Source organism: Ranitomeya variabilis, chromosome 2 (assembly GCF_051348905.1).
Source record: "Ranitomeya variabilis isolate aRanVar5 chromosome 2, aRanVar5.hap1, whole genome shotgun sequence".
NCBI classification, from domain to species: Eukaryota; Metazoa; Chordata; class Amphibia; order Anura; family Dendrobatidae; genus Ranitomeya; species Ranitomeya variabilis.
The window spans coordinates 415,713,911-415,858,089 of record NC_135233.1 but is presented as its reverse complement, the minus strand read 5'-3'; the positions used below and the strand labels follow the sequence as shown (position 1 = coordinate 415,858,089).

The following is a 144,179-nucleotide window of genomic DNA, read 5'->3' as shown; positions in this document are numbered from 1 at the left end:
CAGGGCCTTGCTCAGTCATACTTTTCATTCAGTGGGATCTAGTTATCCAAGAGGCTTTGATTCTTGTACACAGATACTCCGTTTGCTCTTATCCGCTGTACGATGGATGGGGAAGGGAGACACCTCTGCCTCCACTGCAGACTCTTCAAACAGGAATATACCTCAGTATATACCTCCCCAATACAACGATTCAGTAATACTTTACCGATGCTGCCAATTTTAATGGTGGGAGATTTTAATAATGTCCTGAATCCAGGGTAGGATAGGAGTCAGGGTTCATGCTCTGGGGAGGGTGGGAAATATAATTCGGTCTCTAAATTTTAATTCCATGGTGCTGTACATGAGAAGGGGTTACATCAAAATACAAATATCACTTACAGTAAACAAAACTAACAATGACAGACTGATACAGAGGGGCGAGGACCCTGCCCTTGCGGGCTTACATTCTACTGGATGGTGGGGAAGGAGACAGTAGGTCGACGGTTGCAGTAGATTTATGGAGGTTGAGACATCCTGATATTAGCAGTTTTCTTGTTTCTCAAGTTCACATAACACAATGCCTCGCATACATTTGGCTTTGGATACAGTCCCAATATTCCAACAATTGGACTCAATAGAATGCCTCCCTAGATTGTCAGATCACTCACCATTATTGGTGAAATTCTCTAAATTCTCCAATAGTAAATCTCTGCCCAAACTGTGGCGTTGTAATGCATTTTGGTTGCAGATGATTGATGGTCATTTGATAGAACAGTACATCAAGGATTACGTCTTGTATAACTGTGGAGCAGTGTTATGGGATACTTTGTGGGATGCAGTGAAGGCCTGTCTCAGGGGGGGCTCTTAATCAGGCAGTGAGCAGAGAAAAGTTACAGAACAGACAGTTCAGGGAATTCCTCAGATTGAGCGTTCAGGACACGGAACAATTTTTTGCCTCAAGTGGAGAAAGCTCATCTTCTTGAGATGAAGGTTGCTGAAGATGCTTACACCTCACATGTATTAGAATTGGCTAAAGTTCAGAGATCATTTCAAAAACAATTTTACTTTGAAGGCGAAAAAGCGGGATATGTCCTATCATTAATAGTAAATGCACAGAGGGGGGGTAACATATATTGCGGCACTGGGGAGATGATGTATGAAACCCCACAAGCATTACAACAATGTAAAATGTTCTATGAATCCCTGTATACATCCCAGGGTAACTGGGACGCAATCCGTCTGTGTGAGAGTCTCCCTAAGATCTCAGATGAGGATAGGACGTTCTTGGACAAGCCAGTCACTTTGGAGGCGGCGGTGGCAGACATGGCAAATAATAAATCCCCGGGCTCTGGTGGGACCCCCATTGAATTGTATAAAAATATGGGGGTATGCTGTTACCTAAACGTTTAAATACGGTTCAGGAAGCCATTAAATCCGTAGAATGGAAGTCAATAAGGACAGGGTCCTCTCCCTTCTGTACTAGTCTCATTGTAAATTTGTTTACTGTAAACGATATCTATAACCCTGTACGCAACCCCTTCTCATGTACAGCACCATGGAATTAATGGTGCTATATAAATAAATAATAATCACATTCATTACCTAAATCCATGCAGGAAGCCAGTACAGTAGTGATAGCCAAACAAGATAAGGGCCCCTACAACCAGACTCGTACAGGCCCACTTTCCTTCTAAGTACGGATGTGAAGATAATAGGTAAGGTTCTGACCAATAGACTTACCCGGGTTATTTCTTCTATTGTTCATCAACATCAGTCCGGGTTTATGCCAGCAAGGTCGATGGCAGCTAACATAAGACGAATCTGCAGATGCCAGTTGATAACTCGGGGATAGTCATTTGCTCCGTAGACGTGGCCAAAGCTTTTGACAGTGTGGAGTGGGGATTCCTGTGGTCAGTTTCACAAGAATTTGGATTGGGGGCAGAATTTATAAATTCGATAAGAATCTTAGATACCAATCCCACAGCCAGGATAAGGGTGAATGGTTCCTTATCAGAAGCACTGACATTGGGGAGAGCTACTAGACGAGGTTGTCCCTTGTCACCTTTGCTTTTCGCATTGATGCTTGAGCCCCTGGCGATTCTGCTACAGAAACATTCTGGGATAGAGGGGTTTAGAAGAGGGGGTTGGAAGATAAAATTGCACTTTATGCAGATGACCTTTTACTCTTTCTAGCTAATGCATCTAATTCTCTGCCGATGGCAATGGAGGTGATCCAGTCTTTTGGGACCTACTCTGGGGTGGTGCTTAACTGGTCTAATAGGGGGGTATATTGGTGTGCACACAATGTCTGGAATAGCGAGGTGCGGGTGTAATGGACTGTAGAAGCCTTTAGAACCAGGAATAAATATTCACTGCACACTCTTAAGTGGAATTCAAAAAGGAGTTCTATTGACTACACAGTAAATGGGAGCAAAATAATGGCTGATGACAAGGGCGACCAGATACTGAAACGGACGTTTCGACACTCCCGGGTCTTGGTCATAGAGTCGCTACAAAAAAAAAAAAAAAAGCATAAATAATTGAACAATAAAATAAAGTAATCACATGATGTTTTCAAACAGTTCACAGAAAAAAACTAAAATATCCATATTGACATAATAATGGTATACAATTGAGACTATAATGTAAGATCCCATATAAATCCTAAAATATCCAGTACCAGCAATAAAATATTAATATTGAAGAGCTAGAAGCACTGGGGATTTTGTTAGGGAAGAAGAAGCAGAGAGAGAATTGGACAAAAAAATGTACTATTAAAGTTTGCCTCAGTCCAGAAGTATATGTACATTCAAGGTATACAGGCTGAGAAGGAATGATGGAGGATCATTATCTGCTTGTGAACAGCTTGAAGTAGCCATGCATTGGGTAGTAGGTACACATTTACTGGAAGGCATACACTTGGTCCTAGGTATTGACTTGGTAGTAAACTTTAATGAAACAAGGTACCTGTATTGTGAGGCAAACTGCCTATTGGAGGAATAATCCCAGCAAGCTTCTCTCTTCAATATTAATATTTTATTGCTGGTACTGGATATTTTAGGATTTATATGGGATCTTACATTATAGTCTCAATTGTATACCATTATTATGTCAATATGGATATTTTGGGGTTTTTCTGTGAACTGTTTGAAAACATCATGTGATAACAATAAAATAAAGTAAAGTTATTTATGCTTTCTTTTTTGTTTTTGTAGCGACTCTATGACTAAGACCGGGGAGGGTCGCATCGTCCGTTTCAGTATCTGGCCGCCCTTGTCATCAGCCATTATTTTGCTCCCATTTGCTGTGTATTCAATAAAACTCGTTTTTGCATTCCATTTAAGAGTGTGCGGGGAATATCTATTAACTGGTCTAAGTCAGTGCTGTTGCCATTAGATGAGAGGGGGCTCAGGTTGTCAATTCGCCTAGCTCTGGACTGCAGCAGGTATTAATATTTGGTAAGGATAGTGTAACAGGGTCTACCGTGCTGGAGTACCTCTTTCAGTACCACCCCGTGTTTCAGGAGGTCCACTCTGCTTTGGCTGGAGTCTGAATGAAGGACGCTGGCTGGAATTACTTGGTTACATGGGCGCATATAAAAGATCACTGCTTCTCCACGTATTTCCAGTGTGACAACACTTTACTCCCAGGACACAAAATATATCACACAGATACAGAGGGCAGGCCAATTGAAAAGCGGCAGGCCAGACATACATTACAATAGCCGCAGGTGGCCGGAGCCTGAGGATATTTACTGTGGGAATTACAAAGGTGGGGGAGGTCAGAAGGGGGATATCTTGTCCCCTCTGCCCAGGGGCGCAGCCTGTGGGCTGATGCATTAGGGACATGCATCTCACATGGAACCTATTATACATACATATAACTGCACAACATATTCTGGGTGCTGGGGGGTTCCATAACAGATAGTCTCCACTAGCCCGTGAGATTATGAAAAACTAAATTTAGCCCCGATCCTCACTGAGCTTACACGGAAAAGGGATGTGTGGGCTAAACTTCCTTTATCAATATAATTACACTGATCTGGACGCCCCAGCTGCTGCATCTTCACAATTCACAGGTAGGGATCCATTTTAGGTTCTTTCGGGCTATTGAAGGGGTGGAATCTCTGCAGAGCGACAAATCAGACGGGGTTAGCGGTTCCTAACCTGTGGGTTTATTTCTTGACAGCCTGAGTGGGAGTAGTTATATTGCCTCGCTGCAGCATGCCCAATAGCCAGTACAGAGCAGGCAGCCTTTCTGGTGACTAATTACTCTAGGTGCAGTACCTAGTCTGACCTGAGGGTAAGGAGGGCACCAGTGAGCTGCAAGTTTTCAAGCAGAACTGTAAAGCGGGATATAAATAAATCCCTGCAGTTCGTGGTATATTGTAGAGCAGTGGGATAACTAAAATAAGCCCCTGCTGTAAATCGATAGGTCAATAACCTTGTGTGTGTTTTCATCACATTGTTAGCAGTGGAGGGATAACTAAGATAAGCCCCCCTGCACATGTGATAGTCGTCTGTTGGCCTAAAGTCACCCCGATCCGTGACGTAGGGGTGACAGTCACGGTGTGAATCGTGACAAAGGTCAAGAAGAGAAGAGAGTGATCTCAGAGATTGCGGATTATATGGGAGTGGCCCAAGCGTTGCAGGGGTTTAGAGATAAAGGGAAGATTAGAGACTGGTCTGTAGTTAGCAGCACTGCCGCGGTGGGGTCTGACTGCTGGGTCCGGGATTCAGTAAGAGCCAGAAGGTTAAGAGAATCGAAAAGGAAGAAGTCATGAATGAAGGAGAGTTTATAACACGCTGAGTGAGAATTCCAGAGGGCACAGGTAAAAGACAGAAAACTCACAGGGAATATTAAGAGATATTTGAGGGGATCGAGGGGATGATCCTCCTCGGTGTAGGATGATATAGAGGGGATGATCCTCCTCGGTATAGGATGACTTGGGGGGGATGATCCTCCTCGGTGTAGGATGACATGAAGGGGATGATCCTCGGTGTAGGATGACGGGGGCAGGTGTCGCCCTCTTGTGGCCGTTTTTAACTCTGCCCTTCGCTGTCTTTAGGCCACTCAGGATCTGGAGAATTACGATAAGGAACGCCATGAGGAGTTTAAGCGCTATGAAATGATGAAGGAACATGAAAGACGAGAATATCTGAAGGGTCTGGATGAGGAAGCCCGGAAACAGGAGGAGGCCAAATACGAGGAGATGAAGAAGAAGCACAAGGAGCACCCGAAACTTAATCACCCGGTGAGTAGTGCTGGGGCCATGTGACCTGTGTGCCCGGCATCGGTGCCACCCTCATCATGGGCACACAGCGCGATAAATTTAGTGACCTCATCAGAAGCCGTGTCTCCACCATAGCAGGGGATGGCGGGATAGATAACGATGCTGTAATTGCCAACGGTCTCACGAAGGGTGGTCTCACGGCCCGGACCCCACAGAAGCTGCACCCAATGAATGTTAATGATTGTCGGAGAGGATGGCTTCTCATGTCCAGTATATACGATGTGGCTTCCTTCCTCCCCCTGCACATCACCCTAAAGCTGCCCTCTGTCACCCTGCAGGGCAGCAAGGACCAGCTGAAGGAGGTCTGGGAAGACACGGATGGCTTGGACCCCTCAGATTTTGACCCCAAGACTTTCTTTAAGCTGCATGGTAAGTCATGAATCCTGTAAGACGGCCACCGCCAGAATGTGTGATGTTGCAGGAGAATGGGGGTTGTAGTACAGTAAATGACTCAGATTGTGTTATCCACTGATGAGTGCAGAGTAACCGTCCTCCACGGCTATGATGGGTGGTATAGTTATGTGACGTCCGTGTCATCCACAGCTTTAGAGTTACCAGCTTCACTGCAGGGGGCGAGGGCTCGGGTCTTTCCCTTTGTCACTGCAGCAGCAGCTGTGGCCGGGGTCTCTCTCACTGGAGCGGTGGCCGGAGTCCCTCCCTCCGTCACTGCAGCGGTGGCAGGGGTCCCTCCCTCCGTCACTGCAGTGGTGGCCGGGGTCCCTCCCTCCGTCACTGCAGCGGTGACCGGGGTCCCTCCCTCCGTCACTGCAGCGGTGGCCGGGGTCCCTCCCTCCGTCACTGCAGTGGTGGCCGGGGTCCCTCCCTCCGTCACTGCAGCGGTGACCGGGGTCCCTCTGTCACTGCAGCGGTGGCCGGGGTCTCTCCCTCCGTCACTGCAGCGGTGGCCGGGGTCTCTCCCTCCGTCACTGCAGCGGTGGCCGGGGTCCCTCCGTCACTGCAGCGGTGGCCGGGGTCTCTCCCTCCATCACTGCAGCGGTGGCCGGGGTCCCTCCCTCCGTCACTGCAGCGGTGGCCGGGGTCTCTCCCTCCATCACTGCAGCGGTGGCCAGGGTCTCTCCCTCCGTCACTGCAGCGGTGGCCGGGGTCTCTCCCTCCGTCACTGCAGCGGTGGCCGGGGTCTCTCCCTCCGTCACTGCAGCGGTGGCCTGGGTCTCTCCCTCCGTCACTGCAGCGGTGGCCGGGGTCCCTCCCTCCGTCACTGCAGCGGTGGCAGGGGTCCCTCCCTCCGTCACTGCAGAGGTGGCCGGGGTCCCTCCCTCCGTCACTGCAGCGGTGACCGGGGTCCCTCCCTCCGTCACTGCAGCGGTGGCCGGGGTCCCTCCCTCCGTCACTGCAGCGGTGGCCGGGGTCCCTCCCTCCGTCACTGCAGCGGTGACCGGGGTCCCTCTGTCACTGCAGCGGTGGCCGGGGTCTCTCCCTCCGTCACTACAGCGGTGGCCGGGGTGCCTCCCTCCCCCACTGCAGCGGTGGCCGGAGTCCCTCCCTCCATCACTGCAGTGGTGGCCGGGGTCTCTCCCTCCGTCACTGCAGCGGTGGCCGGGGTCTCTCCCTCCGTCACTGCAGCGGTGGCCGGGGTCTCTCCCTCCGTCACTGCAGCGGTGGCCGGGGTCTCTCCCTCCGTCACTGCAGCGGTGGCCGGGGTCTCTCCCTCCGTCACTGCAGCGGTGGCCGGGGTCTCTCCCTCCATCACTGCAGTGGTGGCCGGGGTCCCTCCCTCCGTCACTGCAGCGGTGGCCGGGGTCTCTCCCTCCATCACTGCAGCGGTGGCCGGGGTCTCTCCCTCCGTCACTGCAGCGGTGGCCGGGGTCTCTCCCTCCGTCACTGCAGCGGTGGCCGGGGTCTCTCCCTCCGTCACTGCAGCGGTGGCCGGGGTCTCTCCCTCCGTCACTGCAGCGGTGGCCGGGGTCCCTCCCTCCGTCACTGCAGCGGTGGCTGGGGTCCCTCCCTCCGTCACTGCAGCGGTGGCCGGGATCTCTCCCTCTGTCACTGCAGCAGCGGGCATGAGTCGGGGTCACGTCAGCTTGTTCCTCCTCTTGCAGACACCAACGGTGACGGTTTCATCGATGAGCAGGAGCTGGAGGCGCTCTTCACCAAGGAGGTAAGCGGTCATCCCAGGGTGTACCTCAGACGGGCCACCTCACGCCGTACTACCGCCACCCCTTGCTGAAGCGCGTTCTGCACATTGCACTGCCATCTTGCTGGTTTCTTGTAGCTGGAGAAAGTGTACGACTCCAAAAATGAGGAGGACGACATGGTGGAGATGGAGGAGGAGCGATTACGGATGAGGGAGCACGTGATGAACGAGGTGAGGAGCATTGTCGTAATGTTTCATTCGTTTGATGGACTGGATTAGTGTAGCCCTGTATACACTCACAGCACACATGTACCCCCCCGTATGCACTTCCCACTTTCTTTCCCCTCGGTATCGGACGCTGACGCTGGTGTCATGGCCGCCGCTCACACATCGGTGTCACTTTTCACTCTCTTTCCTCTCGGTATCGGGCGCTCTGCTGGTGTCATGGCTGCCACTCACACATCGGGTGTCACTTTCCGCTCTTTTTCCCCTCGGTATTGGGCGCTGACGCTGGTGTCATGGCTGCCACTCACACATCGGGTGTCACTTTCCGCTCTCTTTCCCCTCGGTGTCGGGCGCTGACGCTGGTGTCATGGCTGCCTCTCACAGATCAGTGGCACTTTCCACTCTCTTTCCCCTCGGTATCGGGCGCTCTGCTTGTGTCATGGCTGCCGCTCACACATCGGGTGTCACTTTCCGCTCTCTTTCCCCTCGGTATCGGGCGCTCTGCTGGTGTCATGGCTGCCGCTCACACATCGGGTGTCACTTTCCGCTCTTTTTCCCCTCGGTATCGGGCGCTGACGCTGGTGTCATGGCTGCCGCTCACACATTGGGTGTCACTTTCCGCTCTCTTTCCCCTTGGTATCTGGCGCTGACGTTGGTGTCATGGCTGCCTCTCACACATCAGGTGTCACTTTCCACTCTCTTTCCTCTCAGTATCGGGCGCTCTGCTGGTGTCATGGCTGCCGCTCACACATCGGGTGTCACTTTCCGCTCTTTTTCCCCTCAGTATCAGGCGCTGACGCTGGTGTCATGGCTGCCGCTCACACATCAGGTGTCACTTTCCGCTCTCTTTCCTCTCAGTATCGGGCTCTGACGCTGGTGTCATGACTGCCGCTCACACATCGGATGTCACTTTCCGCACTTTTTTCCCTCGGTATAGAGCGCTGACGCTGGTGTCATGGCTGCCGCTCACACATCAGGTGTCACTTTCCGCTCTCTTTCTCCTCGGTATCGGGCGTTGACGCTTGTGTCATGGCTGCCGCTCACACATCGGGTGTCACTTTCCGCTCTCTTTCCCCTCGGTATCGGGCGCTGACGCTGGTGTCATGGCTGCCGCTCACACATTGGGTGTCACTTTCCGCTCTCTTTCCCCTCGGTATCTGGCGCTGACGCTGGTGTCATGGCTGCCGCTCACACATCGGGTGTCACTTTCCGCTCTTTTTCCCCTCATTATCGGGCGCTGACGCTGGTGTCATGGCTGCCTCTCACACATCGGGTGTCACTTTCCACTCTCTTTCCTCTCAGTATCGGGCGCTCTGCTGGTGTCATGGCTGCCGCTCACACATCGGGTGTCACTTTCCGCTCTTTTTCCCCTCAGTATCAGGCGCTGACGCTGGTGTCATGGCTGCCGCTCACACATCAGGTGTCACTTTCCGCTCTCTTTCCTCTCAGTATCGGGCTCTGATGCTGGTGTCATGACTGCCGCTCAAACATCGGGTGTCACTTTCCGCTCTTTCCCCTCGGTATCGGGCGCTGACGCTGGTGTCATGGCTGCCGCTCCACATCAGGTGTCACTTTCCCCTCTTTTTCTCCTCAGTATTGGGCTCTGACGCTGGTGTCATGACTGCCGCTCACACATCGGATGTCACTTTCCGCACTTTTTTCCCTCGGTATAGAGCGCTGACGCTGGTGTCATGGCTGCCGCTCCACATCAGGTGTCACTTTCCCCTCTTTTTCTCCTCAGTATTGGGCTCTGACGCTGGTGTCATGACTGCCGCTCACACATCAGGTGTCACTTTCCGCTCTTTTTCTCCTCGGTATCGGGTGCTGACGCTGGTGTCATGGCTGCCGCTCACACATCGGGTGTCACTTTCCGCTCTTTCCCCTCGGTATCGGACGCTGACGCTGGTGTCATGGCTGCCGCTCACACATCGGGTGTCACTTTCCGCTCTCTTTCCCCTCAGTATCGGGCGCTCTGCTGGTGTCATGGCTGCCGCTCACACATCGGGTGTCACTTTCCGCTCTTTTTCCCCTCGGTATCGGGCGCTGACGCTGGTGTCATGGCTGCCGCTCACACATTGGGTGTCACTTTCCGCTCTCTTTCCCCTTGGTATCTGGCGCTGACGTTGGTGTCATGGCTGCCGCTCACACATCGGGTGTCACTTTCCGCTCTTTTTCCCCTCGGTATCGGGCGCTGACGCTGGTGTCATGGCTGCCTCTCACACATCGGGTGTCACTTTCTGCTGTCTTTCCCCTTGGTATCTGGCGCTGACGTTGGTGTCATGGCTGCCGCTCCACATCAGGTGTCACTTTCCCCTCTTTTTCTCCTCAGTATCAGGCGCTGACGCTGGTGTCATGGCTGCCGCTCCACATCAGGTGTCACTTTCCCCTCTTTTTCTCCTCAGTATCAGGCGCTGACGCTGGTGTCATGGCTGCCGCTCACACATCGGGTGTCACTTTCCGCTCTTTTTCCCCTCAGTATCAGGCACTGACACTGGTGTCATGGCTGCCGCTCCACATCAGGTGTCACTTTCCCCTCTTTTTCGCCTCAGTATCAGGCGCTGACGCTGGTGTCATGGCTGCCGCTCACACATCAGGTGTCACTTTCCACTCTCTTTCCTCTCAGTATCGGGCGCTCTACTGGTGTCATGGCTGCCGCTCACACATCGGGTGTCACTTTCCGCTCTTTTTCCCCTCAGTATCAGGCGCTGACGCTGGTGTCATGGCTGCCGCTCACACATCAGGTGTCACTTTCCGCTCTCTTTCCTCTCGGTATCGGGCGCTCTGCTGGTGTCATGGCTGCCGCTCACACATCGGGTGTCACTTTCCGCTCTTTTTCCCCTCGGTATCAGACGCTGATGCTGGTGTCATGGCTGCCGCTCCACATCAGGTGTCACTTTCCCCTTTTTTTCTCCTCAGTATCGGGCTCTGACGCTGGTGTCATGACTGCCGCTCAAACATCGGGTGTCACTTTCCGCTCTTTCCCCTCGGTATCGGGCGCTGACGCTGGTGTCATGGCTGCCGCTCACACATCAGGTGTCACTTTCCACTCTCTTTCCTCTCAGTATCGGGCGCTCTACTGGTATCATGGCTGCCGCTCACACATCGGGTGTCACTTTCCGCTCTTTTTCCCCTCGGTATCAGACGCTGATGCTGGTGTCATGGCTGCCGCTCCACATCAGGTGTCACTTTCCCCTTTTTTTCTCCTCAGTATCGGGCTCTGACGCTGGTGTCATGACTGCCGCTCAAACATCGGGTGTCACTTTCCGCTCTTTCCCCTCGGTATCGGGCGCTGACGCTGGTGTCATGGCTGCCGCTCACACATCAGGTGTCACTTTCCACTCTCTTTCCTCTCAGTATCGGGCGCTCTACTGGTATCATGGCTGCCGCTCACACATCGGGTGTCACTTTCCGCTCTTTTTCCCCTCAGTATCAGGCGCTGACGCTGGTGTCATGGCTGCCGCTCACACATCAGGTGTCACTTTCCGCTCTCTTTCCTCTCGGTATCGGGCGCTCTGCTGGTGTCATGGCTGCCGCTCACACATCGGGTGTCACTTTCCGCTCTTTTTCCCCTCGGTATCAGACGCTGATGCTGGTGTCATGGCTGCCGCTCCACATCAGGTGTCACTTTCCCCTCTTTTTCTCCTCAGTATCGGGCTCTGACGCTGGTGTCATGACTGCCTCTCAAACATCGGGTGTCACTTTCCGCTCTTTCCCCTCGGTATCGGGCGCTGACGCTGGTGTCATGGCTGCCGCTCACACATCGGATGTCACTTTCCGCACTTTTTTCCCTCGGTATAGAGCGCTGACGCTGGTGTCATGGCTGCCGCTCACACATCGGTGTCACTGGGGTTCTGGGTTCTGATACCAGCATCATATGCATTATTGGGGACTGCACTATTTGTAATGTGCCAAGAAGCGCGGTGCCACTTTGCTGCCAGGTACGAGGCGGAGTTCACCCTGTGGATGTTTCGGCCCGGCTCACTGACAGCCTCAAGTGTTTCCGCAGGTGGATGTGGATAAGGATCGACTGATAAATCTAGAAGAATTTCTGCGAGCAACACAGAAGAGGGAGTTCCTGGAGCCAGAAGGCTGGGAGGTAGCATGGCGGTCTCTGTGTGATCGGGGCGATGCTTGTAACAGGCCCATCCCCCATTAGTGTATTGTCTGTGTCATAGAAAAATGAAGATCCATACTGTCCAAGCGGAAGAGCTGAGCTCTGACGTCCCTTTGGGAAGTAGGACCACATGTTTAACTCCTTTCTGACATCAGATGTACTATTCCGTCTATGTGACCCGGGCCTATTTGACCAGGGACAGATCATTACTAGTGTTGAGCGATACCTTCCGATATTCAAAAGTATCGGTATCGGATTGGATCGGCCGATATCCAAAAAATATCGGATATCGCCGATAGCCGATACCAATGCAAGTTAATGGGACACAAATATCGGAACGTAAATAAGCCCTTTTTGTCCTTCTATATGCTGTTCCGGAGGGGGGAAGAGTGTGGGCGGTGCGTGGGCGGACACTGAGTGTCTGTGTGTGCGGGCGGGGTCTGTGCGGGCCTGCCAGGGATGTGTACATGCCTTCCGGGGCTGTATGCGGCGTGCAGGGGATCTATGCGGCGTGCCGGGCTGTATGTGGGCTGCCCGGGCTCTATGCGGCGTGGGGGGGGTCTCTGTGCGGCGTGGGGGGGGTCTCTGTGCGGCGTGGGGGGGTCTCGGGGGGGTCTCTGTGCGGCGTTGGGGGGGTCTCTGCGGTGTGGGGGGTCTCTGTGGCGTGGGGGGGTCTCTGTGTGGCGTGGGGGGGTCTCTGCGGCGTGTGTCGGCACGAAAAAACGTTCAATTGAACTTTTTTGTCCATCGCGTCCGCCATTTTTTACTGCGCATGCGCAGCAGAAACTCCGCCCCCTCCTCACTGGACTTCAGAATGGGCAGCGGATGCGTTGAAAAACTGCATCCGCTGCCCACGTCGTGCAGAAATTTCACAACGTGCGTCGGTACGTCGGCCAGACGCATAGCGACGGACCCGTACCGACGCAAGTGTGAAACAGGCCTTTATGAGCGTTGAATTTAAAAAACACAAATTAACGGAAAAAAAAAACGGCGTGGGCTCCCGCGCAATTTTCTGCACCAGAGGGGGAAAGCCGACAGCCGAGGGCCAATATTTGTAGCCTGCTATGAATATCAGCCCGCAGCTGCGGGCTGATATTCATAGCCTAGAGAGGGGCCATGGATATTGGCCCCCCTCCCCGGCTACAAATACCAGTCCGCAGCCGCCCCAGAAATGGCGCATCTGTAAGATGCGCAAATTCCGGCACTTAGCCCCACTCTTCCCACTCCCGTGTAGCGGTGGGATATGGGGTAATAAGGGGTTAATGTCACCTTGCTATTGTAAGGTGACATTAAGCCGGGTTAATAACGGAGAGGCGTCAATAAGACGCCTATCCGTTATTAATCCAATAGTAAGAATGGGTTAATAAAACACGCACACATTAGGAAAAAGTATTTTAATATTCTTCATTTCACCATACTTACCATACTTCAGCGCCTGCAAAAAACGTAAAATAATAAACCGCATACTACCTGTCCGCTGTAGTCCAATTAATAACGAGTGTCCCACGACGATCTCCCCTATAGAACAGTGACATCGGGTGATGTCACTGCTCTATAGGACCCTCAGTGACACACTGACAGGAGACAGTGGCTCCTGCAGTGCATCACTGAGGTTACCTTAGGGCAAATCTCACTTTATGACAATTGCTGCCTGGGAAAATTGCTCATACAGCAATGCCATAAAGTGAGACTAGGGAATACCTTCCTCCGTCATTGTGTTTCTGGAGCCCCTAGAGAGCGGTTGCAACAGCTGTTGCTGCCGTTCTCTATGGGAGATCGTCGTGGGAGACTCGTGGATTTCTGCAGACAGGGAGTATATTGGTTGTTTGTTTTACAGATGACACTGGCTTCGGGGAAGAAAGTGACAAGTAATGGTGAGTATGTAATGTATGTTTAATGTACTGTATGTCTATATGTATGTCATGTATGTAATGTATGAATATATTGTATGTAGTATGTATGTATGTATGTAGTATGTATGTAGTATGTATGTATGTATCATGTATGTAGTATGTATGTATGTATCATGTATGTAGTATGTATGTATCATGTATGTAGTATGTATGTATGTAGCATGTATGTAGCATGTATGCAGCATGTATGTATGTATGTAGTATGTATGGCATGTATGTATGTAGTATGTATGTAGCATGTATGTATGTAGCATGTATGTATGTAGCATGTATGTAGCATGTATGTATGTAGCATGTATGTAGTATGTATGTATGTAGCATGTATGTATCATGTATGTATGTATGTAGCATGTATGTATGTAGCATGTAGGGAGTATTTATTTTTTTTTTTCCATTCAACACATTAGCCGGATGATGGGACTACTACTGTCCCATCATTGGCTAATGTGTCAATCACTGTCAGTGTAGCAGGCATCGTCCGATGGGACTTGTAGTCCCATCGGACGATGCCCGCACTGAGACACCCCCGCACGCCGCAGAGACCCCCCCACGCCGCAGAGACACCCCGCCCGCACGCCGCACAGAGACCCCCGCACGCCGCAGAGACCCCCCACGCCGCAGAGACACCCCGCACGCCGCACAGAGACCGCCGCACAGAGACACCCCGCACGCCGCACAGAGACACCCTGCACACCGCACAGAGACACGCCGCACAGAGACCCCCCGCACGCCACATAGAGCCCCGGCACACACGCAGAGAGCCCCACGGTCACGTACAGACACCACGCGCACACGCAGTCTCCGCCCACGCGCCGCCCACACTTCATTTTACTGCATAATTTCATTATAGGAACTTCCGATTTCCGATATCGCAAAAATATCGGAACTCGGTATCGGAATTCCGATACAGCGAATATCGGCCGATACCCGATATTTGCAGTATCGGAATGCTCAACACTAATCATTATGTCTGAGCGATCGGCCGCGATCACGGGGGGTCCACGGGCGATCCCCCCTGGGTGTCGGCTGATTCTGACAGCTGACACCCGGCACTTTAACCCCCGGAATACTGCAATTGAATACGACTGCAGCATTTCGGAAGTCGGCGCAGGGGCTGACAGCCCTTCTGCATTTGTATCGGAGACCCTGCGTGACACGGGGTCCAGATGTTGCCATGGTGACCCAATGTCGTCATGATGACATCCGGGTCATCAGAGCTAGGAAACTTGGTGATCATGAGCAGTGCATGATCACCAATTCTCCCTGTCAGTGCAGTGCTGACAGCTTCTATGGCATGGAGAGACTGCTTCATCTGCATGCCATAGAAGTGATCAGCCTACAAAAAATGATTGTCCCATAGTCGGACAAAGTAAAAAAAATAAATAAATAAATCATTGTAGAAATATAAAAAGAAAAAAAATAATAATAAAAAATCAATATATATTCTATCACTAAATAAATATTTGAATGACAAAAAAGTAAACAATAAAAGTACACATATTTGGTATCGCCGCATCTGCAGCTACCTGACCTATAAAACTGTTTCACCAGTTAACCATAAAAAAATAAAAGACGATGCAAAAGCAATTATTTATCATCATACCGCTGAACAAAATGTGGAATAACATGCGATCAAAAAGACGGATATAAATGATCATGGTACCACTGAAAACGTCATCTTGTCCCTTAACCCCTTAATGACAGCCAATACGTCTTTTAACTGACCGGAGATATAAGAGAATAGCGTCCCCATACAGGTGACAGTCCAGCAGCTGTCGGCTGTACACTATTGCTGACAACTTGCTGCATCAGCCATGATCAGTGTTGGCACTGTCCAAATCTGTTTAACCCCTTAGATGCTGCTTTCAATGGTGACTACATTATTATAAATGGTTAACAGACTGTGGGGGCTTTCTTCTAATCCCAACTGGTGCCCTCAGATCATGATTTTGCGGTCCTGATGTTTGCGATTGGCAATTCATAACCAAATTCTGGCCTAAGTCTGCCGGCTGTTGTAGCCTGTTCAGAAGTTAGAGGCATTTAGGTGGTAAAAATGCACATTGTCATTTCTGTCATGTCACTTTGCATTAATTCCTGAAAAGCACCTGAAGGGTTAATAAACTACCTGACAGCAGTTTTCAATATATCAGGGGGTGCTGTTTTAAAATGGTATCACTTTTGGGGGTTTCCATATGGGACCCCTAAAGGCTCTTCAAACATGGCTAAGTCCCTAAAAAATAAATTTTGTAAATTTCCTTGAAAAAATGAAAAATTACTGCTACATTTTAAACCTCCTAAAATGCTAACAAAATAAAAGAACATTTTATAAATGGTGCTGATGTAAAGCAGACCTGAGGGAAATGTTATTTATTAATGGTTTGCTGTGGTATGACCATCTGGATTAAAGGGATAATCATTCAAAATTTGAAAATTGCTAATTTTTTTACATTTTTCTCAAATTTCTGATATTTTTTATAACTACACACAAAACATATCGACCTAAATTTATCATTATCATAAAGTATAATGTGTCACGAAAAAAAAATATCAAATTCACTGGGATTTGTTGAAGCGTTCCAAAGTTATTACCACATAAAGTGACACTGGTCAGATTTCAAAAATTTGGCTCCGTCACTAAGGGGTTAAAAAACAAGCTGCCAAACAGCTCCATCACCGGAAAAATAAAAAAAGTTATAGCTCTCAGAGTAAAGGGATGCAAAAATAATTATTTTTTTATATAAAAGAGCCAAAACATAAAAAAAAATATAAATCGGGTATCGCAGTATTCATACTGACCCAAAGAATGGAGCTGCCTTTACCAATTTTACTACACATGGACCAGTATAAACACCCCCCCCCCCCCCTCTAAAGAAAAAAGAAATTCATGAATTGCTGGTTTTTGTTCATTCTGCCTCCCAAAAATTGGAATAGAAAGCGATCAAAAAATGTCATGTACCCGAAAATGGTACAAATAAAAACGTCAACTCGTTCCGCAGAAAACGAGACCTCACATGACTGTCGGCCGAAATATGGAAAAATTAGAGCTCTCAAAATGTGGAGATACATAAACTATTTTTTGCAATAAAAATCGTCTTTTAGTGTGTGACAGCAGCCAAACATAAAAGCCCGCTATAAGGCCTCTTTCACACGTCCTGATATTTCCGGTACCAGAGATGTCAGTCTCCATGTGTGTAATACGTGTAGCATCTGTGTGCCACCTCATTAGCACACGGACGGGCGCCAGGGAAGAAGCGTTACAGTAAGTACTGGTGTCGGGTGCTGAACTTACACTCCTAATTCTCCCCTGCTCTGCCGGCGATTGGCACGAGCAGAGGAGAATGATGAGGGATACATTTAAGTGATAAAAGAGCAGGCAGCGGCTGATGGGACTATTACTCCCATCAACCTACCCCTCTGCTGTTAGTAACAGTGACAGCAGGAGCGGCTGAAGGGGGTATTCATCAGCCGCCGCCTGCGCAATAAATAAATGAAAAATATGGCGTGGGCTTCCCTGTATTTTCTATAACCAACCAGGCAAAACTCACAGCTGTCAGCTTTAGCAAGGCTGGTTATCAAGAATAGAAGGGTCCCCAAGCTGTTTTTTGTTTTGTTTTTTTGACAGCCAGCCTTGCTAAAGCTCACAGCTGGGAGCTGGTATTCTCAGGCTGGAAAGGGGTCATGGATATTGACCACCCCCCAGTCTAAAAATAGCAGTCTGCAGCTGCCCAGAAATAGCACAGCTCTTCCCACTTGCCCTGTAGCGGTGGCAAGTGGGGTGATAGTTGGGGGGGTGATGTCACCTTTGTATTGTCATGTGACATCAAGCCCACGGCTTAGTAATGAGAAGCGTCTATAAGACATTTATCTATTACTAATTCTATAGTTACATGGTAAATAAAGACACAGCCAGAATAAATTCCTTTAATTGAAAAAATGACAGACACCTTTATTAATCTCAATTAAACCATACTTACGACCTCGCTTAATTCCAGCGAAGCCCTCGCTCTCCTGTAATAAAAATAAAATAAAAAAACAGCAATATACCATTCCTGTCCATTGTTGTGTCCCACACCATAATCCGTGTCTGGAGGATAATTGGTTTTCAACCTGGACGGAGCCAAGATGCGACCGCCCCTGTTCAGAACCACTGGGGTATGAGCTGCTGGGAACGCAGCGTCAGTGACCGGGGGTGCCGTCATAGAGGTAACCACCGGTCATTGAGCTCCGTTCCCAGCCAGGCTGCGCTGCGGTGAGATCCCCGCTAGCACCGTGAGCGCTCAGTGACCGGGGGTGACGTCATAGAGGTTACCTCCGGTCATTGAGCTCCGTTCCCAGCCAGGCTGCGCTGCGGTGAGATCCCATCTAGCACCGGGAGCACTCAGTGACCAGGGGTGACGTCATAGAGGTTACCTCCAGTCGCTGGGCTTCTTTCCCAGCCGGGCTGTGCTGCGGAGAGATCCCATCTAGCACCGTGAGCGCTCAGTGACCAGGGGTGACGTCATAGAGGTAACCTCCGGTCATTGAGCACCGTTCCCAGCCAGGCTGCGCTTCGGTGAGATCCCCGCTAGCACCATGAGTGCTCAGTGACCAGGGGTGACGTCATAGAGATAACCTCCAGTCATTTCGCTCCGTTCCCAGCTAGGCTGCGCTGCGGTGAGATCCCTGCTAGCACCGTGAGTGCTCAGTGACCCGGAGTGACATCATAGAGGTAACATCCGGTCGCTGGGCTCCGTTCCTAGAAAGGCTGCGCTGCGGTGAGATCACTGCAAGAGCGCTCAATGACCCAGGGTGACATCATAGAGGTAACCTCCGGTCGCTGGGCTCCGTTCCCAGCCAGGCTGCGCTGCAGTGAGATCCCTGCTAGCACCTTGAGCGCTCAGTGACCGGGGTTGACGTCATAGAGGTAACCTCCGGTCATTGAGCTCCGTTCCCAGCCAGGCTGTGCTGTGGTGAGATCCCTGCTAGCACCGTGAGCGCTCAGTGATCAGGGGTGATGTCATAGAGGTAACCTCCGGTCATTGAGCTCCGTTCCCAGCCAGGCAGTGCTGCGGTGAGATCCCTGCTAGCACCGTGAGTGCTCAGTGATCGCGGGTGACGTCATAGAAGTAACCTCCGGTCATTGAGCTTCGTTCCCAGCCAGGCTGCGCTGCGGTAAGGTCCCTGCTAGCACCGTGAGCACTCAGTGACCGGGGGGTGACGTCATAGAGGTAACCTCTGGTCATGGGCTCCGTTCCCAGCCAGGCTGCTCTGAGATCCCTGCTAGCACCGTGAGCGCTCAGTGACCAAGGGTGATGTCATAGAGCTAACCTCCGGTCTCCGGCTCCGTTCCCAGCCAGGCTGCGCTGCGGTGAGATTCCCGCTGGCACCGTGAGTGCTCAGTGACTGGGGGTCACATCATAGAGGTAACCTCCAGTCATTGATCTCCGTTCCCAGCCGGGCTGCGCTGCGGTGAGATCCCTGCTAGCAGCGTGAGCGCTCAGTGACCGGGGGTGACGTCATAGAGGTAACCTCCGGTCACGGGCTCCGTTCCCAGCCGGGCTGCGCTGCGGTGAGATCCCATCTAGCACCGTGAGCGCTCAGTGACCGGGGGTGACGTCATAGAGGTAACCTGCGGTCATTGATCTCCGTTCCTAGCCAGGCTGCGCTGCGGTGAGATCCCTGCTAGCAGCGTGAGCGCTCAGTGACCGGGGGTGACGTCATAGAGGTAACCTCCGGTCATTGAGCTCCGTTCCCAGCCAGGCTGCGCTGCGGTGAGATCCCATCTAGCACCGTGAGCGCTCAGTGACCAGGGGTGACGTCATAGAGGTAATTTCCTGTCACGGTCTCCGTTCCCAGACAGGCTGCACTGCGGTGAGATCCCTGCTAGCACCGTGAGCGCTCAGTGACCGGGGGTGATGTCATAGAGGTAACCTCCGGTCACGGGCTCCGTTCCGAGCCGGGCTGCGCTGCGGTGAGATCCCTGCTAGCACGTCTATTGGCACATTCGTCTCTCATATGATCATTGATGGAGCTAAGCGGACATTGTACGACCAGTCTTTGAAAGTGTCTGCCATTCTAGCCCTGCTGATGATCTTTCATCTTTGGAACAAGCTCCGCTTTGTCACATAGTTGCTGCATTTTCCTTCACATTTTGCCCTTTGTTCCAGTACTGTTTATTCTTCCTGCTAGAATATATGCAAATGCGGGACTACGGTTTGTTACCAAGTTTAATCAGTCGTTGTGTTTTAGGAACATGCTTCCCTCTGTGAGTAATAGTTCCTGGAAGGATTTTCTTATTTGCTCAATGTCTCTAGAAGCTTTGAATGGTCCTGGAACTTCAGTTTTACCCTAAAGACCAAATTATGTGCCATCTATTATTACAAGCAAAGCCGTGTGTCCAGGACTCGCATTGGGGCCATATTGGATATATTTCTGAACACATAAAACTACTGCAACAAAATCTGAGGTTTGTTCCTCAGAACATACAAAAAAGAATCCTAAAAGATGGTGATTGATGGCATCAAACTACTCAATACCTCCCTAGATAAATAGATTAGAAGGTACAATTTACAGAAAAGACATTTATGGGGGACTAAATGGTGGCCCGATTCTAACGCATCGAGTATTCTAGAATATGTATGTATGTATATAGCAGCCACATAGTATATAGCACAGGCCACGTAGTATATAGGAGCCACATAATATATAGCAGCCACGCAGTGTATAACACAGCCACGTAGTATATAACACAGCCCACGTAATGTATAGCACAGGCCACGCAGTATATAACACAGCCCATGCAGTATATAACACAGCCCATGCAGTATATAGCACAGTCCACGCAGTATATAACACAGGCCACGCAGTATATAACACATGCCACTCAGTATATAAACACAGACCACGCAGTATATAAACAGACCACGCAGTATATAAACACAGACCACTCAGTATATAAACAGGGCACGCAGTATATAACACTGGGCACGCAGTATATAACACAGGCCATGCAGTATATAACACAGGCCACGCAGTATATATCAGTGGCCACGCAGTATATAACTGGCCACGCAGTATATAACAGCCCACGCAGTATATAACACTGCCCACGTAGTATATAACACTGCCCACGTAGTATATAGCAGCCACGCAGTATATAACACAGCCCACGCAATATATAGCACAGGCCACACAGTATATAACAGTGGCCACGCAGTATATAACAGTGGCCACGCAGTATATAACAGTGGCCACGCAGTATATAACAGTGGCCACGCAGTATATAACACAGCCCACGCAGTATATAACACAGCCCACGCAGTATACAACACTGCTTACGTAGTATATAGCAGCCACGCAGTATATAACACAGCCCACGTAGTATATAGCAGTGTGGGCACCATATCCGTTAAAAAAAATAATTAAAATAAAAAATATTTATATACTCACCCTCAGGCGTCCAGCGAAGCTGTCCAGATGCGCGTGCTGCTGCCGCCAGCTTTCGTTCCCAGAGATGCATTGCAAAATTACCCAGATGAGTTAGCGGTCTCGCGAGACCGCTAAGTCTTCTGGGTAATTTTGCAATGCATCTCTGGGAACTGAAGCTGGCGGCAGCCGCGTGCGCATCGGTGGACGACGGAAGGTGAGAATAGCAGGTTTTTTGTCTTTTTATTACACAGGTCAACAAAAAAAAAAAAATTTTCTGGTGTCCAAAATATTTTACTATATGACTGTTATTTCTGTGCAGTGCAAGTGCAAGGATTCAATAAGCATAAGAAACGAAAATGGGAGTAACATGGAATCTGCAAGAAGGCCTGTCCCTCATTGTGAAGATGTGCCTGTACCTGTGTTTACCATAAATAACAGTCATCATGATGATTTTTTGGCTCTCTCCACACCATTAGAACACCAAATTTGAAGCTTTTTCTTTGTCCTTTGCTCCATTTTCGTAATAATTCGATACATGCTTTGCACACTGTGTGGTGCCCAAAACTTGTCTTGGTCCCCAAGCATAACCCCAAAATAGGCAAAATACACTTTTTTTACGAAGTCTGTTATGTTTCTTCTATGTTTTGGCAGTGTGTATTCACCACAAATGTAACAGAATGAGTCTGGATCGTTAAGACAACTTTTTCTTGATGAGTTCATGCTTTTCACTGGAAAACAGACAACAACATAAAGTTAGTGCAAAAATCAAGCTATGAACAAACTTTTAGAACACTAATTAACACAAAACTATATTGAGAACTGCTCAGTTCAAGTACTAATCCAAAGAAATTAATGAGATGATGCGTCGCATTTACCAACAAGTGCTATAAATAAGATACCAAAAATCTCAAAAACTTGAGCCAATCTGGCAAAACTGATGACATATTCAGAATCAGCACCCCAAAAATACCCTAAATTCGATGAAATATCTTTGGCACCAAAAATGCTGTTGACCAGTGTCATTTTTAACATTAGATCTTTTTACTATTGATGCTGCATAGACAGCATTAATAGTAAAAAGTTGGTGTCACAGGGTTAATAGCAGCGTTAACGGAGTGCGTTACCCGCGGCACAACGCGGTCCATTAACGCTGCCATTAACCCTGTGTGAGCGCTGACTGGAGGGGAGTATGGAGCGGGCACTGACTGGACGGAAGTAGGGAGGGACTAATTCTCGGCCGGGCTATGCCAATCAGCGACGCAGGATTTCTGTTACAGACAGACCAACAGATAGATAGAAGTACCCCTTAGACAATTATATATATACGGTAGATTCTGTTGCTCTTGAACCATACAGGCTTTGCAAATATGACAATCTATTCCAAATAAAGCCAAATTTGTCACATTTTGCCCCTTCCTGTCTGAGCCCTGCCTTTTGTCCAAACAGAACTTGGGATATCGCCGCCCTCATAAGAAAGTGGATAACAAATTGTGGGGTCCACTTTTTGGTGTAATCTCTGACAAAAGTGAGAAATTCAGGTCTAAAACAAGATTTTTGTGAAAAAAATGAACTTTTTCAATATGACGACCTAATGTTATCAAATTCTGTATCACACCTGTGGGTTCAAATTGCTCAATATACCCCTGGATAAAATCTTTGAGGGGTGTAGTTTCCAAAATGGGGTCAGTTGTGAGGGGTTTCTGCTGTTTAGGCACATCTCGTAACAGCCGGGCTGGCCAGTTAAGAGTTGTGATGGAGCACAAAGTTGCTGACTCCGTCACTTACCCCGGCAGGCCACGGGGATCATTAGAAATATTGGTCTTGTAGAAAATCTTCCTTTCCTCCATCCAGGGTAATATTCGTGATATATCTCATCTGGTTCATAGGTACGGGGACAGCATGGGCCTGTGTGATTTCAAATGCCAGGACTGAATTTCAGCCCCAGTCCGTACGTGTCTCCAAACGTGAGATGGCATCAGCTCTTACAATTTTGAGATTAAAAAGTCGAACGGCGCTCCTTCCCTTCCGAGCTTGTTGCTCAAACAGTGGTTTACCTGCACAAATGGGGTATCGGCGTACTCGGGACACATTGCACAACAACTTTTGGTGTCCAATTTCTCCTGTTAGCTTTGGGAAAATAAAAAATTGGGGGCAAAACATCACTTTGTGGAAAAGCTATGATTTTTTTATTTTTACGGCTCTACTTAATAAACTTCTGTGAAGCACTTGGGGGTTCAAAGGGCTCACCACACAGCTAGACAAGTTCCTTAAAGGGTCTAGTTTCCAAAATGGTGTCACTTGTGGAGGGTTTCAATGTATAGGCACATGAGGGGCTCTCCAAACGCGACATGGCGTCCGATCTCAATTCCAGCCAATTTTGCATTGAAAAGTCAAACGGTGCTCCTTTCCTTCTGAGCTCTGCCGTGCGCCCAAACAGTGGTTTACCCCACATATGGGGTATTGGTGTACTCAGGAGAAATTGCACAACAGCTTTTGGTGTCCAATTTCTCCTGTTACCCTTGGTAAAATGAAAAAATTTGGATCTGAAGTTTTGGTTTTTTTTAACCATTACAAAAATTCCTGTGAAGCAGCTGAACGGTTAATAAACTTCTTGCATATGGTTTTGAGAACCTTGAGGGGTGCAATTTTTAGAATGGTCTCACTTTGGGGTATTTTCTATCATATAGACCCCTCAAAGTGTGATGTGGTCCCTAAAAAAAATAGTGTTGTAAAAATGAGAAATCACTGTTGTAACTTTTAACCCTTATAACTCCCTAACAAAAAAACATTTGGGTTCCAAAATTGTGCTGATGTAAAGTAGACATGTGGGAAATATTACTTAAGTATTTTGTGTGACATACAGTACTCTGTGATTTAAGGGCATGAAAATTCAAATTTTAAAAATTGCGAAATTTTCAACATTTTTGCCAAATTTCCATTTCTTTCACAAATAATCGCAAGTCATATCAAATAAATGTTACCACTATCATGAAGTACAATATGTCAGGAGAAAACTGTGTCAGAATCAGTGAAATCCATTGAAGCCTTCCAGAGTTATTACCTCATAAAGGGACAGTGGTCAGAATTGTAGAATTGGCCCGGTCATTAACTTGCAAACCACCTTCGGGGGTTAAAGCGACTCTGTCACCTGAATTTGAAGGGAACAATTTTCAGTCATAGGGGTGGGGTTTTTGGGTGTTTGATTCACCCTTTCCTTACCCGCTGGCTGCATGCTGGCTGCAATATTCGATTGAAGTTCATTCTCTGTCCTCCGTAGTACATGCCTGCACAAGGCAATCTTGCCTTACGCATCAATCATTCATTTTCCCCAATAATCAGCCTAGTAGTGGAAACAGCTGCAGCCTTATCGGTTTGTTGGTCAGTTGTGTAGTTGCCCTGACAATAGGGGGCAGCAGTGGGCTATTCATGACAATAAGGTAACAGCGGGGTGGATCTGTTTTCCTCTGACACGCCGCAGTGTCTGAGAGTTGGACATACTGGGCTGAAATCATTCATCCGGTGCCGAATACATTCAATACATATTCCCCGTGGCCGGGCACCATTTTCAGCTGTCAGGTTCACTTTAAAAGGACTCTCAGCACAGAATGACTGCTCAAACCCAGCGCAGGCACTTGGTGCAGCCTGGAGTCCAGACAGTTCATTGCACCTTCCCCCCTGCTGGTTTTCCCACTATCTGCAGGCCACCTTTTTTGATTGACAGCTCTGGCTTTAAAGAGGAGGAGCTAAAGGATAAACCAGGTGGGAAGGTGCAATGAGCTGTTTGGACGCCAGTCTGCACCAATCGCTTGTGCTGGGTTTGAGCAGTCATTCAGTGCTGATTTGGTAATTACTTTTTTATGGCCTGATTGTTTCACCAAAAAAGCTCTCATCTCTTTCTCCTCAACTTCATCCCCCTTTCCTCGTCGTTCTTCTCCATTTGCCTCGCTCCCTGCCTTTCTTCACCCCCATCTTCACCTTTCGCCTCGCTCCCTGCCTCGTTCACCTTTCGCCTCGCTCCCTGCCTCATTCACCTTTTGCCTCGTTCTTCGCTTTCTCCACCTCAGTCTTCACTTTTTCCCTCGCTCCCCGCTTTGTTCACCTTCATTTTAACCTTTTGCCTCACTCCCCGCTTTCTTCACCTCCGTCTTCACCTTTTGCCTCACTTTCTTCACCTCTGACTTCACCTTTTGCCTCGCTCCCTGCTTTTTTCACCTCAGTCTTCACCTTTTGTCTCGCTTTCTTCACCTCAGACTTCACCTTTTGCCTCGCTCCCTGCTTTCTTCACCTCAGTCTTCACCTTTTGTCTCACTTTCTTCACCTCAGACTTCACCTTTTGCCTCGCTTTCTTCACCTCAGACTTCACCTTTTGCCTCGCTCCCTGCCTTCTTCACCTCAGTCTTCACCTTTTGCCTCGCTCCCTGCCTTTTTCACCTCAGTCTTCACCTTCTGCCTCGCTCCCTGCTTTCTTCACCTTCTGCCTCGCTCCCTGCTTTCTTCACCTCAGTCTTCACCTTTTGCCTCGCTCCCTGCTTTCTTCACCTTTTGCCTCGCTCCCTGCTTTCTTCACCTCAGTCTTCACCTTTTGCCTCGCTTTCTTCACCTCTGACTTCACCTTTTGCCTCCCTCTCTGCTTTCTTCACCTCAGTCTTCACCTTTTGCCTTGCTCCCTGCTTTCTTCACCTTCTGCCTCACTCCCTTCTTTCTTCACCTCAGTCTTCGCCTTTTGCCTCGCTCCCTGCTTTCTTCACCTCTGACTTCACCTTTTGCCTAGCTCTCTGCTTTCTTCACCTCAGTCTTCACCTTTTGCCTTGCTCCCTGCTTTCTTCACCTCAGTCTTCACCTTTTGCCTCGCTCCCTGCTTTCTTCACCTCAGACTTCACCTTTTGCCTCCCTCCCTGCTTTCTTCACCTCAGTCTTCACCTTTTGCCTCGCTCCCTGCTTTCTTCACCTCAGACTTCACCTTTTGCCTTTCTCCCTGCTTCCTTCACCTCTGACTTTACCTTTTGCCTCGCTCCCTGCTTTCTTCACCTTAGTCTTCACCTTTTGTCTCTCTCCCTGCTTTCTTCACCTCAGTCTTCACCTTTTGCCTCGCTCCCTGCTTTCTTCACCTCAGTCTTCACCTTTTGCCCCACCTGTTCACCATTCACCTTGCTGTGTCTTGTTGTGGGCAGACTCTGGAAGAGCAGCAGCTTTACACTGAGGAGGAGCTGCAGGAATTTGAGAACCATATTTCTAAGACAGAAGATGAGCTGAAGAAGAAGAAGGAAGAACTGAAGCGCCAGCAGGAGGATCTGCAGCAACAGCAGCAGCACATCCAGGCGCAGCGGCAGGAGCTGCAGCAGGTAACACCCCGGTGCAGGGGTTGTGCATGGCTGCAAGTCTCCTGGTGCAGTGGCTCAGGCAGTCTGGGGGTGACCGCTCTGCTGGGGTGATAACCACGCTGGAGGCAGCTGCTGATCACATTGTGCATGTGTCTCCAGGTCGTGCAGCAGATGGAACAGAAGAAGCAGCCTCCGCCGGTCCATGCTGCGTTCCCGGAGCCTGGAGCTCATTTCCAGCCAGGTATTTTCCCTCACGCCTGAATCAGTGGGGTCTTCTCCCTTCTTTCTGCCTCCGCTTGAGGACCAGTGAATATTATGGTTGGGGATTTTTCAGTCGCTGACCTCCATCAGTAGCTCAGGCGTGGCCCCGTGTCCTCTCCGCAGGTCCTGGGGGATGTAGATGGCTGATCTCTCTTCTCCTTCACAGCCGGAGAACCTATAAGTCACTTGGCTTCTCCAGAGGTGGGAAATCCTCAGCCGCTGCCACCAGGACATCTGCCAGACGTGGCAGTAGCGCACAGCCAGCAATCTCCGTGATCGCCACTGGCCACCAGGGACCCACATTATCTGAACTACTGAACAAACTGCTCTTCACCTGAGGTGCCCGCTGCCCCCCGACCTGTTGTGGTTAGTGACCATCACACCCTGTGCCCAGGACCACCCAGGAGAATAAAATATTATTTTCTGTGTAGTGTGCGGGGGGCGTCATTACATTGCTGGCGTCACAGATGCCGCTGATACTTCACAAGGTAGAGACGCGCTTTCTCTAGGTGCTAATGTAAGAGGGGTTAAATCCATAAGAGCCGTCATCTTACACACTAGCGAGGGCCCCAGCTGTGATGTTCTGTGATTATGCCAGGGATCTTGCCTGTATGTGATCACTTATTGATTGTGGGGGTCCGACTGCTGCTCTTTTTATCTATGCGGTTGCTGGAAATCCGGGACAGCGTTCTGCAGCAGCGTGGATAGTGACCAGAGCGGCAGTCGGACAGCAGTGAGAACTTCTCAGTGGAAGACTCCTCCCGGACCCGCGGCATAATGGCGGTGCATCCAAGGTCGGCTCAGGAGCTGAGCTTTCATTATTCCCAGCAGATGCTGCGTATACCGTCCCTTTTTTCTTACAGCAGGGAGCGGAGCGTTGAGCCTCAGAGCAGCCACAGGGGCAGACGTGGATTTTTTTAATGAATTTCTTAATTCTTTTTCATTTTTTTCCCACCATCTAAAAGAAAAGTCTATGCCCTGTCCAGCACCTGTGGTGGATATGAAAGTCTACACGCCCCTGGTAAAATCCATTTTTGTTTTTTTTTTATGTATTAAATTCCTACCAAGAAAAATAATTCCAGCTTTTCCCCCTTTAATGTAGCCACAATCACCTGTCAGGGAGATATACTTTAGGTTCCGGTTGAGCTTGGAGATGAGTAGAGTCCAGAAACCCCGACACCTGCTGAAGCTGCTGCACCACCGGAGTCCAGAGCTTGGTGACCTCATCCGCGAGGGTCTGGATCAGGTGACCAAAAGCCTTGGCTTGAGCCATGGGTTCCCTGGAAAATAGTACAGGTTGGTAATAATGTCACAACCCAACAGGGGGTTGTTCCACCAGACGGCACAATGCACACATAACGGGATGTTAAAGGGAAGAGGAAGACCCTAACAATAGGGAACAAGGGATGGGACACATGAGCTCCAACCTGAGCCTGTCCCTGAACTTCCTTCACACCCTATGCGGGTCCTTCCCTCCGCTGCCGTCACGTACCTCGTCCCTCTCACCTCACAACACCATGGCTAGTTCACTGGCCGACAAGAACGCTAGCCTCACCACTGCAGATAGTACAAACACGGGATAGTGACAAACACGAGACAGACGAGGTAAATACACAAAATTTAGCTCCAGACTCCGCTGCCAAGCTCCATATCGCAAAGGATACAGAAACGGGACCCCGAAACCCACAGAAGAAGCAGATTCAGTGCCGACACCAGAGAGCTCTTAACTCCATGCTGGTCTCCATAGAAAACTCTTATCACCAACAGCTGATGCGTCATGTGACTGTGAGTGACGAGGGAGACTCAATTTTGGATTTATGAATTCAGGCCCCATAGATTATTGGGAGATCTCCCTCCACTCCTGAAATGTGGCTCCCACCCTTGGGAAAAGTACACAGTTCCCAAAAGAGCAGAGATTTTGCCAAATGGCCAGTGAATTAGAGGCGACGTGTTAATGAGGCCAGGAGGAGCAGAGCTGGGACCCCCTGCAGTCCTGTGTGCAAGGTGACCAGCATCAATTATACCTCAAGGGAAAACTCTAGGCTCTTTGGCACCGACAGCTAGAGATGAATTATGGAAGTACCGTACATCTCAGGGTTAAGCCCAGTATACCACCAGAACCATGGGAGCCCCCTGCATGCACCCCTGCCTCTCATATCTCTCTTGCGGTCCCGGATTCCGAGCTATCAAGACTGACTCTCCAAAACCTACCCAAGTCTGTGCTGGTCCAGCCTCACGAACCCGTTGAGACGTCAGTCGTCCCGTTTGGACCTCCCGCTAGGAAGTTATGACCCATCCTAGATATTGGGAATTGTTTCGGCAACAAATCTCCAGAGCACTGACCTGTGGAATACGTTGTGTATGCGCATTGCTGTGGCTAACTCCATCTGGAAGGTCCTACAGCCAACACAATACACCCCAGTCAACCTAGAACTCCAGGTCCCAGATGTGTACTTCCACCTGATGTGTTTACAACCCCTGGCAAAAATTATGGAATCACCGGGCCTTGGATGATGTTCATTCAGTTGGTTTAATTTTGTAGACAAAAAGCAGATCACGGACATGGCACAAAAGTAAAATCATTTCAAATGGCAACTTTGTGGCTTGAAGAAACACTAAAAGAAATCAAGAACAAAAAATGTGGTAGTAATGGTTACTTTTTTTAACCAAGCATAGGGGAAAAATTATGGAGTCACTATTCTGAGGTAAAAATTATGGAATCACCCTGTAAGTTTTCATTCCAAAAACTAACCTGCATCAAATTAGATCTGCTCGTTTGTCTGCATCTAAAAAGGAGTGATCACACTTTGGATATCTGTTGCACCAAGTGGACTGACATGATTCATGCCTCCAACATGAGAGATGTCAATTGAAACAAAGGAGAGGATAATTAAACTCTTAAAAGAGGGTAAATCACCCAATGTTGCAAAATATGTTGGTTGTTCACAGTCAGCTGTGTCTAAAATCTGGACCAAATACAAAAAAACATGGGTAGGTTGTTAAAGGCAAACATACTGGTAGACCAAGGAAGACATCAAAGCATCAAGACCGGAAACTTAAAGCAATAAGTCTCCAAAACAGGAAATGCACAACAAAACAAATGAGGAACGAATGGGTGGAAACGAGTCAATGTCTGTGACCAAACTGTAAGAAACCGCCTAAAGGAAATGGGATTTACATACAGAAAAGCTAAACGAAAGCCATCATTAACACCTAAACAGAAAAAAACAAGGTTACAATGGGCTAAGTAACAGCAATCGTGGCCTGTGGATGACTGGATGAAAGTCATATTCAGTGATGAATCACGAATCTGCATTGGGCAAGGTGATGATGCTGGAACTTTTGTTTGGTGCCGTTCCAATGAGATTTATAAAAATGACTGCCTGAAGAGAACATGCAAGTTTCCACAGTCATTGATGATATGGGGCTGCATGTCAGGTAAAGGCACTGGGGAGATGGCTGTCATTACATCTTCAATAAATACACAAGTTTATGTTGATATTTTGGACACATTTCTTATCCCATCGATTGAAAGGATGTTTGGGGATGAAGAAATCATTTTTCAAGATGATAATGCATCCTGCCATAGAGCAAAAACTGTGAAAACATTCCTTGAAAAAAGACACATAAGGTCAATGTCATGGCCTGCAAATAGTCCGGATCTCAATCCAATTGAAAATCTTTGATGGAAGTTGAAGATAATGGTCCATGACAAGGCTCCAACCTGCAAAGCTGATCTGGCAACGGCAATCAGAGAAAGTTGGAGCCAGATTGATGAAGAGTCCTGTGTGACACTCATTAAGTCCATGCCTCAGAGACTGCAGACCTCAGAGGTGGTGCAACAAAATACTAGTGATGTGTTGGAGGGTTTGTATGTTTGTTTTTCATTATTCCATAATTTTTTCCTCAGAATTGAGTGATTCCATAATTTTTCCCTATGCTTGGTTAAAAAAAGTAACCATTACTGACTACCACATTTTTTTTTCATGATTTCTTTTAGTGTTTCTTAAAGCCAGAAAGTTGCCATTTGAAATTACTTTAGTTTTGTGCCATGCCTGTGATCTGCTTTTTTTCTACAAAATTAAACAACTGAATGAACATCCTTCAATGCCGGTGATTCCATAATTTTTGCCAAGGGTTGTAGTAGATACCCACATATACTCATTCACACACAGGTCCAAACCTGAACGTTTATTTCCACACGTATGTTTGCCAACAGATTGTAATTTCCCTGAGGAACAGACAATAGAGGCGCACCCCCCCCCCCTTCCCCCGTGTCACCAAACTTATACCCTCACTATATTTAGCGGGAACCACCACCTTTCTCTGATCCCTCCTCCACAGAGGACTCAAGGTTTACTTGTGGTGAGAGTTGAGTCCTGCCCCTATTCCCTGGTAGTACCTTATCTGCCTCCACCAGAGAAGAAGTGGTAGATTCCATTGCAGAGACTGTAGCTGTCACGTAACAGTCCTTACAAGACTGGTCCCAACTCACTACTTCCGCAGACAGCCAATCTATATCCGTTTAGTGTCTCTTCAGCCAGAGAAGGCCTAAGACAATGGGAGTTGGCATACCCTCCAAGACGTAGCACAACAGGGACTCCTCATGAAGAGACCCTATATGCAGGTTAATATTGTCTACGACTTGGGTCATCCTCTTCAGCTCAAAGAAAAATTATTCCAGCGTCTGGTAAAATAGTTCTTTATTTTAAGTCCATTAAAAATAACAAAGGTTGCATAGACAGGGCAAGGGAGCTCCCTTGCTCTGTCTATGCAACTTTTGTAATTTTTAATGGACTTAAAATAGAGAAAGAACTATTTTACCAGACGCTGGAACAAATTTTTTTTCTTTGAGCATATTATCTGGTGTGGATCCACCTGGTTCCGTCCAAGCTGGACTTCAAGTGTTAGGTGAACGGGCTTTCTTTTTAGTATATCAAACTCTTCTGGCTGAGAGGGACAGAGTCAATCGCATGAATGGAAATGGGTCTTGCCAGCGTCCTACCGATCAGACCGTGGGTCTGAATAAAGCGAGAATCTACCAAATTGACTCCAGCCCCACTATTCACAAGAACTGGTATAATCTCAGCTTCCCCACGAACCACCACTTCAGCTGTAATAGTAAACTGAGACGCAAAGGTGGAGAAAATGTAGACACCCTGGTCATCTCCCTCCAAACGACCAGGGGAACGCGGCATTACATACTTTGGCGCGAGATGGGCAGACATTGATGTAATGATCAGTCAGACCACAGAAAAAACATGCCCACGGCGAGCCTCAGGCAACCTAGTTTGAGAGGCGATTCCTCCCACCTGCATAGGTTCGGTGTGTCCTCCATCGAAAGAATGGGTTAGATTTGGTGTATGTCTCTCCCTCAGGAGTCTATCCTCCCGGATAGCAAGGGCAATGGCAGCCTCCAACGACCCAAGAGTAGCATGCTGCACCAGAATATCCTGAAGCCTAGCTGACAGACCCTGACAAAAATGGCTCCTAAGAGCAGGGTCATGCCACTGCGTGTCAGTGGCGCATCTCCAAAACTCTGAGCAGTACTCAGCTGGTCGGCCCCCCTGCCTGTTCTTACAGATTCTAGACTCAGGCAGGGAGATGCCATCAAGATCCCCATATACCAGCGCCAATGCCATGAAAAACTCGTCCACTAACCGTAAAGATGGTGAACCGGTCAGCAGGGAGAAGGCCTAGGATTGAGGATCACCCTTGAGAAGTGAGACTATAATCCCCACATGCTGTTCCTCACTCCCTGAAGAACAAGGGCGAAACCTGAAATACAACTTACAGGCTTCCATGAAGACCAGATATGTATCTCTCCCTCCAGAGAACCTGTCAGGGAGAGATATTTTGGGTTCCAGTTGAGCCTGGACATAAGCTGAGACCAAGAACCCCGACACCTGCTGAAGCTGCTGCACCACCTGAGTCCAGAACTCGGTGACCTCATCCGTGAGGGTCTGGGTCAGGCGAGCAAAAGCCTCGGCTTGAGCCATGGATTCCCCAGAAAATAGTACGAGTTGGTAAGAATGTCACGACCCAACAGGAGGTCGTTCAGCAGATGGCACAACACACACAATGGTGTTATGGTTCTCAATGGCAAGAGAACATAGCCCAGCAAACATAAGAACCAGCTCTTGGAAGGATGGAAACTAAACTGACCATGAACTAAACCTGCCGCACAACTAACAGTAGCCGGGTAGCGTTGCCTACGTTTTTATCCCTAGACGCCCAGCGCCGGCCGGAGGACTAACTAATCCTGGCAGAGGAAAATATAGTCCTGGCTCACCTCTAGAGAAATTTCCCCGAAAGGCAGACAGAGGCCCCCACATATATTGGCGGTGATTTTAGATGAAAATGACAAACGTAGTATGAAAATAGGTTTAGCAAAATTGAGGTCCGCTTACTAGATAGCAGGAAGACAGAAAGGGCACTTTCATGGTCAGCTGAAAACCCTATCAAAACACCATCCTGAAATTACTTTAAGACTCTAGTATTAACTCATAACATCAGAGTGGCAATTTCAGATCACAAGAGCTTTCCAGACACAGAAACGAAACTACAGCTGTGAACTGGAACAAAATGCAAAAACAAACGAGGACAAAGTCCAACTTAGCTGGGAGTTGTCTAGCAGCAGGAACATGCACAGAAAGGCTTCTGATTACAATGTTGACCGGCATGGAAGTGACAGAGGAGCAAGGCTAAATAGCGACTCCCACATCCTGATGGAAACAGGTGAACAGAGGGGATGATGCACACCAGTTCAATTCCACCAGTGGCCACCGGGGGAGCCCAAAATCCAATTTCACAACAGTAACCCCCCCTCAAGGAGGGGGCACCGAACCCTCACCAGAACCACCAGGGCGATCAGGATGAGCCCTATGAAAGGCACGGACCAGATCGGAGGCATGAACATCAGAGGCAGTCACCCAAGAATTATCCTCCTGACCGTATCCCTTCCATTTGACCAGATACTGGAGTTTCCGTCTGGAAACACGGGAGTCCAAGATTTTTTCCACAACGTACTCCAACTCGCCCTCAACCAACACCGGAGCAGGAGGCTCAACGGAAGGCACAACCGGTACCTCATACCTGCGCAATAATGACCGATGAAAAACATTATGAATAGAAAAAGATGCAGGGAGGTCCAAACGGAAGGACACAGGGTTAAGAATCTCCAATATCTTGTACGGGCCGATGAACCGAGGCTTAAACTTAGGAGAAGAAACCCTCATAGGGACAAAACGAGAAGACAACCACACCAAGTCCCCAACACAAAGCCGAGGACCAACCCGACGCCGGCGGTTGGCAAAAAGCTGAGTCTTCTCCTGGGACAACTTCAAATTGTCCACTACCTGCCCCCAAATCTGATGCAACCTCTTCACCACAGCATCCACTCCAGGACAATCCGAAGATTCCACCTGACCAGAAGAAAATCGAGGATGAAACCCCGAATTACAGAAAAAAGGAGACACCAAGGTGGCAGAGCTGGCCCGATTATTGAGGGCAAACTCCGCCAAAGGCAAAAAAGCAACCCAATCATCCTGATCTGCAGACACAAAACACCTCAAATATGTCTCCAAGGTCTGATTCGTCCGCTCGGTCTGGCCATTAGTCTGAGGATGGAAAGCAGACGAGAAAGACAAATCTATGCCCATCCTAGCACAGAATGCTCGCCAAAATCTAGACACGAATTGGGTTCCTCTGTCAGAAACGATATTCTCCGGAATACCATGCAAACGGACCACATTTTGAAAAAACAGAGGAACCAACTCGGAAGAAGAAGGCAACTTAGGCAGGGGAACCAAATGGACCATCTTAGAGAAACGGTCACACACCACCCAGATGACAGACATCTTCTGAGAAACAGGAAGATCCGAAATAAAATCCATCGAGATGTGCGTCCAGGGCCTCTTCGGGATAGGCAAGGGCAACAACAATCCACTAGCCCGAGAACAACAAGGCTTGGCCCGAGCACAAACGTCACAAGACTGCACAAAGCCTCGCACATCTCGAGACAGGGAAGGCCACCAGAAGGACCTTGCCACCAAATCCCTGGTACCAAAGATTCCAGGATGACCTGCCAACGCAGAAGAATGAACCTCAGAAATGACTTTACTGGTCCAATCATCAGGAACAAACAGTCTACCAGGTGGGCAATGATCAGGTCTATCAGCCTGAAACTCCTGCAAGGCCCGCCGCAGGTCTGGAGAAACGGCAGACAATATCACTCCATCCTTAAGGATACCTATAGGTTCAGAACTACCAGGGGAGTCAGGCTCAAAACTCCTAGAAAGGGCATCCGCCTTAACATTCTTAGAACCCGGCAGGTAGGACACCACAAAATTAAACCGAGAGAAAAACAACGACCAGCGCGCCTGTCTAGGATTCAGGCGTCTGGCGGACTCAAGATAAATTAGATTTTTGTGGTCAGTCAATACCACCACCTGATGTCTAGCCCCCTCAAGCCAATGACGCCACTCCTCAAAAGCCCACTTCATGGCCAAAAGCTCCCGATTCCCAACATCATAATTCCGCTCGGCGGGCGAAAATTTACGCGAGAAAAAGGCACAAGGTCTCATCACGGAGCAATCGGAACTTCTCTGCGACAAAACCGCCCCAGCTCCGATTTCAGAAGCGTCGACCTCAACCTGAAAAGGAAGAGCAACATCAGGCTGACGCAACACAGGGGCGGAAGAAAAGCGGCGCTTAAGCTCCCGAAAGGCCTCCACAGCAGCAGGGGACCAATCAGCAACATCAGCACCCTTCTTAGTCAAATCAGTCAATGGTTTAACAACATCAGAAAAACCAGCAATAAATCGACGATAAAAGTTAGCAAAGCCCAAAAATTTCTGAAGACTCTTAAGAGAAGAGGGTTGCGTCCAATCACAAATAGCCTGAACCTTGACAGGATCCATCTCGATGGAAGAGGGGGAAAAAATATATCCCAAAAAGGAAATCTTTTGAACCCCAAAAACGCACTTAGAACCCTTCACACACAAGGAATTAGACCGCAAAACCTGAAAAACCCTCCTGACCTGCTGGACATGAGAGTCCCAGTCATCCGAAAAAATCAAAATATCATCCAGATACACAATCATAAATTTATCCAAATAATCACGGAAAATGTCATGCATAAAAGACTGAAAGACTGAAGGGGCATTTGAAAGACCAAAAGGCATCACCAAATACTCAAAGTGGCCCTCGGGCGTATTAAATGCGGTTTTCCACTCATCCCCCTGCTTAATTTGCACCAAATTATACGCCCCACGGAGATCTATCTTAGAGAACCACTTGGCCCCCTTTATGCGAGCAAACAAATCAGTCAGCAGCGGCAACGGATATTGATATTTAACCGTGATTTTATTCAAAAGCCGATAATCAATACACGGCCTCAAAGAGCCATCTTTCTTAGCCACAAAGAAAAAACCGGCTCCTAAGGGAGATGACGAAGGACGAATATGTCCCTTTTCCAAGGACTCCTTTATATATTCTCGCATAGCAGCATGTTCAGGCACAGACAGATTAAATAAACGACCCTTAGGGTATTTACTACCCGGAATCAAATCTATGGCACAATCGCACTCCCGGTGCGGAGGTAATGAACCAAGCTTAGGTTCTTCAAAAACGTCATGATATTCAGTCAAGAATTCAGGAATCTCAGAGGGAATAGATGATGAAATGGAAACCACAGGTACGTCCCCATGCGTCCCCTTACATCCCCAGCTTAACACAGACATAGCTTTCCAGTCAAGGACTGGGTTATGAGATTGCAGCCATGGCAATCCAAGCACCAACACATCATGTAGGTTATACAGCACAAGAAAGCGAATAATCTCCTGGTGATCCGGATTAATCCGCATAGTTACTTGTGTCCAGTACTGTGGTTTATTACTAGCCAATGGGGTGGAGTCAATCCCCTTCAGGGGTATAGGAGTTTCAAGAGGCTCCAAATCATACCCACAGCGTTTGGCAAAGGACCAATCCATAAGACTCAAAGCGGCGCCAGAGTCGACATAGGCATCCGCGGTAATAGATGATAAAGAACAAATCAGGGTCACAGATAGAATAAACTTAGACTGTAAAGTGCCAATTGAAACAGACTTATCAAGCTTCGTAGTACGCTTAGAGCATGCTGATATAACATGAGTTGAATCACCGCAATAGAAGCACAACCCATTTTTTCGTCTAAAATTCTGCCGTTCACTTCTGGACAGAATTCTATCACATTGCATATTTTCTGGCGTCTTCTCAGTAGACACCGCCAAATGGTGCACAGGTTTGTGCTCCCGCAGACGCCTATCGATCTGGATAGCCATTGTCATGGACTCATTCAGACCCGCAGGCACAGGGAACCCCACCATAACATCCTTAATGGCATCAGAGAGACCCTCTCTGAAATTCGCCGCCAGGGCGCACTCATTCCACTGAGTAAGCACAGCCCATTTACGGAATTTCTGGCAGTATATTTCAGCTTCGTCTTGCCCCTGAGATAGGGACATCAAGGCCTTTTCCGCCTGAAGCTCTAACTGAGGTTCCTCATAAAGCAACCCCAAGGCCAGAAAAAACGCATCCACATTGAGCAACGCAGGATCTCCTGGAGCCAATGCAAAAGCCCAATCCTGAGGGTCGCCTCGGAGCAAGGAAATCACAATCCTGACCTGCTGAGCAGGATCTCCAGCAGAGCGAGATTTCAGGGACAAAAACAACTTGCAATTATTTTTGAAATTTTGAAAGCAAGATCTATTCCCTGAGAAAAATTCAGGCAAAGGAATTCTAGGTTCAGATATAGGAACATGAACAACAAAATCTTGTAAATTTTGAACTTTCGTGGTGAGATTATTCAAACCTGCAGCTAAACTCTGAATATCCATTTTAAACAGGTGAACACAGAGCCATTCCAGGATTAGAAGGAGAGAGAGAGAGAAAGGCTGCAATATAGGCAGACTTGCAAGAGATTCAATTACAAGCACACTCAGAACTGAAGGAAAAAAAAAAATCTTCAGCAGACTTCTCTTTTCTCTCCTTTCTCTGTCAATTAATTTAACCCTTTGTGGCCGGTCAAACTGTTATGGTTCTCAATGGCAAGAGAACATAGCCCAGCAAACATAAGAACCAGCTCTTGGAAGGATGGAAACTAAACTGACCATGAACTAAACCTGCCGCACAACTAACAGTAGCCGGGTAGCGTTGCCTACGTTTTTATCCCTAGACGCCCAGTGCCGGCCGGGGGACTAACTAATCCTGGCAGAGGAAAATATAGTCCTGGCTCACCTCTAGAGAAATTTCCCCGAAAGGCAGACAGAGGCCCCCACATATATTGGCGGTGATTTTAGATGAAAATGACAAACGTAGTATGAAAATAGGTTTAGCAAAATTGAGGTCCGCTTACTAGATAGCAGGAAGACAGAAAGGGCACTTTCATGGTCAGCTGAAAACCCTATCAAAACACCATCCTGAAATTACTTTAAGACTCTAGTATTAACTCATAACATCAGAGTGGCAATTTCAGATCACAAGAGCTTTCCAGACACAGAAACGAAACTACAGCTGTGAACTGGAACAAAATGCAAAAACAAACGAGGACAAAGTCCAACTTAGCTGGGAGTTGTCTAGCAGCAGGAACATGCACAGAAAGGCTTCTGATTACAATGTTGACCGGCATGGAAGTGACAGAGGAGCAAGGCTAAATAGCGACTCCCACATCCTGATGGAAACAGGTGAACAGAGGGGATGATGCACACCAGTTCAATTCCACCAGTGGCCACCGGGGGAGCCCAAAATCCAATTTCACAACACAATGGGATGGTAAAGGGGAGAGGAATGCCCTAACAATAGGGAGCAAGGGATGGGGCACCTCTGGAGCTCCAACCTGAGCCCATCCCTGAAGTCCCCTAACGCCCTATGTAGGTCCTCCCCCCCCCCCACTGCCTTCACGTGCCTCGTCCCTAACTGTCACCTCACACTGCCCTGGCTAGTGAATTGGCCAGCAAAGATGTTAGCCTCACCACTGCACATGGTTCAAACACCGGGGATAGTGAAAAGCACAGGACAGACAAGGTAAATACACTAGCAACTTAGCTCCAGGCTCTGCTTCCAAGCTCCACACCGCAGAGGATACGGAAACAGGACCCCAAAATCCACGTAAGAAGCAGATTCAGCGCTGACACCAGAGAGCTGCGACTCCATGGCTGGTCTATGCAGAAAATTCGTATCACCAACAGTTAGTTGATGCGTCATGTGACTATTTAAATTATGGTGGGAGTGGTCACCACATCAGCTGACCAGTAACAACTGCTGCCAGCAAGGGAAACTGAAATTAACCCTTGCTGACCTGAATGGGGAAAAAAGCTACATTTAAATTATAGCGGAGCCAGAGCTGCAACTAATCCAAACCTGAATTGTGACAAAATGCATGGAGAAACCACGTGAGATCATCGTCAGGGAAAAATACAAGTAAGACAACTAGAAATATATTAGCCTAAATGTGAGCACCCTCCTATAATCGGGGCTGTGTGAAGAATCAGCCGGTCACATCCCCCATGTTACACAGCAGTCAGCACTTGTTTGCCATCATGTACAGTGACTCTGATTAACCCTAGAGAAAGTGTCACTGCTCTTGGAGGATTTACCTGACATTTTCAGTAGCCACGTTTCACACCTCAGGCTCCATGTGATTGTGGCCCTCGTGTAGCCCACCACTACGTGCCCCTGTTTCTTAGCCCTCCAGCCTCTGACTGGTGTGTAGAACAGTGGAACGGGGATCTGCTGTGGAGTCTCGGAGCCCCATGTGGAGGGCTGGACTGCGGAACATTGTTAGGTCACAGTGACACCAGGCCTGAGACATGGTTGGGGAAGAGCCAAGCCGGACACTACTACAAATGCATGTAGGATAGCTGCGGAGACACCATCACGTGTTTCTCAACGCAAGCAGTGAATAGCCAGACCTTTCCCCAGAAAGGAACAACCACGGGAAGGGCAGCATCCAATAAAGGAAAACATCCAATACAGGAAAACCACCTATGCCAAGCATGGTATCCATCCACAGACAGTTGTTTCGGGGTGTTTGCCCCTCATCAGTGCGGAGTAGGAATCTGGCTATTAGGAGCAGTGCCTAGTAAAAGGCTGTGAAGGAACAGATGATTGGCCTCGGGGAGACCAAAACATCCAACACCGCGGAGACACCATCACATGTTTCTCAACGCAGTGATCCAGAACACTGCCCCCATCCCTTATGGGAAATATGCAAACGCATGTAGGATAGCTGCGGAGACACCATCACGTGTTTCTCAACGCAAGCAGTGAATAGCCAGACCTTTCCCCGGGAAGGAACAACCACGGGAAGGGCAGCATCCAATAAAGGAAAACATCCAATACAGGAAAACCACCTATGCCAAGCATGGTATCCATCCACAGAGCTGTTTCGGGGTGTTTGCCCCTCATCAGTGTGGAGTAGGAATCTGGCTATTAGGAGCAGTGCCTAGTAAAAGGCTGTGAAGGAACAGAAAACCAAAATGTGAAAGGGTCCAAACCCTCCCTGATGGTATTGATATTCTGTTCTAGATACCCCTGCACCATCCTATCCATTCGTTCACCACGTGTAAGACTTGGACTCTGTTGTGCTGGTGCACGAGCTGGTCTGAAAAAAATGTCAAAGGACTCACAGAAATTGCTTCTTCCACTTCCACCACTGCTTCTTCTCCTACTGCTGCTAATGTTTTGGCGTTGATGAATTGACGGGCTGGAGGTTGTAAGTCTACAGCTGCATTGCAACCTGTGTGCTTCACTGTTGTTTTGGCGAAAAGCTCTCTTAAGGTTGTATAAAAGCGTGTTTCGATACTCCAGTATTCGCGGATCCCATTCTAGGGCGGGAATCATCTGGCAAAATTTGGTTTTATAACGTGGATCTAATAAAGTGGCATCCCAGTAGTCAGCATTATTACTAATCATTACTACACGGGGATCATGTTGCAGATAGTGCAGCAAGAAGGCACTCATATGTCAGGCTCTACCATGAGGTCTAAGCCCATGCCGTGTTGGTGGCTGGGTAACAATGAGGCTCCTTTCCTCCATCTCCCACCAACCACGAACAACAGAGAGATTATCCTCTTCATCTAACAGTTGCTCGCCCATCACCTCTTCCTCCTCCATTTGTTCCTCGGATCGTTCACCTTCGATAACTGTTTGGTATTACCAGCCCCTCTCAATCGCAGTAATCCACCCTCCCTTGGCACCCACCTGTGAGACGACAGTCTTGAACTTCTAGACAATGTTATCCCTTCTGCAGCCTCCTCTGCTTCCACTTCTTCTGGGACCACCATCTCTTCCCGCAGGCTATTCAAATTCCGCTCCAGCATATAAATACCCGGAATAGTGATGCTGATGATGGCATTGTCAGTGCTAACCATCTTAGTAGCCATTTCAAAACTGTGCAGAAGGGTGCAGAGGTCCTTAATCTGTGCCCACTCTGTAAATGTGATATGCGCCACGTCTGTACTGCATTGGCCCAGGCTATATGACATGACATACTGTGTGTGTCAGGGCTCGTTGCTGCTGCCACAATCGCTGCAACATGTGCAGAGTGGAATTCCACTGTGTTGACACATCGCATATCAACTTGTTAACTGTCATAGACAAAGACCTCTGTATCGATGCAACTCGATGAGCAGAGGGGTGTGAACGGCGGAAATAAGCACACAGCTTATGTGCTTTCTGGAGCAGCTTACCCAGGCCAGGATAGTGGCTGAGAAAACACTGCACCACCAGGTTGAGGATGTGAGCCATGCAAGGCACGTGTGTGAGCTTGCCTCCCCGTAGGGCCGCCACCAGGTTCGCACAATTATTGGACACGGCCTTCCCTGGATGCAGGTTAAACGGAGACAGCTATTGATCAAATTCAGCCTGGAGAGCTGTCCATAACTCTTCAGCTGTATGACTGCGATCTTCAAGGCATATCAATTTTAAGACTGATTGCAGAGAGCCCTGGCTGTGCGGTACGGAGGTGGTGTGGTTTCACTCTGCCCTTTTTTAATGTGTGCCTCGTGAAGGCAGAGGTTGAGGGTGCAGGTGGAGGCGATAGAGGAGGAGGCAGAAGCAGTGGAGGAAGTGTTAAATGTACAGATTTGGCCTGCAAGCCTTGGGAATTTCAAGACTTGTGGAGCAGCGCCTATCCCCACAGCCACCAGAGTCACCCAGTGCCCAGTCAATGAGATGTAGCGCCCTTGGCAATGCCAACTCGTCCAAGCAAAAGAACCAAAGGAAAATGAACACCTGAGCTGAGTAAAATTCTCTTAATTTTATTACAAGATCATGAACAAATATAAATAAATGAATAAAGACAAAAACAACTAAAAATATGAAACAACACCAAAGTGCCACGTCCAGGCATGAGGCAATATAGATTATACGACCCTGTCTATCAAACTGAGCAATATCAATACAGATGTATCTAGTTATAAACTAAGTACAGAAGGTGTAATCAAACAAATAAGGGATAATATCCTGTCTAATTAAAGTTATATGCAATAGTGACAAAATTATATATATAACTGTAACTGCACCCTAGTACTTAAAATATACGTACAGTATATATAGAGATATGATAGAGGCTCCAAATATGGTCAAATTATAGCGTAGTCAATGATATAAATAAATACAATAAGGTGCATAGTGCAATATAAAGTAAGGTATAGTCTAGCCACAATAGGCTGAAAAGTTAAGATGTCCATAAATATGGACATCAAAGAGAAAATCAAAATGGCCAAATATACTGAGGGATCCTGCAACCATATAAAAGACACCGCAGTATTTAAATGAATAATCCACAAATTAATGCATAATAAGAGCGACCTGTAGAGTATGTGGAAGAAGGGAGACCCCAACGTGTGTTTCACACAATGCTTCTTCAGGGGGCCCCCCCATTTTCCTTCAGTTCTTTTATAGTTTTGCATGACAGAGCTTGCTTACTTTATGCCCCCTTTTTGGTTTATTACCCGTCCAAGTGTCTGTGGTGAAATGCAAACTGGCAGACAGAGATTTTGTCAAGGAACGGGTGATGTTGTCTGCGACATGCTGGTGTAGCACAGGCACAGCTTTCTTAGAAAAGTAACGGTAACTGGGCAATTTGTAAATGGGGGACTGCGACGGCCATCAGCTTTCAGAAACCATCGGTATCCACCAGGCAGAAAGGCAGCATTTCCATAGCCAACAAATTGGAGATGGTGGAGTTCAACCTCTTAGCTTTGTCATGCGTATGAGGAAACAATATTTTACGTGACCACAACTGCGGTACTGTGGGCTGGCTGCAGTGCTGAGAGAGGGACGGAGTATGGTGAACCGGACAAAATGCAGGACCGTGAGAGAGGTGCAGGCGGAGATGTTACTGTGGATTGAGAAACTTGTGGTGTGCTCGTTCTCTGAGCTCGGTCAAAAACAGCAGGCATCTCTTCTTCCGTTACAGCTGAAGGCGGCCTCTCAGTCAGCATGACTCGATCGGGTAAAGAACCCAAGGTTCGACGGTCAAAGACCTGCATCTCAATAGTTGGCACGGTAACAGAGGAGGAGAAAGAATCAGCAGATGCAACTGATGGGGTGGCTGAGGGTGGTTGATGTCCGCTGGTCCACATTTTTGCGCGGTAGGATTCCCACACTAAAGCATGTTGATTGCTCATGTGAAGGATCATACGTGTAGTAGTCAAATTATTAAAGTTTTTACCTTGACTCAGTTTTTTTTTGCAAAGTTGGCAGGTTACGTGAGTTGGCTCATCCTTTGCAGTGTCAAAAAAGGCCTAGGCTAGGCAACCCTTGCCACCCCAGCGAGCTGCAGACCCGTGGACGCTGCTGGTCAGGGGCACAATTGTGGCTGAGGATGCATAGCTCATCGTGGTTGCATCACTACATGACTGCGACGGACGGCGGAACATAACCTCCTCGTCTTCTTCGTCAGTGTTATCACATTCCTGGCCATTGGAGTCACTCTCCTCCTCTTCTTGCCCTGACAGCACAGTACAGTCCGCGTGATCCTCAGATATCTGAGTCTCAACAGAATCACCTCTCACCCCAGGGGTTAACGTCTGATGACGAGGGTCAGGATGCTTTTCGGACCGTACTTCTTCCTGCCCCGGATCCAAGCTAAAAACATTTTGGGCATCGGTGCAGATTTCCTCATCTTGACTCTGCAAAGCTTTTGAGTACACTTCTGATGAACATGGCATAGAATGTGTGAACAGCTCTTCAGAATCACCCATCTGTGGTTCCTTACAGTCAGTTTAACGTTTGAATAGTTGGGAAGCAAGGGGAGTTTGGGTCCCACATCTGTAGACTGTACTGGGTGTGATGTTGAGGTGGAGGAAGAGGAGGAGAGGCCACTTGAAGCTGCACTTAACATCCACTTGAGTTCATGCTCTTTCTGGGCATCATGGACAAGGCGAACCGCTGTGCGTCTGCCAAAGAAATGTAGTGGTGTAGCCCGTCCAGTAACATAAGTTGTCTTTGCATAGGACGTGACGTTGTGGTTGCTTTCACAAACATTACCACCTACCCTTCGTACACCTAGCTTAATTCCCCTTCCACCATGATCTCGCTTTTTCCCAATCATGTGTCCTGTAGGACGCTGTTCAGACCAGGTCATCCGAAAGACAGCGGTAATTCCGCTTTTGACCACTATTTGCTCATAGATTTTATCTAGCTGTTCCGGGGTTAATTGACCTAATCCTCGGATTGGAAGCTGGGCCATTCCCATTGCCTTTAAATAGTTCTCCTGATCATTGGGCGTCGCCGATTATAGCTTCTGTCTTGTGCGTTGTTATCTCAGTCTGGAGTGGAGAGCTGGTTGTTGGAGATTCGTTGCTGGTGGTGTATTTTCCTCTGTCTTATTTACTCCTTCCTATATTTGTATTTATTTTGCCCTGCACATTTATAGTGTATTCCTGAGTGACTGCGGCGTGGTGTATATTTTCCTTTATCCTTGTCTGTGTTAACTGTGGGTATTGGAATATTACCTCTTCACTGGGTGGAGTGTTGTGAATTCTGCTCTTGGGTTCCCTCCGGTGGTCGTTGGTAGTAATGCAGTTGTCCCTGGGTTGCAATCCTGGGCAGGTGTCCCTGCTGATTGCAGCTCTGACTGGGATATTTAGGTGTGCAGGATTCATTAGCCCTTGCCAGTTGTCCATTGTTCTTGGAGGTTTAGCATCTCTGTCTGGTTCCTCCTGCCCTGCTGCCAAATCAGCTAAGATAAGTGTCTGGTTTTGTTTCTGCAGCACACATGCTGTGTGCTTTACAATTCAGTACTATTCAATGTTTTTTCTTGTCCAGCTTAGACTGTGTTTGGATATTTCAGTCAAGTTGGATTCTCAGGAGATGCAGATATACATTCCATGTCTTTAGTTAGATGGTGGAATTTTTGTATTATCTGCTGTGGATATTTTTAGGGTTTTAATACTGACCGCTTAGTACTCTGTCCTATCCTTTCCTATTTAGCTAGCGTGGCCTCTTTTGCTAAATCCTGATTTCTGCCTGCGTGTGTCTTTCCTCTAATACTCACAGTCAATATTTGTGGGGGCTGCCTATCCTTTGGGGTTCTGCTCTGAGGCAAGATAGAATTCCCATTTCCATCTATAGGGGTATTTAGTCCTCCGGCTGTGTCGAGGTGTCTAGGATGTGTTAGGTACACCCCACGGCTACTTCTAGTTGCGGTGACAGTTTAGGGATTGCGGTCAGTACAGGTTCCACCTACTCCTGAGAAAGTCTCATGCGGCTCCAAGGTCACCGGATCATAACAGTACAACTGGCCTGCAATGAGTTAAATGTATCTCAGAAGAAGGGAAGAAAGAGCCATTTTTTTTTCTGTAGCCTGCTTTGTCTTTTCTTCCCTCTTTTTCTCTGGGTGGCTGAGGAGTCTTGTGCTAGCATGGATGTTCAGGGATTAGCTTCTCGTGTAGACCAGCTTGCTGCTAGGGTACAGGGTATTTCTGATTATATTGTTCAGACTCCAGTTTTAGAGCCTAAGATTACTACTCCTGATTTGTTTTTTGGGGTCAGGTCCAAATTTTTGAGTTTTAAAAACAACTGTAAACTGTTTTTTGCTCTGAGACCTCGATCCTCTGGTGATTCCATTCAGCAGGTTAAAATTGTCATCTCCCTGCTGCGTGGTGATCCTCAGGATTGGGCATTTTCCATGGAATCTGGGAATCCGGCCTTGCTTAATGTAGACGCCTTTTTTCAGGCTTTAGGATTATTATATGATGAACCAAATTCTGTGGATCAAGCGGAGAAGACCTTGTTGGTCCTGTCTCAGGGTCAAGAAGCGGCAGAATTGTATTGTCAGAAATTTAGAAAATGCTCTGTGTTGACTAAATGAAATGATGATGCTTTGGCGGCAATTTTCAGAAAGGGTCTTTCTGAATCCGTTAAAGATGTTATGGTGGGGTTTCCCACGCCTTTCAGTCTGAGTGATTCTATGTCTCTGGCCATTCAGATTGATCGGCGTTTGCGAGAGCGCAGAACTGTGCGCGCTGTGGCGTTGTCCTCAGAGCAGATGCCTGAGTCAATGTAGTGTGATAGGATTCTGTCTAGAACGGAACAACAGGGATTCAGACGTCAGAATAGGTTGTGTTTTTATTGTGGCGATGCTTCTCATGTCATTTCAGTCTGCCCTAAGCGTACAAAGAGGATCGCTAGTTCATTTACCATCAGTACTGTACAACCTAAATTTTTATTATCTGTGTCCTTGATCTGCTCATTGTCATCATTAACTGTCATGGCGTTTGTGGATTCAGGTGCCGCCTTGAACTTAATGGACTTTGAGTTTGCCAGGCATTGTGGTTTTCCCTTGCAGTCTTTGCAGAACCCTATTCCTTTAAGGGGCATTGATGCTACACCTTTGGCTAAAAATAAGCCCCAGTTCTGGACACAGGTGACCATGTGCATGGCGCCAGCCCATCAGGAAGATTGTCGATTTCTGGTGTTGCATAATTTACATGATGCTATCGTGCTGGGTTTTCCGTGGTTGCAGGCACATAATCCTGTGTTGGATTGGAAGTCTATGTCTGTGACTAGTTGGGGATGTCAGGGGGTTCATAATGACGTTCCTTTGATGTCAATCTCCTCTTCTTCCACTTCTGAAATTCCAGAGTTTTTGTCTGATTTTCAGGATGTATTCGATGAGCCCAAGTCCAGTTCCCTTCCACCGCATAGGGACTGTGATTGTGCGATTGACTTGATTCCAGGCTGTAAGTTTCCTAAGGGCCGACTTTTCAACCTGTCTGTGCCTGAACATACCACCATGCGGAGTTATGTTAAGGAGTCTTTGGAGAAAGGACATATTCGGCCATCTTCTTCACCATTGGGAGCGGGATTTTTTTTTGTTGCTAAGAAGGATGGCTCCTTGAGACCCTGTATTGATTATCGCCTCTTGAATAAGATCACGGTCAAGTTTCAATACCCTTTACCTCTGCTTTCCGATTTGTTTGCTAGGATTAAGGGGGCTAGTTGGTTTACGAAGATTGACCTTCGGGGGGCATATAATCTTGTTCGTATTAAGCAGGGTGATGAATGGAAAACTGCGTTTAATACGCCCTAAGGCCATTTTGAATACCTTGTGATGCCATTCAGGCTCTCTAATGCTCCATCTGTTTTTCAGTCCTTCATGCACGATATCTTCCGGACTTATCTTGATAAATTCATGACTGTATATTTGGATGACATTTTAATTTTTTCCGATGATTGGGAGTCTCATGTGAAACAGGTCAGGATGGTATTTCAGATGCTTCGTGATAATGCTTTGTTTGTGAAGGGGTCTAAGTGTCTCTTTGGAGTGCAGAAGGTTTCTTTTTTGGGCATCATTTTTTCTCCCTTATCTATGGAGATGGATCCGGTTAAGGTTCAGGCCATTCATGATTGGATTCAACCCACATCTGTGAAGAGCTTTCAGAAATTTTTGGGCTTTGCTAGTTTTTATCGCCGTTTCATTGCTAACTTCTCCAGTGTGGCTAAACCCCTGACCGATTTGACGAAGAAAGGCACTGATGTGACGAATTGGTCCTCTGCGGCTGTCTCTGCCTTTCAGGAGCTTAAACGCTGATTTACTTCTGCCCCGGTGTTGCGTCAACCGGATGTTTCTCTTCTGTGGTTCTAAGAATATTAAGGCTGATGCCCTCTCTAGGAGTTTTTTGCCTGATTCTCCTGAGGTCCTTGAACCGGTCGGCATTCTGAAAGAAGGGGTGGTCCTTTCTGCCATTTCCCCTGATTTACGACGGGTTCTTCAGGAATTTCAGGCTGACAAACCTGACCGCTGTCCAGTGGGAAACTGTTTGTTCCTGATAGATGGACTAGTAGAGTGATTTCTGAGGTTCATTGTTCTGTGTTGGCTGGCCATCCTGGTATTTTTGGTACCAGAGATTTGGTTGGTAGGTCCTTTTGGTGGCCTTCTTTGTCACGTGATGTGCATTCTTTTGTGCAGTCCTGTGGGACTTGTGCGCGGGCCAAGCCTTGTTGTTCCCGTGCTAGTGGGTTGCTGTTGCCTTTGCCGGTCCCTGAGAGGCCCTGGACGCATATTTCTATGGATTTTATTTCTGATCTTCCGGTTTCCCAGAAGATGTCTGTCATCTGGGTTGTTTGTGACCGGTTCTCTAAGATGGGCCATTTGGTGCCTTTGCCTAAATTGCCTTCCTCTTCTGATTTGGTTCCGTTGTTTTTTCAGCATGTGGTTCGTTTGCATGGTATTCCGGAGAATATTGTGTCCGACAGAGGTTCCCAGTTTGTTTCTCGGTTTTGGCGTGCCTTTTGTGCTAAGCTGGGCATTGATTTGTCTTTTTCTTCCGCATTTCATCCTCAGACAAATGGCCAGACCGAGCGAACTAATCAGACTTTAGAAACTTATCTGAGATGCTTTGTGTCTGCTGATCAGGATGATTGGGTGGCTTTCTTGCCATTGGCCGAGTTTGCCCTTAATAATCGGGCTAGTTCGGCTACCTTGGTTTCGCCCTTCTTTTGTAATTTTGGTTTTCATCCTCGTTTTTCTTCGGGGCAGGTTGGGCCTTCTGACTGTCCTGGTGTGGATTCTGTGGTTGACAGGTTGCAGCAGATTTGGGCTCATGTGGTGGACAATTTGGTATTGTCTCAGGAGGAGGCTCAACGTTTTGCTAACCGTCGTCGGTGTGTTGGTTCCCAGCTTCGGGTTGGGGATTTGGTCTGGTTGTCTTCCCGTCATGTTCCTATGAAGGTTTCTTCCCCTAAGTATAAGCCTCGCTTTATTGGTCCTTATAGCATTTCTGAGATTATTAATCCGGTGTCTTTTCGATTGGCCCTTCCGGCTTCTTTTGCTATCCATAATGTCTTCCATAGATCTTTATTGCGGAAATATGTGGTGCCCGTTGTTCCCTCTGTTGATCCTCCGGCCCCTGTGTTGGTTGATGGGGAGTTGGAGTATGTGGTTGAGAAGATTTTGGATTTTCGCTTTTCGAGGCGGAGGCTTCAGTACCTTGTCAAATGGAAGGGTTATGGCCAGGAGGATAATTCTTGGGTTTTTGCCTCTTATGTCCATGCTGCTGATTTGGTCCGTGCCTTTCATCTGGCTCGTCCTGATCGGCCTAGGGGCTCTGGTGAGGGTTCGGTGACCCCTCCTCAAGGGGGGGGTACTGTTGTGAATTCTGCTCTTGGGTTCCCTCCGGTGGTCGTTGGTAGTAATGCAGTTGTCCCTGGGTTGCAATCCTGGGCAGGTGTCCCTGCTGATTGCAGCTCTGACTGGGATATTTAGGTGTGCAGGATTCAATAGCCCTTGCCAGTTGTCCATTGTTCTTGGAGGTTTAGCATCTCTGTCTGGTTCCTCCTGCCCTGCTGCCAAATCAGCTAAGATAAGTGTCTGGTTTTGTTTCTGCAGCACACATGCTGTGTGCTTTACAATTCAGTACTATTCAATGTTTTTTCTTGTCCAGCTTAGACTGTGTTTGGATATTTCAGTCAAGTTGGATTCTCAGGAGATGCAGATATACATTCCATGTCTTTAGTTAGATGGTGGAATTTTTGTATTATCTGCTGTGGATATTTTTAGGGTTTTAATACTGACCGCTTAGTACTCTGTCCTATCCTTTCCTATTTAGCTAGCGTGGCCTCTTTTGCTAAATCCTGATTTCTGCCTGCGTGTGTCTTTCCTCTAATACTCACAGTCAATATTTGTGGGGGGCTGCCTATCCTTTGGGGTTCTGCTCTGAGGCAAGATAGATTTCCCATTTCCATCTATAGGGGTATTTAGTCCTCCGGCTGTGTCGAGGTGTCTAGGATGTGTTGGGTACACCCCACGGCTACTTCTAGTTGCGGTGACAGTTTAGGGATTGCGGTCAGTACAGGTTCCACCTACTCCTGAGAAAGTCTCATGCGGCTCCAATGTCACCGGATCATAACAGTGGAGGGCGGAGGTATCAGCCTAGGGTTAAAACAGGAGACAGGGTGAGGTTCGAGGCCTGGACATGCACACCATCAGTGTAAACTCCAGGTAGAGGGTCAGTCAGGATTTCCCTAGTCTGAGGGAAACGGCAGGGGCCCGGGTTATTAGCTCTCGCTCACCTAGTCTCCCCGTGACATTATTCCACAATCACAAAGACAGAAGGGCGCACAACCAGCCTGATCTTCCTGTTTCACCCCTTCACAGATAAGAAGCGTATTTGCGTCACTGCAGGCTTAGGTGCTCACTTAGAAAAACAGTGTCCAAAATGAAAATAGAAAAAAGGAAAAGGAGCACTCACCGTCCATGCAAAATCCTTTATTCGAGTGGCATTACATTAAAATAGCGGAGCATTGCAGGGAGGAGATGTGGAAGAGGACGACGGCCGTTTCACGCTCACTGCGCTTCTACGGGTCCGACCCGTAGAAGCGCAGTGAGCGTGAAACGGCCGTCGTCCTCTTCCACATCTCCTCCCTGCAATGCTCCGCTATTTTAATGTAATGCCACTCGAATAAAGGATTTTGCATGGACGGTGAGTCCCCGTGACATTATAATCGGCCCAACAAAAAAAAAAAGGGGTTTCCTTTTTTTTGTGTTTTGTCATGGATCCCATGACTTCCATAACCCGCCAGTTGAGGGCGCTGTCCCTACAGGTCACTGAGTTGAGGGGGGCAGTGCAACAACAGGGACTAGCAGTATCTAATGTGCAGGCTGGAGCGACAGGAAGAGTTGCTGAGCCTAAATTTCCTTTGCCTGAAAGATTTACTGGGGAACGCAGTAAATTTGTTTCTTTTCGTGAAGCTTGCAAACTATGTTTCCGCATGCGCACGATCTCCTCGGGTAATGAGGCTCAGCGTGTGGGCCTGGTGTTGTCATTGTTAAGCGGGGATCCCCAAGCATGGGCGTTTTCTTTGCCATCTGATTCTGTTGCATTTGACTCTGTGGAGAGTTTTTTTTCCTCTCTTGGGAAAATCTACGATGAACCTGACAGAATGGCTCTAGCAGAATCTAAGATACGCACTATTCGCCAGGGGGAGCGAGTGGCAGAGGATTACTGTTCTGAATTTCGTCGCTGGGCGATCGATACACAATGGAATGATCCAATTTTGCGGAGTCAGTTTATACATGGGATTTCTGGAAGGGTTAAAAAAGCCCTTCTGATGTACGAGACTCCTGCTTCTCTAGATTGCGCCATGAGTCTGGTTGTCCGTATAGATCGCCGTTTGCGTCAGGGGGAGCATGAGACACCGCCTATGGGAGAGGGTTTAGGTTCACGTGAGGTTGCTGCAGGTGAGCCCACGGAGCCTATGCAAATCGCAGGGGTGTCATATGTCAAGCGTCAAGCCCCTGAGCTGTTTTTACTGTGGTAAAACTGGTCATTTTATTAACATCTGTCCTCTGCTGTTGTGAACTATACTTCTTGGCTCCCTCTTGTGGTCACTAGTGATTTGGCACTTGGATTGTCTTTTACAAGGTTTGTACTCACCTGCTTCGTTAGGCCTGGGGTGTTGCTACTTAAACTTCCTGGATTCTCAGTCCAGTGCCTGGCATCGTTGTAATCAGTTCATTTCTGTTTGCTCCTGTCTTCAGGTCCTGGTTCTTTGCAAGATAAGCTAAGTCCTGCTTTCTCACTTTTGTTTATTTGCATTGTTCTTATTTTTGTCCAGCTTGTACAAAATGTGATTCCTGATATCGCTGGAAGCTCTAGGGGGCTGATATTCTCCCCCCTCACCGTTAGTCGGTTTGGGGGTTCTTGGATATTCAGTGGGGATATTTTGCAGGGTTTTTTGCTGACCATATAAGTCATCTTACTATCTTCTGCTATTTAGTCAGTGGGCCTCTCTTTGCTAAAATCTAGTTCATTCTTACGTTTGTCTTTTCTTCTTGCCTCACCGTTATTATTTGTTGGGGGCTTGTATTTCTTTGGGGTCTTTTCTCTGGAGGCAAGAGAGGTCTTATTTTCCCTGATAGGGTTAGTTAGTTCTCCGGCTGGCGCGAGACGTCTAGGATCAACGTAGGCACGTTCCCCGGCTACTGTTAGTGTTTGTGCTAGGATCAGCTATATGGTCAGCCTAGTTACCACTTCCCTATGAGCTGGTATTTATGTTTGCAGACTTTGCTTAATCTCTGTGATCCCTTGCCATTGAGATCATAACAGTATGCCAGGCCTAAATAGTTAATGCATTGCAGAAGTAGGATTAAAAGAAAAGGAGTTCTGAGTTGTTGTTTTTTCTCCTCTTTCTTCCTTCCCCTTTTTCTCAGAGTGGCTGTGAGCTTGCTGCAGACATGAATGTTCAGACCTTGATTACTAGTGTGGATCAGCTTGCTGCACGAGTGCAGAGCATTCAGGATTTTGTTGTTAGCAGTCCTATGTCTGAGCCTAAGATACCTATTCCTGAGCTGTTCTCTGGAGATCGATTTAAATTTGGGAATTTTAGGAATAATTGTAAATTGTTTCTATCTTTGAAACCTCGTTCGTCTGGAGATTCAGCTCAGCAAGTTAAAATTGTTATCTCCTTTTTGCGTGGCGACCCTCAGGATTGGGCTTTCTCGTTGGCGCCAGGAGATCCGGCATTGGCGGATGTTGATGCGTTTTTTCTGGCGCTCGGATTGCTTTATGAGGAGCCTAATCTTGAAATTCAGGCAGAAAAAGCTCTACTGGCGATCTCTCAGGGCCAGGATGAAGCTGAGGTGTACTGCCCAAAATTTCGGAAATGGTCCGTGCTTACTCAATGGAATGAATGTGCTCTGGCCGCAAATTTCAGAAATGGCCTTTCTGAAGCCATTAAGAATGTGATTGTGGGTTTTCCAATTCCTACAAGTCTGAATGATTCTATGGCGCTGGCTGTTCAGATTGATCAGCGTTTGCGGGAGCGCAAATCCGCTAATCCTCTCGCGGTGTTGTCTGAATGGACACCTGTCTCAATGCAATGCGACAGAATCCTGACTAGAACCGAACGACAAAATCATAGACGTCAGAATGGGTTGTGTTTTTACTGTGGTGATTCTACACATGTTATATCAGCATGCTCTAAACGCCTAAACAAGGTTATCAGTCCTGTCACCATTGGTAATTTGCAGCCTAAATTTATTTTGTCTGTGACTTTAATTTGTTCATTGTCTTCCTACCCTGTTATGGCATTTGTGGATTCAGGTGCTGCCCTGAGTCTTATGGACTTGTCGTTTGCCAAGCGCTGCGGTTTTGTCCTGGAGCCTTTAAAAATTCCTATTCCTCTCAGAGGAATTGATGCTACGCCACTGGCGGAAAATAAACCGCAGTTTTGGACACAAGTGACCATGTGCATGACTCCTGAACATCGGGAGGTGATTCGTTTTCTTGTTCTGCATAAAATGAATGATTTGGTCGTGTTAGGTCTGCCATGGTTACAGACCCATAATCCTGTTTTGGATTGGAAGGCTATGTCTGTGTCGAGTTGGGGTTGTCAGGGAATTCATTACGATTCTCCGCCGGTGTCTATTGCTACTTCTACTCCTTCAGAGGTTCCTGAGTATTTGTGTGACTATCAGGATGTATTCAGTGAGTCCAGGTCCAGTGATCTTCCTCCTCATAGGGACTGTGACTGCGCTATAGATTTGATTCCTGGCAGTAAATTTCCTAAGGGACGAATATTTAATTTGTCTGTACCCGAGCATGTCGCGATGCGTTCTTATGTCAAGGAGTCTTTGGAGAAGGGGCATATTCGCCCATCCTCTTCCCCTCTTGGTGCGGGATTCTTTTTTGTGGCCAAGAAAGACGGGTCTTTGAGACCTTGTATAGACTATCGGCTTCTGAATAAAATCACTGTTAAGTTTCAGTATCCTTTGCCACTATTGTCAGACTTGTTTGCTCGGATTAAGGGTGCCAAGTGGTTCACCAAGATAGATCTTCCTGGTGCGTACAACCTTGTGCGCATTAGGCAGGGAGATGAATGGAAAACTGCATTCAATACGCCCGAAGGTCATTTTGAATACTTGGTGATGCCCTTTGGGCTCTCTAATGCTCCTTCAGTGTTTCAGTCCTTTATGCATGATATCTTCCGGAAGTATCTGGATAAATTTATGATTGTTTATCTGGATGATATTCTGGTTTTCTCGGATGATTGGGATTCTCATGTAAAGCAGGTCAGGATGGTGTTTCAGGTTTTGCGTGATAATGCTTTGTTTGTGAAGGGCTCAAAGTGTCTCTTTGGAGTGCAGAAGGTTTCCTTTTTGGGTTTTATTTTCTCCCCTTCTGCTGTGGAGATGGACCCAGTCAAGGTCCGAGCTATTCATGATTGGACTCAGCCCACGTCTGTTAAGAGTCTTCAGAAGTTCTTGGGGTTTGCTAATTTCTACCGTCGCTTTATCGCTAATTTTTCTAGCGTTGTTAAACCTTTGACGGATATGACCAAGAAAGGTTCTGATGTGGCTAATTGGGCCCCTGCAGCCGTGGAGGCCTTCCAGGAGCTGAAGCGCCGGTTTACTTCGGCGCCTGTTTTGTGCCAGCCTGATGTCTCACTTCCCTTTCAGGTTGAAGTGGATGCTTCTGAGATCGGTGCTGGGGCTGTTTTGTCGCAGAGAGGCTCTGGTTGCTCTGTGATGAGACCATGTGCCTTTTTCTCTAGGAAGTTTTCGCCTGCTGAGCGGAACTATGATGTTGGTAATCGGGAGTTGTTGGCCATGAAGTGGGCATTTGAGGAGTGGCGTCATTGGCTCGAGGGTGCTAAGCATCGTGTGGTGGTCTTGACTGATCACAAAAATCTGATGTATCTCGAGTCTGCTAAGCGCCTGAATCCTAGACAGGCTCGTTGGTCATTGTTTTTCTCTCGTTTTGACTTTGTGGTCTCGTACCTGCCTGGTTCGAAGAATGTTAAGGCTGATGCTCTTTCTAGGAGCTTTGTGCCTGACTCTCCTGGAGTCTCGGAGCCAGCTGGTATTCTTAAAGAGGGAGTAATCGTGTCGGCCATATCTCCTGATTTGCGACGTGTGTTGCAGAGATTTCAGGCTGGTAGACCTGACTCTTGTCCACCCGACAGACTGTTTGTTCCTGATAAATGGACCAGCAGAGTCATTTCCGAGGTTCATTCCTCGGTGTTGGCAGGGCATCCGGGAATTTTTGGTACCCGAGATTTGGTGGCTAGGTCCTTTTGGTGGCCTTCCTTGTCACGGGATGTGCGGTCATTTGTGCAGTCCTGTGGGACTTGTGCTCGGGCTAAGCCTTGTTGTTCTCGTGCTAGCGGGTTGCTTTTGCCCTTGCCCGTCCCGAAGAGGCCTTGGACACACATTTCCATGGATTTCATTTCTGATCTGCCGGTGTCTCAAGGAATGTCTGTCATCTGGGTGGTGTGTGATCGTTTTTCCAAGATGGTCCATTTGGTACCCTTGCCTAAGTTGCCTTCCTCTTCCGATCTGGTTCCTTTGTTTTTTCAGAATTTGGTTCGTTTACATGGCTGTCATGGTTCTCAATGGCAAGAGAACGTAGTAAAGCATACAAAAAGGACTAGCTCTTGGAAGATGGGAACTCGAGCTGACTGTGAGCTAAACCTACCGCACAAATAACAGTGGCCGGGTAGCGTGCCTACGTTTTATCCCTAGACGCCCAGCGCCAGCCGGAGAACTGACTGACCCTAGCAGAGGAAAATACAGACCTGGCTTACCTCTAGAGAAATTTTCCCCAAAAGGCAGACAGTAGCCCCCACATATATTGTCGGTGATTTCAGAGGAAATTGACATACGAAGTATGAAGATAGGTTTAGCAAATTGAGGTCCGCTTACTAGACAGTAGGAAGACAGAAAAGGGAACTTCACAGTCAGCTGAAAACCCTTTCAAAACACCATCCTGAAATTACTTTAAAACTCTAATATCAACTCATGACACCAGAGTGGCAATTTCAGTTCACAAGAGCTTCCAGCCTCAGAAATTAACAATCACAGAGAACTGGAACAAAAATGCAAAACAAACTTAGGACTACAAGTCCAACTTAGCTGATAGTAGTCTAGGAGCAGGAACATGCAACAGAAAGGCTTCTGGTAACATTGTTGGCCGGCATAGAAATGACTGAGGAGCAAGGCTAAATAGACAACTCCCACATCCTGATGGAAACAGGTGAACAGAGGCGATGAAGCACACAAGTTCAGTACCACCAGTGACCACCGGGGGAGCCCAGAAACCAAATTCACAACAGTACCCCCCCCTCAAGGAGGGGGCACCGAACCCTCACCAGAACCACCAGGGCGATCAGGATGAGCCCTATGAAAGGCACGGACCAAATCGGAGGCATGAACATCAGAGGCAGTCACCCAAGAATTATCCTCCTGACCGTAGCCCTTCCACTTGACCAGATACTGAAGTCTCCGTCTGGAAACACGGGAGTCCAAGATCTTCTCGACAACGTACTCCAACTCACCCTCAACCAACACCGGAGCAGGAGGCTCAACGGAAGGCACAACCGGTACCTCATACCTGCGCAACAATGACCGATGGAAGACATTATGAATAGAAAAAGATGCAGGGAGGTCCAAACGAAAGGACACAGGGTTAAGAATCTCCAATATCTTGTACGGGCCGATGAACCGAGGCTTAAACTTAGGAGAAGAAACCTTCATAGGGACAAAACGAGAAGACAACCACACCAAGTCCCCAACACAAAGACGAGGACCAACACGACGACGGCGGTTGGCAAAATGCTGAGTCTTCTCCTGGGACAACTTCAAATTGTCCACCACATGCCCCCAAATCTGATGCAACCTCTCCACCACAGCATCCACTCCAGGACAATCCGAAGACTCCACCTGACCGGAAGAGAAACGAGGATGAAACCCCGAATTACAGAAGAAAGGAGAAACCAAGGTGGCAGAACTAGCCCGATTATTGAGGGCAAACTCCGCCAAGGGCAAAAAGGCAACCCAATCATCCTGATCCGCAGACACAAAACACCTCAAATAAGTCTCCAAGGTCTGATTAGTTCGCTCGGTCTGGCCATTAGTCTGAGGATGGAAAGCAGACGAAAAAGACAAATCAATGCCCATCCTAGCACAGAACGCTCGCCAAAATCTAGACACGAATTGGGTTCCCCTGTCAGACACGATATTCTCCGGAATACCATGCAAGCGAACCACATTTTGAAAAAACAGAGGAACCAGCTCGGATGAGGAAGGCAATTTAGGCAAGGGGACCAAATGGACCATCTTAGAGAAACGGTCACACACCACCCAGATGACAGACATCTTCTGAGAAACAGGGAGATCAGAAATAAAATCCATGGAGATGTGAGTCCAAGGCCTCTTCGAAATAGGCAAAGATAGCAACAATCCACTAGCCCGAGAACAACAAGGCTTGGCCCGAGCACAAACATCACAAGACTGCACAAAACCTCGCACATCTCGCGACAGGGAAGGCCACCAGAAGGACCTAGCCACCAAATCCCTGGTACCAAAGATTCCAGGATGACCAGCTAACGCAGAAGAATGGACCTCCGAGATGACTCTACTGGTCCAATCATCAGGAACAAACATTCTACCAGGCGGGCAACGATCAGGTCTATCCGCCTGAAACTCCTGCAAGACCCGTCGCAAGTCTGGGGAAACAGCAGATAATATCACTCCATCCTTAAGGATACCTGTAGGTTCAGAATTACCAGGGGAATCAGGCTCAAAACTCCTAGAAAGGGCATCCGCCTTCACATTTTTAGAACCCGGTAGGTAAGAAACCACAAAATTAAACCGAGAGAAAAATAACGACCAGCGCGCCTGTCTAGGATTCAGGCGCCTGGCAGACTCAAGATAAATCAAATTCTTGTGGTCAGTCAATACCACCACCTGATGTCTAGCCCCCTCAAGCCAATGACGCCACTCCTCAAAAGCCCACTTCATAGCCAAGAGCTCCCGATTACCAATATCATAATTTCGCTCAGCGGGCGAAAATTTACGAGAAAAGAACGCGCAAGGTCTCATCACGGAGCAGTCGGAACTTTTCTGCGACAAAACCGCCCCAGCTCCGATTTCTGAAGCGTCGACCTCAACCTGAAAAGGAAGAGTAACATCAGGCTGACGCAATACAGGGGCGGAAGAAAAGCGGCGCTTAAGCTCCCGAAAGGCCTCCACAGCAGCAGGGGACCAATCAGCAACATCAGCACCCTTCTTAGTCAAATCAGTCAACGGTTTAGCAACATCAGAAAAACCAGTTATAAATCGACGATAAAAATTAGCAAAGCCCAAAAACTTCTGAAGGCTCTTAAGAGAAGAGGGTTGCGTCCAATCACAAATAGCCTGAACCTTGACAGGGTCCATCTCAATGGAAGAGGGGGAAAAAATGTACCCCAAAAACGAAATCTTTTGAACCCCAAAAACGCACTTAGAACCCTTTACACACAAGGAATTAGAGCGCAAAACCTGAAAAACCCTCCTGACCTGTTGGACATGAGAGTCCCAGTCGTCCGAAAAAATCAAAATATCATCCAGATACACAATCATAAATTTATCCAAATATTCACGGAAAATGTCATGCATAAAAGACTGAAAAACCGAAGGGGCATTTGAAAGACCAAAAGGCATTACTAAATACTCAAAATGGCCCTCAGGCGTATTAAATGCGGTTTTCCACTCATCCCCCTGCTTAATTCGCACTAAATTATACGCCCCACGAAGATCAATCTTAGAGAACCACTTGGCCCCCTTTATTCGAGCAAACAAATCAGTAAGCAGTGGCAAAGGATACTGATATTTAACCGTGATTTTATTCAAAAGCCGATAATCAATACACGGCCTCAAAGAGCCATCTTTTTTAGATACAAAGAAAAAAACGGCTCCTAAGGGAGATGACGAAGGACGAATATGTCCCTTTTCCAAGGACTCCTTAATATATTCCCGCATAGCAGCGTGTTCAGGCACAGATAGATTAAATAAACGACCCTTTGGAAACTTACTGCCCGGAATCAGATCTATTGTACAATCGCAATCTCTGTGCGGAGGTAGTGAACCAAGTTTAGGCTCCTCAAAAACGTCACGATAATCAGATAAAAATTCCGGAATCTCAGAGGGAATAGATGACGAAATGGAAACCAAAGGTACGTCCCCATGAGTCCCCTGACATCCCCAGCTTAACACAGACATTGCTTTCCAGTCGAGGACTGGGTTATGAGATTGCAGCCATGGCAATCCAAGCACCAACACATCATGTAGATTATACAACACAAGGAAGCGAATAATCTCCTGGTGATCCGGATTAATACGCATAGTTACTTGTGTCCAGTATTGTGGTTTATTACTAGCCAATGGCGTGGAGTCAATACCCTTCAGAGGTATAGGAACTTCCAGAGGCTCTAAATTAAACCCACAGCGTTTGGCAAAGGACCAATCCATAAGACTCAAAGCGGCGCCAGAGTCGACATAGGCGTCCGCGGTAATAGACGATAAAGAGCAAATCAGGGTCACAGATAGAATAAACTTGGACTGTAGAGTACCAATTGAAACAGACTTATCAACCTTCTTAGTACGTTTAGAGCATGCTGATATAACATGAGTTGAATCGCCACAATAGAAGCACAACCCATTTTTTCGCCTAAAATTCTGTCGTTCGCTTCTGGACAGAATTCTATCACATTGCATAATCTCTGGCGCCTTCTCAGTAGACACCGCCAAATGGTGCACAGGTTTGCGCTCCCGCAAACGCCGATCAATCTGAATAGCCATTGTCATGGACTCATTCAGACCTGCAGGCACAGGGAACCCCACCATAACATCTTTAATGGCATCAGAGAGACCCTCTCTGAAATTCGCCGCCAGGGCGCACTCATTCCACTGAGTAAGCACAGACCACTTACGAAATTTTTGGCAGTATATTTCAGCCTCATCTTGCCCTTGAGACAGGGCCATCAAGGCTTTTTCAGCCTGAATCTCTAAATGAGGTTCCTCATAAAGCAACCCCAAAGCCAGGAAAAACGCATCCACATTGAGCAACGCAGGATCCCCTGGTGCCAAAGCAAATGCCCAATCCTGAGGGTCGCCCCGGAGCAAGGATATCCCAATCCTGACCTGCTGTGCAGGATCTCCAGCGGAGCGAGATCTCAGAGACAAAAATAATTTACAATTATGTTTGAAATTCTGGAAGCGAGATCTATCCCCGGAGAAAAATTCAGGCAAAGGTACTCTAGGTTCAGATATAGGAGCATGAATCACAAAATCCTGTAAACTTTGAACCTTCATAGCGAGATTGTTCAGACCTGTAGCTAAACTCTGAGGATCCATTTTCATCAGGTGAAATCAGAACCATTCAAGGATTAGAAGGAGAGAGAGACGAAGGCTGCAGTAAGCAGAGATGCTAGTGAATAAACTAATGAGCAAACTCAGGAAAAAAAAAAAATTCTCTGCAGACTTCTTTTCTCTCCTTTCTTCTGCCAATAATTTTAACCCTTGGCCGGCCAAACTGTCATGGTTCTCAATGGCAAGAGAACGTAGTAAAGCATACAAAAAGGACTAGCTCTTGGAAGATGGGAACTCGAGCTGACTGTGAGCTAAACCTACCGCACAAATAACAGTGGCCGGGTAGCGTGCCTACGTTTTATCCCTAGACGCCCAGCGCCAGCCGGAGAACTGACTGACCCTAGCAGAGGAAAATACAGACCTGGCTTACCTCTAGAGAAATTTTCCCCAAAAGGCAGACAGTAGCCCCCACATATATTGTCGGTGATTTCAGAGGAAATTGACATACGAAGTATGAAGATAGGTTTAGCAAATTGAGGTCCGCTTACTAGACAGTAGGAAGACAGAAAAGGGAACTTCGCAGTCAGCTGAAAACCCTTTCAAAACACCATCCTGAAATTACTTTAAGACTCTAATATCAACTCATGACACCAGAGTGGCAATTTCAGTTCACAAGAGCTTCCAGCCTCAGAAATTAACAATCACAGAGAACTGGAACAATAATGCAAAACAAACTTAGGACTACAAGTCCAACTTAGCTGATAGTAGTCTAGGAGCAGGAACATGCAACAGAAAGGCTTCTGGTAACATTGTTGGCCGGCATAGAAATGACTGAGGAGCAAGGCTAAATAGACAACTCCCACATCCTGATGGAAACAGGTGAACAGAGGCGATGAAGCACACAAGTTCAGTACCACCAGTGACCACCGGGGGAGCCCAGAAACCAAATTCACAACACATGGCATTCCGGAGAATATCGTGTCCGACAGAGGATCCCAGTTTGTGTCCAGATTCTGGCGATCTTTTTGTGCTAAAATGGGCATTGATTTGTCGTTTTCATCTGCCTTTCATCCTCAGACTAATGGTCAAACGGAGCGAACTAATCAGACACTGGAGGCTTATTTGAGATGTTTTGTTTCTGCGGACCAGGATGATTGGGTGACCTTCTTGCCATTGGCTGAGTTTGCCCTTAATAATCGGGCTAGTTCCGCTACTTTGGTTTCGCCATTCTTCTGCAACTCTGGTTTTCATCCTCGTTTCTCCTCGGGTCATGTTGAGTCTTCTGACTGCCCTGGGGTGGATTCCGTGGTGGATAGGTTGCAGCGGATTTGGAATCATGTGGTGGACAACTTGAAGTTGTCACAGGAGAAAGCTCAGCGTTTTGCCAACCGCCGCCGCGGTGTGGGTCCCCGACTTCGTGTTGGGGAATTGGTTTGGTTGTCTTCTCGGTATGTCCCTCTGAAGGTCTCCTCTCCTAAGTTTAAGCCTCGCTTTATTGGTCCTTATAAAATTTTGGAAGTTCTTAACCCGGTTTCTTTTCGTTTGGATCTTCCTGTGTCGTTTGCCATTCACAACGTGTTCCATAGGTCTTTGTTGCGGCGGTACGTTGTGCCTGTGGTTCCTGCTGTTGAGCCTCCTGCTCCGGTGTTGGTTGAGGGCGAGTTGGAGTACGTGGTGGAAAAGATCTTGGATTCTCGTCTCTCTAGACGGAGGCTTCAGTATTTGGTCAAATGGAAGGGCTATGGTCAGGAGGATAATTCCTGGGTGGTCGCCTCGGATGTTCATGCGGCCGATTTGGTTCGTGCCTTCCACGCTGCTCATCCTGATCGCCCTGGTGGTCTTGGTGAGGGTTCGGTGACCCCTCCTTAAAGGGGGGGTACTGTTGTGAACTATACTTTTTGGCTCCCTCTTGTGGTCTCTTGTGGTTTGGCACTTGGATTGTCTTTTCCCAGGTTGGTACTCACCTGCTTCGTTAGGCCTGGGGTGTTGCTATTTAAACTTCCTGGATTCTCAGTCCAGTGCCTGGCATCGTTGTAATCAGTTCATTTCTGTTTGCTCCTGTCTTCAGGTCCTGGTTCTTTGCAAGATAAGCTAAGTCCTGCTTTCTTACTTTTGTTTATTTGCATTGTTCTTATTTTTGTCCAGCTTGTACAAAATGTGATTCCTGATATCGCTGGAAGCTCTAGGGGGCTGATATTCTCCCCCCTCACCGTTAGTCAGTTTGGGGGTTCTTGGATATTCAGCGTGGATATTTTGCAGGGTTTTTTGCTGACCATATAAGTCATCTTACTATCTTCTGCTACTTAGTCAGTGGGCCTCTCTTTGCTAAAATCTAGTTCATTCTTACGTTTGTCTTTTTTTCTTGCCTCACCGTTATTATTTGTTGGGGGCTTGTATTTCTTTGGGGTCTTTTCTCTGGAGGCAAGAGAGGTATTATTTTCCCTGATAGGGTTAGTTAGTTCTCCGGCTGGCGCGAGACGTCTAGGATCAACGTAGGCACGTTCCCCGGCTACTGTTAGTGTTTGTGCTAGGATCAGCTATATGGTCAGCCTAGTTACCACTTCCCTATGAGCTGGTATTTATGTTTTTAGACTTTGCTTTAATCTCTGAGATCCCTTGCCATTGGGATCATAACAGATCTGGTCTGGTTGTCTTCCCGTCATGTTCCTATGAAGGTTTCTTCCCCTAAGTTTAAGCCTCGCTTTATTGGTCCTTATAGGATTTCTGAGATTATTAATCCGGTGTCTTTTCGATTGGCCCTTCCGGCTTCTTTTGCTATCCATAATGTCTTCCATAGATCTTTATTGCGGAAATATGTGGTGCCCGTTGTTCCCTCTGTTGATCCTCCAGCCCCTGTGTTGGCTGATGGGGAGTTGGAGTATGTGGTTGAGAAGATTTTGGATTCTCGCTTTTCGAGGCGGAGGCTTCAGTACCTTGTCAAATGGAAGGGTTATGGCCAGGAGGATAATTCTTGGGTTTTTGCCTCTGATGTCCATGCTGCTGATTTGGTCCGTGCCTTTCATCTGGCTCGTCCTGATCGGCCTGGGGGCTCTGGTGAGGGTTCGGTGACCCCTCCTCAAGGGGGGGGGGGGGGTACTGTTATGAATTCTGCTCTTGGGTTCCCTCCGTTGTTCGTTGGTAGTAATGCAGTTGTCCCTGGGTTGCAATCCTGGGCAGGTGTCCCTGCTGATTGCAGCTCTGACTGGGATATTTAGGTGTGCAGGATTCATTAGCCCTTGCCAGTTGCCCATTGTTCTTGGAGGTTTAGCATCTCTGTCTGGTTCCTCCTGCCCTGCTGCCAAATCAGCTAAAATAAGTGTCTGGTTTTGTTTCTGCAGCACACATGCTGTGTGCATTACAATTCAGTACTATTCAATGTTTTTTCTTGTCCAGCTTAGACTGTGTTTGGATATTTCAGTCAAGTTGGATTCTCAGGAGATGCAGATATACATTCCATGTCTTTAGTTAGATGGTGGAATTTTTGTATTATCTGCTGTGGATATTTTTAGGGTTTTAATACTGACCGCTTAGTACTCTGTCCTATCCTTTCCTATTTAGCTAGCGTGGCCTCTTTTGCTAAATCCTGATTTCTGCCTGCGTGTGTCTTTCCTCTAATACTCACAGTCAATATTTGTGGGGGGCTGCCTATCCTTTGGGGTTCTGCTCTGAGGCAAGATAGTATTCCCATTTCCATCTATAGGGGTATTTAGTCCTGCGGCTGTGTCGAGGTGTCTAGGATGTGTTAGGTACACCCCACGGCTACTTCTAGTTGCGGTGACAGTTTAGGGATTGCGGTCAGTACAGGTTCCACCTACTCCTGAGAAAGTCCCATGCGGCTCCAAGGTCACCGGATCATAACGGCGTCCACCTCCACAATGAAAGAAAGTGTTGGATCTGGGTGTATCAACAGCGGTGCTGATGTGAAACAGATCTTAAGCCGATCAAAAGCTTCTTGAGCCTGTGACGACCACTTAAAGGGCTTTTCCTTCTTTGTCAAGGAAGTAATGGGACGGACAATATCTGAAAAATTTCGAATGAAGCGTCTGTAGAAATTTGCAAAACCAATAAAACGTTGGACCTCCTTAACGTTCTTGGGTACCGGCCAGTCAAGGATAGCCTGAATCTTACCAGATTCCATGTTCAACCCCTGGGGAGAGATGATATAACCTAAGAACTGTATCTCAGAACGATGGAACTCACATTTCTCCGGCTTAATATACAGATGGTTCTCTTTCAGACATCTTAAAACAGTTTTGACATGTTCTTCATGTTCCTGTAGAGTCAGAAAAGATTAGTATATCATCCAAATAGATCACTACAAACTGGTCCAACAAATCTCTGAAAATGCCATTAGCAAGGTGTTGAAACGTTGCAGAGGCGTTACAAAGCCCGAAGGGCATCACAAGAGATTCAAAGTGTCCATACCGGCATCTGAATGCTGTCTTCCACTCATCCCCTGGAGGAATACGCACCAAATTATAAGCCCCACGAAGATCCAGTTTAGAGAACACCTTAGCATGGCGGACTCTTTCCAGTAATTCGGGAATCAGAGGCAAAGGGTAACGGTTTCGTACGGTTACCTTATTGAGTTCCCGATAGTCAACACAGGGTCTCAGGGTCCCATCCTTCTTCTTTACAGAAAAGATAGGTGCCCCTGCTGGTAAGGAAGAAGGACGTATGAAGCCTTTGGCCAGATTTTCATCAATATACTCCTTTAAGGCTTGAAGCTCAGGTGCCGCAAAAGGGTATACGTTACCAAAAGGAATAGCTGCCCCAGGAAGCAACTCAATGGGACAGTCATAATGCCTGTGTGGAGGAAGCTGATCTGCATTCTTCTTGTCACACATGTCAGAGAACTCTTTATATGCTGGAGGTAAAGAAAATACCTGTACATGTGGTTCCGTAGCCGTGGACTCAGGGACAGCTTCTGTTAACGCTGAGTTGCTCCTTGTTGGAAAGATAATCTCCTTGGTCTCCCAGTTGATAATTGGGTTCTGAGAACACAACCAAGGAATGCCTAAAATCACAGGAAAATGAGAAGAAATTAGCAAGAAAGAAAGTTGCTCCTGATGATTAGGCTCCAACAAAATTTCAAGGGGTACGGTCTCCTGATCCACAGGCCCAGAGATTAAAGGTGACCCATCCACTGTTTCCATGGTAATTGGAGAGGCTCTTTGCTGAATTTCAATACCATAGTCCTTGGCAAATGCGATATCCATGAAATTGCCACCTGCACCAGAGTCAATCATAGCTGCACTGGAAATCCACTGTCCTGAACACAGGATCTTAATAGGGAGAGAACAGTGAGAGTTCTTTTCCTTCAGCTCCTTGGGGGGTGAAGTCATAGAAAGTGAATGGAATACAGCGTTTAAAGGCAGGCTAAATTCAGAGATGTCAGATTCATCATCACAGTTCGCCCTGGCGCTGCTGGAGTTCATCCTCGGGAGGAATTATTTTCTCTTCGGGGATGATTACTACCTGCAGCGCCGCGGGACACCCATGAGGTCCAATGTGGCCCCCACTTATGCTAACATCTACATGGCTGTCCTGGAGGATGAACACGTGTACGGATCGTGTTTTTGGGGCCATGTTAGGGGCTGGCGGCGCTATATCGATGACATCTTCCTGATATGGGATGGTGACAGGGATGAGATTGAACATTTTCATTTATATTTGAATAACATCTATCCTGGGTTGGGTTTTACCATGGATTGCTCTCAGATGAGGATGCAATTCCTTGATACTTGTGTTTACAAGATGGATGGGTTTTTACATACGGATTTGTTCTTTAAACATACGGACAGAAATAATCTACTACATTTTTCCAGTGAACATCCGGTCTCTGCCATGGAGCCAATTATTGAGAGTCAGAAGAATTGTGTCCTGTGATTCTTTCATTGATGATACACTTACTGAGATGTGTCAGAAATTCTTGTCAAGGGGTTATTCCAAGGTCGATCTTGACAAGTTTAAAATGAAGGCCTTGACTAAAAAACGTGATGAGCTTCTTATACCTAAAGTGTCTGCTGAATCAAAAAGAATACCGTTTGTTACAGTGTATAATGGTTTGAGTAATAAGATCTCGGATGTCATACGTAGACATTGGTCATTATTGAGTAAGGGTCATGCCGGTATTAATGAGTTCCAAATACCTCCTTTATTTTCTTATAGGAGGAATAGGAACCTTAAGGACGAGTTGGGTATGTCAGATGTTGGTAGTTTTAGGAGAGACGTACAAACCACTCTTAGCCGTCCTAGCTTGGGAAATTTCCCTTGTCTTGGATACGCATGTTGTAACAACTTAGTAAAAGGTGCATCCTTCCATCATCCATACACTGGAAAGAGGTACGAAATACGGAAACGCTATACATGTAAGAGCAGCTTTGTTGTTTATGTCCTCAGCTGTCCATGTGGTCTCTTCTATGTGGGGGAGACCACGAAGGAGGTTAAAGCGAGGATCAGTAAACACAAAAGCACTATTAGAACGAAATTAATTGAACTTCCGGTACCGAGACATTTTCATGAAATGGGCCATTCGGTTAATCAATTGAGGTATAGGGTTATAGACGATGTACCCATGCCAAGACGAGGTGGAGATCGCGTTACTCTCCTGAAGAGAAAATAATTAAAATGGATATTTGAATTGGACACTCTTTTCCCCAAAGGATTGAATAAAATACCAACAGAATTGTTTCCTCTGAGGTTTTGTTGCGGTATCTCATCGGTATAATGTTTTTAACTGTATTATATATTCTTTGTTTGCCTTGTTTTTTATATTGTACAGATTATTTGGGTAGTTTGATGCACACTCCGATTAATCTTTTGTCCCTTTTTTTGAGGGATAATTGTTGAGTATCAGTGATAAAGGGGTTAACCATGTGACCGTCTATTTGAGGCCGATTGGTGTCCCAGGGATTATTGATACCATTATTTATATGAACACTGATTTATGAAGGAGATTATGGGGCTTTACTATATGGTTATTATGCTTTGATGCTTGTTATATTATATCCCTTACCTATTTGATTAAGGTTATTCCATAATTATATTATGGTTACATGTCCCCATTTAGCCTTAAAGGCGATACGCTGTGTCTGGATATATACCTTTTGGAGACTGGCTGTCTATGCTATTATGCCCCTTGTGTCAATGGCCACTTTAGGATGAATGTGCCTGCCTCCGTATGCAGGGCCGGTGTTAGGGGCAGGCAGACCAGGCAGCTGCCTGGGGCCCCCTCTCCCCCAGGGGCCCCCAGCTAGCGGCAAGTCACACAGCCGCTATGGGGCCCCTGTGAGGCAGGGGGGCCCGCCTGCCGCCAGCGCTGACTCCCCGCCGCATTGAACTATACCGGCGCCTGCCGGTACAGTTTAATGCAATGATGGAGGAGAGAGCGTCACCTGACTCTCCCTCTCCCATCATTCCCCGCTCTGCCTCTGACACAGCGGGTGCACATCATCGCATACTCAGTGTCCCAGGCAGTGCGGCGGCAGCCACCGACACAGGAGCAGGGAGCAGCGCGGGCTCGGGGAGAGGTGAGGAGCTTGTGTTTTTTTTTTTGTTTGTTTAGTACTGGTCTGTGCGGCCATTCTCGGGAGGAGAGAGGCGGGGAGGGAAGGGGGATGTGAGCTCTGCTGTATACTACTGTGGGCTCTGCTGTATACTACTGTGGGCTCTGCTGTATACTACTGTGGGCTCTGCTGTATACTACTGTGGCCTGTGCTGTATACTACTGTGGGCTCTGCTGTATACTACTGTGGGCTCTGCTGTATACTACTGCATAGCTCCCAACCGTCCCTCACTGTGCGGGATTGTCCCGGTTTTCAGCCTCTGCCCCGCACTCCCGCACGGGGCACTCATCCCGCGGCGCAGACAGCAGGACCGACACACCCCCTTGTATAGTTAAGCCACGCCCCGGGCCCTTACCCTTCTGTATGGCTGCCTGCTTTCTGCGCACAGGACCTGTGATGAGGTCACAGGAGGGGAGGAGTCAGCGGTCACATGATCGGCAGATCGGGACCTCCGTGGATTGCAGGACTTGCTGGTTGCTGCCACCTTGCCACATGGTCCTGCAGGAGGTAAGTAATGCCTTGTATGGGGTCAGGAGGTGTACAGTGTGGATGTAGCAGAGCCGTGTGTGTACGAGGTGTGCAGAGCGGAGCCGTGTGTGTACGAGGTGTGCGGAGCGGAGCCGTGTGTGTACGAGGTGTGCGGAGCGGAGCCGTGTGTGTACAAGGTGTGCGGAGCGGAGCCGTGTGTGTATGAGGTGTGCGGAGCCGTGTGTGTGCGGAGCGGAGCCGTGTGTGTACGAGGTGTGCGGAGCGGAGCCGTGTGTGTACGAGGTGTGCGGAGCAGAGCCGTGTGTGTACAAGGTGTGCGTAGCGGAGCCGTGTGTGTACGAGGTGTGCGGAGCGGAGCCGTGTGTGTACGAGGTGTGCGGAGCAGAGCCGTGTGTGTACGAGGTGTGCGGAGCGGAGCCGTGTGTGTACGAGGTGTGCGGAGCGAAGCCGAGTGTGTACGAGGTGTGCTGAGCGGAGCCGTGTGTGTGCGAGGTGTGCGGAGCGGAGCCGAGTGTGTACGAGGTGTGCGGAGCGGAGCCGTGTGTGTGCGAGGTGTGCGGAGCGGAGCCGTGTGTGTGCGAGGTGTGCGGAGCCATGTGTGTGCGCGAGGTGTGCGGAGCGGAGCCGTGTGTGTGCGCGAGGTGTGCGGAGCGGAGCCGTGTGTGTGCGCGAGGTGTGCGGAGCGGAGCCGTGTGTGTGCGCGAGGTGTCTGGAGCGGAGCCACGTGTGTACGAGGTGTATGGAGTGGAGCGCGTGTGTACGGAGTGGAGCCGCGTGTGTAGGAGTAGCTATGTGTGGCCATTATATGGTACGAAGTATCATGTGCAGCCATTATACAGTATGGAGCATCATGTGCAGCCATTATACAGTATGGAGCATCATGTGCGGCCATTATACAGTATGGAGCATCATGTGCAGCTAGTATACAGTATGGAGCATCATGTGCGGTCATTATACGGTATGGAGCATCATGTGCGGTTATTATACGGTATGGAGCATCATGTGTGGCCATTATACAGTATGGAGCATCATGTGCAGTCATTATACAGTATGGGGCATCATGTGCAGTCATTATACAGTATGGGGCATCATGTGTGGTCATTATACAGTATGGGGCATCATGTGCGGTCATTATACAGTATGGAGTATCATGTGCAGCCAGTATACAGTATGGAGCATCATGTGCAGCCAATATACAGTATGGAGCATCATGTGAGGTCATTATACAGTATGGAGCATCATGTGTGGCCATTATACAGTATGGAGCATCATGTGTGGCCATTATACATTATGGAGCATCATGTGCGGTCATTATACGGTATGGAGCATCATGTGCAGCTAGTATACAGTATGGAGCATCATGTGCGGTCATTATACGGTATGGAGCATCATGTGCGGTCATTATACGGTATGGAGCATCATGTGCGGTCATTATACAGTATGGAGCATCATGTGCAGCCAGTACACAGTATGGAGCATCATGTGCAGCCAATATACAGTATGGAGCATCATGTGCAGTCATTATACAGTATGGGGCATCATGTGCAGTCATTATACAGTATGGGGCATCATGTGCAGTCATTATACGGTATGGAGCATCATGTGATGTGTGGTCATTATACGGTATGGAGCATCATGTACGGTCATTATACAGTATGGAGCACTGTGTGGCCATATTTTTTTGTTTATAATTATTGTATATGAAACAGTGTGATCAGCAGTGCTAAATGGGTGTGGTTGGGACGTGGATATGGGTGTGGCTAATTATGAATGGGTGTGGTCAGAGGGGTGGCCTAAAATTTGCAAACTTTGTCCCTCTTTCCCATCTTCAAAAGTTGGGAGGTATGCTACTGTGGCCTGTGCTGTATACTACTGTGGGCTCTGCTGTATACTACTGTGGCCTGTGCTGTATACTACTGTGGGCTCTGCTGTATACTACTGTGGGCTCTGCTGTATACTACTGTGGGCTCTGCTGTACACTACTGTGGGCTCTGCTGTATACTACTGTGGGCTCTGCTGTACACTACTGTGGGCAGTGCTGTATAATACTGTGGGCAGTGCTGTATACTACTGTGGGCAGTGCTGTATACTATTGTGGGCTCTGCTGTATACTACTGTGGGCTCTGCTGTATACTACTGTGGGCTCTGCTGTACACTACTGTGGGCAGTGCTGTATACTAATGTGGGCAGTGCTGTATACTACTGTGGGCAGTGCTGTATACTATTGTGGGCTGTGCTGTATACTATATGGAGGACTATGGGAAGTGTATAATACTATATGGAGGACTATGGGGCACATTATATTATATGGAGGACTATGGGGTGTATTATACTAAACAAGCAAAATGCTGCATATTCATTGGGTGATTGGATTGTTTATGCTGGAATAAAAATCATTGTTCTCAGCAGCACATCGCCGGTGTAAACTGTAGATGTGCTGCTGATAACATGATGCTGTATGGTGATCTGTAGTGATCTATTAGTGATCGATCTGTCACATCATTATTCCTCAGATGGTGGAAAGAGGCAGGGAAACAAGCGTCCATGACTTCAGTATTATCGATCACACTGGTTTAGCGGCCTGAGATCAGCGCAGGTAAATACAACCGAAATGCTTCTGTAGGATGTGCAATATGCTAGCATTTGGGGCCCCATTTTAAACTTTGCCTAGGGCTCCACTTTGCCTAAAACCGGCCCTGTCCGTATGACATGGGGGACATGGTGGCATGGATGACTAAGTTGAGATATGGCTCTATTTGGTTATGCTGTTATGTTCGTCGTGATGCTGTGTTTTTCTTGTTTTTGTTTATATTTAGTGTTAAATGATTAACCCCTTCACCCCGAAGCCTGTTTTCACCTAAGTGACAGGGCCAATTTTTACAATTCTGACCACTGTCACTTTATGAGGTCATAACTCTGAAACGCTTCAACGGATCCTGGTGATTCTGACATTGTTTTCTCGTGACATATTGTACTTCATGATAGTGGTAAAACTTCTTCGATATGACTTGCATTTATTTGTGAAAAAAACAAAAATTTGTCGAAAATTATGAAAATTTAGCAATTTTCAAACTTTTAGTTTTTATGCCCTTAAACTAGAGAGTTACATCACATAATATCTATATATATAATTGTCTAAGGGTTTTTCCGTCTTTCTGTCTGTCTGTCTGTCTGTCTGTCCTGGAAATCCCGCGTCTCTGATTGGTCGAGGCCGCCAGGCGACGGGCACAGTATCGACGTAGATGTCATAATGGTTGCCATGGCTACGATGATGTCATAAAGGTTGCCTCGACCAATCAGTGACGGGCACAGTCTGCCGCCAGGCCTCGACCAATCAGCGACGGGCACAGTATCGACGTAGATGTCATAATGGTTGCCATGGCGACGATGATGTCATAAAGGTTGCCTCGACCAATCAGCGACGGGCACAGTCTGCCGCGAATTCTGGAATCATCATTGTCCATATACTACGGGGACATGCATATTCTAGAATACCCGATGCGTTAGAATCAGGCCACAGTCTAGTAGTGTATAATGGCCACACAGTGCTCCATACTGTATAATGGCTACACAGTGCTCCATACTGTATAATGGCCACACATAGTGCTCCATACTGTATAACGGCCACACAGTTCTCCATACTGTATAATGATTTCACATGATGCTCAATACTGTATAATGGCCACACACAGTTCTCCATACTGTATAATGATCCCACATGATGCTCAATACTGTATAATGACCCCCCCTCCTGTATGCATGGCTCATCTCCCTCCCGTCCCATATGCATGGCTCATGTCCCCCCCTCCTGTATGCATGGCTCATATTCCCCCTGTATGCATGGTTCATATCCCCCCCTGTATGCATGGCTCATATCCCCCCTGTATGCGTGGCACATATTCCCCCCTGTATGCATGGCTCATATTCTCCCAACCTGTATGCATGGCTCATACCCCCCCTGTATGCATGGCTCATATTCCCCCCTCCCTGAGAGGGAGAGTTACATCACATAATATCTATACATATAATTGTCTAAGGGTTTTTCCGTCTGTCTGTCTGTCTTTCTGTCTGTCTGTCTGTCTGTCTGTCCTGGAAATCCCGCATCTCTGATTGGTCGAGGCCGCCAATCAGAGACGGGCACAGCATGGCGACGATGATGTCATAAAGGTTGCCTCGACCAATCAGCGACGGGCACAGTCTGCCGCGAATTCGCCTCGACCAATCAGCGACGGGCACAGTATCGACGTAGATGTCATAATGGTTGCCATGGCGACGATGATGTCATAAAGGTTGCCTCGACCAATCAGCGACGGGCACAGTCTGCCGCGAATTCTGGAATCATCATTGTCCATATACTACGGGGACATGCATATTCTAGAATACCCGATGCGTTAGAATCGGGCCACAATCTAGTAGTTAATAAACAACATTTCCCACATGTCTGCTTTACATCAGCACAATTTTGGAAACATAATTTTTTTTTGTTAGGGAGTTATAAGGGTTAAAAGTTGACCAGCGATTTCTCATTTTTGCAACAAAATTTGCAAAACCATTTTTTTTACGGACCACCTCACACTTGAAGTGACTTTGAGGGGTCTATATGACAGAAAATACCCAATAGTGACACCATTCTAAAAACTGCACCCCTCAAGGTACTCAAAACCACATTCAAAAAGTTTATTAACCCCTCAGGTGCTTCACAGGAATTTTTGGAATGTTTAAAAAAAAATTGAACATTTAACATTTTTTCATAACATTTTTACTTCCAATTTGTTTTATTTTACCAAGGGTAACAGGAGAAATTGGACCACAAAAGTTGTTGTACAATTTGTCCTGAGTACGCCGATACCTCACATGTTGGGGTAAACCATTGATTGGGCACATGACAGAGCTCGGAAGGGAAGGAGCGCCATTTGACTTTTCAATGCAAGATTTGCTGGAATGGAGATCGGAACCCATGGCTCGATTGGAGAGCCCCTGACATGCCTAAACAGTGGAAACGCCCACAAGTGACACCATTTTGGAAAGTAGACCCTCTAAGGAACTAATCTAGATGTGTGGTGAGCACTTTGAACCTCCAAGTGCTTCACAGAAGTTTATAATGTAGAGCCGTAAAAAAAATTTCATATTAATTTTCACAAAAAATGATCTTTTTGCCCCAAATTTTTTATTTTCTCAAGGGTAACAGGATAAATTGGACCTCAAAAGTTGTTGTGCAATTTGTCCTGAGTACGCTGATACTTCATATATGGGGATAAACCACTGTTTGAGCACATGGCAGAGCTCAGAAGGGAAGGAGCGCCGTTTGACTTTTCAATGCAAAATTGGCTGGAATTGAGATCGGAACCCATGTCGCCTTTGGAGAGCCCCTGACATGCCTAAACAGTGGAAACCCCCCACAACGGACCCCATTTTGGAAAAAAGACCCCCTAAGGAACTTATCTAGATGAATGGTGAGCACTTTTAACCCCCAATTGTTTCACTAAAGTTTAGAATGTAGCGCTGTGAAAATTAAAAAAATCATTTTTTCTTTCCACAAAATGATGTTTCAGCCCGCATTTTTTTTTTCCCAAGGGTAACAGGAAAAATTGGACCACAAAAGTTATTGTCCAATTTGTCCTGAGTATGCTGATATTCGATACATGGGGGGGAACCACTGTTTGGGCGCACGGCAGAGCTCGGAAGGGAAGGAGCGTCGTTTGAAATGCAGACTTAGATGGATTGGTCTGCAGGCGTCATGTTGCATTTGCAGAGCCCCTGATGTACCTAAACAGTAGAAACCCCCCACAAGTGACCCCATATTGGAAACTAGACCCCCCAAGGAACTTATCTAGATGTGTTGTGAGAACTTTGAACCAACAAGTGTTTCACTACAGTTTATAACGCAGAGCCGTGAAAATAAAAAATATTTTTTTTTCCATGAAAATGATATTTTAGACCCCACGTTTTTATTTTCCTAAAGGTAACAGGAGAAATTGGACCACAAAAGTTGTTATCCAATTTGTCCTGAGTAAGCTGATACCCCATATATGGGGGGAACCACTGTTTGGGAGCACGGCAGAGCTCGGAAGGGAAGGAGCGCCGTTTGAAATGCAGACTTAGATGGATTGGTCTGCAGGCGTCATGTTGCATTTGCAGAGCCCCTGATGTACCTAAACAGTAGAAACCCCCCAAAACTGACCCCATATTGGAAACTAGACCCCCCAAGGAACTTATCTAGATGTGTTGTGAGAACTTTGAACCAACAAGTGTTTCACTACAGTTTATAACTCAGAGCCGTGAAAATAAAAAATCTTTTTTTTCCACGAAAATGATATTTTAGCCCCCACGTTTTTATTTTCCCAAGGGTAACAGGACAAATTGGACCCCAAAAGTTGTTGTCCAACTTGTCCTGAGAACGCTGATACCCCATATGTTGGGGGGGGGATCACTGTTTGGGCACACAGGAGAACTCAGAAGGGAAGGAGCACTGTTTTAGTTTTTCAAAGCAGAATTGGCTGGAATTGAGATCGGACGCCATGTCGCGTTTGGAGAGCCCCTGATGTGCCTAAACAGTGGAAACCCCCAATTCTAACTGAAATCCTAACCCCAACCTTAACCCCAGCCCTAACCCTAGCCCTAACCCCAACCCTAACCCTAACCCTAGTCCTAACTTTAGCCCTAACCGTAGCCCTAACCCTAACCCTAATGGGAAAATGGAAATACATACATTTTTTAAAATTTTATTATTTTTCCCTAACTAAGGGGATGATGAAGGGGGGTTTGATCTACTTTTATAGCGTTTTTTTGGCGGATTTTTATGGTTGGCAGCCGTCACACACTAAAAGACGCTTTTTATTACAAAAAATAGTTTTTGCATCACCACATTTTGAGAGCTATAATTTATCCATATTTTTGCCCACAGAGTCATGTGAGATCTTGTTTTTGCGGGACGAGTTGACGTTTTTATTGTTATCATTTTTGGGCACATGACATTTTTTGATCGCTTTTTATTCCGATTTTTGGGAGGCGGAATGAACAAAAACCAGCAATTCCTGAAATTCTTTTAGGGGGGGCGTTTATACCGTTCCACGTGTGGTAAAATTGATAAAGCAGCTTTATTCTTCAGGTCAGTACGATTACAGCGATACCTCATTTATGTAATTTTTTTATGTTTTGGCGCTTTTACACAATAAAAACTATTTTATATAAAAAAATAATTGTTTTTGCATCGCTTTATTCTGAGAGCTATAACTTTTTTATTTTTCTGTTGATGATGCTGTATGGCGGCTTTTTTTTTGCGGGACAAGATGACGTTTTCAACGGTATCATGGTTATTTATATCCGTCTTTTTGATCGCGTGTTATTCCACTTTTTGTTCGCCTGTATGATAATAAAGCGTTGTTTTTTGCCTTTTTTTTTTTTTTTTGCGGTGTTCACTGAAGGGGTTAACTAGTGGGATAGTTTTATAGAGCAGGTCGTTACGGATGCGGAGATACCAAATATGTGTACTTTTATTGTTTTTTTTTATTTACAAAAATAAATGGAATTACTGGGAAATGTTTTTTTTTTCTTTATTTGGGGATTTTTTTATTTTATTTTTTATACATTGTATTTTTTTTTTTTTTTACTTTTTACCATTGTCCCAGGGTGGGACATCACTGTTTTAGATCAGATCGTTGATCTGACAGTGTGCATAGCACTCTGTCAGATCAACGATCTTACAGGCACGTTACAGAGGCTTGCCGGCGCCTGCTATTAGGAACTCTCAGCAGGCGCCGGCAAGCCAGGTCAGTAAATGACCCGGAAGGAGTCCCGCGGCCATCTTGGATCCAGGGACTCCTTCCAGGTCACCGGAGCAGCGCGATCTCATCGCGTTGCTCCGGTGGAAGAGCGCAGGGAGCCCCCGTCCCTGCGCGATCCACCTCTATGCCGCTGTCACTATTGACAGCGGCATCAGAGGGGTTAAATGCCCGCGATCGGCGATAGCGCCGATCGTGGGCATTGCTGCGGGGTGTCAGCTGTCATATACAGCTGACACCCGCACCCGATCACCGCGGCGCTCAGCGTGAGACCGCGGTGATCGGTCCGCCGTACTAGTACTGCTGCTGGCACAAATGCAGTGCCAGCAGCGCCGTACTAGTATGGCGAATGGTGCGAAGGGGTTAATATTCTAGGGCACTATGTGATATGTAAATTTCATTTGAATATTGTGATGTATATATTATTAAACGATTGGGAGGGATGTGCTTTCCCTTTTAGGTATATTATATTCTATTATAGGTTTCATATATGACCATAATCATAAAACCCCCATACATATACAACTTGAGAGTATAAAACTCTCCCCGGATGCCCCAAGGGCATCCACCTGGCTGGACAACTCCAGAGATATAGCGACACAAAAAGATGGAGTACGACAGTCCAAAACAACATTATAGTATAATTTATTAATAAATAATCAATTTGACAAACATAAATGTATATCTGCTGTAAACAGAAATATACCAAACAGGAAAGGCAATACACGGAGGATATGACGGTACATCAGGTGGGATGTGGTATTGGTAGGCAACATCCCTAACTAGTACACATGGTAAAAACCTAGTTTAGTATGTCACAGGGGAATATTAACAAAAAGCGCCATAAGTAAATACATAATCCCTACCCCAGTGAACATACAAATAAAGTTGTTAGTACTGGTCATGTGCACTTACCCATGAAACAAAGGGGAACCAGCCACAAACCACCTGAAGGCCCTGGACGCGCGTTTCGCGGTAAGCTTTTTCAACAGGGATATCCTGACCTGTAACCTGGTGATATGATTGGATGATATCCTTCATGAACACGCCTGTGGGAGTATCTGGGTACTATGGTAACCGCCAAAGCATTGCTCCGATAGGTGGGACACGGTTTGTTTACATTCTATGTACTGGGATTTCATCTCTGTGTTTTGGTAATAAGTTGTATGCAAAAGAGGGATCAGGGTTAGTTGATCTATGTTAGAAGGGGTGGTGCAATGATTACTACTCATGTACAATTGTTTTTTATATGTGTATACGTGAATTGTGTTATGTATGTTTTTCTATTGTATTTCTATTGGTAGATGGTTAATTAAAGGGGAGGGCTTATGGGTATATAATGGTGGTTGAAATGCTGTGTACTGGGCTTGACAAAGGTCTTCGGACTGAAACGTTGCCGCAGGAGGCAGAATAAATATGTGAGCTGCTTTTCACTATCCGGTGTGTCGCTGTCCTTTTCTTCAGTTTGGATTTTCATCATCACAGTTGTCATACTCCCCTACTGCTGCTAGCACCTTGGCCGTCTAGGACACTTAGGACAATTGATCAAGAAGTGGTCAGACTGGCCGCAGTAGAAACATAGACTTTCATGAAGGCGATGCTCCCGGCGCTCATTGATCTCGCGCCTCTGAACAGAATCAATTTGCATGGGCACCTCCTCCACCTCCCGAGATGTTTTACCTGCAGGCTCTTTGGAAGGATGGGAAAAGTTAGAAATACGGTTATATGCAGCAAACTTCTCCTGCCTACGCTCAGTAAGGCGAATGTCAATGCGCACACAATGCTGAATAAATGTCTCTAATTCTTGTGGTGACTCAGAGCGAGCTAGTTCATCTTTTACAATACTAGACAGACCCCTTTTAAAAATAGGCAATTGTGCATAACTGTCCCAATTGGTATCTACCGCTAGTCTCCTGAATTCAGTAGCATACTCAATAACAGAACGTTTTGCCTGGCTTAAAGACAATAAAGCACATTCAGCGGTTGCACGGCGATTAGGATCATCAAACATTAATGCCATAGCGGCCAAGAAATCATCCAAGTTATTTAACCATGGGTCACGAGACTCAATCATCGGATTCCCAGGCGAGCGCTCGTGCGGTCATCAGCATTATTACACACAATACTTTGGATCTATCATTAGGAAAACGGTCAGCATGCACACCAAAATATAGCATACATTGATTCACAAAGCCACGAAATTTGTCGCGATCACCATTAAATCTGAATGGGGGCAACTTAGGTGGGCTAGCTGGTGGCGGTTGCCCAGAGGGAAAAGTCGCTTGTGCAGCTATTTGCATGCTTATGTCCTGAAAAGCCCTTCCATACTGGGACTCTATGCCAGTAAGTTTGTTTTCCTGGGCTGCCATGCGGGTGCTTAAGTCCTGCAAAGTCTGTCCAAACACTTGTTGATTGTGTTCAAAGCTTCCAAACTTCTCTTGCAGACCTTCCACATCTTTCTGCAGTGATCTAATTATGGAACACACCTGCTTTAATCTTTTTTTCTGCAGTCATTGTTCCAGAGCAGTCTCCTTTTTTTTTAGGCTAGAGTATCCCGTAATAAGGTTATAGGGGATAACTCAGGAGACTGTTTGCATGGAACAAGACAACTACAGGACACAGTTTTATAAGTGGTAAAGTCTATATTATCACACGGTGATTCAAACAGGCGCAGAGAGAAACTCAAGTCCACAACACTTGGTGCAAATATCAAATGCAGCTCAGCAGTCTATAGGAAACTTCAGGCGAAAATGCAATCATGCAGAAAGTCTATGAAGCACAATTATTCTTGAGGATACTTGACACGAATAAGTCCTTGATTAGTCCAAAACACAGGTAGATATGCTTATAAGGCAGTTCAAATAATATCTTAGCTTAACCAGGGAGGTCTGGGTACTAGTCTCAGGTTCTTGCAAAGCAGAAACAGCTTACATGTCCAGCAAATGCAGATGGAAATAAACATGAGCAGCAGATGAAGGAGGATTACTGGAACTGGTGTATGCAGCAGGAACTCAGAGCAGAGTAGCAGGATGACCACACAGGTTCACAGGAGCAGGTATATAGCCAGGGAGTCACCAGAGGTCAGGAGCTGGATGCAAGGCAGAATACTCTAGCACAGACTGAAGGCTGGGGTGGAGTTTTATAGCAGGAAGACACAGTGCACATGAGACCAAAGACGCCATCTTGGAAAAGGGCAGTAATGCACAAAAAGGTAATAAAAAATGTTCAGAGTCCTGACATCCGGCGTGTTTAGTGACTGTGATTTAAAGCCGTGAACTATGAAGTGCTATGGACTGTGGTAGGACTGTGATGTGCAACACGGCCTACAGTGGTTTATGCTGAGTCTAAACAAACCGCATTGACTGTTTAAGAGAGAAAATGTGCCTAAGTGCCTTAAACCCGTTGCCAAGAGAGTGTCCCCCAACAGACTCAGTAAGCGCTGCACTACAGAATATAGCAGTATAGCAGTGTGTGTGGTGTCAGTACATGTGAGTGTGTGAAGTGTCGGTTTGCTTAGTGTCAGTTTATAGCAGTGTGTGTAGTGTCGGTATATAGAGGTGCGTGTAGTGTCGGTATATAGCGGTGTGTGTAGTGTCGATATATACAGTCATATGAAAACGTTTGGGCACCCCTATTAATCTTAAGCTTAATGTTTTATAAAAATTGTTTTTTTTGCAACAGCTATTTCAGTTTCATATATCTAATAACTGTTGGACACAGTAATGTTTCTGCCTTGAAATGAGATTTATTGTTGACCGATGCACAGTGACACCATCTGCAGCAAGTTGATGCTGCAGCTCTCTGGAGATGGTATGAGGATTGTCCTTGACTGATCTCACCATTCTTCTTCTCTGCCTTTCTGATGTTTTTCTTGGCCTGCCACTTCTGGCCTTAACAAGAACTGTACCTGTGTTCTTCCATTTCCTTACTATGTTCCTCACAGTGGAAATTGACAGGTTAAATCTCTGAGACAGCTTTTTGTATCCTTCCCCTGAACAACTATGTTGAATAATCTTTGTTTTCAGATCATTTGACAGTTGTTTTGAGGAGCCCATGATGCCACTTTTCAGATGAGATTCAAACAGGAGAACAACTTGCAAGTGGCCACTTTAAGTAGCTTTTCTCATGAATGCATACACCTAGCTATGAAGTTCAAAGCTCAATGAGGTTACAAAACCAAAAAAAGTGCTTTAGTAAGTCAGTAAAAAGTAGGTAGGAGTATTTAAAACAAGAAAATGATAAGGGTGCCCATACTTATGTACCTGTCAAATTTTGTTTGAATGCAGATTGCACATTTTCTGTTAGTACAATAAACCTCATTTCAAGGCAGAAACATTACTGTGTCCAACAGTTATTAGATATATGAAACTGAAATAGCTGTTGCAAAAAAAACAATTTTTATAAAACATTAAGCTTAAGATTAATAGGGGTGCCCAAACTTTTTCATATGACTGTATCAGTGTGTGTAGTGTCAGTATATAGCAGTGTGTGTAGTGTCGGTATATAGCAGTGTGTGTAGTGTCGGTATATAGCAGTGCGTGTGTAGTGTCGGTATATAGCAGTGTGTGTAGTATCGGTATATAGCGGTGTGTGTAGTGTCCGTATATAGCAGTGTGTGTTGTGTAGGTATATAGCGGTGTGTGTAGTGCCGGTATATAGCAGTGTGTGTAGTGTCAGTATATAGCAGTGTGTGTGTAGTGTCGGTATATAGCAGTGTATGTAGTGTCGGTATATAGCAGTAAATAGCAGTGTGTGTGTAGTGTCGGTATATAGCAGTGTGTGTAGTGTCAGTATATAGCAGTGTGTGTGTAGTGTGGGTATGTAGCTGTGTGTAGTGTCAGTATATAGTGGTGTGTGTGGTGTCGGTATATAGTGGTGTGTGTAGTGTCGGTATATAGCGGTGTGTGTAGTATCGGTATATAGCGGTGTGTGTAGTGTCGGTATATAGCGGTGTATAGTGTCGGTATATAGCAGTATGTGTAGTGTCGGTATATAGCAGTAAATAGCAGTGTGTGTGTAGTGTCGGTATATAGCAGTGTCTGTAGTGTCAGTATATAGCAGTGTGTGTGTAGTGTCGATATATAGCGGTGTGTAGTGTGGGTATGTAGCGGTGTGTAGTGTCAGTATATAGAGGTGTGTGTGTAGTGTCAGTATATAGCGGTGTATGTAGTGTCGGTATATAGCGGTGTGTGTAGTGTCGGTATATAGCGGTGTGTATAGTGTCGGTATATAGCAGTGTGTTTGTAGTGTCAGTATATAGTGGTGTGTGTAGTGTCGGTATATAGCGGTGTATAGTGTCGGTATATAGCAGTGTGTGTAGTGTCGGTATATAGCAGTAAATAGCAGTGTGTGTGTAGTGTCGGTATATAGCAGTGTCTATAGTGTCAGTATATAGCAGTGTGTGTAGTGTCGATATATAGCGGTGTGTGTAGTGTGGATATGTAGCGGTGTGTAGTGTCAGTATATAGCGGTGTGTGGTGTCAGTATATAGAAGTGTGTGTGGTGTCAGTATATAACGGTGTGTGTAGTGTCGGTATATAGCGGTGAGTATAGTGTCGGTATATAGCAGTGTGTTTGTAGTGTCAGTATATAGTGGTGTGTGTGTTTAGTGTCGGTATACAGCAGTGTGTGTGTGTGTAGTGTCGGTATATAGCGGTGTGTGTAGTGTCGGTATATAGCGGTGTATGTGTAGTGTCTGTATATAGCGGTGTGTGTAGTGTGAGTATATAGCGGTGTGTAGTGTCGGTATATAGCGGTGTGTAGTGTGAGTATATAGTGGTGTGTGTGTAGTGTCAGTATATAGCGGTGTGTGTGTAGTGTCAGTATATAGCGGTGTGTGTGTAGTGTCAGTATATAGCAGTGTGCGTGTGTTGTCGGTATCAGTAGGTGTCAGACTTGTTCTTGTGTTTAGAAGTGAAACTGAAACCGCAGCATGTGAGGGAGGCGACTACACAGCGGCCATTACGAGGAGGAATCTGCTGCTCTCGGGATCACAGAGCTGTGAAGGAAATGAAGGATCTCAAAAATCCACTCTATATACTGCTGATATCACTGGTGACCTCAGGTTAGTGTCAGTGCCGAGTTATTACTGGTAACCTCGGGTTACTGTCAGTGTCGGGTCATTACTGGTGACCTCAGGTTAGTGTCATAATGTCAGTGCTGTGTCATTACTGGTGACCTCAGGTTAGTGTCAGTGCCGGGTCATTACTGGTGAGCTCAGGATAGTGTCAGTGCTGGATCATTATTGGTGACCTCAGGTTACTGTCAGTGTCGGGTCATTACTGGTGACCTCAGGTTAGTGTCAGTGCCGGGTCATTACTGGTGAGCTCAGGATAGTGTCAGTGCTGGATCATTATTGGTGACCTCAGGATAGTGTCAGTGTCGGGTCATTACTGGTGACCTCAGGTTAGTGTCAGTGCCGGGTCATTACTGGTATCCTCGGGTTACTGTCAGTGTCGGGTCATTACTGGTGACCTCAGGATAGTGTCAGTGCTGGATCATTATTGGTGACCTCAGGTTACTGTCAGTGTCGGGTCATTACTGGTGACCTCAGGTTAGTGTCAGTGCCGGGTCATTACTGGTAACCTCGGGTTACTGTCAGTGTCGGGTCATTACTGGTGACCTCAGGATAGTATCAGTGCCGAGTCATTACTGGTAACCTCGGGTTACTGTCAGTGTCGGGTCATTACTGGTGACCTCAGGATAGTGTCAGTGCCGAGTCATTACTGGTAACCTCGGGTTACTGTCAGTGTCGGGTCATTACTGGTGACCTCAGGTTAGTGTCAGTGCCGAGTCATTACTGGTGACCTCAGGATAGTGTCAGTGCCGGGTCATTATTGGTGACCTCGGGTTACTGTCAGTGTCGGGTCATTACTGGTGACCTCAGGTTATTGTCAGTGCCGAGTTATTACTGGTAACCTCGGGTTACTGTCACTGTCGGGTCATTACTGGTGACCTCAGGTTAGTGTCAGTGCCGAGTTATTACTGGTAACCTCGGGTTACTGTCAGTGTCGGGTCATTACTGGTGACCTCAGGATAGTGTCAGTGCTGGATCATTATTGGTGACCTCAGGTTACTGTCAGTGTCGGGTCATTACTGGCGACCTCAGGTTAGTGTCATAATGTCAGTGCTGTGTCATTACTGGTGACCTCAGGTTAGTGTCAGTGCCGGGTCATTACTGGTGAGCTCAGGATAGTGTCAGTGCTGGATCATTATTGGTGACCTCAGGTTAGTGTCAGTGTTGGGTCATTACTGGTTACCTCAGGTTAGGGTCAGTGTCGGGTCATTACTGGTGACCTCAGGCTAGTGTCAGTGCTGGATCATTATTGGTGACCTCAGGTTAGTGTCAGTGCCGAGTTATTACTGGTAACCTCGGGTTACTGTCAGTGTCAGGTCATTACTGGTGACCTCAGGTTAGTGTCAGTGCCGGGTCATTACTGGTGACCTCAGGATAGTGTCAGTGCTGGATCATTATTGGTGACCTCAGGTTAGTGTCAGTGTTGGGTCATTACTGGTTACCTCAGGTTAGGGTCAGTGTCGGGTCATTACTGGTGACCTCAGGCTAGTGTCAGTGCTGGATCATTATTGGTGACCTCAGGTTAGTGTCAGTGCCGAGTTATTACTGGTAACCTCGGGTTACTGTCAGTGTCAGGTCATTACTGGTGACCTCAGGTTAGTGTCAGTGCCGGGTCATTACTGGTGACCTCAGGTTAGTGTCAGTGCTGGATCATTATTGGTGACCTCAGGTTACTGTCAGTGCCGGGTCATTACTGGTGACCTCAGGTTAGTGTCAGTGCCGGGTCATTACTGGTGACCGCAGGTTAGTGTCAGTGCCGAGTTATTACTGGTAACCTCGGGTTACTGTCAGTGTCGGGTCATTACTGGTGACATCAGGTTAGTGTCAGTGTCGGGTCATTACTGGTGACCTCAGGCTAGTGTCAGTGCTGGATCATTATTGGTGACCTCAGGTTAGTGTCAGTGCCGAGTTATTACTGGTAACCTCGGGTTACTGTCAGTGTCGGGTCACTACTGGTGACCTCAGGTTAGTGTCAGTGCTGGGTCATTACTGGTGACCTCAGCTTAGTGTCAGTGCCGGGTCATTACTGGTGACATCAGGTTACTGTTAGTGCCGGGTCATTACTGTTGACCTCAGGTTAGTGTCAGTGCCGGGTCATTACTGGTGACCTCGGGTTAGCGTCAGTGCCGGGTCATTACTGGTGACCTCAGGTTAGTGTCAGTGCTGAGCCATTACTGGTGACCTCAGGTTAGCATCGGTGCCGGGTCATTACTGGTGACCTCAGGTTAGTGTCAGTGCCGGATCATTACTGGTGACCTCAGGTTAGTGTCAGTGCCGAGTCATTACTGGTGACATCAGGTTACTATCAGTGCCGGGTCATTACTGGTGACCTCAGGTTAGTGTCAGTGCCTAGTCATTACTGGCGACCTCAGGTTACTGTCAGTTCCGGGTCATTACTGTTGACCTCAGGTTAGTGTCATTGCCGGGTTATTACTGGTGACATCGGGTTAGCGTCAGTGCCGGGTCAGTACTGTTGACCTCAGGTTAGTGTCAGTGCTGGGTCATTACTGGTGACCTCAGGTTAGCGTCGGTGCAGGGTCATTACTGGTGACCTCAGGTTAGTGTCAGTGCCAGATCATTACTGGTGACCTCAGGTTAGCGTCAGTGTTGGGTCATTACTGGTGACCTCAGGTTAGCGTCAGTGTTGGGTCATTACTGGTGACCTCAGGTTAGTGTCAGTGCCGGGTCATTACTGGTGACCTCAGGTTATTGTCATTGCCGGGTCATTACTGGTGACCTCAGGTTAGCGTCAGTGCCGGATCATTACTGGTGATCTCAGGTTAGTGTCAGTGCCGAGTTATTACTGGTAACCTCGGGTTAGTGTCAGTGTTGTGTCATTACTGGTAAACTCTGGTGTCAGTGCCGGGTCATTACTGGTGACTTCAGGTTAGTGTCAGTAATGGGTTATTACCGCTGGTATCACTGGTGATTGCACTGATTGCCGGCGGTGGGTTGTTGTTGGTCTTGGTTCCCGGAATTACACTGATATAAGGACAGTTGGTGTCGCCTGCAGCGCTTCTTGTTCGGCGCAGGTCGCCCCCTGCAGGGAGATCATGGGAATATAAAGAGCTCGACTCAAAGCCTCAATGTTCATCTGAGAATTCTTAATAATACAATGAATTTCTATTCTGTATCATCATATAAAGGATTTATAGCTGAGAATGCTGGATCCACGACTAATCCAATGAAAGGGGCTCAGTGCAGGGTCCGTATGACACTATGTAACATACATAGTAACATAGTTAGCAAGGCCGAAAAAAGACATTTGTCCATCCAGTTCAGCCTATATTCCGTCAGAATAAATCCCCAGATCTACGTCCTTCCAAAGATCCTAATAACTGTAAGGTACAATATTGTTACACTCTGATATCACTGGTGATTGCACGGATTGCCGGCGGTGGGATGTTGTTGGTCTTGGTTCCCGGCATTACACTGATATAAGGACAGTTGGTGTCGCCTGCAGCGCTTCTTGTTCGGCGCAGGTCACACCTCTGTGTCGCCCCCTGCAGGGAGATCATGGGAATATAAAGAGCTCGACTCAAAGCCTCAATGTTCATCTGAGAATTCTTAATATTACAATGAATTTCTATTCTGTATCATCATATAAAGGATTTATAGCTGAGAATGCCAGATCCACGACTGATTCAATGAAAGGGGCTCAGTGCAGGGTCCTTATGACACTATGTAACATACATAGTAACATAGTTAGTAAGGCCGAAAAAAGACATTTGTCCATCTAGTTCAGCCTATATTCCGTCAGAATAAATCCCCAGATCTACGTCCTTCCAAAGATCCTAATAACTGTAAGGTACAATATTGTTACACTCCAGGAAGACATCCAGGTCTCTGTTGAACTCCTCGACTGAGTTCACCGTCACCACCTCCTCAGGCAAGGAATTCCAGATTCTCACTGCCCTAACAGTAAAGAATCCAATATTGGTGGAAAAACCTTTTCTTCTCCAAACGCAGAGAATGCCCCCTTGTGACCGTCACATTCCTTGGTATAAACAGATCCTCGGAGAGATATTTGTATTGTCCCCTTATATACTTATACATGGTTGTTAGGTCGCCCCTCAGTCATCTTTTTTCTAGACTAAATAATCCTGATTTTGCTAATCTCTCTGGGTATTGTAGTTGCCTCATCCCCTTTATTAATTTTGTTGCCCTCCTTTGTACTCGCTCTAGTTCCATTATATCCTTCCTGAGCATCGGTGCCCAAAACTGTACACAGTACTCCATGTGCAGTCTAACCAGGGATTTGTACAGAGGCAGATTAAGGCTATGTGCACACGTAAGAAAAGAGGTGCAGAATTTCCTGCACAAAATCCGCAGCTCCTGGCAGAATCCGCAGCCGCGGATTTGCCGAGGTTTTTATGCGGATTTTGTGCTGTTTTTATGCGGAATTGCTGCAGATTTTGTGCGTTTTTTCTGCGGATTTTGCCACTGCGGATTTTTAACATGGAGAGGTGCAGAAACGCTGCTGATCCGCACAAAAGAAGTGACATGCACTTCTTTGAAATCCGCAGCAATTCCGCACTGATTTTTCCGCACCGTCTGCACATCTTTTTTTTTCCCCATTAACTAACCTTGTACTGTACATCACAGTGCGGATCTGCAGCATTTCTGCACGGTAAAATCCGCTGCGGATCCGCAGCAAATCCGCACTGTGTGCACATACCCTTATGCTCTCATCATGTGTATCCAGAACTCTTTTAATGCACCCCATGATCCTGTTTGCCTTGGCAGCCGCTGCCTGGCACTGGCTGCTCCAGCTAATTTTATCATTAACTAGGATTCCCCAAGTGCTTCTCCATGTCAGATTTACCCAGTGGTTTCCCGTTCAGTGTGTAATGGTGATATTGATTCCTTCTTCCCATGTGTATAACCTTACATTTATAATTGTTAAACCGCATCTGCCACCTTTCGGCCCAAGTTTCCAACTTATCCAGATCTATCTGTAGCAGAATACTATCTTCTCTTGTATTGACTGCTTTACATAGTTTTGTATCATCTGCAAATATCAATATTTTACTGTGTAAACCTACCAGATCGTTAATAAATATGTTGAAGAAAAGAGGTCCCAACACCAACCCCTGCAGTCCCCACTGGTCACAGCGACCCAGTTAGGCTAGGTTCACATTGCGTTAGTACAGTCCGTTCAGCGCATACGCTAACGGACTGCGCCAACGCAAGTGCCGACTTTGGCACAGCGCTAGCGCAGATGGAGCATCTGCTAGCTCCATCTGCGCTAGCAGTGACGGACCCGGAAACGCTGCAGCCCGCGTCTTGGGTCCGTCACTCAATGACGGCACATCGCCTAGCGCACGCCCATTGTGGGCGTGCGCTAGCAATGCGTCCGACATTGCTTTCAATGGCGGCGTTAACGGACTATGTTACACTGCGGCATAACGCGGTGTAACGTAGTCCGTTTAATGTACAGCCATAGCGCAATGGGAACCCAGCGTTAGAGAATATACCATTTATTACCACCCTCTGCTTTCTATCACTAAGCCAGTTACTTACCCATTTACACACATTTCCCCCCAGACCCAGCATTCTCATTTTGTGTACCAACCTCTTGTGTGGCACGGTATCAAACGCTTTGGAAAAAGCAAGATATACCACGTCCAATGACTCACCTTGGTCCAGTCTAAAGCTTACCTCTTCATAAAAGCTGATTAGATTGGTGTGACAGGAGCGATTCCTCATAAACCCATGCTGATATGGAGCTAAACAGTTATTCTTATTGAGATAACCCAGAATAACATCCCTCAGAAACCATTCACATATTTTACCAACAGTAGAGGTTAGACTTACTGGCCTATAATTTCCAGGGTCACTTTTAGAGCCCTTTTTGAATATTAGTTCCACATTTGCTATGTGCCAGTCCTGCGGAACAGACACCATCGCTATAGAGTCCCTAAATATAAGAGATAATGGCTTGTCTATTACATTACTTAGTTCTCTTAGTACTCGTGGGTGTATGCCATCTGGACCCGGAGATTTATTTATTTTAACCCCTTAACCCCCCCCCCCCCCCCCCCCAGAGCTTTTTTCGGTTTTGTGTTTTCTTTTTTCGCTCCCCTCCTTCCCGGAGCCTTAACTTTTTATTTTTCCGTCAATATGGCCATGTGAGGGCTTATTTTTTGCGGACGAGATGTACTTTTGAACTACACCATTGGTTTTACCATGTTGTGCACTAGAAAATTGGAAAAAAATTCCAAGTGCGGTGAAATTGCAAAAAAGTGCAATCCCACACTTGTTTTTTGTTTGGCTTTTTTGCTGGGTTCACTAAATGCTAAAACTGACCTGCCATTATGATTCTCCAGGTCACTACATGTTCATAGACACCAAATATGTCAAGGTTATTTTTTATCTAAGTGGTAAAAAAAATTCCAAACTTTGCTAAAAAAATTAAAAATTGTGCCATTTTCCGATACCCGTAGCGTCTCCATTTTTCTTGATCTGGGGTCGGGTGAGAGCTTATTTTTTGCGCGCCGATCTGATGGTTTCAATTATATAATTTTGGTGCAGATAAGTTTGTTTGATCGCCCGTTATTGCATTTTAATGCAATGTTGCTGCGACCAAAAAAAATGTAATTCTGGCGTTTTAAATTTTTTTCTCGCTACGCCATTTAGCGATCAGGTTATTCCTTTTTTTTATTGATAGATCAGGCGATTCTGAATGCGGCGATACCAAATATGTGTAGGTTTGATTTTTTTATTGTTTTATTTTGAATGGTGTGAAAGGGGGGTGATTTAAACTTTTAGATATTTTTAATTTTTTTCATATTTTTAAAAACATTTATTTTTTACTTTTGCCATGCTTCAATAGCCTCCATTGGATGCTAGGAGCTGGCATAGCCTGATCGGCTCTCTGTAGTAGAATTACATCATTGCTATGAGCGCCGATCACAGGGTGGCGCTCACAGCAATCTGGCATCAACAACCATAGAGGTGTGCAGGAGAACTCTGGTTTTCATGCTCACGCACCGATGACCCCCGATCATGTGATGAGGGTCAGCGGTGCGCGCGATGGCCGGAAGCACTTGTTAAATGCCGCTGTTAGAGTTTGACAGCCACATTTAACTAGTTAATAGGTGCGGGCAGATCGCGATTCCGCCCACGCCTATTGCGGGCACATGTCAGCTGTTCAAAACAGCTGACATGTCCCGGCTTTGATGCAGGCTCACCGCCGGAGCCCGCATCAAAGCGGGGGTTCTGCCATCGGACGTACTATTCTGTCCGATGGCAGAAAGGGGTTAATCTTATTTAGCCGGTTTCTCACCTCTTCTTGGGTTAGATTGCTGACCCTTAATATAGGGTTTTCTTTGTCTCTCTGCATTTCACCTAGCATTTAATTTTCCACCGTGAATACCGTGGAGAAGAAGGTGTTTAATATATTAGCTTTTTCCTTGTCATCTACAACCATTCTGTCCCCACAATTTTTTTAAGAGGCCTACACATTCACTTATGATTCTTTTACTATTGATATAGTTGAAGAACAGTTTGGGATTAGTTTTACTCTCCTTAGCAATGTGCTTCTCTGTTTCCTTTTTGGAAGTTTTAATTAGTTTTTTAGATAAATTATTTTTCTCCCTATAGTTTTTTAGAGCTTTGCCGGTGCCATCCTGCTTTAGTAGTGTAAATGCTTTCTTTTTACTGTTAATTGCCCCTTTTACTTCTTTCTTTAGCCACATTGGGTTTTTCCTATTTCTTGTCCTTTTATTCCCACAAGGTATAAACCGCTTACACCGCCTATTTAGGATGTTCTTACACATTTCCCATTTATGATCTGTATTCTTATTTCTGAGGACATTGTCCCAGTCAACCAAATTAAGGGCATCTCTAAGCCGGTCAAACTTTGCCTTCCTAAAGTTCAGTGTTTTTGTGACTCCCTGACAAGTCCCCCTAGCGAAAGACAAGTGAAACTGTACAATATTGTGGACGCTATTTCCTAGATGCAGATTTGTTATTCTGTCAGGTCTATTAGATAGTATTAGGTGTAAAAGTGCTGCTCCTCTGGTTGGATTCTGCACCAATTGTGAAAGGTAACACTGGTCAACGCAATTTTTCTGGCAAAAGGTTTTAAAACATAATATGAACTCCGTTTTTGACTATCACATCAGGATTTCGAGATATTTTCAATTTTTGATGAAAATTACTCCTATCTAATGTTTTATGATAAAAACACATGATTTTCGATACTACATTGTATATTTTTAATCAACGAATAACAAAGATTACAAAGTCTATGTACAGCAAATCAAATATACTTACAGAATTAAACTACAAAATATAAAAACACATATATATGGCACACAGATGAATGACAAATGGCAGTTATTTGAACTTTCTTTTCTTGGCTGATCTGTGATGTACAGCTTCTGGGTTGTCTCTCATCAAGCTCCAGCAATAGTCAGCCATCATATGTGAGTCCCACCGGCCTTAATACCGTTCTTCCATTGTTTTAATGTCCTGATGAAAACGCTCCCCTTGTTCCTCGCTCACATCCCCAAGGTTCTCTGGAAAAAAGTCCAAATGGCTGTGTAAATAGTGAATCTTGATACTCATTCTACATCTAAGATTTCGCAGACTCATTAGTAGCTCTTCCACAATCTCTTCATAGTTGTCTGCTTTCTTATTCCCTAGAAAATTCTGCACCACATTGAAAAATGCATTCCAAGCTCTTTCTTCTGTCTCATTCATTGATGTGATAAAATTTGGGTCTCTCATAAGTGTTCTTATTTGAGGTCCATCAAATATTCCAGCCTTTTTCTTCTCTTCACTAAGACCAGGAAAAGTTGAACATATATAGTTAAAGCATTCTCCACTGTGATTGAGAGTTTTGACGAACTGCTTCATCAATCCAAGTTTTATGTGTAAGGGAGGAAAGACAATGTCCTTCCTATCCACTAGAGGATCATGGATGACATTCTTATCGCCAGATGCCAAACTCTGTCGCTGAGGCCATACAGTTTTCACCCAATGCTCTGCTGTAGCTCTACTGTCCCAGTAGCACAGAAAACAAGGGTGTTATCATAATAAATGGGAATTATGCATGTTCAAAGAAAACAAAGATATTCTCACATTTATTGGGAGACTAAATGAAAACTAAATTTACCTTAGTGAACCGTATAAACCGGCACTTTTCATACACTACTTATATTTATCATGGAATTCTTGAAAATGGGCTATATACCTGTAGCGCAAAAATGTAATGTGATAGAGAAATTATAAGATCAGATTTGAATTCAGCACCCTCAAATTGGTCTAAAACTGTTCTTAAAGTCCATTTTTTTTGTAGACCAGTGTAATTTTTCTTGGTTATTAGCAGAAACTTGTTGCCTTTATGGGTTTCGCAGGTCTCTGTTTCTCAGTTAATATCCGGGTAGTTAAAGTCCCCATAACAAGGACCTCATTATGGGTTGCAGCTTCATCTATCTGCCTTAGTAGTAGACTTTCCATGATTTCTGTTATATTTGGGGGTTTGTTACAGGCCCCAATGAGAATTTTGTTACTATTTTTCCCTCCATGTATTTCGACCCATATTGACTAGACATCCTCATTCTCCTCGCTAATATCCTCCCTTAAAGTGGACTTTAGACAAGACTTTACATAAAGACAACCCCTCCTCCTCTCCGATTTTTACGATCCTTTCTAAACAGACTGTAACCCTGTAAGATAACTGCCCAGTCATAGCTTTCATCTAACCGTGTCTCAGTTATTCCCACTATGTCATAGTTACCTGTAGATATTTCTGCTTCTAGTTCTTCCTCTTGTTTGTCAGGCTTCTGGCGTTTGCGAGCATGCAGTTGAGATTATTTTGTTTTGTTCCAATTTCCTCCTTGTGGTTTGTTTTAGAAAATGTCTTACCTCCCTTCCGAGTATGTTGCCTTGGGTCTTCTCATGTCCTTCTTCGGTATATTTTCTGGCTTCATGTTCGAGTCTAATGTCTTTCTTCCCGTCCCCTCGTCTTCTAGTTGAACGGCCTCCTGATGAGTGTAGCGAGTCTTATGGCGAATGTGTATTTCCCAGGTTTGTTGAGGTGTAGTCCGTCTCTGGCGAGGAGTCCGTGGTACAGGTAGTTCACACCGTGGTCCACGAGTCCAAATCCTTGTTGTCTGCACCATCGTCTTAGCCAGTTGTTCACATCAAGGATCCTGTTCCATCTCCTGGTGCTATGCCCATCTACTGGAAGGATAGAAGAAAAAACTACCTGTGCATCCAGTTCCTTTACTTTCTTCCCCAACTCTTCAGTCCTTTCAGATTGTCGGTAGCTCCTTCCTTGCTGTGTCATTGGTGCCAATATGTATCATAAGAAATGGGTGGATGTCCTTGGAACTGACGAGCTTTGGTATCCTATCGGTCACATTCTTGATCTTCGCACCTGAGAGGCAGCATACCTCTTGCAGTTATGTCCAGTCTGCAGATGGCTGTGGGCCATAACCAGGGGGTAACAAGGGGTCCGTATGACACTAGGGGGGCCATAACCAGGGGGTAACGAGGGGGTCACCTCCTCCTGTACAATGACTGATAACATATTCTGAACATTGGATACTGTGTTATGTCACAGCTCACCTCCCTTCACAATTACCTTTTGTTCAGAAGACAGGTTGCCTTTAACTGACAGTGAACTATTCTCGTGACATTTAAAGGCATTGTCCAGTAGTTTTTATCAGATCGGTGGGGGCTCAACACCCTGTACACCCACTACTCAGCTGTTGTTGGGGCCAGCGGGGGCAGATATCCTCCTGGGTGGGTCTGCAGTGCCCCACTATACAGGTGACTGATCTGTGTAGGTCTGCTCCAGTACTGAACACATCCGGCTGCCGCCGCCAGCATCGGGCACGGTTGATTGGCATCCACCGATCAGACTTCATCTATCCTGGTCATAGACCTTCTATACACAGACCCAGGCAAACCATTTGGGGGAACAATCTTCAGCCTGTCCTCCAGAGACCAGCGACGGAGGAGATGGCTCAGTTCAATGTGTTCAAGTCTATAAAGCAAAGCCGAATAGTCAGCTGTGAAAACCAGGAGAAACACGGGCAGAATGCCTGATTTCTGTCACACGTGTTCTTGTTCTGACATGTTCTGTTATTTCTTCTTCAGATTGTCTGATCGTCACCATGAAGAAGATGCTGATCTCTGCAATGAGAGGGGACAATGTTACCATTCCATGTGAATTTTCAGAATTTTCTCCTAATAGAATCATTAATGTGCATTGGACAAAATCACAGGATGGAAAATCTCTGGGAGTTTACAACTTTATTCCTGGAAAACCTGAGGCCTTCAGAGAAGGATGTTACATGGAGCAGGAGAGCGACATAGAGCGAGGAAACGCCGCACTGCACATCCCACAGGCGCAGTTCAGTGATGACGGAGAGTACACCTGTACTGTTATAGTGACCCCAGAGTCCAGGGAAGGGAGAAGCATCCTGCACGTGTCAGGTGAGCCACGTGTGCGGGGGTGTCAAGGGAGCCATGTTTGTGGGGTGTCATGGGAGCCACGCAGGTGTCAGGGGAGCCATGTGTGCGGGGGGTGTCATGGTAGCCATACAGGTGTCATGGCTAATTAATACTTGGTACAAAAGCCTTTGTTGGTGAAGAAGCTTCCAGACGCCTCCTGTATGGAGAAACTAGTCGCAGGCATTGCTCAGGTGTAATGATGAGTGAACATGCTCAGACAATGTCTTAACCAAGCATGCTCAGGTGTTATCTGAGCATCTGGCTGTGCCCGTGTATTATGCTTGTGTCCCTGTGGGTCCATGATTTGTGGCTGATAGACAGCCTGAGCACATGTGAGGATGGTGTGTATTATGGCATCCCAAGAGTTCAATTTTGGTCTCATCTGACTAGACTATATTATCCCAAATGTTGTGGAGCAAACTGTAAACGTGCTTGGCCGTGCTTTCTTGTACAGAAATTGAGTCTTGCGTGGTGAGCGTGCATACAGCCCATGGAGGTTGTGTGGTGATTGTGCATATAGGCCATGGAGTATTGCATGGTGAGAGTGCATACAGGCCATAGAGTATTGCATGGTGAGCATGCATACAGGCTATGGAGGTTGTGTGGGGAGCGTGCATACAGGCCATGGGGGTTGCGTGGTGAGTGCATACAGGCCATGGAGGTTGTGTGGTGATTGTGCATATAGGCCATGGAGTATTGCATGGTGAGCGTGCATACAGGCCATGGAGCATTGCATGGTGAGCATGCATACAGGCCATGGAGGTTGTGTGGTGAGCTTGCATACAGGCCATGACGGTTGTGTGGTGAGCGTGCATACAGGCCATGAAGGTTGTGTGGTGAGTGTGTATACAGGCCACGGGGGTTGTGTGGTGAGCATGCATACAGGCCATGGAGGTTGTGTGGTGAGCCTGCATACAGGCCATGAAGGTTGTGTGGTGAGTGTACATATAGGCCATGGAGTATTGCATGGTGAGCATGCATACAGGCCATGGAGGTTGTGTGGTGCGCGTGCATACAGGCCATGGGGGTTGTGTGGTGAGTGTGCATACAGGCCATGGGAGTTGTGTGGTGAGCGTGCATACAGGCCATGGGGGTTGTGTGGTGAGTGTGCATATAGGCCATGGAGTATTGCATGGTGAGCATGCATTCAGGCCATGGAGTATTGCATGGCGAGCGTGCATGCAGGCCATGGAGGTTGTGTTGTGAGCGTGCATGCAGGCTATGGAGGTTGTGTGGTGAGGGTGCATACAGGCCATGGAGGTTGCATTGTGAGCGTGCAAAAAGGCCATGGTGGTTGCGATGTGAGCGTGCATACAGGCCATGAAGGTAGTGTGGTAAGCGTGCATACAGGCCATAGAGGTTGTGTGGTGAGGATGCATACAGGCCATGGAGGTTGCGTTGTGAGCGTGCATACAGGCCATGGAGGTTGCGATGTGAGCGTGCATACAGGCCATGGAGGTTGCGAGGTGAGTGAATACAGGCCATGGAGGTTGCGAGGTGAGCGTGCATACAGGCCATGGAGGTTGAGTGCATTGCTTATAGTTTTCTGTGAATCAGTTATATCTGCTGATTCCGGGTCTTTCTGTAGCTCTCCACTGGTGTCCTCGGCTTTTGGACAACTCACCTGATAATTCTTTGCGGCCGGTTTATGGTGAAATCTTGCGGGGAGTACCTGGTCGTGGCCGGTTTATGTTGAAATCTTGCGGGGAGCACCTGGTCATGGCTGGTTTATGGTGAAATCTTGCAAGGAGCACCTGGTCCTGACCGGTTTATAGTGAAATCTTCATTGGAGCACCTGGTTGTAGCCAGTTTATGGTGAAATCTTGCGGGGAGCACCTGGTTGTGGCTGGTTTATGGTGAAATCTTGCAAGGAGCACCTGGTCGTGGCCGGTTTATTGTGAAATCTTGCAAGGAGCACCTGGTCCTGGCCGGTTTATGGTGACATTTTGCGGGGAGCACCTGGTTGTGACTGGTTTATGGTAAAATCTTTCGAGGAACACCTGGTCGTGGCCGGTTTATGGTGAAATCTTGTGGGGAGTACCTGGTTGTGACCGGTTTATGGTGAAATCTTGTGTAGAGCACCTGGTCGTGGCTGGTTTATGGTGAAATCTTGCAAGGAGCACCTGGTCGTGGCTGGTTTATGGTGAAATCTTGCGGGGAGCACCTGGTCCTGGCCGGTTTATAGTGAAATCTTCACTGGAGCATCTGGTTGTAGCCGGTTTATGGTGAAATCTTGCGGGGAGCTCCTGGTTGTGGCTGGTTTATGGTGAAATCTTGCAAGGAGCACCTGGTCGTGGCAGGTTTATGGTGAAATCTTGCAAGGAGCACCTGGTGCTGGCCGGTTTATGCTGAAATCTTGCAGGGAGCACCTGGTCCTGACTGGTTTATGATGAAATCTTTCGGTGAGCACCTGGTCCTGACTGGTTTATGATGAAATCTTTCGGTGAGCACCTGGTCCTGGCCAGTTTATGGTGAAATCTTGCGGGGAGCACCTGGTTGTAGCCGATTTATGGTGAAATCTTGCGGGCGGCACCTGGTTGTAGCCGGTTTATAGTGAAATCTTGCAAGGAACACCTGGTCCTGACTGGTTTACGGTGAAATCTTGCGGGGAGCACCTGGTCCTGGCCGGTTTATGGTGAAATCTTGCAGGGAGCCCCTGGTTGTGGCTGGTTTATGATGAAATCTTGCAAGGAGCACCTGGTCGTGGCCGGTTTATGTTGAATCTTGCGGGGAGCCCCTGGTCGTGGACGGTTTTAGTGAAATCTTCCTTGGAGCACCTGGTTGTAGCCGGTTTTGGGTGAAATCTTGCAGGGAGCACCTGGTCGTGGCCAGTTTATAATGAAATGTTCCTTGGAGCAAGTGGTTCTGGCTAGTTTATAGTGAAATCTTTATTGGAGCACCTGGTTGTGGCTGGTTTATGGTGAAATCGTGAGAGGAGCACCTGGTCGTGACTGGTTTATGGTGACATTTTGCAGAGAGCACCTGGTTGTGGCCGGTTTATGGTGAATCTTTATAGGGAGCACCTGGTCCTAGCCGGTTTATGGTGAAATCTTCTTTAGAGCACCTAGTCGTGGTGATCTTTCCACTTCCAGATTTCACCCCAGCAGTGATCATTGGACCCTTCAGTAGTTTAGAAATTCTTCTCTAATCAATGCCATCAGGGTGTTTTACAGCAATAAGAATGTGAAGGTATTGAGACAGCCGACTGGTGTTACCCATCATGAGAGGTTTCCTTGAGGGGGGGCCTTGGTAATGAGACAGCTTTTGATCAGCATCAGGTGCCCAGCTCATATTATTGATCAGTAAGGGGCAGGATTGCTTCCTAATTACTGATAGATCTCGGCCAGTGTCAGGACTTTCCGGGGCTTTTTGCTCCTCTCTTTCTTCATGTGTTCAGTACTTTACCCTGCGTCATCTCTCATTATTACACATAATTTATGGACATTATGGTGATTTCTGTCCTGTGTGGATTGGACTGGTCGTTCCTGACATCTGGAGAGAATTTCATGACAATAGCAGCTTTACCATAGATTTACTAAGAACATTGCTGACGCGTCCAATCCTTATTTCCGCCGCTGTATGTGTGAGATATTTATGTGAAAAACTAAGTACACCTTTATTGAATTGTATTGTTTTACATATCAAAATGTACCAAAGAAAACAGGGAAAATCCTACCTGAGATGTACAATACAAGACAGTGACATTTTTAATTGAGTCAAAATGAAGTACGGTTCACCCTTCCTGCTCCATATGTATTGGGAGGGTGATCCAATGCCCATCAGTAACTACCCTTCAGAAAATGGGAGACCTTTATAAAAGCAGAAGCTTTAGCGGTTTGCAGGTCTGGAGCATTCAGGAAAGCTGGAGGAAATCTCAACACATCAGCAATAATCTTAGAGAAGAAATTGTACCTGCTCATCAATCGGAGAAGGTTACAATTTATCATATATACACAGTGACTGCACCAGCAGAATAATGAGTGCAGCTCTGGAGTATAATACAGGAGGTAACTCAGGATCAGTAATGTAATGTATGTACACAGTGACCGCACCAGCAGAATAGTGAGTGCAGCTCTGGGGTATAATACAGGATGTAACTCAGGGTCAGTAATGTAATGTAAGTACACAGTGACTGCACCAGCAGAATAGTGAATGCAACTCTGGAGTATAATACAGGATGTAACTCAGGATCAGTAATGTAATGTATGTACACAGTGACTGCACCAGCAGAATAGTGAGTGCAGCTCTGGGGTATAATACAGGATGTAACTCAGGATCAGTAATGTAATGTATGCACACAGTGACTGCACCAGCAGAATAGTGAGTGCAGCTCTGGAGTATAATACAGGATGTAACTCTGGATTAGTAATGTTATGTATGTACACAATGATTGCACCAGCAGAATAGTGAGTGCAGCCCTGGAGTATAATACAGGATGTAACTCAGGACCAGTAATGTAATGTATGTACACAGTGACTGCACCAGCAGAATAGTGAGTACAGCTCTGGAGTATAATACAGGATGTAACTCAGGATCAGTAATGTAATGTATGTACACAGTGACTGCACCAGCAGAATAGTGAGTGCAGCTCTGGGGTATAATACAGGATGTAACTCAGGATCAGTAATGTAATGTATGCACACAGTGACTGCACCAGCAGAATAGTGAGTGCAGCTCTGGAGTATAATACAGGATGTAACTCTGGATTAGTAATGTTATGTATGTACACAATGATTGCACCAGCAGAATAGTGAGTGCAGCCCTGGAGTATAATACAGGATGTAACTCAGGACCAGTAATGTAATGTATGTACACAGTGACTGCACCAGCAGAATAGTGAGTACAGCTCTGGAGTATAATACAGGATGTAACTCCGGATTAGTAATGTATACCAGGAATCTGCCTACACTCTGTATAACAGATAATAGGGTAAGACGCAGACAAGTCAAACACTAGTGGGAACTCTGCTGACATAGTGTTGTGTGAATGGACATGTAATTATTTCTGCCGCGATAATAGTGTTGGGTGATCTCTTTTACAGCTCTGCCCTCCGCTGTCCTGACACCTGGAGATGCCGTCACTGTGGAGCTGGGAAGTGAGAAAGTCGTGTCGTGTGAAGTCACCAACTTTTATCCTAAAGATGTTACTATTCGTTGGGTGCGACATGAGAAAGATTCGAGATGTGTGGCCCTGGAGCGAGGAACCTGCACCGGTGACGCCGTCAATAACCCAGATGAGACATTCAATGTCACCAGTCACCTGACCTTGTATCCCACCCTGCAGGACACCGGCTACAAATACTCATGTCTGGTGACCCACCGATCTCTGCACCAGGAGCTGATGACGAATTTCACCCTGACGGTCACAGGTGATTCCTAAATCCTCCCTGAAATGTAATGTATGAGTGTTAGGTGTGGGCAGAGGCTCTAGAGACCTCACCATCATCTTCTTTTGTGGCCATTATTCTAGGTTTCTCCAATAGTAACTGCAAAATCACCTGAACTCCAGGGACTGTAGACCGAGGTAGAGACATAAGGAGAAAAGAAAAAACACATTATAACTAGAGATGAGCGAATATTTCAATGTTTGATTCGGATTATGATCGCCGAATTTGCAATATTTGCCGAACATAACCGAACATCATTGGCGTCATTGGGAGGCAAAAACAAATGCATGCACAACACCTTATAGTGGCACCAAATGCTGCCAAAACACATCAAATGAGGGACAGACACCAGGAAAGTGGCCTCAATTCACCCACAGTACAAATTGCTGCATGGCACTACAGTAATCATCCAGACATGAGGTATCGGGGTCTGGCACAGTATTTACAGCTTTCAATTGAACGTCACAGTAAGACGAGGTGGGTGAGGGATCGATGTATGCATCCTGTCCAGGGAGCCCTGATACCTTATGCAACAGCTCAACCTGCTTTCAGGCTCAGCCACACTCAGGTGGCACAAATATCAGTTTTGTAGACTACCATTGTCAGAAAAATCTAAGGATAGTAATACGGGTAGTAGAGACCAAGGAAGTGGAGGCCTGACGGTCTCGGAGTCCCACTGCTACATTCAACACACATGAAGGAGACCCAACCAGGAGTGTTCACATTTAAACAAATGAGGGCCTGACACCACCGAAGTGGAATAACTGTCACGATAATAGAAATAGTATAATTGGGACTGAGGCATCTTCCACTACAGCTAACCCAGGAGATGTAGACCAACCATGACTGTTCACATTTCCACAAATTTGTGTTAACATCAGCAGCAGCCACAGAAGCAACACTAAAGATATCACAGACTGCAGTTACGTGACATTAATGCATCACACTAAGAAATCACCTAGTCTGTACAGTCTGCGATTGGGGTGCAAAAGACCTTGGAGATCCATGACTTGTTCATCTTGATGAAAGTTAGGCGGTCAACACTTTCAGGGAACTGCCGCCTGCGCTTATCGATCAGGACACCAGCAGTGCTGAAGATACATTCTAAGAGAATGCTGGCTGCCCGGCACGATAAAACCTCCAAGGCATGTGAGGAGAGCTCGGGACACTCATCCATTTTGGAAGACCAAAACGTGAAAGGGTCCAAACTGTCCCTGATGGTATTGATATTCAGGTCTAGAAACTCCTGCACCATCCTCTCCATTCGTTCACCACGTGTAAGACTTGGACTCTGTTGTGCTGGTGCACGAGCTGGTCTGAAAAAAATGTCAAAGGACTCACAGAAATTGCTTCTTCCACCTCCGCCACTGCTGTTTTGGCATTGACGAACTGATGTGCCAGAGGTTATAAGTCTAGAGCTGTGATGCGAACTGTGTGCTTCACTGCTGTCTTGGGGAAAAGCTCTCTTAAGGTAGTGTAAAAGCGTGTTTCGATACTCCAGCATTTGAGGGTCCCTTCCTAGGGCGGGAATCATCTAGCAAAATTTGGTTTTATAACGTGGATCTAATAAAGTGGCAACCCAGTAGTCAGAATTATTTCTAATTATTACTATACAGGGATCATGTTGCAGATAGTGCAGCAAGAAGGCACTCATATGTCGGTCTCTACCAGGAGGTCCAAGCCCATGCCGTGTTGTTGGCTGGGTAACAGTGAGGCTCGTTTCCTCCGTCCCCTCCCGCCAACCACAAACAACAGAGAGGGGAGGATTATCTTCATCTGACAGTTGCTTTCCCATCACCTCTTCCTCCTCCATTTGTTCTTTGGATCTTGCACCTTCGATAACAGTTTGTCTGTTATCACCAGCCCCCCTCGATCGCAGTAATCCACCCTCCCTTGGCACTCGCCTGTGTGACGACAGTCTTGAACTTAGAGACAATGTTATCCCTTCCGTATCCTCCTCTGTTTCCTCTTCTTCTGGGACCACCATCTCCTCCTGCAGCCTATTCAAAGTCTGCTCCAGCATATAGATGACCAGAATAGTGATGCTGATGACGGCATTGTCAGCGCTAACCATCTTAGAAGCCATTTTGAAACTATGCAGAAGGATGCAGACGTCCTTAATCTGTGCCCACTCCGTAAATGTGATATGCGCCACATCTGTACTGCATTGGCCCAGGCTATACAACATGACATACTGCGTCAGGGTTCATTGTTGCTGCCACAGTCACTGCAACATGTGCAGAGTGGAATTTCACCATGTCGGCACATCGCATATCAACCTGTTAACTGGCATGGACAAAGACCTCTGTATCGATCTAAGTCGATGCCCTGAGGAGTGTGAACGGAGGAAATGAGCACACAGCTTACGTGTTTTCTGGAGCAGCTCACCCAGGACAGGATAGTGGCGGAGAAAACGCTGTACTACCAGGTTGAGGACGTGAGCCATGCAAGGCACGTGTGTGAGCCAGGTTCGCACAGTTATCGGACACAGCCTTTACTGGATGCAGGATCAGTGGAGACAGCTATTGATCAAACTCAGCCTGGAGAGCTCTCCACAACTCTTCAGCTGTATGACTGCGATCTCCAAGGCATATCAATTTTAATACTGCTTGATTGCAGTGAGCCCTGGCTGCGTGGTATGGAGGTGGTGGGGGTTCACTCTGCCCTTTTTGAACGCGTGTCTCGTGAAGGCAGAGGTTGAGGGTGCAGGTGGAGGCCCTAGAGGAGGCAGAAGCAGTGGAGGAAGCGTTAAATGTACAGGTTTGCCCTGCAAGCTTTGGGGATTCCAAGACTTGTAGAGCAGCATCTGTCCCCACAGACACCAGAGTCACCCAGTGCCCAGTCAGAGAGATGCAATGCCCTTGGCCATGCTTACTCGCCCAAGCGCCTGTGGAGAAATGCACCCTGGCAGACAGAGATTTAGTCAAGGAACAGGTGATGTCTGCGACATGCTGGTGTAGCGCAGTCACAGCTTTCCTAGAAAAGTAATGGTGACTGGGCAATTGGTACTGGGGGACTCCGACGGCCAACAGCTTTCGGAAACCATCTGTATCTACCAGGCGGAAAGGCAGCATTTCTGTGGCCAACAAATTGGAGATAGTGGAGTTCAACTGTCAGGAATCCCACCGCGCTGCCACTAATATGTCACAGTTCACGTGGAGTATACCTTTCTCATCCCCACCACTCACACCAATTTGTCATGAACCGGGTTGTTTGGTTGCCCCTGGTTTTTTCTGAAGGGGATTTATCTATATACTATTTCCCAGCTCTCTGGCTCCCCCCCCCCCCTTACCCTCAGGTCAGGTCAGGTACTGCACCTAGGATAATTAGTCGCCAGCAAGGCTGCCTTCTATGTACTGGCTATTGGGCACGCTGCAGCTAGGGCGATATAACTTCTCCCACTCAGGCGGGAACAATAATTATCAACTCCGCCGGTCGCTACAAAGCCTCCCAATTGCACAGGACAAATTCTGCTGCCACCAGCTCCGATTTCTTAATTATTAATGGGTCCGGAGCCAACCCAGATTAGTAGCGTAATTCACTTCAGAGAACGCGACAGTTCGTTATAGAGCAAGGAGAGACAAGCTAGTAATTTTATATTTTTACTACAAAAAAGGTAGGTAGTGGTAACAGAGGTATAAAAAGATATTATAAAGAAGACAAATATCATATGTACAATACAATTATAAATAAAATGGGATTAAAGTTGAAAAACACTTACATTTTGTTAGGTCATATCATCTTATGGCTGACCGTGTGCTGTGGGGGGGGAGGATGAGCATATATCCAGATGCATCACCCCTGTCTCTCAGCAGGACCCCGGACAAAGACATGTGAAGACTGCTGCATCACTCACTTCTTTCCTAGCCTAAAACCCAGGCACTCCCCCTGTGGTGACCTCACTTAGAGGCTGAAACCTCTCCTTTACTTAGAGTTATGGCACCAATTTTTATGCCTAGCTCGCTGTATGAATCTCGTATACGGAAGACACAAGGATCAGGATGTGCACCACATCGGTGCGATTCTTTTAAGTGTAAACACGGCATAATTACATGACCTGCTTACGGAGAAACCCGCTCTTTACACTCGTTGAGTTTAGCTTCTAGCGATTTCAGGGAGTTATAGATCCCTCGATGGACATCCAGAATATATAATTCTTATATCTCTAGCCCTGATCGGTGCCAATATATATAACCTTGAAAGAACAATAGAAGCTCAGGCTTTCTATACCAGTTTTAACCAGTACCAGGTGGGAGGGGGGAATGAGTAGGGTAGGGAGACTTGTCTGCCCGCAGCATAGAGCCATATAAATTATTGAGAGAGGAGGGAAATGAGGGGTTTTGGATTACACACTCAGGCAGAGTGGGAAGAGGGGTGGGTCGGAAAGGCCCACAGCATGTGTCTGAAAGCCATGGAACTTTTTCAACCTCTTAGCTTTGTCATGCATATGAGGAAACAATATTTTACATGACCACAACTACGGTACCATGGGTTGGCTGCAGTGCTGAGATAGGGCGGAGTATGGTGAACTAGACAAACTGCTGGACCGTGAGAGAGGTGCAGGTGGAGATGTTATGGTAGATTGAGAAACTTGTGTGCTTGTTCTCTGAGATCGGTCAAAAACAGCAGGCATGTCCGCTTCCATTACTGCTGACAGCGGGCTCTCAGTCAGCGTGACTGGAGCGGATAAAGAACCTGAGGTTCTGCTGTCCAAGATCTGCGTTTCAATAGTTGGCATGATAACAGAGGAGGAGGAAGCAGCAGATGCGAATGATAGGTCGGCTGATGGTTGTTGAGGTCCACTGGTCCGCATTTTAGCGCAGTGGGATTCCCAGAGTAACACATGGTGATTGTGCATGTGAAGGTTCATTCATGTAGTTGTCAAATTATTAAATTTTTTTATTTTGCAACGTGTGCAGGCTACGTGAGTTGCCTCATCCTTTTCGGTGTAAAAAAGTGCCCAGGGTAGGCAACTCTTGCCACCCCTACGAGCTGAAGACCCACGAACACTGTTTGTCACAGCCACAGTTGTGGCTGAGGATACATTGCTCATCATGGCTGCATCACTACGTGTCTGCACCGTACGGTGCAACGTAACCTCCTTATCTTCCTCCTCAGATGACCTACTCAGCTGTGTACCTCTGTGTTCACTCCAATTGGGATCTACCACCTCATCATCATCCCCTGTGTTATCACATTCCTCGCTCTTGGAATCATCCTCCTCCTCTTCCTGCCCTGACAGCACAGTACAGTCCGCGTGACCTTCAGATCTCTGAGTCTCCTCATGATCACCTCCCCACCAGGGGGTTAATGTCTGGTGACGGGGGACATGATACTGCTCAGACCCTTCAGTCCTGCCCCTGATTCAAGCTAAAAAAATGTTGGGCATCTGTGTAGATTTCCTCCTCTTGACTCTGTGAATCTTTTGAGTACACTTCTGATGATGATGGCATACAATGTGTGAACAGCTCTTCAGACTAACCCATCTGTGGTTTCTTACAGTCAGTTGTATGGTTAGAGAGTTGGGATGCGGGGAGGAAGCAAGGGTAATTTGTGTGCCACCTCGGTGGACTGTATTGGGTGTGATGTTGAGGTGGAAGAAGAGGAGAGGCCACTTAAAGCTGCACTTGCCATCCACTCAAGCACATGCTCTTTCTGGGCCTCATCAACAAGACGTACCACTATGCATCTGCCAAAGAAGGATAGTGGTGTAGTCCGTCCAGTAACAGAAGTTTTCAGCTGTCTTTCATAGGACGTGACGTTGTTGGTTCACTAGTGCTTTCACAAACATTACCACCTACCCCACCACCTTGAACACCAATTTTTTTATTTTTTTGATGTGCAACATCTCTGCACACACAATTTCACTGCCACAAAATTACAACGTGGGGTATGGCGGGATGTATCACGTTTAGCAACAGAATATTTTCTTTTAATGTGCATGAGCTACGTATGCTGACAGCTTCATTTCACTGCCAAAAAATTTCAACATGGGATGTGGTGGGTGGTATCACGCTTAGCAACAGAAATTTGTTTTTCTCTGCAATTTTGCATGAGCTACAAAGACAGTTCAATTTCACCCCCACTAAATAACAAGGTGATATGGGGCATTCTTAATCACATTAGCAACTGCCACAAAGAATGTTTTACTCTACAACATCTCTACACACAGAACAATTTCACCCCCACAAACTTACAACATTGGATATAGCGGACTGTATCACGTGTAAAATAAAATGAAAGCTAAGGTGCATCAGCTCTGCACACTATGGAATTTCACCACTACTATATAACAAGGTGAGATATGGCATGGTGAATCACGGTAGCAATTGCCAAAAAAAATATTTCTTCATGCACAACAACTCAAATCACAGAACAATGTCCCCACAGCACTAAATGACAAGGTGTGATACAGCACGTTGGTTCACATTTAGCTAGTGAAAAAATAAGAATTAGAAAGGTCTACTCATGCATGGAGCACAATAGAAGCTGTGCACAACACACTTGTAGGACACGTGCCCTTCTGGCTTTGTCTGTGGACCTCAGCAATGGCAAAAAAAAATGCTGGAAGGTAAATTAAAGAGCCACACTGGACAGTAGCTAGCTACACTATCTGACTGATATACAACCGCCTAGCGAACTAGCTAAAATCTAGCTGCTAACAGTGCCAGTGTCAGGAGCAGCCTCTCTGCGCTGTTACAGTGTCAAAATGGCACTAAAACAAGCAGCCAATGACACAAGCCGTTGTGTCAGGACATTGTGGGTGTTTCCTGCACCCTGATTGACTAGCTACAGTGTTCACACATAAAGTACGCCACCGCATACTTCTCCAGTCCCTGAAGCAGGTGGTTGACCATCCGCTGGAAAGTGGCAGGGGCATTCTTCATGCCGAACTCATACTTGTACAGTCCGAAGGGTGTGATAAAGGTGAACTTCTCCTGCGCCTCGGGGCTCAGGGGAATCTGCCAGTATCCACAACTCAGATCTATTATGGACAGATATTTTGCGCCAGCTAACCGCTCAAACAGATCCTTGATGCGCGGCATGGGGTGCACGTCAGAGGCTTTGATGGCGTTGAGCCCCCTGTAGTCCATGTAGAACCGGGTGGTCCGATCCTTCTTGGGTACGAGAACTACAGGCGAGGCCGACGCGCTCTTTGACCGTTGAATCACCCCCAGCTGTAACATCTCATCGATCTCCTGGCGCGTAACCTGCTGCACCTCGTTGGAGATCCGATAAGGTGTTCGCCGTAGTGGGGCATTATTCCCAGTGTCCACCTCGTGGACTACTAACTCAGTCCTTCCAGGTCGGTTGGAGAACACAGCCCGGAAGGGTTCCAGCGTGGTCTGCAACTGCGACCACTGGGGTTTGGTTAACAAGGAGCTTACAAATAAAATGGGATTAAAGTTGCAAAACACTTACAGTTCGTTATGTCATTTCATCTCATGGCAGACCATGTGCTGTGGGGGATGGGCATACATCCAGATGCATTACAGACCTGTCTCGCAGCTAGACCCGGGACAAAAGACTAGTGAAGACTGATGTCTTACTCACTTATCTCTGAGCCCAAAACCAAGGCACTCCCCCTGTGGTGACCTCACTCAGAAGCTGAATACTCCCCTTTCTTAGAGTTATGACAAGCCATTTCTATACATAACTCGCTGTATGAACCTCATAGAAGAACGACACAATAATCATGATGCTCACCACGTCATGGGGGTTCTTTTAAATTTAAACACGGCGTAGATATATGACCCGCTTATGGATAAATCCATTCGTTGCTTTTCGTTGGGTTTAGATCCTAGCAATTTCAGTGAGTTATAGATCTCTCGGTGGACATTCGGAATATGTAACCCTTATATCTCTATCCCTGATCGGTGCCATTATACATAACTTTTCAAAAACAACAGAGTCCCATGCGGTTTGAAAGTTGCTGTACCAGTTATAGCTGGTATCAGGCGGGAGGGGGTCGAGGGGTTTAGGGAGAAGACTGGCTTTCACAGTGCAAAGCCATAAAAATTCCTCAGCGATTTCAGTGAGTGTTGCTGGCACGCTGGTCTCACATTACAGCTATATAGCAGGGGGGAGGGAGGAAGAGTGGCTTAGAATTCCAGCCTTGTGCTGGCAGGCAGAGGAAACTTCAGCTGAGAGCTCTGTATGTGTAATTGAAGTAATAAGAATTTCTTCCTATTTCCTGTCAGTGTCCTCTACAGTTCAGTGCCAAGTGCTGCCACATACGGTACAGACCAAAAGTCACAGTGAAGGCATCAAAACTATGAATTAGCACATGTGGAATTATATACTTAACAAAAAAGTGTGAAACAACTGAAAATATGTCTTATATTCTAGGTTCTTCAAAGTAGCCACCTTTTGCTTTGATGACTGCTTTGCACACTCTTGGCATTCTCTTGATGAGCTTCGAGAGGTAGTCACCGGAAATGGTTTTCTCTTCGCAGGTGTACCCTGTCAGTTTTATTAAGTGGGATTTCTTGACTTATAAATGGGGTTGGGACCATCAGTTGTGTTGTGCAGAAGTCTGGTGGATACACAGCTGATAGTCCTACTGAATAGACTGTTAGAATTTGTATTATGGCAAGAAAAAAGCAGCTAAATAAAGAAAAACGAGTGGCCATCATTACTTTAAGAAATGAAGGTCAGTCCAAAAAATTGGGAAAACTTTGAAAGTGTCCCCAAGTGCAGTTGCACAAACCATCAAGCGCTACAAAGAAACTGGCCCACATGAGGACCGCCCCAGGAAAGGAAGACCAAGAGTCACCTCTGCTTCTGAGGATAAGTTTATCCGAGTCACCAGCCTCAGAAATCGCAGGTTAACAGCAGCTCAGATACCAGGTCAATGCCACACAGAGTTCTAGCAGCAGACACATCTCTACAACAACTGTTAAGAGGAGACTTTGTGCAGCAGGCCTTCATGGTAAAATAGCTGCTAGGAAACCACTGCTAAGGACAGGCAACAAGCAGAAGAGACTTGTTTGGGCTAAAGAACACAAGGAATGGACATTAGACCAGTGGAAATCTGTGCTTTGGTCTGATGAGGCACACTAGATGTATGGGCTATGGGCGCACTAGAAGTATAGACTATGGGCGCACTAGAGGTACGGGCTACGAGCGCACTAGACGTATGGGCTATGGGCGCACTAGAGGTAGGGGCTATGGGCGCACTAGAGGTACAGGCTATGGGTGCACTAGAGGTACGGGCTATGGGAGGACTGGAAGTATAGGCCATGGGTGCACTAGAGGTATGGGCTATGGGCGCACTAGAGGTATGGGCTATGGGCACACTAGAGGTATGGGCTATCGGCGCACTAGAGGTACGGGCTATGGGTGCACTAGAAGTACGGGTTATAGGTGCACTAGAGGTACGGGCTATGGGCGCACTAGAAGTATGGGCTATGGGCGTACTACACCAACAGTCAGTCCCAGTGCTTCGTTAGTTATTGACTGCAACTCACATTGTTCATTTGGTGGCTCATCAGAGGACTATTCAGCAGGACCCCAAGAAATTCAACTCCAAAAATTGAAAAAGCAAAGGAGGTATATATCCACATGTAGATGCAGATGCCCCAGAATCATGTCTTCATTCCAATAAATTGAGTAATTTTCTGTTTTTAGAACTGAAGTCTCTGATACGATACAGTGAGGATTGATTTCAGCTAGAGAAAGCAGGAAGGAAGAGTAGCGAGTCCAAAAGTGAGAACCAGACACCTGTCCATGGCAGCACGCTGCTCCATCTTCTTACTTCGGGAGGCGCTAGTGTACATTAGGTGCCATGTCAGGTTTACTTCATATTTACAAGTGACCATATGAAATGGACCAGCAGATGCCCCCCCATGACGAGGAGCAGACCGTCACCGAGAGCTCTTTTATGATAACATTCTGCACTTCTACTGGTGCAGAACGTGGAATAAATACTGTTCCGAGATGAGAGTTAGGACTGAGGACATTAATAGTGCCCCGACAGTCCAAGTAGTTTCAAAATGGCTGCCCAGATGTCAACAGGAGGGTAATAGATCATGTATAGGAAGGACAGCAGAGGGTTAATATGACCAAAGCAAAGAAAAAAGATTGGACTAAAACAGGCCCGCACAACCACATGATATAGAAAATTAACAAACGTTTTATTGAACACCACAACAAAAAACATAAAAACATTTAAAATACAACAAGTGTATACACAACACCCCTACTGAAATATATCTGCAAAAAATAAATATATATATGTTGCACTGATATGAAAAAAACACCAGAACACAGGCAGAGATGCTTACCTGCTCAAGGCCTCCAACAATTGCACTAACCAGGGTGCACCAGGCCCAAGTAGAGATAACAAATACACAGGTGGCTAGGTACCTAGGTTGGCTGCATTAGTATTATTTGCACCTGTGTATTTGTTATCTCTACTTGGGCCTGGTGCACCCTGGTTAGTGCAATTGTTGGAGGCCTTGAGCTGGTAAGCATCTCTGCCTGTGTTCTGGTGTTTTTTTTTGTTTAGTATAGTGGAGGTTTTTCCTCTAATGGTGTTCTTTTTAGATTAGGACTGCCAATATACAAGGACCCTTGACGCGGGTTGGCAGCTTAAAATATTGTGGCCATAATATCAACCAATACCTTGCATACATTGTTATGTTTTTGGGCACTTTATATTTTTCCAGGGTGCGACTGGGCCCTAGATGGCTCTGTACACTGTAGCCTCTGTTCACACAGGATGCATCATGGTTAGCCCGCTATACATATGGCGTCATTAATAGGCTTTGCACCATATACTTTGCATTCCTGTGTGAACATGCCACATACAGACTATTTTTTTGCATGGGTGCTCCAAGCAGCCAATTCCTGATTGTAGGTTGGCTGCATTAGTATTAATTGCACCTGTGTATTTGTTATCTCTACTTGGGCCTGGTGCACCCTGGTTAGTGCAATTGTTGGAGGCCTTGAACAGGTAAGCATCTCTGCCTGTGTTCTGGTGTTTTTTTTGTTTAGTATAGTGGAGGTTTTTCCTCTAATGGTGTTTTTTTTGTTGCACTGATATGCTCAACAAGACTAGCCATTATATATATAGCAACACATGTGTACCAATATATTTGCCAAAACCTAAGGGGACCCACAAAGTGAACCAAACAATAAATAGAAAAGGTCCAAAGCGATATTTGATTGGTCCCTATGCTCCATAACAAGGAAAAGTAGAATATTATAATTCTGATATAGATATCTGTGTGGGGCTCACTATATGGCGTTCATGTGGGGAATAGTCCGAAATGGCAAGACAAAGCTCCTAAATGTGCAAGAAAGCGGCATTACGCCATAGATACTCAGCTAAGTCAGGAGCAAGCTGGAGCCACAAGAATGCTAGGCTACAAAGGTCACGCAGATCCACATGCCGGAGATAATTAGCATGAAATAAAGATAGGGTGTGAGGAGCAGACCCCACAGCAGAGGGTTAATATGAAGCTTCAGAATGTGCAGTGGATAACGTCATGGTACCGCCATATTGTGCTGATGGAGCATCGGCGTATCCCACAGCTGTATGTCTGACATATACAGATTGTATACCCCACTAGCTCTAGCCTGGACCCTCATTATTGAAACAGACAGTGGCTGGTGCAAGCAGCCCTAACCCTCCATGCCATGTACAGGCTCCTGATCCTACATGATGGTGGATACATCGACCATGGATGAATATTGTTCCTTGTGATTACAGAGAGAGAAGATAACACGGGGACAGTAGTCGCTGCCGTGATCGGAACTGTAGTCGCCATGACTCTTCTATTATTTGGTGGTCTCCTTTACCATCAAGTGGTGAAGAAAGGTGAGGCCGGAGATGAGTGAGGCGTGTGTATGGTGGTGTCAGCAGTGGTGGTGGTGTCAGCAGTGGTGGTGATGTCAGCAGTGGTGGTCGCGTCAGCAGTGGTGGTGGTGTCAGCAGTCGTGGTGGTATCAGAAGTGGTGTTCGTATCAGTGGTGGTGGTGTCAGCAGTGGTGTTCGTATCAGCAGTGATGGTGGTGTCAGCAGTGGTGGTGGTATCACCAGTGTTGTTCGTATCAGCCGTGGTGGTGGTGTCAGCCGTGGTGGTGGTGTCAGCAGTGGTGGTGGTGTCAGCAGTGGTGGTGGTATCAGCAGTGGTGGTGGTATCAGCAGTGTTGTTCGTATCAGCAGTGGTGGTGGTGTCAGCAGTGGTGTTCGTATCAGCAGTGGTGGTGGTGTCAGCTGTGGTGTTCGTATCAGTGGTGGTGGTATCAGCAGTCGTGGTGGTGTCAGCAATCGTGGTGGTATCAGCAGTGTTGTTCGTACTAGCAGTGGTGGTGGTGGTGGTGTCAGCAGTGGTGGTGTCAGCAGTGGTGGTGGTATCAGGAGTGGTGTTCATATCAGCAGTGGTGTCCATGTCAGCAGTGGTGTCCGTGTCAGCAGTGGTGTCCATGTCAGCAGTGGTGTCCATGTCAGCAGTGGTGTCCATGTCAGCAGTGGTGTCCATGTCAGCAGTGGTGTCCGTCTCAGCAGTGGTGTCAGTGTCAGCAGTGGTGGTCATGTCAGCAGTGGTGATCGTGTGTGTCGTTTGTCTCTGCTTCTTCCTCCTGTCAGTTTCTGGTGACTTTCCAGTTTATGGCCTTCCTGGAATCCTGTAAATGCTGGTTATACTGGGGAGGATTATCGGGTAGGTTTGCCAGTCAATCAGGAAGTGGTCCCTGGTTATACTGGGATAGATTATCTCTGGTTATACTGGGATAGATTATCGGGCAGGTTTCCCAGTCAGGATGTGGGCACTGGTTATACTGGGATGGATTATCACTGGTTATACTGGGATGGATTATTACTGGTTATGCTGGGATGGATTATCGGGCAGGTTTCCCAGTCAGGATGTGGTCCCTGGTTGTCATATCTCCTGATTTCGGTTGTGTCTCCTTCCTGTAGATCCTCCCGTCCTTTCTGAGATCACCGGCAGCGATCTGCTGACTGACATGACCAGGACCACGCTGACATTTTATGTTCAGAACTTCAAGCCTAACGACCTGGAGATCTCTGTACGTCTGAGGAGACGAGGAGAGGAGATGAAGACCATCCACAGCTGGAGATCCAGAGCTGCGTCTCCCTCAGCCCGAGCCATGAGGGATGAGGATGCTGGGGATAGTAGTGTGAATATAGACGTAGAGCGTCAGAGTCTGCTGAATGGGGCCGTCAGTCAAACACAGGGGCCCCTACACCTGGACATGGCGGCCGTGCTGGCCCCCAGTATACCCGGGCTGTTCCGCTTCATTCGCTGGCAGAGACTTTCCACTTACAGCTGTCAATGTTCTGCTCACATCACTCCCAACTATGGTGAGGATAACGGAGCAGAACTGTCCGTCCATGTGTCACACCCGGCTCTGACAGAAGCCGCCTGCATCAGCAGGACACTGCGGGTCACCGGAGGTAAGATCACCTGCCAGAGTTACATGGGGTCTCTCTCTGATGATGGATTCCTCCTCCGATTATATCTTCATTACTTCTGCAGACTTCCATTTTCTTTCAGGATAAACACCAGTGAGTGTCATTTGTGGTGGCATATTTCTGGGCACATGCGGTGCATCTCCTTCATATATTGTTTCAGGGGCATCTTGGGCCCCTCAAGACTTTTCTATGATGATTCTAGATAAAGTTTTCATTGGTCTCCCCATATTGTTCAGGGTTGCATCTCTCAAGGCCTCAGCTGACGCCCCCGGGATCCCTGATCATTGTCTCTGATGCCCCCGGGATCCCTGATCATTGTCTCTGACGTCCCCAGGATCCCTGATCATTGTCTGTCACACCCCCGGGATCCCTGATCATTGTCTCTGATGCACCCGAGAACCCTGATCATTGTCTCTGACGTTCCCGGGCTCCCTGATCATTGTCTCTAATGCCCCAGGGATCCCTGAACATTCTCTCTGACGCCGCCGGGCACTCTGATCATTGTCTCTAACCCCCGGGATCCCTGATTATTGTCTCTGACATCCCCAGGCGCCATGATCATTGTCTCTGACATTCCTGGGATCCCTGATCATTGTCTCTGACATTCCCGGGATCCCTGGTCATTGTCTCTGATGCCCTCGGTATCCCTGATCATTGTCTCTGACATTCTCGGGATCCCTGATCTTTGTCTCTGACATCCTCGGGCTCCCTGATCATTGTCTCTGACGTCCCCGGGATCCCAGATCATTGTCTCTGACGTCCCCGGGATCCCAGATCATTGTCTCTGACGTCCCCGGGATCCCTGATTATTGTCTCTGACGTCCCCGGGATCCCTGATCATTGTCTCTGACATCCCCGGGATCCCTGATCATTGGCTCTGATGTCCCCGGGATCCCTGATCATTGTCTCTGACATCCTTGGGATCCCTGATCATTGGCTCTGATGTCCCCGGGATCCTTGATCATTGTCTCTGACATTCCTGGGATCCCTGATCATTGTCTCTGACATTCTCGGGATCCCTGATCTTTGTCTTTGACATCCTTGGGATCCCTGATCATTGTCTCTGACGTCCCCGGGAATCAAGATCATTGTCTCTGACGTCCCCGGGATCCCTGATCATTGGCTCTGATGTCCCCGGGATCCTTGATCATTGTCTCTGACATTCCTGGGATCCCTGATCATTGTTTCTGATGCCCCCGGGATCCCTGATCATTGTCTCTGATGCCCCTGGGCGCCCTGATCATTGTCTCTGACGTTCCCCGGGATCCCTGATCATTGTCTCTGATGCCCCTGGGTGCCCTAATCATTATCTCTGATGCCCCCAGGATCCCTGATCATTGTCTCTGACGTCCCCGGGTGCCCTGATCATTGTCTCTGAAGCCCCCCGGCGCTATATTCCCACATAGTGAATTCACTGTTTTCAGTTCCTGTATCCATGATCTTTTCCATTGCAAACTGTGAAGTGTGATGAACCTGCTGCATCTCGACCAGGAAATCTGCGGAGGTGATTTCCACACTGGCAGAATCCCATGGAATGTATCCTCAGTCACTGATAACTTTCCCAAGTCCGAACCCCCGGAGAGAGTTTAATCTGTACTTCAGCTTTAATGGTTTCATCAGAAAATTCTCCTTTTTTCCTCTTGTAGTTGCTCCGACTTTACTAGAGATCGTCCGCCCAGCCCATGTGACCCACGAGGAGCAGACCACACTGACTTGTCCAATTATGGGGTTTAAACCCAGGACTTTGCAGGTAACATGGCTGAAGGTGGATCAGGGAGGCCAAGAGACAGAAATCGTAACCTGGAATTCTACTGATGAAAAAAACACCTGCCGAAACCACGAAATAACCGAGCATGAGCTTGAGGACAAGTCCTACTGTAACCTAAGTGCCTTAATGATGCGACCAAGTGTCCAGAAAGATGATGGCGTCACGTACATCTGTAGAGCCTATCACCCGGCCACCGAGAAGAGGACAGAGCAAGCAATGGTCATGAAGGTTACAGGTGAGAGCGCTGGGGGTCTGGGCATTATGGGACCCCATACACCACCATAACGGACATTAGGATTGGACAGTCAGATAATAGATATAAGATGAGTGATTGCACCAATGGAGCTGACAATCTTCACCACCAACCACAGGGCCACACGCAGTAAAGCCTTTAAACCATCTAAGGGCCACACACATCTGAGGGCTATACTGTCCACAGTATGGTAGAAAAAAGACACATGTCCCTCAAGTTCAGCTGAGGGATGGGACAATATAAAGGGGAAAGATAAGGACCTCTCCCTCTCACTGCACCGGCACCCTCCATTAACCTTATTTCCATATGATATTACCATCAATGCTCCTCTTTCAGAAGGCAGAGAGCCCAGGTAGCCGGTTCTCACTGGTGGTCAAAAGGAGAAGGGTGTCCACAGTCATTGCCAACTTGTCTCCTCTATGAGACCATGACAAAAAAGGTTTGATCTGTAGTTATGTGAGAAAAGATTCAGCATAACTTGTGTTTTCATCATGTAACCTCTGATCCTTCTGAGATCCTTGGTCCAGTGGGCGGTCCTGTCAGTGATTGACAGCTCTCTGTGAGCACACTTCTGGAAAGTAGACTGCCAGTCACTGACAGGACCGCCCACTAGACCATCCGTGAGTCTACCCCCTCACCACCAATCTATTACATGGGACTGCAGATTTGATGGCACTTTCATGGTGACAGGATCTCTTTAATGTCATAAACATTTCCGGCAGGTGACACTTTGTTTTTAGGACAAATTAGAAAGATGAAGTACAAGACAGATGTAGAGATTCACATCGGTAGACTAGAAATATCAATGTGTGGTATTTAGTGTCCGCTGTATTTAAAAATCACCACACACCCATCAATTGTTTTACAAGAAGCTCAGGAAAAACCTCTCCATGTTTGCGGGCTGTGCAGGGACTTAGACATCACTAATCCAGGGGTCACAATCCCCCCAGGCCTCCTGGTTTTCTCCCGCAGTCTATAAACTCATTGACTGGTCACGTCGCTGATCCCAGGAAGAGTCTTGGGAAATGTTGGTGATGTTGTGTCTGATGTGTCCTGTTCCCTCAGCTGTTCCTGTGCTGGACGCCATAAAGCAGACCGAGGAGACGGTCCATGTGGGGGGCATCATGAAGCTGTCCTGTAAGATCCATTCGTTTTACCCGGCCCACATAGAGGCTACCTGGCACACAGACGACGGCCGCATCCTGCCCTCGGTCACCACTGATGTCCTCCTTGAACAATCTGGTCTGTTCCATGCCACCAGCTCCATGAGTTACACCCCAGCACTGAAGGATCGGAGAAGGACATTCAGGTGTGAGGTGAAACATCAAAGTTCTGGAGCCCTGAAGATGGAGACATGGGACATGGAGCATCTGGGTGAGTGGTGGAAATGCACAAGTGGGACCTATGCTCCGTATTGGGTGAATGTGGATGGAGGCAAAACATTTCTGCTTCAGATCTGGAACTTTCCTAGTACCAGCTTGACTTTCTCTCCGGGGCCCATTATCTGAAGTACATGAACTTTTGTACAGTTCAAGGCCCAGAACGCCGGATCTCGTGGCTCTGAATTACTGTAGTCAAGGCTCACATGTAAAAAAAGAAAAAATACCACAGAGCATTTGGGCCCTTCCCTGAGAAGCTTAGGGGCCAAATATAAATGTCAGTCACCAAATACTGTGTATAAATAGTGTAATGAATGGCTTGTCCAAGACTTACACTTGGTCCTTCTTAGTTCTGCAGTTGTATAAACAAGAAGGGTAAAGAGATCTCCAGTAATAAGTCCAAACACCGGCGCTTAGTATATGTAAATGGCATCAGTAATATCTCGCTACAGAGTGTGATGGCGCCACAGCCTCCCTACACAGTGTGATGGCGCCACAGCCTCCCTACATATAGTGTGATGGCCCACAGCCTTCCTACACACAGTGTGATGGCCCCACAGCCTCCCCATACACAGTGTGATGGCCCCACAGCCTCCCCATACACAGTGTGATGGCCCCACAGCCTCCCTACAAACAGTGTGATGGCCCCACAGCCTCCCTACACATAGTATGATGACCCCACAGCCTCCCTACACATAGCGTGATGGTACCACAGCTTCCCTACACATAGTGTGATGGCCCTACAGCCTCCCTACAGACAGTGTGATGGCCCCACAGCCTCCCTACACACAGTGTGATGGCACCACAGCCTCCCTACACACAGTGTGATGGCCCCACAGCCTCCCTACAAACAGTGTGATGGCCCCACAGCCTCCCTACATATAGTATGATGACCTCACAGCCTCCCTACAAATAGTGTGATGGCCCCATAGCCTCCCTACACATAGTGTGATGGCCCTACTGTGAGGTGGCCAGGGTGGCAGTCATGGTGAGTGGCTGCTGTTCCAGCACACCCTGTGTAGCGAAATATGTATAGGTAATAATAATTTTATTTATATAGCGCCAACATATTCCCCAGCGCTTTACAAATTATAGAGGGGATTTGCACAGACAATAGACATTACAGCGTAACAAAAACACAGTTCAAAATAGATACCAAGAGGAATGAAGGCCTTGCTCGCAAGCTTACAATCTATAGGAAAAAGGGAGACATGAGAGGTGGATGGTAACAATTGCTTTCGTTGTTCGGACCAGCCATAGTGTAAGGATCGGGTGTTCATGTAACGCTGCATGAACCAGTTAACAGCCTAAGTATGTAATAGTACAGACACAGAGGGCTATTAACTGCATGACGTGTATGAGAACATGATGTGAGGAACCTGATTATGTTTTTTTTTTTTTTGAATGGGCTATGCAGGGATAGTTAGTTTAATGCATTGAGGCGGTAGGCCAATCTGAACAAATGCGTTTTTAGGGCACGCTTAAAACTGTGGGGATTGGGGATTAATCGTATTAACCTGGGTGGTGCATTCCACAGAATTGGTGAAGCACGTGAAATGTCTTGGAGACGGGAGTGGGAGGTTCTGATTATTGACGATGCTAACCTCAGGTCATTAGCAGAGTGGAGGGCACGGGTAGGGTGGTAGACCAGGGAGGAGATGTACGGTGGTGCAGAGCCATGGAGTGCTTTGTGGATGAGGGTGATAGTTTTGTACTGGATTCTGGAGTGGATGGGTAGCCAGTGTAATGACTGGCACAAGGTAGAGGCATCGGTGTAACGGTTGGTGAGGAATATAATCCTTGCAGCAGCATTCAGGACAGATTGGAGCGGGGAGAGTTTGGTAAGAGGGAGGCTGATTAAGAGAGAGTTACAATAGTCAAGACGAGAATGAATGAGTGAAACAGTAAGAGTTTTTGCGGTGTCGAAAGTAAGAAAAGGGCGAATTCTAGAAAAGTTTTTGAGATGCAGATAAGAAGAGCGAGCCAATAATCGGATGTGGGGGGGTGAAGGAAAGCTCGGAATCAAGGATGACCCCAAGGCAGCGGGCATGTTGCTTGGGAGTAATGGTGGAACCATAGGTATATATGTGTGACTAGCAGTAATTTAACATCTGTCCTGAGACTGCAGGTCTCACAGGGGTCGCAGCATATGTTATCCTGAGAAAGCAGTCTCCTGTCTACAATCTCGCCAGGGGGTCTTGCTAAGAACCAGGAAGGGGAAACGTTTCATACCTTCGTCTCTTTTGAAGAGATAGTGTCAGGCTGTAATTGACATATCTGTGAGAAACTTACACAGAGAATTTCAGAGGAAATAATATTTTCATTGGTGGAGTGGCCATGGTTCACTCAGAGACAAGCAATTATAATATCAACCTGAGAGGCTGGTCTAGAAATCTATCCTCCAAGGTAACTCTATAAATTAGGCCTAGACACAAAGAATGGGGTTCACAGATTGAGGTGCAGCCAAGCTGATGTGTTCCAGTCCATAGTCGTCCCCCCCCCCCTCAGGAAGCAGAAAGCAGACTACCAAGTTAGATATTTCTGTAAGTTTTCTCCCTTTTATTTTTATAACTGTTTTGCATATTTGTATGTCTTTTTATTACCATATTTTAATACCCTTTTACTGTAAGCACTATACCTTTTATATTAAAGCATAAAACTTAATAAGTTGAACCTTGCATGTTCTAAAGAATCCATAGCCTTAAGTGTGTGAGCCTTATGATTGGCAGACAGTAGTAGTAATATTTCCGGGACTCATTGCCCGTGTGTTCGGTGAGTGGTGGCAGCGTGTATGAGCGGGTGTGTGGCCTGGGTCGGTGTGTGTGACTTATGCTCCCATTACAGCATAGGACAGAGGTTGAATGCTGGAGTGAGAGAGAGGAGATAGATTAACCCTTGCAGGCGCAACCCCAAGTCGCATGCTGAGAAGTGGGTACGTGACACCCTGGCACTCCGCAAACAAATTACACAGTCCCAACTGCTGTGTGATGTGTGTGCAGTGCAGTTCCCTCACTTTTAGGTTAGAGTCCTCCTCAGGTTGCAGGGTCCCAGTTTCAGATGTCATCACACACTGATTGAGAGAGTCCAAGTTCATTTTTAACAAAACAACTTTACTCATCATGTCCAGTTCAGTCACAGGCATTGCACAGTAATCCTCACTGATTATAGATCCTTTCCTCTGTGCTGTCCCTTGCTCTCCTGGCAATTCTTTATTCCTGTACCGTATCCTCCGTACTGCAATGTCCTGACTAGCGAAACTAGTTCGAGCCTGAGTTCCCCACCCATTTTCCCTTCCGAGGGCGAAATAAAGGCTGGCGCTTACAAACCTTTTTTAGATTGTAGGTCTTGGACTTTTTGGGATTTCCCGTTGAACCTAGTTGCTATTCCTTCCTCACTGCACTTGTCCCTTTGTGTCTCTGTAACCTCCGGCCTCAAGGCCCTGGACCACTGGATTCCTCTTGAACTTGTTACCTCAGCAATCTCACTTCACCTCGTCCCACACTCTAACTGACTGAAACCAGGAAGTCTCTAACTGCCACTACTCTGGCCCCTCCCATTGTCTCAACTGTCACTAATCTGGCCCCTCCCAGTGTCAACTGCCACTACTCTAGCCTCCTTACACACGGTATGACATACTTCCCAACTTTTGAAGAAGGCAAAGAGGGACAAAGGTAGTGGCACAGCACGCTGCACAACATTTTATCCCACACCCGTGACCACACCCATTTCACAACTAGTCACACCCATATCCATGTTCGAACCACACCCATTTAGCACTGATGATCACACTGTTTCATAAACAATAATTATAAACAGAAAAAAATATGGCCACACAGTGCTCCATACTGTATAATGGCCCCACATGATGCTCAATACTGTATAATGGCCACATAGTGCTCCATCTATATATATAATTGTCTAAGGGTTTGTCTGTCTGTCTGTCTGTCTGTCCTGGAAATCCCGCATCTCTGATTGGTCGAGGCCGCCAGGCGACGGGCACAGCATGGCGACGATGATGTCATAAAGGTTGCCTCGACCAATCAATGATGACCACAGTCTGCCGCGAATTCGCCTCGACCAATCAGCGACGGGCACAGTATCGACGTAGATGTCATAATGGTTGCCATGGCGATGATGTCATAAAGGTTGCCTCGACCAATCAGCGACGGGCACAGTCTGCCGCGAATTCTGGAATCATCATTGTCCATATACTACGGGGACATGCATATTCTAGAATACCCGATGCGTTAGAATCGGGCCACAATCTAGTACTGTATAATGGCCAAACATGATGCTCCATACTGTATAATGGCCACACATGATGCTCCATACTGTATAATGGCCACACATGATGCTGCGTACTGTATAATGGCCACACATGATGCTCCATACTGTATAATGGCCACACAGTGCTCCATACTGTATAATGGCCACACATGATGCTCCATACTGTATCATCGCCACACATGATGCTCCATATTGTATAATGGCCACACATGATGCTGCGTACTATATAATGGCCACACATGATGCTGCGTACAGTATAATGGCCACACATGACGATACCAGTGTACAGTCGGGGCTGTAGATGTGTCCCAGCAGCTCTGCTTATAATGCAGGCTAAGATTTCACCACCTGTCGCTGTCCACACTGCTGCCTCACAGATCCTGCACATTGCAATGTAGCCCAGCTCTGCGAACTCTGCATGCAGTCAGACAACACCACTATCTACTGGCTCCACTCTATAACTGCTTTAGTATATAAAGGATACATATGTATACTGTGCCTATGACTAACAGGCTGCACTGGATTGCTCTAACTGCTGCCACTACTCCTGGCTATAATGCCTTGTACTGTGAGCACAGCAGAGCAGGGCCAGCTGCATGTATGTGTGCAGTACACACACACACACACACACACACACACACACACACACACACACACACACACACACACACACACACACACACTTAACTCAGAATGTCCTCTCTCCCTCTCTGAACCACCGCACCGGAAGAAGATACGGAGGGGGCGTGGCCTAATACAAGGGGTCGTGTCGGCTGCTTCTCCTGCTGGCTGTGTGGGAGAAGCAGAGTCCCATGCGAGACTGCGGGGCACAGCATCAAAATCGGGACAGTCCCGCAGTATAAGAGATGGTTGGGAGCTATGGTTTGATGGGCCCCACAGCCTCCCAACACACAGTGTGATAGGCCCCACAAACTTCTTACACACAGTGTGATGGACCCCAAAGCCTCCTTACACACACAGTGTGATGGGTCCACAGTGTCCTTACATACAGTGTGATGTCTCTATATACAGTGTGATGCCCCATACTGTGGTGTTTGACAGCTGTTATTTCATATCACACTTTGGCTCCCCATGGCACTGTATACAACAGATCGCTGGCTGTGTACTGTACTGTATAGGACATCAATGGTTCCGTACATATATTACACATCACTGGCTGTGTATGGTACTGTTTGTCATTGCTTGCTCTGTACTGTATACGCCACGTCCTTGTACTGTATATGACACGTCCTTGTACTCTACACGCCACGTCCTTCTACTGTACACTACGACACGTCCTTGTACTGTATACGCTACGTCCTTGTACTGTATATGCCACTTCCTTGTACTGTATATGACACATCCTTGTACTCTACATGCCACGTCCTTCTACTGTACACTGCGACATGTCCTTGTACTCTACACACCACGTCCTTCTACTGTACACTTACACTCGTCCTTGTACTCTACACACCACGTCCTTCTACTGTACACTACGACACGTCCTTGTACTGTATACGCTACGTCCTTGTACTGTATACGCCACTTCCTTGTACTGTTTGACACTTCCTTGTACTCTATACGCCACGTCCTTCTACTGTACACTACGACATGTCCTTGTACTGTATACGCCACGTCCCTGTACTGTATACGCCATGTCCTTGTACTGTATATGACACGTCCTTGTACTCTACACACCACGTCCTTGTACTGTGCACTACAACACGTCCTTGTACTGTATACGCCACGTCCTTGTACTGTATGCGCCACGTCCTTGTACTGTATACAACACGTCCTTGTACTGTATATGCCACGTCCTTGTACTGTATACATGACGTCCTTGTACTGTATACATGACGTCCTTGTACTGTATACATGACGTCCTTGTACTGTATACATGACGTCCTTGTACTGTATACGCCACATCCTTGTACTGTATACGCCACGTCCTTGTACTGTATACGCCACATCATGCCACGTCCTTGTACTATATACGCCACGTCCTTGTACTATGTACGCCATGTCCTTGTACTGTATACGCCACGTCCTAGCACTGTATACGCCACGTCCTTGTACTATAGAAGATAGGAGAAAACTCAGAGTGTATAGGTAATAAATACTTTATTAATACACATAATTTACATAATAACTAATCCATACAAAAATTTACACGAAATATAATAAAATACCAGGATGGTTAAACAGGTGGGAATCCCCCAGTGTGCACCGTCTATGGGGCCAGCATGCATACCATTATTGCAAGAGACCTACTGCTGTAGTAGCGTATAAAGCTATGAGCCAAACTGGCATAAAGTAACAAATGATACAGGCTGCTCTTACTGCTGCTAAGCACCAAGGCGGCGCACACCGGGTCGGATCCTCAGGCACAGTCCCCGATGCGCGTTTCGCCCACGATGTAAATTGCTTTATCAAGGGGAGATGCCCCTGAGGGTGTCCACCATCTTTAAATGTCGCCGGCAGATAATCATGTGACCGGTCACATGTCAGGCGGTATCCAATGAATGCCGGATATGTCGGCGCATGCGCACGCCGCACGCCGAGTCCCATGCCGTAGAGGGCGTCATGCATCACAGGCGCGCCTGGGACCGAAGACCCAGAACGCACGCGCGAGGCAGAAGAGACGCCGCCGCGGCAGGGGACAGGGAGAGAGGCGGCGCATGCGCACTCCGGCATGGGATGGACCAGTAAGTATATAGTGAAAAGGACTTCACAAGCAAAAGCTTGTTACAGAATAGAAACAGGCAAAAATGATCGGTCAGCCGATAAATATGATCCGTAAGAGAAAATCAATAATAATACAGTGAAAAAACGGTCATTAATGTACGGACTCATACATCCCCCACCACAAAAATAATATAACAACAACATAAAATATCATAATTAGGAAACTAGAAATTCAAATCCGTTTTGTTGTAAGAAGATGAAGGTTGCAGTATGGTGGGAGAGATTCTGCTGCGGCCAGCGATGTATAAATATGAAAAGATGAAAGAAGCGCTCAGACATCAATAGATTAAAACTAGAAAATATACAATCAAAGAAGAGGAACATTAGTAAAGAAAAATTAAAAACAAAATAAAATAACAGTAGTAGGATCCCGAATGGATACCCACCCACGGGGGAAGATGGTATGGAGGGCAAGGAATAATCAAGACAAAAAGAGGCATAACTTAATACACAATGGTACATATATACAGTATATGAACTGCTGAAATGTATCAAACGTTTAGTACCCCCAAAATGCCAAAAAGACTCACAAAAAAGAGGAAAAGCTTAAGGACTCATTCAGTCCTTTAGGTGTCATTGTGTCCACTCGGACAATCCAGCCAGCCTCACGGTGGGCAAGAACCTTTTTATAGTTGCCCCCTCTTAGTCCAAGGTGGATGCTCTCGATACCCCTGACCTGAAGAGTCCTTGCGTCACAATCGTGAAATAGTTTGAAATGGCGAGGAATAGTCTTCAGGTCAGAGGCATCCTCTACCGTTCTAGCCGCCTGTATGTCTCTGACGTGTTCACGGACACGTATCTGCAATTCCCTCGATGTTAATCTAATATAGATTACAGGGCATCCACACATGGCATAGTACACAACATTAGATGTACCACACGTGATACGCTGCCTGATGGAAAACTCCTTGCTCCCATCAGAGGATTTGAAGGTTGTGGCCCGTACGATATTTTCACACGCCATACAGTGGCCGCATTGAAAGGAGCCCAACATCGGGCCCCTGGTACTAAAGGGGTTAGTAATAGGTGCGACATAGTGGCTGCGGACAAGCAGGTTACTTAGGTTTGGAGATCTCTTAGCGGTCATTAATGGGAAATCACCCAATGCCTGAGCAAGAGAGGGTTCGGTCTTTAAGACCGGCCAATGTTTTTTTAGAATCTCTCTCATGTTGGAACATTCATGGTTATAAGTTGTTATAAACCTAACCTTGTCTCCGTTTGTCTCTCTCCTACGTTTACTGCCATCAGCATATAGGAGATCTCGCCGGGGCATCCTCCTAGCCCTCTCAAAGCCCCTCCTAATACTTCTTCGGCTATATCCTCAGTCCTTAGGGGGACGTTTTAAGTCAGCCGCCTGCGCAAAGAACCTATCCTCTGTTGAGCAGGTCCGCCTCATTCTAAGGAACTGTCCGACCGGGACAGCCCCAATGGTGGTAGGATTATGTGCAGAATCTGCACGCAATAAAGCATTGACAGACGTCGACTTCCTGAAGACGTCAGTCTGGATCCGATGAGTAATGTCGATCTCCAGTGTGACGTCCAGGAAGTCGATACGCTGCAAATCAGAATTGTACGTCAGCTTAATGTTAAAGGAGTTTGTGTTAAGCTGCCCCATGAAATCCCCGAGCTGCTGCGCCGTCCCCGCCCAAAGAAAGAGGACGTCATCTATATATCTGAGCCAGCACAGCACATGGTCAGCGGCCTGCACCCCCCCGTCGCCAAAAATTTACCTCTCCCATGCGCCCAGGAAGAGGTTGGCATATGAAGGGGCACAGGCCGCACCCATGGCTGTACCGCGTTTCTGCAGATAAAATGCGTCTTTAAAGGTAAAAAAATTATGGGTCAGGGCAAAGCGCAGCAGCTCCAGGATTAGTTCACACATGGGGCTGCCCAAGTCGGAGGCCCCCAAGAAGAGGCGGACCTCTGCCAAACCGTGCTCGTGATCAATGCACCTGTATAAGGTCTGTACATCGGCGGTGACCAGAAGGACGTCAGGGTCCACAAGGATGCCGTCAACCCGTGTAAGGACGTCCGTCATGTCCCTAACGTATGATGGTAATACTTCTACGAGAGGTTTTAAGAAAAAATCTATGAATTTACAAATTGGGTCACATAGACCCTCAATACCTGACACGATCGGACGCCCTGGTGGGTTGACGGGATCCTTGTGGATCTTTGGGAGCAAGTAAAAGGTTGGTATCCTTGGGGACCTCACTGTTAAACCATCCAGGACCTTCCTGTCTATTATACCATCCTCAAAGGCCCTACCCAGGATGGCCTGAAGCTGAGAGGAGAAGGAGGACAAAGGGCTATGTGTTAATTTCATATATGTGGAGGTATCCCGCAACTGACGGAACACCTCTTTCTCATATTTGTCGCATGGCCAGATCACTATGTTCCCCCCCCTTGTCAGCTGGTTTAATTACAATGTCCTTAAAGGACTGTAGCTCTTTTATAGCATTTCTTTGTTTAAATGTGAGATTATCAAATCTACGTCTTGAGGATAACCGTTTGAGATCTTCGGTAACCAAACGAGTAAATATGTCCACAGCAGGACATAGTGACAAGGGAGGGAACCGAGTCGATCTGGGCATACATGCAAGTGGAAGCCTACCTTGAGAGTTACTTGATTGTTCCTCCAGAAGATCTTCCAAAGCCTGTAAGGCCTCCTTCTCCATCTCAAATAGAGGCCCCTGGTCAGGGTTATTCCTATGGTGCAGTTTTTTAAATATAAGCTTCCGGGAAAACAGGTGAAGGTCCTTCAAGGCTACAAAAAAATCAAAAGAGTTAGTTGGTGAAAAACTCAGTCCCCTACTCGGGACCTCCACCTGAGCAGCGGAAAGAGACCGAGTGGACAAATTCAATACCTGGAGATTCCCACTGTTATTTGTCCCCTGTTGTTTGTTTGCCACAGTCGCAGCCTTTAAAGTCTGTCGTGTCACCATCTTTTTAGTATATAGGTGAGGCCCAAGTTGTTCTCCCCTTCCTTCCGTCCGTGAGGTGTTCCCATCCTCGGAAGGGGCATTAGATCGGGTTGATCTCGAGCGTGACCTAGAGCTTGAGATGTTTCTGAAGCGGGAGCGTGACCGATCACCCGGGCCACGCCATCTATAAACGTTGGAAGTTTGCTTATCTTGTACATCCCGCTTAAATTTCTTAGATTTCTGGCCTTGAATCTCATTAACCCATTTCTGGACTTCGATGTCCATATCATCATTTAGTTTTTTAAGAGCTTCCCCCGACATATCTTTTTTAAGTTTCGTTTGAATATCCTCAATCTCAATTGCATCGAGTTTAGATGAGTCCAGGCCTTTAAGTAATGTCATAAACCCGATGGAGCATGTATTTGAAAGTTCTTCCCACCTATTTTTAAAATCTTCATCTATAACTGGAAAAGATGGGAAGACCTGGACTCTTAAGTCCACGGGGGATAAGCCCCCCCTCCAGATATTTTTCAAGGAAGGCGTGATTCCACCATACCCTCGTCCTCTTTTTTAAAAGATCCTTGAAACACCTGATGGTCTCCTGTAAGTCGCCACTGGCACCCTCCAATCCCCCATTAAAACCATCCTTGAACGTATCATTAATTTGAGCACGCCATGTGGAGTCTCGTGCTCTAAAGTCCATAGTGGGCCTGAAAAAGACTGTGATAAACACAGAAATAATAATAATACCAAAACCAGGCAGCATGCTAGATACTGAGGAGAGCGGAATAGCGCTAAATAGTGCCAAACAGCCCCTCACCGAAGAGAACCAACTCCATAAGAGCCATAGAAGATAGGAGAAAACTCAGAGTGTATAGGTAATAAATACTTTATTAATACACATATAATTTACATAATAACTAATCCATACAAAAATTTACACGAAATATAATAAAATACCAGGATGGTTAAACAGATAGGTGGGAATCCCCCAGTGTGCACCGTCTATGGGGCCAGCATGCATACCATTATTGCAAGAGACCTACTGCTGTAGTAGCGTATAAAGCTATGAGCCAAACTGGCATAAAGTAACAAATGATACAGGCTGCTCTTACCGCTGCTAAGCACCAAGGCGGCGCACACCGGGTCGGATCCTCAGGCACAGTCCCCGACGCGCGTTTCACCCACGATGTAAATTGCTTTATCAAGGGGAGATGCCCCTGAGGGTGTCCACCATCTTTAAATGTCGCCGGCAGATAATCATGTGACCGGTCACATGTCAGGCGGTATCCAATGAATGCCGGATATGTCGGCGCATGCGCACGCCGCACGCCGAGTCCCATGCCGTAGAGGGTGTCATGCATCACAGGCGCGCCTGGGACCGAAGACCCAGAACGCACGCGCGAGGCAGAAGAGACGCCGCCGCCGCGGCAGGGGACAGGGAGGGAGGCGGCGCATGCGCACTCCGGCATGGGATGGACCAGTAAGTATATAGTGAAAAGGACTTCACAAGCAAAAGCTTGTTACAGAATAGAAACAGGCAAAAATGATCGGTCAGCCGATAAATATGATCCGTAAGAGAAAATCAATAATAATACAGTGAAAAAACGGTCATTAATATACGGACTCATACATCCCCCACCACAAAAATAATATAACAACAACATAAAATATCATAATTAGGAAACTGGAAATTCAAATCCATTTTGTTGTAAGAAGATGAAGGTTGCAGTATGGTGGGAGAGATTCTGCTGCGGCCAGCGATGGTATAAATATGAAAAGATGAAAGAAGCGCTCAGACATCAATAGATTAAAACTAGAAAATATACAATCAAAGAAGAGGAACATTAGTAAAGAAAAATTAAAAACAAAATAAAATAACAGTAGTAGGATCCCGAATGGATACCCACCCACGGGGGAAGATGGTATGGAGGGCAAGGAATAATCAAGACAAAAAGAGGCATAACTTAATACACAATGGTACATATATATATGAACTGCTGAAATGTATCAAATGTTTAGTACCCCCAAAATGCCAAAAAGACTCACAAAAAAGAGGAAAAGCTTAAGGACTCATTCAGTCCTTTAGGTGTCATTGTGTCCACTCGGACAATCCAGCCAGCCTCACGCTGGGCAAGAACCTTTTTATAATTGCCCCCTCTTAGTCCAAGGTGGATGCTCTCGATACCCCTGACCTGAAGAGTCGCGTCACAATCGTGAAATAGTTTGAAATGGCGAGGAATAGTCTTCAGGTCAGAGGCATCCTCTACCGTTCTAGCCGCCTGTATGTCTCTGACGTGTTCACGGACACGTATCTGCAATTCCCTCGATGTTAATCCAATATAGATTAAAGAGCATCCACACATGGCATAGTACACAACGTTAGATGTACCACACGTGATACGCTGCCTGATGGAAAACTCCTTGCTCCCATCAGAGGATTTGAAGGTTGTGGCCCGTACGATATTTTCACACGCCATACAGTGGCCGCATTGAAAGGAGCCCAACATCGGGCCCCTGGTACTAAAGGGGTTAGTAATAGGTGCGACATAGTGGCTGCGGACAAGCAGGTTACTTAGGTTTGGAGTCCTTGTACTGTATACGCCACGTCCTTGTACAGTATACACCATGTCCTTGTACTGTATACGCTATGTCCTTGTACTGTATACGCTATGTCCTTGTACTGTATATGCCATGTCCTTGTACTGTATACGCCATGTCCTTGTACTGTATACGCCATGTCCTTGTACTGTATGCGCCACGTCCTTGTCCTGTATACGCCATATCCTAGCACTGTATACGCCACGTCCTTGTACTGTATATGCCACGTTCTTGTACTGTTTATACAGCTCTACCTTCTGTCTTGCAGTGTCTGAACCTCAGGTCTCTGCTATTCGCTGTCGTCCTCATACTCCGGAGTCCGGCTCGGCGGTGACCTTATCCTGTGATGTCAGTCACTTGTATCCTAGAGAATGCACCGTTCAGTGGTATAAAGGTCAGACTAAGCTGCCATCGGACAAGTGGAAGGAGACTTTTCAGGAAGATCCGGAGTCGGCGACGTTTAGGGGAACCATAGAGCTGCTCTTCACCGCTGATCACACCTGTCATCAGGAGGACTTCTCTATAACGCTGAATCACTGCGGAAAGATTATTGAAAAAAAAAAAAAATTGATCCTGGGAGGTAATTATTTATCTTACATATATAGCGCCATCATATACGCAGCACTGTACAGACATCGTCATCACTGTCACTATCAGGGCTCACAATCTACATCCCTATTACTGGGTCTGTGGAGTGTGAGAGGAAACTGGAGGAAACCCAGGCAAACACAGAGAAAACATACACATTCTGGGGATGTCATACTTGGTGGGATTTATATCCAGGTCCCGGCTTCTGCAAAGCAACAGTGCTAACCACTGAGCCACCATGCTTCACTTTATATAGTGCAGTGCTAAAATTGAGCCACATGGTTTCCTATATATAGTGCTGTACTAACCACTGAGCCATCATTCTGCCCTGTGTATAGTGCAGTGCTAGGCACTGAGCTGACCTATACATAGTACAGTGGTAACCACTGATCTTCACTATATATATAGTGTAGTGCTAACCACTGGGCCATCATGCTTCCCTTTATATAGTGCAGTGCTGACAACTGAGCCACCATGCTGCCCTATAAATAGGGCAGTGTAACCACTGAGCCACGGTGTTGCTCTGTATCTACTGTAGTGCTACCACTGAGCTGCAATAAATGTACTGCTGTGATAATCACTGAGCCTCTAAGCTGCCCTATATATAGTACAGTGGTAACTACTGAGCCGCCCTATATACGCTACAGTTGTAACCACTGAGCCACCCTATATACAGTACAGTGGTAACCACTGAGCCACCCTTTATATAGTACAGTGGTCACCACTGAGCCACTCTATATACAGTACAGTGGTTACCACTGAGCTGTTCTATATACAGTACAGTGGTTACCACTGAGCTGTTCTATATACAGTACAGTGGTAACCACTGAGCTGCCCTATATACAGTACAGTGGTAATCACTGAGCCACCCTATATACAGTACAGTGGTAACCACTGAGCCGCCCAATATACAGTACAGTGGTAACCACTGAGCGACCCTATATACAGTACAGTGGTTACCACTGAGCCGCCCTATATACAGTACAGTGGTAATCACTGAGCCGCCCTATATACAGTACAGTGGTAACCACTGAGCGACCCTATATACAGTACAGTGGTTACCACTGAGCCGCCCTATATACAGTACAGTAGTTACCACTGAGCCACCCTATATACAGTACAGTGGTTACATGCTGCTCATTAGATTTGCACATACTTGCAATTCCATATGTCACAGTCCACACTGCTGATGGTGGACCCGGTGGTCTTATTTTGCTGGCTCCGCAGCCCCTGGTCCTGGCTGTGATTCTGTTCCACATTTTTATTTTCTTCCTCTGCTTGGTAGAAGCCTCATAATACACCACCGTCTCCACCCCCACTGCCGTGTCTCCAGGGGACAATGTCCGTCTCACTGGGGTCCATCGTCAGTCAGTAAGAAGGGGCCAAATGATCGGGCAGGGCGTGGAGCGGCAGGCAGGGTGTGGAGCGGCAGGCAGGGTGGGGAGCGGCAGGCAGGGTGTGGAGCGGCAGGCAGGGTGTGGAGCGGCAGCCATGTAGCATCCAGGGAACACTCAGTTACATCAAGTTCCACCTTCCTCCACCAATTCTCCACGTTATCACTCATTTCCCAATGTTCTGTCTGGAGGAATCAACGGCCCTTATATTATGTTTCATGCAGTTGTCCCATTATGACATAACGTGTCTCCTCAGCATCCTCAGGGCTCCCCGTCCTTAGTGACCTCCTCAGCGAGCCCAGTGTCCCCCGCTATGGACAGCCTGTGACTCTACGCTGCCAGGTGACCAACTCTCATCCTCAACACATAACGGTGACATGGCTGAAGGGTGAGAAACCTCTGGAGAAGAGAGCAGGAATCCAGAAGCAAATCACCGAGATGGACGGGTCAATATCCTGCTCCCTCCAGATAACGGCCACAGCTCTGGACTACGGCAAAGCCTACAGCTGCTCCGTGACCCACCAGAGCGTGACCCTGAAGAAGAGCCATTACCTACCGCTCCCAGGTAAGAAGGCTCTCCAGGGTGGCATGATAGAACAATGGACCTCACACCTTGCCATCATAGAAAGGGTGTAAAGGGTGCCACGCCCGTGATGAGCTGGTGTATGGTCTCACCAGACGTGGTGGGGCTCAGATTGGGAAACACAATGGATTTTGGTGCCAAAATGAAGGAAAATCGCCCTCCACCTTCAATAGACATATGGCATTTAATATAAATTACAAGATTCCAAGAAAGACACAAATGCACAAAAGAGAATAGTCAATCCACCGGTCCGTTACTCCCCGATAAATACAAAGGGGGGATGAGAGAAAATAATGCTCAGGTACCAGACGCCATCTTCAGCCATCAGTGCGGTGAGTCCTAGGTGATCTGACACCGGGTGGAAAGGAGGCATGTAGTGGAGGAAACGCATGTGCTGGGGGTACAAGATAGTGTCGTCATAGTAACCATACCGCCATAAGAGCATGTGTACCATGGTGAGTCCTGGGTGACCGGACATCGGGTGGAAAGGAGACGTGTAGTGGAGGAAATACGTGTGCTGGGGGAACGAGACAGTGTCGTCATAGTAACCATACCGCCATAAGAGCGCGTGTGCCACTGTGAGTCCTGGGTGACCGAACACTTATCTGGAGGCCAGCAAGGTGAATGTGCACAAGGGTCTCCTAGATGTCACGGCAGCGCCATTTCGCCTGGCTTTTGAGTGACCTCTACTGTGACTTGTCCGGTATCCGACCCCTGAGGTGACGCCTGACATAAATTCCTTAAAGTGCTTCACACGAGGTAAGCGGAGCGGTGTACCAAAATGCATAAAAATCCCCCAGACATGAGCGACAATGACAAAATACAGAGGTGAGAGTACTGACCCAGACAGACGGGCACGGAGAGCGTCAGGGACATGGCCCAGGGAGACTGGGGGGTAAAGAGATGTGTGAGTAGGTGAATAAACCTCATACACAGTACATGTGGATGACCAGATGGTGAATAAAGGGGTGGCCATGACTACATAGGATTACCTGCCACAGGTCAGCTCTTCATTAAATCACTAGCTGTTAACCTGCGCTGCACCTCTGGTCACATGACCTCTGGCAGAGAATCTCCAGCTTTCTGTGATGTCACACGTGATTGGGCGTGGCTTGCAGTGTGGGTGGGGCATCATTCAGCAGCGCTCACACTGTTCCTGTGCATGCTGCTGCAGACGCTGGTCTCTCTCCTGTTTATCTGTAGATAGCTGGGTGTATACACATGTGCACACACTGCCTGACACCTGTGTAACAGTGTAATGCATGTGCACCCTGTATATATATATATATATATATATATATATATATAGCTACATTCAGATCTCTCTCCACCCATCCCTCTGGCAGTGAGTGGGGGTAGGGCATCATCTTTACAGTCAGTGCTGCTGTTCTGGTGCTTTGTGCATGACTTCTATTACCTCTATGGTGCTGATGCTAGGGGAGGGGTGCAGGCGGAGTTACAGGTCTCCGCTCACTTATGGCTTGCAGCCCAGCTCTAGGAGTGTTGGGGAATGTAGTAAGGCGGGAGCAGAGGAATCTGAAGATGTGATCGCTGGTGCCCGGGCAGGAAGCCTGGCAGAAAACATGAATCTGCCAGTAAAGGTATATGGGGTTTGTTCAGTCCCCCAACTCAGTAATTGTTATTTCTATCTGATGTACACAAGTGTTCTGGGAAGAGCTGGCGCCCTCGTCTGATGCTTAATAGATCTAGCTGGGTATCACTATCCTGTTATACTTACTGTGACCTGCAGTTACGTCTGATGCATTTACACTGGCTAAAGTAATAAGAAAAAAATAAGATATATCCAGCAGGAAATTCAAGTAAAAATTCTTGTTTATTTCTTCATACTAAAATATAGATAGCCATGATTAAGACATCACCTCGAAAAGCGTCGGAATAACGCTGCCACTCCATGAACTTTTTATGCGTGTTGCTGTGTAATACTTTTTGAGTGGTTTACCATTATCTATATTTTAATATGAAGTAATATACAAGAATTTTTACTTGAATTTCCTGCTGGATATATCGTATTTCTTCCTGTGGACTGTGTGCTCCTACTTCCGTGCAGGAACAGATGAGAGGTGGCTGATTTCCAGGTGAGTTGACTATTTGTGTGTTTTGGCTAAAGTAATAGTTTGATGTCAACCACTGATAATGTGAACCTCTGGAATCAAAGGAATGATGACCTCAACTTCTGTGAATAATGAACCTCTATTATTGAATAAGATCAAGTAAAAATATTCAGTCTCTGCAGGTGAGATGATTTATGAAAAAGCAGATCTGCGATCTCTGAGCTGTTGTATAAGATTATCACTGTTCTTCACTGCATTATCCCAGACTAGGGTGAGGTCATCAATATATCAAACTTGCACCCACATGATCCAAAGACAAGCAACTGGGACCCAATGATTATACAAGGAATGGTGGGAGGAGCGACCTAATATATCCCTTGCCTGGCACGGGATTGGCGGGGGAAGACAAGCCCCTCAGGATACAATAGGGTTAAATTCCTGCAGGATCTGGCTGCGCCTCTCAAAAGCAAGGTGGAGACTTTCTAGGAGCAGAGCTGGCAGTGAGTACAAGGCAGCTCAGGGAGATGATCAGACACTGAGGAAGCAGAGTGGTGAACGCAGAGAGTAGGTCGCCACTGAGAAAAAGTGCGAGACGTCAGCGTTACACAGAGTAACTGCTGTATTAAGCTGGCAGCAGCCTGAGGGGTCCAGGACAGAAGCTTGTGGGGTCTCCACTCTGCAGGGTGCGCAGGGATTGGAGTAATTTCCCTCTTTCTTGGTTTCTCCTGCAGATAAAGCTCCGGCATTTTCAGACATAACGGTGCTACCGGAGAGACTTGTCGCAGGGAAGGAAGCCATATTTACAACGATGATATCTGGATTCACACCAGAGATTCGCGTGAAATGGTATAAAGACTTCAACCCGTTTTCTAATGATGTTGTGACCACGAAAGATCCTGAGATTGGGAAGGACTTTCTATGTCGTTGTCCCAGCAGCCTGAAGTTCACTCCACAGGACAGTGACCATCTGACGTCCATCCGCTGTGAGGCGACACATTCTGTCACTAAGAAAGTGTATGAGCAGCTGTACACCTTGCGCCTGTCAGGTACGAGACTCCCTCACAAGATATACATGAGGTCCAGGAGAGCGCTGTGTACTCACAATGTCTCTGTACAGCCACCGACTGAGTCTGCTCAGGTACAATAACACTTCTCACACATTGCTCTGTTATTAGGAAGGACCTCTGAGCACGAACGACGTCCTCCTGCCAGACCTCCAGGCTCCGGTAAGTGAGAGGCATCTGGGCACAATGACATGGCCGCCACTAGTCGGAAAGCACCATCACCATCAGTCACTTGACATGGTGGAGTTATGGGATTTAGCTGCTTTTGAGTGGAAAAATGCAATAGAGATCTGCAGTGATAGAAGTGCTCGGGCCATACATGTAGTCCTGCCGCGGCCCTTGCAGGCTGTTGCCCACCTGTCACATGATGCAGGACTGGTGTCATGGCTTTGTACTTTTTGGGGATATTTTGATCTTCAGGATGAAGCCTCTTTAATAATATCATGTAATAATGATTTATTTGCCGAGAAAATAAAAAATAAACTCCATTTTTTTCTACCCACAATTGAAATAACCCCAGTTATCACGTAAAGCTTCTCAGAAGAAACATAACATGAAGCACAATTGTCCTCCTATAAAATATAATCTCTAGTGTTATTGCCCATAAAATCAGTGGAAAAAACAAGACCATCCACACTGATTAATAGACTCTTGAGACCCTCAGAGTAGGTACACATCGGATCAAGCCAAAGGTGCTAAACCATGTGGAGGATGGCTGTGGATGAAACTACATGAGCTGAGCGTGTGAGCCCTGATGAGACAATGCCCGCATGAGTAACTAACAAAGCCATCCTGCTCTCAGGCCAAAGGCTCCTTGGGGCACGGACAGGTAGAGTCTAGGGGTGACCACTGTGTCACGGGTTACACTGTGAGCCTCGCGTCACTGGGTTTTCCCATCTTCCGGGGCCATTCTGCCACGTATGGACCCAGCTTCCACCCTGACTACTTAGTCCTTAAGCCTTCACCACCTGTATGTACACCAACGCGCTTCGGGCTCCGCGCTCTATTACTTCGGGTATTTATGCTTTTTCATTGTTGTTATGGGCAATAGAAATAAAGATGATGATTTTCTGAGGGTGTTTATACTTCATACTACCAACTTAACTCCCAAAAAAGTTGTGCTGCTGTGGAAAATGTAGAGAAAAGAAGAATGCGATGGTCTGGAAATCTTATATTTGATCACACAGAATAGAGAACAGATTAGATGTTGAACTTTGGCCATTTTTCCATTTTGTTTGTAAAAAGTACCTCATTTAGAAATTGATGGCAGAGACACATCTCAGAAGAGTTGAGGTTAAGTTACTCCTTCTCCTCCTCCTCCTCTTACTCCTCCTCCTCATCCTTCTCCTTCTTTTCCTCTTCCTTCTCCTCATCTTTCTCCTCCTTATCCTCTTCCTTCTTCACCTCCTTCTCCTCCTTCTTCTACTCCTCCTTCTTCTCTTCTCCTCCTTCTCCTCCTCCTTCTCTTCGTACTCCTTCTTCTGCTCCTTCTACTCGTCCTCCTCCTCCTTTTTCTCCTCCTCCGCCTCCTCCTTCTCCTCCTCATCCTTCTCCTCCGCCTTCTCCTCCTCCTCATGTTCCTTGTTCTCCTCCTCCTCTTTCTTCTCCTTCGCCTCCTCCTTCTTCTCCTCCTCCACCTCCTTCTTCTTCTCCTCCTTCTCCTCCTCCTTCTCCTCCTCCTTCTTCTTCTCCTCCTTCTCCTCCTCCTTCTTCTCCTCCTCCTTCTACTCCTTCTCCTTCACCTCCTCCTCATTATCCTCCTCCATCTTCTCATCCTCATCCTTATCCTCCTTCTCTTCCTTCTTCTCCTCCTCCTCCTCTTTCTCCTCCTCCTCCTTCTTCTCCTCCTCATCCTTCTCCTTCTTCCCCTCCTCCTTCTCCTCATCCTTCTCCTCCTCCTCTTTCTCCCTCTCCTTCTCATCCTTCTTCCCCTCCTCCTTTTCCTCATCCTCCTCCTCCTCCTTCTCCCTCTCCTCCTCATCCTTCTCCTCAGTCTCCTCCTTCTCCTCCTCCTCCTCATTCTTCTTCTCCTCCTCCTTCTCCTTCTCCCATCAAAATGTTTACCTTCTCAATATATTGAATTCATAACATTATACAGCACTATTAACTTACAATTGCTCATTTTCCCTTTCTACCAGATAATTCTTCTCTTTTATTTGGTCTATGTAGAAACAAAAATTCTCTTTTTCCTGCATTTATCATCCTCCTCTTCACCTCCTGACCCAGCTGCTCTTCTTGAGCTGCTCCTCCTCCCTCGCTCAGGGACTTTTGCAGTGATTACTCATGCTGGGAAAAGAGACTTCCTGTTTCTGCTTAGAGCTTAGAAGAATCACACGATGTCATAGACCTAATGGAAAACAGAAGAATTATCTGCGTAGAGAGGGAAAATGAGTAGGGTTGATAAGATAGCTTTGGATAAGAGCTTATCCAAATAGCAAAGCGCTTCCCGAATAGTAACTTGGATACCTGGAGCACTCCCGATAATCAGCTGTTCCGAACCGCAGCTGCATGTGTCGCAGCTGTGTGACAGTCACAACACACAGGCTCTCCATGCATGTGTTGTGTCACACAGCTGCGACACATGCAGCTGCGATGCCAAACAGCTGATTATCAGGAGCACTCCAGGTATCCAAGTTACTGGGGTAGCTATTTGGGAAGCGCTATAGCTCATTGGATAAGCTCTTTTCCGAACCTATTCGATCAACCCTACAAATGAGCAATTGTAAGTGCATAGTGTATAATATGATGACTGCAATATATTGAGAGGATGCACATTTTGATTCGAGTGCTTCTATAACAAAAGACAGGAAAGTAAGTGGTTCTAATGAAAATCAGCCGGAGGGTCACAGTTCAACCAAGTCTCATGACCATACATAGAGCATGTGAGAGAGGCAGAGTCTCTCAGAAACAAAGATGGTCAGAAGTCACCGATCTGTTAACAGCTGTGTCTATAAATTGTGGAAGAATTTCTGAAATTTTTTCCTCAATGTAAAATTGAAAAGACTTTGATATTATGTCCCTTTGATGGCGGATATTTAAATGATTTAGAGATTCTGGATAAATCCAAGTACACAATGGAGAAGGCTGTCGGTCAGTATTGGAGGCTTGTGATCTCCGGGTTCTCAGGTGACACTACACTAAATACAGACAAGATCCGGTCATACAAATCACTGCATAGGCTCAAGAATACTTCCAGCAATGGTGGATTGTGCATTTTATAGAGGAGATAGAACAGCACCTGCCCCGTCCACTAGTTTAGTTCAGGCAAGATCTTGTATATTTCACAATGTTAAACCCCATCCTTCATCCATCACATTAGCGCAGCTCCATAGAAGAGATGTTTAAGTGATGAACCAGCTGTCTGCATTCCTTGCTTTCTTCCAATAGGAAACAGTTGGCACAAAAAATCCAGCAAAAAAACCCAAACTGTGGAGCAGATAGAATCCGACATCAGACAAGAAAGAGACAAGGTTCCGCTCCCATAACGCCAGCAATTGTCTTCACTTCCATGACATTAACAGACTGTTGGAAGAAGAAGAGCGGGCCCTGCACAATGGGGGACATGGCTTGGGTAAAATAGTGGACACGGCGAGGCACTATGATGGACATGGCCTGGGAATGGCACAAGTGAGGTTGCAGCCCAGGCACAACTGTTCTGAGATGTGTTCCCACCATCAGTTTCTAAATGCGAAAATGTTTTGAAATGAAATGGACAAATGTCCAGTATTCACCTTATGATCTGTTCTGTGTGTTAAAATAAGGTGGGAACAGATTCCTAAATCATCATATTCTGGTTTTCTGCACATTTTACTCAGCAGCACAACTTTTTGGGAATTAGAGTTATATATGTGTTAGTGCAGTGAGGACATGAAACAACAGATTATTGTCCATTATCTTCTTTCCACAGTGAAGACCAGAGGCATCCAGTGCCTGCCGGAGAGTCCCCGGGTGGGAGAGAACGTCACTCTCACATGCTATGTGGATGGATGTTGCGCGGCTGATTCTGTATTCTCCTGGAGTAAAGGGATGTTTCCTATTGATGGTGAGATCCAGAACATGACGGTGGGATCAGGCAGCTCCTCCACAGTGACCTTCACTGCACAAGAGACGGACAGAGACTGCACGATCACATGTGAGGTGACCTACAATCTGCAGACACAAGAGGAACATTTCACCCTGAAGCTTCAATGAGATCTGGTGGACTCAAAGGAGAGCGAGTTTTCAATGTAAAAATTCCTGGGGACAGTGGCAGCGAGCACAGACTCATTGATGTCTATGGTCCTGGGGACAGTGGCAGCGAGCATGGACTCATTGATGTCTATGGTCCTGGGGACAGTGGCAGCGAGCATGGACTCATTGATGTCTATGGTCCTGGGGACAGTGGCAGCGAGCATGGACTCATCAATGTCTATGGTCCTGAGGTAATATGGAGAGATCACGGACTGTCACGGTGGTTACTCGGTGGAGAACTCATACAGAGGCGTTGTGGCCACTTTGGGGGATGGACTGCCTGAGGTTCTGGGGGAGCATTGGATTTGAAATAATGAGACCACAGTCACCAGGAATTGGAAGTGCTCCATCTGCCATAAGATGGAGATGACGGTAAGACTGCTGGGTTGTGGTGGGGAATCAATGGACAGGAGATGACGGTACAGCCAGAAGAGCTGTGGGACGATGTCCAGTTAACTGCTTTTAGTTATCAAGCTAACAATTTGGAAACGTTTGCAATAATGATGAATTCCTTCCCTCAAATGAATTCTATGTATGTCCTAAGATGCAGTGACTTACTACATGGGATGGGTGTGCTGGGCACAGCAGGGTACTTTGCCATCTGCCACAGGACCCGGCAGTATTGCACAGCTGACCTCCCTGGCTACTGTTTCATATGCTCCAAAATGACATATTTGGTATCAGCACCTCCATAATGACCCTCCTATAAAACTACCACTTGTATGCAGCACAATGAAAAACAATTATTAGCAAAAACTGGAAGTTTAAACCATAAACAGAACATGATCCGATAATTACCACCAAACTCACATATAATAAGGCACAAAAGAAGCCTACTGCAAATAATATTACACCTTTATTGATAAACATATTTTCCACAAATCTACAAAACACAAAACCTTAAAAAAATCCGAATAAAAGGAAAAAGAGCAGTGTTGTCAGATATACTGTATACACAGCATGAAAATACAGTCAACAGTATAGCAGATGGATGAGGGCATGAGGCCACAGTTTGGGGAATTCACAGGGCATTGCATCTATATAGGAGCCATATGTAATATTGGTGTAACCGGACCCGGAGAATATAGCATCAACGCTATAGGTAACAATCATGTCACTAAGAGATATAAGCTGAAATAGACAGAAGACCCCCTGCATTGGTGTCCATATAGTGTCACATGAACCAGCACATATACCCACCATGTGGCATCATGCATAAAGGACCACGCAGCCCAATACCCAGACGCGCATTTCACATGCAGCTTTGTCAGAGGGTCTTATTGCCCTCATGAAAATACAAAAAAAAGTCAATAGCCTAGCAAATTGCTAGGCTGTTGACTTTTTTTTGTATTTTCATGCTGTGTGTGTGTATGTATATATATATATATATATATATATATATATATATATATATATATATATATATATATATATATATATATATATATATATAAATAATAATTTTATTTTTATAGCGCCAACGTATTACGCAGCGCTTTAGAAATTATAGAGGGGACTTGTACAGACAATAGACATTACAGCATAACAGAAATCACAGTTCAAAATAGATACCAGGAGGAATGAGGGCCCTGCTCACAAGCTTACAAACTATGAGGAAAAGAGGAGACACGAGAGGTGGATGGTAACAATTGCTTTAGTTATTTGGACCAGCCATAGTGTAAGGCTCCGGTGTTCATGTAAAGCTGCATGAACCAGTTAACTGCCCAAGTATGTAACAGTACAGACACAGAGAGCTTAAAGTGTATGAGAACTGCATAAAGTGTATGAGAACATGATACGAGGAACCTGATTTTGTTTTTGTTTTTTTTATTAGGCCACACAGGGATAGTTAGGTTAATGCGTTGAGGCGGTAGGCCAATCTGAACAAATGAGTTTTTAGGGCACGCTTAAAACTGGGGATTGGGGATTAATCGTATTAACCTAGGTAGTGCATTCCAAAGAATCGGCGCAGCACGTGTAAAGTCTTGGAGACGGGAGTGGGATGCTAACCTGAGGTCATTAGCGGAGCGGAGGGCACGGGTAGGGTGGTAGACTGAGACCAGAGAGGAGATGTAGGGTGGTGCTGAGCCATGGAGTGCTTTGTGGATGAGGGTAGTAGCTTTGTACTGGATTCTGGAGTGGATGGGTAGCCAGTGTAATGACTGGCACAAGGTAGAGGCATCGGTGTAACGGTTGGTGAGGAATATGATCCTGGCTGCAGCATTCAGGACAGATTGGAGCGGGGAGAGTTTGTTAAGAGGGAGGCCGATCAGTAGAGAGTTACAATAGTCTAGACGAGAATGAATAAGTGAAACAGTAAGAGTTTTTGCAGAATCGAAAGTAAGAAAAGGGCGAATTCTATAAATGTTTTTGAGATGCAGATAAGAAGAGCGAGCCAGTGATCGGATGTGGGGGGTGAATGAAAGCTCGGAATCAAGGATGACCCCAAGGCAGCGGGCATGTTGCTTTGGAGTAATGGTGGAACCGCACACGGAGATGGCAATGTCAGGCAAAGGTAGGTTAGTAGAGGGAGAGAACACGAGGAGTTCAGTTTTTGACAGGTTCAGTTTCAGATAGAGGGAGTACATGATGTTAGAGACAGCGGTAAGACAATCACTGGTGTTTTCTAAAAAGGCAGGCGTGATATTAGGAGAAGAAGTGTATAATTGGGTGTCATCAGCATAGAGATGGTACTGGAAACCAAATCTACTGATTGTTTGTCCAATAGGGGCAGTATACAAAGAGAAGAGGAGGGGGCCTAGGACTGATCCTTGAGGAACCCCAACAGTAAGGGGAAGGTGAGAGGAGGAGGAACCAGCAAAACGCACAGTGAAGGATTGGTCAGAGAGATAGGAGGAGAACCAGGAGAGAACAGTGTCCTTGAGGCCGATGGAGCAGAGCATAGTGAGGAGGAGCTGATGATCCACAGTATCGAATGCTGTGGAGAGATCCAAGAGAATTAGCATGGAGTAGTGACCATTAGATTTAGCTGTTAGAAGGTCATTAGAGACTTTAGTGAGGGCAGTTTCAGTAGAGTGTAAAGAGCGGAAGCCAGATTGAAGAGGGTCGAGAAGAGAGTTATCTGAGAGGTAGCGGGTAAGACGGGAGTTGACCAGGCATTCGAGGAGTTGAGAGATGAAGGGAAGATTAGAGACAGGTCTATAGTTAGCGGCACAGTTTTGATCGAGGGATGGTTTTTTAAGTAATGGATGTATGATGGCATGCTTAAATGAGGAGGGAAAAATACCGGAAGTGAGAGAAAGGTTGAATATTTTTGTTAGGTGAGAGGTGACAGCCGGGGAAAGGGACTGGAGGAGATGTGACGGAATGGGGTCACTAGTTCAAGTGGTCGGGCGAGAAGATGCAAGAAGCCTGATTACTTCTTCTTCTGTAACTGGTTCAAAGTCAGAGAGTGAACTAGATGCAGTGGGGGAGGGAGGACAGTGCATGGTATGAAGAGATTGGGAGATGATTTCCTGTCGAATGTGGTCAATTTTTTCTTTGAAGTAATTGGCCAGATCGTCAGCGCGAAGATCCGTGGTTTGGGCCTGCACTCTTGGGTTGAGTAGGGACTGGAAAGTGTCAAAGAGACGTTTGGGGTTATTGGACAGTGAGGTGATGAGGGTGTTGAAATAGGTTTGTTTGGAGAGGTGAAGGGCAGAGTTGTATGTTTTTAGCATGAACTTATAATGGATGAAATCTTCGGGTAGATTAGATTTTCTCCACAGACGTTCGGCGCACCTGGAGCACCGCTGCAAGAAACGTGTTTGCAGCATGTGCCATGGTTGTCGCCGTCTGTGCTGAGTTGTTGTATGTATAGGAGGTGCAGCTTCATACAGGGCACTTTGCAGGGTTTCATTGTAATGCTTCAGAGCAGAATCAGGACATGAGATGGAGAAGATTGGGACCAATGAGTACTGCAAGTTCTTCATAAGTTTCTGGGTGTCAATGGCCTGTATGTTTCTATAAGTGTGGAAAGCGGGGGTGACCTGAGCGGGATGGCAGTTCTTGATAGAGAATGAAAGAAGGTTGTGGTCAGAGAGCGGGAGAGGGGAGTTTGTGAAATCGTCCACTGAGCAAAGCCGGGAGAAGACCAAGTCAAGGGAGTTTCCATCTTCATGCGTTGGAGAGTTAGTATGCTGCGAGAGGCCGAAAGAGGAAGTTAGAGATAAAAGGTGAGAAGCAGATGAGGAGAGGAGAGAAGCAATGGGGATGTTGAAATCACCCATGATGAGGGTGGGGGTGTCACAGGAGAGAAAGTGTGGAAGCCAGGTGGCAAAGTGATCCAGGAACTGATGAGAGGGGCCGGGAGGACGATACACCACTGCCACTCGCATGGAGAAGGGGGATGTAGAGTCTGACAGCATGGACCTCAAAGGAAGGGAATACAAGTGAGGGTACTTGGGGGATAACTTGGAAGGTACATTTGGGTGAAAGGAGCAGACCAACGCTTCCACTTGCTCTGTTGTCTGATCTTGGGGTATGAGAAAAGTGTAGTCCACCATATGAAAGAGCAGCAGCAGCGGTGGTGTCTGACTGCTGGATCCAGGTTTCAGTAAGAGCCAGAAGATTAAGAGAGTTAGAAAGGAAGAAGTCATGAATGAAGGAGAGTTTTATTACACACAGAGCGAGAATTCCAAAGGGCACAATTGAAAGAGACAGAAGGCATGTATGGAATATTAATAAGGTTAGAGGGGTTTCTGGGTGTAGCAATTGGGAGGTTTGACTGGCTATAACATGGGGGGCCGGGGTTGGGAGAGATGTCTCCAGCAACTAGGAGAAGGAGGATAGAAAGAGTGAGCAGATGGTTAAGTGATTTGTGAGAGCGTCTCTTGTGTTGGATGGTGGCACTGAATGGATCTGCGCTGTTAAGTAGTGTAAACAGAGCATGAGTGCTATACATAGGAGAGGCAAGGACAGAGGGGCCGATATGGATGGAGTGTAAAGAGTTTATGCAAGGGCGGTGAATGTGAGTGAATGCAGCAGCCAGGATATAGATTATACAAATACATATGGTGAGTATTTGTTCTGTTTCAAATGAATAGGGAATAGATTTAGATTGTCTTACCTGTCTCCTGCCCTGTCTAACTGCCATGTTATAACTGCCGAGTACTTAGAAAAAGTACTTTGAATGTATATATATATATATATATATATATATATATATATATATATATATATATATATATATATAAACACACTGCCCTTTTTTCAGGTTTTATGTGTTTTTTTTTCAATGGTTTTGTCTTTTGTACATATGTTTATCAATAAAGTTGTAGTATTATTTGTAAAATTATTCTTTTGTGCTTTTATTATATGCATTTTGTATTATTATGGTAATTATAGGATTACGATGAAAAACAGTGCCGGGACTGCTGGTCTTGTTCATTACACCTGCCAAAGAAAAAGAACTAAAAAGTGGTTAAGTCCTAATGACGCCTTGCTTCCTATTGGCGGCGTAGTGACACTTTACGGGGTTGTCCATTAATTCTGAAAGTCTTATTATTACTATATATTGAACTCCCTTTATGTAACAAAGAACTAATCCTAGTCTCAGTCATGGGTTGTTGCATTATTCCCAGATAAATGTTTTCTTGCAGAGGTTAAGAGCTGCATCAAGGTGCAGTCAAGGATGGGGTGCAGTTTAACCCCATATTGGCTGTTAGTCACAAGTGAACAAGAAAGCAAAATAAATACACTACCGTTCAAAAGTTTAGGGTCACTTAGAAATTTCCTTATTTTTGAAAAAAGCACAGTTTTTTTCAATGAAGTTAACATTAAATTATTCAGAAATACACTCATAGCTGCAAATGTCTGGTTTGTAATGCGATATCTTCATAGGTGTATAGAG

General features: G+C 46.8%; 2 protein-coding genes across 4 annotated transcripts in view; both read left to right on the top strand.

Moving 5' to 3' along the window:
• Nucleotides 1-27,038, top strand: part of NUCB2 (nucleobindin 2) — a 53,261-nt gene extending 26,223 nt beyond the window's left edge. For all 3 annotated transcript variants that reach the window (XM_077286579.1, XM_077286577.1, XM_077286578.1), the window contains exons 6-13: nt 5,048-5,233; nt 5,551-5,641; nt 7,333-7,391; nt 7,506-7,598; nt 11,599-11,688; nt 26,198-26,368; nt 26,507-26,588; nt 26,775-27,038. In XM_077286579.1, coding sequence (XP_077142694.1) covers nt 5,048-5,233; nt 5,551-5,641; nt 7,333-7,391; nt 7,506-7,598; nt 11,599-11,688; nt 26,198-26,368; nt 26,507-26,588; nt 26,775-26,884 — 882 coding nt within the window. In that variant the 3' untranslated portion in view covers nt 26,885-27,038. The remainder of the gene's footprint in view (nt 1-5,047; nt 5,234-5,550; nt 5,642-7,332; nt 7,392-7,505; nt 7,599-11,598; nt 11,689-26,197; nt 26,369-26,506; nt 26,589-26,774) is intronic.
• A 54,944-nt stretch (nt 27,039-81,982) lies between these two features.
• Nucleotides 81,983-139,630, top strand: LOC143806311 (uncharacterized). Its single transcript, XM_077286555.1, has 12 exons — nt 81,983-82,129; nt 93,257-93,595; nt 98,655-98,981; nt 110,716-110,823; nt 111,925-112,422; nt 114,087-114,443; nt 115,527-115,835; nt 128,666-128,977; nt 130,636-130,944; nt 133,766-134,080; nt 134,210-134,260; nt 138,006-139,630. The coding sequence occupies exons 1-12, from the start codon at nt 82,075-82,077 to the stop codon at nt 138,287-138,289; spliced, it is 3,264 nt and encodes a 1,087-aa protein (XP_077142670.1). The 5' UTR covers nt 81,983-82,074; the 3' UTR covers nt 138,290-139,630.
• The last annotated feature ends 4,549 nt before the right edge of the window (nt 139,631-144,179 follow it).

What these genes read in the sequence shown, in the direction of transcription:
- LOC143806311 (XM_077286555.1), top strand. Translation starts at nt 82,075, where the DNA reads ATGAAGGATCTCAAAAATCCACTCTATATACTGCTGATATCACTGGTG. An exon ending in CCATCAAGTGGTGAAGAAAG is followed by an intron (nt 110,824 to 111,924) that starts GTGAGGCCGGAG and finishes TCCTTCCTGTAG; the next exon opens with ATCCTCCCGTCCTTTCTGAG. An exon ending in GACACTGCGGGTCACCGGAG is followed by an intron (nt 112,423 to 114,086) that starts GTAAGATCACCT and finishes TTCCTCTTGTAG; the next exon opens with TTGCTCCGACTTTACTAGAG.